The sequence below is a fragment of the Etheostoma cragini genome, chromosome 9 (assembly GCF_013103735.1).
Source record: "Etheostoma cragini isolate CJK2018 chromosome 9, CSU_Ecrag_1.0, whole genome shotgun sequence".
In the NCBI taxonomy this organism is placed as follows: domain Eukaryota; kingdom Metazoa; phylum Chordata; class Actinopteri; order Perciformes; family Percidae; genus Etheostoma; species Etheostoma cragini.
The window spans coordinates 14,377,545-14,494,083 of record NC_048415.1 but is presented as its reverse complement, the minus strand read 5'-3'; the positions used below and the strand labels follow the sequence as shown (position 1 = coordinate 14,494,083).

Here is a 116,539-nt window from a genome sequence, read left to right as displayed (position 1 = left end):
CGGGCAACAACACAGACTGATTTACATCTCTGAAACACAAGTGCTAAACTATCCCAAAAAGGCAGGAGCCGTAACATGTGTACAGTGGTGTGTAGATTACAGTTGGCCTACCAGATTTTAGTATGTCATACATTTGAGATGGTGTGAGTTAAAGTAATTATGGGAATTATTGGTAAATATCATATAATATATAAATATAATATATGTGTTTATATTTTACAGTTCCTTACATTTGTTGTCTATATCATTTTATAAGTTACTAGCTTCCACGGGTCTCCACAGAATAATAAAATATGCAAATTTATATGTGCATAAAATGACTAAATTTGAAGTGCTGTTTTACTGTAATAACAAAATATGTAAGGAAATTAAGTGTGTGTGTGTGTGTGTGTGTGTGTGTGTGTGTTTAAAAGATCTATTTTGTGTCAGGTAAAGTTTGTTCAGTTCCTTTCTTGGTGCTAATGAGTGTAGTATGATATAGGAACAGAAAGTGATATGCATGAAATGTAAATATCACTGGAAAGCCAACATCTTTCCATAAGAATAACTTTTTTCCTATTTTGGCCTTATCAATATGAGCTGACCAAGACAAAAACAACACATTTGCTGTAAAGCTCTAATTTGGATCCGTGTGTCTGTCTCACGCTCTCTTTCTGTGTGTCTGCAGGCATTACCACAGTATGGAGGCCTTTAGTAACTATGACTTGCTGGATGTCTTTACTGGACAGAAGGTCGCAGAGGGACACAAGGCTAGTTTCTGTCTGGAGGACACATCCTGTGACCCGGGTGTACGACGACGCTTCGCCTGCACTGCTCACACACAGGTTGGTCTTCCTGGTTCATGAGTGATCTCTCTCTCATGATTGATCTATCCACCCATCCATTGTTTACTCATTCATCAGTTGAATGTGATTAGATGATGATTTGTTATTGTAAGATGAACTCTATTCCTGAAGCCAAGAGTAATGCCAGTTTGGATTTTTCTCAGGGACTCGGCCCCGGTTGCTACGATACGTATCACGCCAACATCGACTGCCAGTGGATCGACATCACTGATGTACCGCCTGGAAACTACGTCCTCAAGGTGGGAGTATAGAACTGCTTTATAAAATAAGACAAGATACTTAATAATCTGATGAATTATTACTTTCATTGCAGCAAGTTTTTATATAACTGGAACCAAATATTACATAATTAAATTTTCGTTCTGCTGTTTCTCAGGTCACAGTGAACCCCTCGCAGATGGTTCAGGAGTCAGACTTTTCAAACAATGAGGTGCGCTGCGACATCAGGTACACAGGAAGCTACGTCCAGGCGAGAAACTGCAGGATTACTGTGTGAGTCAGAGTTATGTTCCCACTCCTCATATAGCTGACATCAGAAGTAAAAAAAAGAAGAGCTCATCACTGATTTCTGTTCTTGGTTCTACAGAAGCTGACCTGACCGAAGACAAACATTCTCCCACAGAAACCTATATTTAATGCATTCTTGTTGCTCTCACTGTGCAGCTGTTACTCTGTTGCGCTGCAGTTTAAATGTATTCTATTCTATTTGTATTTATGTCATGTGATCTATATATATAGCTACAACCAGACTTGCTAGATGGTAAATTATGATAGTTGTAATAACATACAGTACATTTATAAGAAATGCAAAGATCGTTCTGTCAGCTGTATGTGTGCTTAAAAACCTGAGGAAAAGCATATCAGCGTGATTCACATAGTTATTCTTAAACTATGGAAATTCATCCAGTCATACTGTATGACTGAATTTATTAACATTTTGTGTAGAGAAAAAAATTCTTTGTCTATTATTGAGCATGAATATGGATTGGAGTAAAAGATGGATAAGTGCTGTTAAAATATATATTATATATACAATACATACTACAATGCATACAGTATATACAAAAAACATGTATTCATTTGAACAGTATAGTGTGTATGATTTTGTGCAGTTTGAGTATACAACATACATACATATAATATATGTGTGAGTATATTATTACTCGCACACATGTATATTCTGTAATAATACTTCAGTGAAACGGTATTTGATGGTTTGAAAGATGTTCTAAATTTTTATTCTACTTTATAATAAAGTTTATCTGTTTTTTGTGTGGAAACAAAGGTATCATTGAAGACCGTTGCCTTACTTTAAAAGAAAAAAAATCGAAATTGTCTCTACTGATGGAACGATGTGAACAAATATTTAACAACATGAAGTCATTCCATTTACCATTCAACGTTTACAGCAGTTAACACAAGCTGAGTGTCATTAGAGGTAGGAGTGGTGCGTTTCTTAAATGCTTTTGGAATAACACACCTCAGAGAAATACCTAAAATAATTCCACTTAGCATGTCTACGTCTCTCAGAAATGGCAACGTAGCTTCCCACCATAAGCCTGTTGTTGTGTTTGTCATGGTGTGTTACAGCAGATGAGTGACTGAGAAAACATTTATTCACCTATTAGTAACTCCATGTGAGGTGTCTGGAAACGCTCTGTTTACACTTTGTCACCAGTTTTATTAGGGACACTGTCTGACTGTGACGTGGAAATGAATAAATACGCAAAGAAATTCCTTCATAGTCTGGTAATCTTAAATATAGACCATGCAGGTGAAACTCTCATTTGTTTTAGGGCCACAATTCTCCGACTACACTGCATGGTGGAAACATGACGACTGGAGTGATTTCTGCCTCAACTGAAACCTTTTTGTTTTCCTTGTAAAGTGGAAGATCGCAGCAACTTTTCTGCAAAGCCTTGATAGAAGAAGGAATCAGGATGTATATGAGATAAATATGCAGGCAGGTGGGAGCTGAGGTCATGGAGTGTATTTTCTCTACTGCTCTGCAGCATCTGTTACTGTACGAGAACCGTTCACTGACTCACTTACACAGTCAGTCTCATGGCAACATCAGGGCCACAGCAGGTCACCAACCTCTCTACTCCATCTCATGGTAATAGTCCAAGTGTGCTGCGGGTTTGAGGCTGTGTAAGTTAGTCTAAGTTTGCTGGGTTGATGATCTCCATCTGTTGTTTTTCACTTTGCAAGTTACGACGACACCAAGATAAACCAGAGGAAGGTTTTAAAGAATTCAAATGGGTTGTTCACGTTGCATTTACAGTCGTGTGGGATGTATTTAGATCCTAGAACTAAAGTACTAATACAACAATGTCAAAACCCTCCGTTAGAAGTAAAAGTCTAGCATTCACAATCTTACTTAAGAAAAAATTGTATTTCAAGTATAAAAGTACCTGTTCTGCAGAACTCCTGTGACTGATATATTATCATACGTAACATGATAAAAGTATTAATACTGTGTCAGAAGATTTAGTGGTTCAGTGCGGTGGTTCCCAACTACTGGTTTAATTCGGTATTTTGTCAGTTTATCATGTTTTATTGGTGAAATAATAATCAGACGATTACCTATATCTGTTGTTGTTGTTGTCGCTTGCTGTGAAATGTAGCAGAATAAAAAGTACAATATTTCCCTGTTTAATGTAGTTAAGTAGAAGCATAAAATGAGTGCTTCAAAATTGTACTTGGGTACATTACTTGAGAAAATGTACTTTGTGACTTTCTATTACTGTAACAATAAAGGTACAAGGATGCTAAAGGAGAAAGTATCAGACATGAGGAAAGTCTCTGTGTATGTAGCGCCGATATCCACATCACACTGGACATGAACCTATTTTTTAACCCCAGATTCCACTTATCCTCTCACCCAAACGTGGCCTCTCTATGGGGCTCACACCATCTTTGGTCAGAGAGCCGTCACTGTGACCCACTGATGCGTGGCTGAGCGGGACAGAGGGTCAGGGCAGCTCCAGGTGCTGTTTGCTCAGGGCAGTCCGACGTGCTAAGCCTGCAAGGCGTGCAGGATGGACAGAGATGCCGCTCGCTCTCTGCCTGCCCCCGCTGGAGATGGCGAGGAGGAGAGAAATTCCACAGGTCCGCAAACGGCCAGGAAAACCTGACCGCGACCTGCTGACATCAGCAGCACCACCACGGCTAAACCATTCTTATCACGGACTGAAGGTCTGTGAGGCTCTGCCCGGAGGCCGAGTGTGAGACTCGGTCAACAAGTGTCAGAGCCAATAGGCGAGACTGTTTGTTGCATGTACAGACACAACCTGTCAATACTGACGCCATCAACCTTTATGCCTCTGACTTTTCTTTTTTCTTTTGTTGCAGCTTGAAGTTAAACTTCCAAATCTCTGAGGTTCATTTTACAGCTGTACTTTTACACCAACTGAATACGTCTGAATGTCTTTTGAGTCATACATTTCTAAATCTTGTGACTGGAACTCCAAAGAAACGTTTGTAGGTTTTAACAAAGCTTGTTCACATAGTTCATAAGATAACAGAGTTCATCACACAGACCTGCTGAAGAGTCTGATCAACACCATGCAAGTCTTCATGTAAATCAACATCCTTCAGAATTAATTTAACAGGTTGAGACAATTATGACCTCACACATCAGCTCTGTGAGAAGACAAATCATAATACATAAACTACTTGTTAAAAGTTTGAAGTCACTCTTACAAATTTCCGTTCTACATTATGGACAGAATACCATCTGATCCTTAATGCAATATCTACAATGGCCATTATCAGCAACCATTCATCCAATGTTCCAAAGGCCCATTCTGTTTACTAATCTGATATCATTTTGTGACCCCAAACGTTTGACCTGTAGTGATTGATCATCCAATAATTTGATGTCACGGTATATTCCGATCTGCAACAGCTCTTTAAATTAACTCAGCTTTATACAGATGTACACATACACCTACATAACCACTGACATGGATGTTAAACGGACCCTACTGTGTGTGTAAAGTCTGCAGTTTGAGATTGAACTTGACCAACTCCATGCTAATGTTGTGTTTCTCTGTCTGGATATGTGGACTGTATATTTACCTTTGCAGAGAATTGTTTGATTATAGCAAAGAGTAGAAGCTGTTTTGTGTGAGCACAGTGAAAATGAATGAATATTTTGTCTGACATCCTGCAAAAAGGAGACAATGTTTACCTGGGCAGGACAAGGACTCCCTGAGTCTGACCGTTTCCACATCATTACAGGTTGAACAGCTCCCCCTGTTTGAAATAGAAGAATGTGTCTTATGACCCTTGTGATTTTCCTGGTGATTTTTTCTGGAGCTGCTGTGTAAATATATAAACACTCAACAGGCTGTCTCAGGGAAGGCATGCTGTTATTAATCGTGTTATTGTATTATTTTTTTTGGTCGGGGAAGTGGGACTGGGCACGGAGGCGGCCCGGATGCAAACAGGGGAGGACGAGGGGGGAGGTGGTGGAGGGGAGGGGAGGGGAGGGGAGAGTGAAGGTTATTCAGCCGAAACCCTAGTTATTTTTGGTCTGAAATTGCCTGTAAATGCTCGTATTGTTTTATGGGTTTTACACATAAGTGTCAGACAATGTTAAGGCGTCTCCTCTCGTACCAAAACATCTGTTCATCTTTCACAAAGAGGACCTTTTATGGCTCCAGAGACACATGAGACTGGTTTTGTCTCCTGTAACACTAAGTGTGGTTCTACTGTGAAAAACAGAGGAATGCAGAGAGAGAATAGAAGGCCTATTTGTTTTTGAGAGAATTCTGTAGACATTTTGTTTGAGGATGACAAACTTAAAACTTGACCATATTTTGACCAACGGTTAACAAAGTCATTATGCAGAAATGCATTGATCATTGGTGTGTATATCACTTAAATGTTGTGGCTGGGGCTAATTTGAATGACTACATATGGCCTACTGCTGGGTAACTTTCCCCTATTGCTGGTAAACCCAGGTTTATTAAACTTTTTAGTGGTTACTACTTATTTGTTCATGTTCTGTAAAAAACAATACTTAATCACATTTGTTTGTAATAATCATCTTAAGTAGGCTATAAAGTGCACATATCAAGCAGAGATAACTAGGACGTTTCTGTGTTGGAGGGGCGGGGTCATTTGAAGTGTTCTGCACAGAAATGGTACCGTTTGAGACGGGTAGGGCTGCAGCCTGGAGCTGTTATTTTTGACCCTCCGGTTTTACCGTTGGACACAACTCCGCATGAGACGGGACGGCATGAGACGGGACGGATGATATGGGACGCTCCAGGCTGCAGCCATATACTCTTGAACCGTTTCAATCCTAGTTAAAGCGTGTTTAATAATGTTCTGTTAGTGGGTTTGGTGTGCATCCATGTCACGTGGGTTTTAGTTTTTTAAGTTTAGTGTTCCTTTTTAATTTACATTTAGGGTTGCACCATAAGACCTGCGTGGGAACTGATATCTTTTGGGTAGCGTTGTTGGGAATTAAAACGTAGGCTACTTGTTGGAAAACATTTTAGAAATTATACGGTCTCCGCGATGTTATCCGTTCTGTTCAATCAGCCCTTTTATATGCATAACAGTGTTAATGAAACAATTCTGTTGTAAAGAAAGACATATAGCTATGCGTAGTGAATACGTTTCTGTAGTTTTGAAAATAGAGTGAAAATATTAACTTTTTTAACGTAATTCAATGCATGCATGCAGACAAGTTATAGTAGGCTAGCCTAACGACTGCTAAGGTGAACTTGATTTGTCTACTGCATCAATTTACCAGTCTGTGGTAATGCAACTTGACATATTTAGTTTCATATTTTGTAAAAACTCAAACGGTTGAGCCTCCACGCGGTTCCACGCAAATTTCTAGTAGTCAATTTATTCGGTATAACAGTGAAGGGATCGATAAAATGGCGTCTCATCATAATCTACAATAATACTTTTAAATTAATAAGCTTTTTATTATATTTTGTAGGCTATTGTTAAGGAGGAATTATTGATTGCGATGAGATAAGACGAGACGAGAAACAAAGGTGGCATGACTATGCATCACATTAAGATGGATGGAGTTGTTTGCAGTTGTCATGGAGATGGATCGGGCAACGTGAACTCACTGGACCTCGAGTCGGAATTGTCAAACTGCTGTTTTATGCTACTTTACGCTTACTGGGACATACATTACATGATGTCATATAAATACAAATGTCAATATTTAAATAATTGTTTCTACTTTGTTTGCAGTATAAAATAAATGTACCAATTTGCTCGAAAAAGGGCGACATCGCGTGGCCCTGAATGGTAGCGTTATACAATTAATTTCGCAGGCCTACTCGTATTAGTCAAAATCATCTCTAACATACAGAAACAAAGCATGGTATTATTACCATATCGAGATATTCGTCTGTTTTATGTTTTTTGTGTCTGCTTTTATGTTACATTATATATTTTTTCCTTGGTTAGGTATGTGACGACATTTACAGTCGACGGTTACTCGCGTGCCACTCACAGCGACCGACACACACCGCCACCGCTATCGCCACTGTCACACATCTAGCTATAAGGAGAAGAAGATGGCCACTCAAAATTACTTTTGTGCTGTTAATTCGGCGTTTCTGCTTTTATTCGTGTTTGTTGTCCCGGTTGATGCTTCTCCTGATCAGACGAAGACGGTGGAGTTTAACGTTAAACCGGGAGGAGTGGTTCACACTTTCACTGAGGCGATTGTGAGTGAAATTGTCTTTATTTTACACAATTAGCTAACGTTTTTAAACACCACCCGGACACAGAAGTACAGTATTGTATCTCTAAACGTGCAAGTTTGATTGTAGGTTCTATCTATTGTTATCTTGTTTGTAGTAGTGGACAGAATGATTACAGACTGAGACATACCACGGATTGTATTGTGTGTAAGGTGTGTTTCTTTCATTAGTTTCTTACAGTCAATGTATTTGGTATTTCTAATGACATATGTGACAACTGTAAAAACTACATTCCTCTGGTCAGCTGTAGTCGCAGCGTGATGACGAAACAGCCTGTGAGAGGCTGACACGTCGTTGCCACATTGCCACAATGGCTTCATTCATTGGTGGACATTTTCATGACTGTGAACTGTTTTTTTTGTATTTAGTTTGAAAGCAAAGTGTCAATTTTCTGTCTTTAAAGGCTGCTTTATACTTAGTTTTTTAAATAGTAAATTATTCGTTTTATGTATTAATAAATTGCTTTATCATTTGTCAAATAACAAATACCCATTACAATCATAGACCGCACAGTCTATGATTACGAAATAGCATTTGGCTGCAGACATTTTGACATGACCGCAGGAAAAAAACAGTTGGTACTAATAACATGGTGACTCTAGGTAGGGCTGGCAATATGGTTGAAACCATTATCATGTTTTCCCTGTGTGAGGATCTTTTCCAATATTGATAAATATCGACCATGTATTGATCAAAAATGTAAACTATGAAATCAACAATGACACACACATGTATGAAACTGATCAGCATTCTGATAATAACATATAAAATTAATTGATAGATAAAAAATGAAAATAATATATAATATATATAATAATAATATAACAAGACACTGATGTTACACTCTTATTTCAGAGGGAGTATGAATGCTCATTTACTTATGCTTCACAAGGGGGGACCAATGAGGTGAGTCTCTCTTTTTCTCAGTCTTCAGCATCGTATGATAGATTTTTAATTACAGCATGTTTTATGCATAAATATTCTTCTTTTTTGTCGAACAGCAATGGTTGATGAGTGTGGGTTTGAGTGACGACGACAGACTGTTTTCCTGCTCTGTGTGGAGGTGACGCGCACACACACACACACACACACACACACACACACACACACACACACACACAAAACCTGACCCCGATATTCAGTGTGTCTTCAGTGAAAATTTGTCCCCATGTGTCCGCTGAGTCACTCAAATGATTGTAGTTAATCGTGACCGCCCCAGTAGAAGAAAAAACAACAACAGAGTTTCTAACCTCATAGTTTTAATGTATTCATGTCCAGGACTGACTTAATAAGCAAATTATTGTATGCAAATGACTTAATGTTGGTAACAAACTTTTTCTTTTCATTCCTTCCAGACCCCAAGGGAAGTCTTACCTGTTTTTCACTCAATTCAAAGCTGAACTTAAGGGAACCAAAATTGAATATGCAAATGCATATGTAAGTATAAAAGAAGCACAAATTCCCTCAACTGTTGGATGCAAATGTTGCCTGTCCTGTTTACATGAATCTGGGCCCTTATCAGTCAGAAACGTCATGATAATTTGTTTTGTCATTGTCAGTTTGAGAAGAGGCCGTGTTGCTGTTTAGATCTTGTGTAGAAAACACACTAGATGAACATTTTTGCATAGCCTGCAAATAATAATGAATCCATCTATGCACCAGCAATATTTGTCAAGCTTATGGCTAGCATTAAGGCAGGGTTTTCCGTAATTGCAGTTTCGTTTTTATTTTTGCTTTTGTTTGACTGCAAAGCTGGTGACTATCAACACTTTGATCTTGTCTTCTGTAAAAAGGTCATCACACGTAATGACACAATTTTGTTTCCAGGATATTCATGCATATGTGAAATGCATGTAACATTTTAATAGAAACGGGGCTAGGAGAAGTATTTAATATAATGATTCATGACCCAGATTAGATGTCATCAAAATACTGTATGAATTATTTGTTTATAAAATGTCCATTAGTTTCCCAGAGCCCAAACAGGTGGTCTTAATATTTTTTGTTTTGTCTGACCAACGGTCTAAAACCCAACAATATTCAATTTATAATCATATGAAGCAGAGAAAAGCAGCAAATCCATTTAGCATCTTCTGTATCTTTTTTGCTCACCTGTTCTAGCTTTAAATTCAACCACAACTGTCAGTTTGAAAAGGCTACAACTGCTTTCTCTTTTAATACTTTGAACCAACTGATATGGACAAGTTTTCCCCCAAAATTATTTAAAATGAGGATTCCTCCGGACCTCCGTCAGATTAGGAGGTCCGGCCACGCAAGATTAAACGTCACCTAACATCATCTGAGAGCCGGAGCAGCGCAGAGTGTTCCTGGCTACACAGTCCTGAGTGGAATTGAATAAAATCAGCTGCCACTAGCACTTTGGATCTTTGCTTTACTGCACACCCCCTCTAACTAATAATTATGTATCCATGGAAACCCATCATGTGCCTCATGTTCCCGCATTTTTAAATCAGCTTTACTCTAATGGTGGTTAGAGCTGCATGCCACATCGTACCGACTTGGTAAAACAAGGTTGGCAGAGACAGGCAAAGTAACAGAAAAGCTTTATTTCTCCTGGAAGTCAAACCTGCCGTGTCTTTGCACGTAATGTTTCATGGAAGGTTAATGTCTCTGGACTCTTCCTGAGCTCAGTCACTTAGCGAAGGTCTGATGTGGTCGTCGCTGAAGTGAAACACACCTTGACACGCCTCCTTCCCCAAGCAAGGGCAGTCCTCCTGACACTCTGTCATTAGTTTGAGAACGTGTTTCCTCCTCCTTCTCTGGCTACGTGCCCTGCAAGCAGAAGACAAACACACAGAAACTAGCTTCACTAAATGATGTGACAAAAATAACCTCACATACACAAACAAACACACCTGCCACCCCCGCACAGCATCTCCTTGACCTTGTCGCCACATCGTCCTACTCTCCCGGCCCGTCTGTTGCAAAAAAAATGGTCTCCTGTGCAGCATTGCATCCTGTTTTTGTTTATTTTTTGTTTTTTCTCCTTCTCTTTTTTTCCTCCCTTTCCTCCTCCTCTTTATCACTGCTGTCTGTATTTGTCTCCAGTCTCAGACGGCGGTAGCAGGGCAGAGTGACGTGCCTTTGAAACCGGAGGAATTTACCGTAGGAGACTCAACAGGTGAGGAAATGATTGTATTTCCAAGTGTTCAATCAACTCCCTCTGCTTGTCACGTCAATCTCTCGCTCGCCCTCCTCCCATCCCCTCATCACGTTGCGAGTTCCCTGTTGATTTCCCTCTAAAGCATATGCTCCAGCTGTGAGTGGGTTGCCAATTGTCCCTGTAGCATTATTATTTGTTGTTATTTAGTTTTTGCACAAATCCCCACTGTGGCTCAAGTTCCGGACTGTGATTAGCAGGATTTGACAAGTCACACAGCAATTTTCTTTAACAGCAGATTAGACATGACAGTACAGAGGCTTATCGACTCAATTTCCTGCAACTATCACAGACTTTAGGATAATCCCATCTCTGTGAGACCTCTGGGAAACACTTCCAGTCATGATTTCGAGGGATAAACTTCTTAGTAATACACAGTAGGTAAAATGTTTTTTTTGATGCAAAATATGTCACATAAACTGTCTTTTAACTCACTCACAAGCTTATATGTTCACATTTAGCAGGTTGCAGATAAGGAGGCTGATGTTTAGTCACTAACAGAGCAGTTCTACACATGCCAACCTGCCCTGCTACACATAGGAAAGAAAAGTAGTTTAGACCCGCAGAGGCCTGTAGATGTTGACAGATGTTGTGCATTCAGGATTTACTCCAAGGTGGCAGCCATTCATTTGTATATGAATTAATACAGTTGGTTTTCTCTGCATCCCACACCTGTTTCTTTAGAGTCGACAATGAGCAATGGACCACCCCAGTTGTTCAAAGTACTCTGGAGAACAGCAGGAGGCATCAACACTAAGGGCTTTCTTATTCAGCAGAAAATATGCACTAGCGATCAAAACTATTACATTCGTTAGGTTTTATATGCCAAATATCAAACCACTAGCAGCACCTACGGTTCAAAGAACGCGATGAGGTAGCAGTTTTTCCACTCGTTGTTTTGTGGGTGGCACTAGTGTAAAAAATTGCAGCAGCTATTACTTTCCTTACCTGTAGATGGCACACATCTACAGATCTGATCTAATACTTGCCAACAGGCAGTGCACGTTGGACTAGACCTGCAGGTCTCAAACTACTGTCTCTGCCGTTAGATGATATTAGCTGGTTTCAGGTGCTTAGCATAAATTACGCTCTATGTCCTTGTTTCTGTTTTAATATTTTCTGTGACAGTAATTTGCTCTCCTCTCTGACCTCCAGTGACCCACAGAGACGGAAAGTTCAGCGCTCAACTCTCTAAACTGACTGCGATTGGACGGACACGACACGATGAGCTGTAATTTGTCAGAAGTCTGACTTGGTTTTGGTCACGTTTTGAGCCCTGAGTTGAGCTTCTGTGTTCCGCCCAGTAGTCAATGAAGGATGGATTTGTCGGTGAAACAACTTATAATTGAAGTGGGTAGATACTGATATAGCACTTTGAGTGTCAGTACACAAATAATCTGGTATGTTTTTGTGATGGATTTGAAAATGCTGTAAAAAAAAAAAAAAATACAAAAAAGCCATCAGTTCATATTCATCATTCATATTTTTTTGTACTACAGAATGTCCTAGTTAAAATTCTGCCATGTGATCGAGTGCTTCCATAGTTGTTTCTTAGTTTCTGAGGCTATAAGATTTACAGAGAGCAAATCTGTTCTGATCCACTGGGGACATTTGTTAATGTATAGAGGACTGGTGTCTGGGGGCTTGTAGAGTATAAATAACACATTTAGAGTAGGGAGGGATTTATCCATCTCATATAATCGTGAGAGGAGAGTGAATAATCTCCAATAGCGTCACGCACTCACATAAACAATAACATTTTCCTCAATCTGGTCTTGTGCTGAGCTGAGCTCCTCGCTCTCTGTCTGTTTATATTGATGCGTTCTTGATAACTGTTAACACACTTTTTATCCCCTAAATCATCAATCGGTACCACTTGTGATCATTTTTTGTTATGTTTGTGTGTGCTTTTTTGCCAGAAGGGATACCTGTAATAGAGCAGATAACAGCTTAATTACATCCAATTAAGAGAAAGATGTACAGAATACACTGAAGATCAGTTACTTTTTTGATAAATCCTAAACAGTGTCAATATGAATTAATTGTTGGGAAAATATGGTATAAGTGATTTCATTTGAAAGTACCTTAATCTTGATCATTTAAATAAGGCACCTGAAGCAAAAATACACAACTATTCACTTATTTGTCTTTTCTGATTTCATGATATTTCAGTGACTTCACAATTACACTGTGAGATGTACCCCCCAAAAATACACATTGAAGGCCTGCAGAAGCTGCCATCACATGTTCCTGGGCCTTTTTGTTTTTTTTTAACTGTCTGCTAGCATCTTTCAGTGGCACATGGATGGATCAGCGAGGGCATTGTGCAGGTTTTAGAAGTGCTCCCTTATGTAGCGAGTAGGATTGCCTTTATATTCCTCACAAGTGTCCACAAGATGAGTTCTGGGGATTGATTTCAGATTAGAGGATTGTGCTGATTTGATTCTGTGGTCGGATTACTCACTGAGATTCGTACCTTGTTTGGTCTGGGTTTGGCTCCTCTCATCTGTCTAGAGATGATCCTCTGGAGTTGAGGAAATGCTCAGCTGGGGACGTTAGTGTGTCCCTTTGTCACCGTCCTCCCTCTGGGGTCACAACAGGAAGTAACCACATCCAGATGCTGATCAAGAATAGAAAGATACACAAAAGATGTTACTTATTTTGTTATATTATGTTTTTTTTTGTCTACTTCTTGACTGTTCTGATTCGTGATGGATGTTTGAATAAAGACATGACATTGTTCTGGAGATAATTTAATGTTTTCCTCTTGTTACGTCAGTCATGATCTGATTGAACCTCCCACAGCCTCGTTAAAGGGTAAACATGAAAAGAGAGAAGAAATTTGAGTGCCAGCATAGAGGCATTAAATATTCTGAGCCCTGTCAGAGCCGGGCCACCATGAACATGGCGGAGAGCGATTTTATGCCCCCATCATCTCTGTCTAGAATAACAGTAATTTTAGTACCAGCACTAATGCTTTTCTAATTTAAAGCCAGTTTGTATGCTGCAGAAAACAGCCAGGTTTTCAGCATACAAATGAGACTTCATATCAAACTTTATATTGAAATAAGCATTAGGAAAAAATGCTCAATTAACATATATTGTCCTCGAATAAATGTTTCCATTAAATAAAGAGCTTTCATTGTTTCTTCTTAATTTCTATGGAGAACAGCTTTGCAGGGAGGATCTAGTAATTGCAGAGGCACATATGGGAATGTATAGGGCGTTGATCTTTGTGGGCTTATAGAGTCAGGAGGGATTTATTCATTTTATGTTAAGCTAAGAGAAAATCAGTCATCTTGATTGCAGTCAAATTGCCATTTAAATTCTGTGATGCAAAAATTACACATTTATTTTAAACCTGCAACATTTTCCAGTGCCTTAATGTAAAATCTGATCATGACTGTAATTATGGAACATATGAGAAAATCTAGTGTGTAGTAGCACGTTGATAGAGGTGTGCCAAGAAACTCCCACAGTCTCCTTTTTGCAATTAAACATCTTATAGCAAAGACGTGGCCATTTTCAGTTTTGTGGCCCCATGGATAAAGAATGTAACACTGTTCTCAAGGTGGTTGTTCCACTGAATAATAAATCTCTGTAGCACATTATCTTTTGTTTACTGCCAGTTCACTGTGTCTCTGATACTCAAAGCTGCCTCTATGCTCTCATCCAAACACTAAACACATATCACTACAGTTTACCCTCTGGTACCAGTAAACATGTTTACTTTCAAACCCCCTTCCTACACTACTACCATCAGGAAAATATATACATTTGATGCTGCCAAGAGCTAGCTTAGATTACGATGGCGTGCATTAAGAGAAATCAGAAACATTTCAGCCTCAAACACAAAGTGGCTCCAGGGATAAATCGATCCAACACTTTAATCCAGACTTGTATATTTCAACAACTATTCAATGGATTGCAGTCACATTTTATACAGACATCCATGGTCCCCAGAGGATGAATCCTTCTGACTTTGGTGCCCCACTGAATTTTTCTTTATAACCACCAGCAGACTATTCTGGTGCAATGGATGGACATAACTGGGATAAATCCTGACATGGTTTTGATTAGTTTAAGAAATACAAGCAAGCAAGAGTATTTTTTACTTATCCCAGAATTGATAGGCGGTGTTGCCAGAACATACTCCATCGGCAAAACAGTGCTGTGGAGATTGGTCTGGCAATGCGAGACTACCAGTCGACCGACCACATTTTATGTTCTCAACAACTAATGGATGGGATTGATGCTCGAATGGATGGTCTGAAGGGACAGGCAAAGGCATGACATGCCTCTGATCGGTTGATTGGTTGGTTTAGGCATAAGGAGTGATATCCGTTAAGGTTTTACCAGGGTAAGCCAATCAGAAGCAGGAGGGGGGCCCCCCGTCGTCTCCCTGGACCATCCATTTCAGCATTAACCATTGAAGAGATTGCCATACAATTTTGAATGTAAAATTCATGTTTCCCTCAGGATGAATTCTGACAACTGCAATGGTTTCCGAACTCTTTTGGCTTGTGAACCCTTTAAAATATTGCAATGTCTACTTGCAGCCCCTCATCATTATTTATCTCTCTACCAGTTGTGACCAGTTTAATTAAATGTTTTGTCTTGGCAATAGGGGAAAAGTCCTCAAAATAAACACATCTTTGTGTGTTATAAAAGTGTTTTCTTTGCTTTCCTTTTCTGTTCATCATCTCAGGACCCCTCAAAAGTATCCTGCATTCCTGGGGGTCCTTTTTTCTTTTATTATTGGGATCCCCATTAGCTCTAGCATAGGCCTTGGCTATTCTTCTGGGGTCCACACACATTTAGTCAAACACACTCATACACACTCAAATTGCACCTCAGTTTGGAGCCACTACTGTAGCGAAATAAGGTAAGAATGTTTGTCCAATACTTTGGATTCTGACCAAATGCCTGGAAAACTACTGACATTCTCATCAGCCTCAGCTGTACTTTTCAGCTGTTTGTTGCTAAATGAAGTTAATTTGTTAACTTAGGTCAGGGAGCAGGGCCTAAACCACACCTCTAATCACCAGACAAACCTACATATACCGTGCTGCTGAGTCAGGCTCGTGTCTCTGATTGCTTGACCCACCCTCCCTTTCCGTCTCCTTCAGCCATCTTCCCCCTCATCCCTTCCTGTTGCACATCTCTCTACTGTCTCTTCTAGGTACCGTCTGGGGGTCTGTAAACTATTCGGGCAAAAACTGCTTCTGAGACAGAACCCCCACTCTGAGTCTCCTCCATCCGGTCATCATACCGTGCATCCTCCCAGACCAGCCATCGGACGACATCTACATCAATTTATCTATCTGCACATTCATAATGTTCATTAAATCTTTAACTAACACATGGTTGAGGCATGGTCCGTGCTAGTGAATTAGCGATTGTTAGCATGCTGATACTCCATATGATAAAACACTGTAAACATCTGTAAACATACACACCTGCTTGAAATCAAGATGTTAACATTGTTGTTGTAAGCATGTTGACGCATGCAGACATTTAGCTCAAAGCACCTAAGTACATCCTCACACGGCTGCTTGCATAATTCAGACTCTTAATCTTGTTAAAGTAGCCGAAAAGTGAGGTGATATTCTATATTTTTCTTCATTTCAACAAAGTCTATGAAAAGATCAGAACCAACTATTCAGTAAGCCTACTAACTAACCTACCAAGTATTTTCTGTGTGTGTCTACTTGCAGCCCCTCATCATTATTTATATCTCTACCAGTTGTGACCAGTTTAATCAAATGATTTATCTTGGCAATAGGGGAAAAGTCCTTAAAGAAACACATCTTTGTGTGCCATAAATGTGTTTTCCTTTGCTGTTCATCATCTCAGGACCCCTCAAAAATATCCAGCATTCCTGGGGGTCCTTTTTGTCTTTTTTCATTGGGATCCCCATTAGCACTAGCATAGGCCTTGGCTATTTTTCCGGGGTCCACACACATACAGTCAAACACACTTTTACACACTCAAATTGGAACCACTACTGAAGCGAAATAAGATAAAAATGTTGGTAGGATTAGCTATATCATTAGCCTGACATAGCTAATTCCTATGTGCCACATACCTCAAAAACACATCAATTCTGCACATAATGTTCATTTATTAGCATGAATATGGCATTGTAGTTTATTTTGACTTACTCCGACACCGTCCTGCTGCTGTAGCCTAAATACTCCGGAGAGCTTTGGTTTTGGTCTTTTCATTTTATCTGTTGACATTAACAGAAAATAGGCTACAGAATAACTCCAGCTTTATTCTTTCCAAGAAAAGAGCTACAAGCAGGCATTGAAATAACATTTCAGAGAGGACAACATCAGATGACCTAAAGGATTAAGCCATCGATTTGTTGAGCTGCATTTATGTGATCAATCCAGCAGACATTCCATTGACTGTTTTTCTCTCTTTCTTCTCACACGTACCCGCCCCCTATTTCTCTTTTTTTGCATCTCCTGACATTAGAAGGGGAACAGATGGAGATTGTGGCCAGGTCAGGCAAGTCAGAGGCAGCAAAGAAGATGGGATTTTTTGTAACACCAGGGGCTCGGTGAAGGGTAAAACAAATGGCCAGATGCCCCCTGTCTCCCCTGATGCGCACCCAGGTGCTGGGCTGGTGACCCAGTCATCTTGGAGCTACTCTGCCTGTTCCCTTCTTATCTGGCCTTGCTAAGTTCCTCATATCACAAGACCTTTTCTGTCCCCAGATCTATCACAGATTACAGCCTGTTATCCCCAGTGTGTGCTTTTCACACCACTGAGCCAAAGTACCCTGAGCTGCACTGAGTTCTCGTTATACCATCACAACTCTTGACAGCAATTATCTAACCTAGACAATGCTGACACATGTGAGTTGATGCGTCTGGCTGCTTAGGTTGCCTTGCACTAAAGTAATCAGTTCTTACTTTGTCTTGTCATCTTGCAGTAATTATAATTTAGTTCATATTTCTATATAATTAGGCCTTCTCCTTTGCCCTTTAACTGTGCAATCTGTTGGAGTCTGAGAGCCATGGGCCAAACTGAGCATCTGCATAGAGGCTCTTGTTACCAGAGCAGTACCCCTGACAGATGTTATGGTGTCACATGTATGTTCAGTTTATATTCTCAAGAGATTGGTATAGAAGGAGAGATGGGAAAAGGACGTCTACAAAACCAAGCTGTTCTTCCTGACATACTCACCCCAAGTTTCGTTTGCATTCTGTCACCTTGGAAACTCGGCCTCAGCTCATCTTTACGTGCTTAAATCACTCTCCACTCTAGCGGCTGGTGCTGTGAATGTGGCTCTGTTCGATCAGCCTCCCCCTCCCGCTGCATTGTCTCACACAGTAGTTGAGAGAAGCCTTCTTTTCTCAGGGTATGGAGGAGCTTTGCGGGGTTCTTTCACCTTCTTTGTGTGTTCAGAGGGTCTGTGGTGGGGGTACGGAGGAGGCTTGCGACCCCTGCTGCCTTGTGCTGTTGGTGGTTTAGCTGTGGTTGCAGGGGCAGAGCACACCTGTGAAGGTCTGTGAACGGGTCCTGCTGAGGATGATTGCCTCTCTCTGTCATTGTTGGACACAGTTTGAGTTTCTGAGTTTGTGGGTGGGCAGCTTGCAGACAGAGGCTGGGTCAATGATGGAGAGAGCAAATAGGCAGATGGGGTGTCACTTTGTGGGGTCTGATGAGACCCAACCTTGTTCTCTATGATGACAGAAGGGCTAAGAGTGGGGGGTGGCTGAGGCCTGGCAGACAGAGAGGACACAGGGCTGACCCTGATGGAGGAGGAAGGAATAGGGGAATGAGGCCGAGAACCAGGGCTGTTGGGGTGATGGAGGTTTACTGTTAGAGGGGAGAGACCAGGAGTGGGAGGCCGAACAGGGAGGCTTCTTCGGGGAGACAAAGTAAGATCATGGGAGGTGAGGTTTTGTGGTGGATTGGATAAAGGGAGACTAGTGTTGTACTGGAACGGTCCACCTTGTCCATGAGAAGACAGCAGACTGCAGGTGAACCGAAGAGTTTGACTCCTCTCTGATGAAAACCCAGAGCTTACCGGGCACAGCAGCATATTTGGTGGAAAGTGACACTCGTGATGATCTCTCCTTAGGGTGCCAAATGAGTCTGTGGTTCCTGGCTGGTCTCCAGGGTCTGAGGGCCAGTGATGGGTGCTGCCTAATGTCACTTCACTGGAGCTGGAACCTGAACTGGAGCTGCTGTTGCTGGGAGGGTTGACGCTGTCACCTCTTTCATTCCCCTGCTGCTCCTCCATATTCAGATCAATGGACGAGGTTAGATGGTCAATCTGCTGCACCACCTTTGATGGATAAATACATGGTGATGAATACAAAGAATATAAGTTGTTTGGAAAAGGGCCACTTCACTGATATTAGACAAAGATTTTTACCTCATCATCTGATCCTTTGACCTTCAACTTGTGAAAACTGTTTTATAACATCTCCTGTGGGGACTTTTTTAGGGGAATGTCTGAGTTACAAACTGGAGGTGTGGAGTTTGAAAGAATGATGTGGATGTTTATCAGGTGTGGAAAGTCTAATGAAAAACAGCACTTTGGGAAATGTAGGATCAAGTATTTTTGGAGCTTGTCCCACACTAGGGACTAAAAGTCTGGCGATCTCAAATGTCCATTCTGGGTTCCACAACTTTATAAAAGTGCAATGGAAAAATCTCTGGACCACCAATTATGATAACCTTAAACGTATGATTATTTGCATTGTTGTTAAATCTGTTGCATTTTTATGCAATCAAGGGGACTTCTGCAAATTGCTTGTTTTGTCTGACCAAAACTGTAAAACCAAAAAATTTCAATTTACATTCATGTAAAATAGAAAAAATTTGGCAAACCCTCACAGTTGAGAAGCAAAGAATATTCGGCATTTTGCCTAAATAATGTTTTGATAACTTAAATGAGTTACTAATCACTTATGTACTTAGAGTATACAAGTATTTTGGGCCATTTTGAGCCTTTATTTGGACAGTAGTACAGAAGTGACAGGAAATAAAGAGGAAAGATCATGCCACAAAGACCCCCAGCCAGATTTGAATCAGGTTTTACAAGACCAGCAGCTTTTCCACCAGGACACTCCAACACTCCACCAAAGACTTTTTGTTCCAAATTGAGTCTTTTCTAATAAAAATATTGATGACATACAAAACCTTGGCACCATAGCCTCAATATAGTAATGGCAATATTAAAAGTTTGCGTGTTAATTGTTTCTGCTTTTGCATGTCAGCATCTGTAATTTGAAGTATTTCAGTCTCTGACAGAAGTGGACTCTCTGCAGGTGTATAGCTCTAATCTAAGTGTGTCACACAAGCCACAACATAATGCAAAATATGTTTACCTCAACCTAGAAATAGTGATATTACAGGAAATGTGTTAGCTAAATTTAGGTTGGTTTCCCGTCTGATTCTTGTGATAGTGAAAAGCACTCTATGCAATACATCATGGGCATGCAAGTCCAAATGCACATCATTATCTAAATGCATGCAGAGCATGTAGCACGTGTATGCACAACACACATAAATGCTTAACACAAAGACACATACAATGTACAATGATGAAGGCAGGAGAGATTGTAGAAAATTACACTGGGGAAAATGTTTGACCTATCTCTTCACCTGCTCTACGTTCACAGATAAATCCTCGGCCCCAGCTGGAACAGATGAATTATTGTTTTGTTCTCTGTGTTCAACAACATCCTTGTTGATGTCAAAAGATGACCTGGTTTGTCTTTTTTTCTTTTTTATGCTGCAGCTTTTTTGGGCGAGGCATTTCATATTTCTTTGAAGTACCACACGCACATGCACATCAAGTGACTCTGGGCAGGTGCTGCTTGTTAATGTCAGAAACCAGAGGAGATAAAAGAGCAGTGGACCCTGGTTTTCATCTGCTGTTCCCTGGAGTGTTTATTTAAAATTATGTTTTTTGACCCCTCAGGTCTTCACATGTAGTGCTGATGTGTAGTGCTGAGAGATTTACACACTTCACATGTAGTGCTGAGAGACAGTTGTTGTAGAGCTCAGTCATGTAAGTTTCGCACCTCTTTCAGTTTAACCCTACTTTTGTTCTGCTCATGGTTCTGAGTCATAGAGCGGTTTCTGATCCGTCAAAAAGTCTTAGCAGAAGACCATATTCATACGTGAGCTTGCTTTTGTGATGTTTTTCCTGAGACAGAAGTCTTAAGTGTTGCTTTAAAATGTGTATAGTCTCTGTTTAAATGCGTTTAAGTCTCAATCCAGTTCCTTTTTGTAACAGGGGGAATTGATTATTTATTTATGTTGCTTCTCATGCAACAGAATCATAAAACAGGGCTTTGAAATAAATATGCAACCAAAGTCTTCTCTGGTGCCTTATCGTCCTTTGATCTGTTGTCTCCGTTTTGAAAATTTGGAATTTTCTATCACAGTCTGCTTGCTTCCGACCCCCCTCCTTTTCCCCTCTTTTTTCTGTAGCCTACATGCTCTTTCATCTGTGTTATATTAATACTGTCACACTAAAACCTCACAGCCAGAATGATGAGGTTACTACCTCAGGTTTAGCCGCAACCCTGTGGATGCAGATCAAATGCCAAGAGGCGAGATTTACGTGTCACATTTACTGGATGAGGACTACGAGGCAGAGATACTCAGACATAAATGGATTATAAAATGTTATCCAGCTGTGCCTGGAACAGCATCTGTCCATGAGGATGGAGAGTGGAGGAAGTTGAGAGAGTATTTTGGAGGAGGACAGAAAGGGAGATGCAGAGAGAAAGGCGACTGCTTTCCCTAATGTCACATCTCAGCAACCTCTAAATGCATTATACAAATGGGCCATAACTATTGTCTCGTTCACCTCTATGATAATGTACGCGTGGTAATTAAGCACAGTGACAGAGGAGAGTTGCAGAAACAGTTTGCCGACTGTGGTGGATTCAACCAACCCTGCAGATGACTTTTTAATGCATGTAAATTCTGCTCAGGATGTGTAGTTGTAACCGGCATCGTTATCTGTTAGAGCCCTCCAGGTTTTAAAGCATGAGCAAGAATGTTTCCTCCAAGAGTATATACCTTGATTAATGTGAGAGACTACAGTTACTTTTCTGCTCCTATTCTCAACCCATTTGTTTTTCTACCATTTCGTATTTGTCCATAAAAGACGTGATTGGTGACAATAGTGAAATGTTACGCAGAATCAACAAGAATCCAACTCGTTACCTCTTTCATTTCCTGGTGAACGTCCCTCAGTGCTGTAAGAACATGCTCCAGGTTGTCCATCACCCGTTTAATCTGGTTTCGGACCACCTTCCTGCTGCAGCCTGATTCCTTCCTCTGTGGCTCCCCTTCATTGGTCGACCTGTATTGGATCCATGTCTGATTCTGGCCCAGGGCTGCAATACGCTCCAAGCTTGGTCTAGCTTTCCTGGTGTGTCGTAGTGTTGTGGTGCAGCCCAGGCCTCTCTGAGGAACCTCAGTGGAGAAGATGACTCCATTTAGGGGACCGTTGAAACCCTCAACAGGTGGTTCCCTCAGGTCTCTCTGGCTCTGGGAGTTCCTGCTCTGTTGTTTGTTGTAGCTGAAGCTGGTGGGGAAGCCATGCTGACTTTCTGTTAGTCCCTGAGTGTCAGAGCACACCCAGCTGGATGAATGGAGGTCTTTCTTGCGTTGGGTTGTACTGCTGGCATAGTCCCAAACCTTCCCCCTCCTGTCCTTAATGTCCACCACAACAGGCACCTCACAGTTTGGTTCCTCAATGAGCAGTCCAGAAACAGGAAGAGGAGGGTGTCTCACTAGTGGCCCATATTTCCTGACTGAGGTGCTGGTCCCCTCATTCTCCGACTGAAGGGTGCTCAGGTGGCTGCCGTGGTTCCTAACAAAGGTGTGGTTGTCCTGGGCAGAGGTGGAGCTGTTGCTCAGACCATGCGGCTTGTCCCCCGGACTGCTCTCCATGTTGGTTGGGGGATCCGGCTCTGGAGACTGGTTACACCTGGCAGGACTGCCAGGACTGTCCTCCCTCTGCTTTCCCAGACTCCCAGGCAGTATATGATGCCCACGCAGCACCACTGGCAGCATTCTCGCCATCCCTACGCCATTGCACTGAACCTCCCCTTTCTTTGCCCGGTTCCTTCCTTGGATGGAGAAGAACCCGATCCCTTTGGCTCTTTCCAGCGGCGTCAGGTTGTTGCGGGCCTCTGAGCTGGATTTGTATGGTCCATTGAGCCCCAGGTCACTGCTGTGGTGTGGTTTAAGACTATTGCGCAGCCATGGAATGAAGTGAGGGGCGTGGGGCTTGAAGCCTTTCTGCTCCACAGGCGCTGGAGTCCTGCTGTCAGAGAACATGGTGATGGATGATGTCCAGCAACCTCACAGAAGGAAGAAGAAGCAGAAGAGGAATAGGAGGACTCCTGAGACACAGAGCGCTTCCTCCTCTTTTTCCATGAATCCCCTCCTACCTTTTCCATTAACAGACTCAATCCGCTCTATCTTGAGTCTCTTGTCCCATTCCCTCTCTCTCTCCGACTCTGTCTCCAAAACTTTTATCAGCTTTTTTTCCTCCTCATCTCAGATCCCACCCACCCACTCCCGTTTCCCTGCTGAAGCCTGTTTCTGATTTTATTGCCCTGCCTTTTTTCTCTCTTCTTTTTCTCCCTCCGTTTCTGCTTCTCCTCCCACTATCCTCCCTTTTGAATTACCCTTGAGCCCCTCACCCCCTCATTGGGCCGGCCTTGGAGACGCCAAGGGCCTCTCTCTCTCTCTCTCTCTCTCCGTCTTCTCTCTCTGCCTGCCTGCGTCTCACTGGTTTAGTAGCAGTGGAGGCTTCCTGTCTCTACATCTCACTCTCTCTCCCCCTCCACACTGCGCTGGGCTGCCTCCTATCCTCGCTCTTTCTTCCTCCCACTCCCTCTCACTGTCTCACTGCTCTAACTCCCTTTCTCTATTTCCCTCTTCTCTCCCCATTTCTGTCTCTTTTCTCTGTATCTCTCTGCTCTCATCTGAGAACGCTGTGCGTCCTCTTTCTTTACAACTCTTTTTTTACCCTCTTTTCCTCCCCTTTCTGTCACATTCTCTCTCCCCCTCATCCCCACCTCCCATTTGCCAGGGAGAGCAGCTGAACTTCAATCAAGACGCCACTGTTATTAATCCTCTGTTAGCCAGTGTACACACACGTGATTCCCCTTGCCTCCATTCTCATCTGATTACTCCTTCCCCGGCTCAGCCCCTCACAATTAAATGCTGCTTAGGGGTTTTAAGGGAGTAGGGGAGGATGGCAGCAGGAAGGGATGGAAGAGGAATAGTAGGGGGGCACATAATTGCGACCCTCCTAGATCAGCACTAGTTTGACAGAAACTATAAGCTGCCCGGCTACAAACAACAGCTTGCCTGTGGCACAGCTCTCCCCAGATTATTGTAACTGTCAGCATGTGTCGAGTTACATCCAAGTTGTTTTCTTGTTTTATATTCTGCTGCATATCCAACTTCCATTTGTTCCAATTATGCAGAGACAGCTGCTATTTTCGGGATTCTCGTTCAAATTCCCATTCTTGGTTGTCTGGATCAGATTTCTTGTGTCTGACAAGCCCAAAGATGCCTCCTAGGTGTCTTTTCACTCAACTGCGCCTGCATGAATGGGTCCCTCCCTTTCTGGCAGCATCCAAAATAAAAAGACGGCAGCCCAGTCACACTAAAGCCCTGACAGTTTGCTGTCACTCAGCAGTGAGGCACTCAAAGCATCTGTCATTCTGTTAGTCAGCATAGCATCCATTCCTCTGGTAGCGCCCTCTTAAAATATGACTTCATTCACTGACATGCAGGTATGTGGGGAAAGTGAAAACAGACACAGACTTGGTGTAATCTGCAGGCTAAGAAGATCCCTGCCTACATGTCGACAGACTGCAGTCATCCCTTAATGACCACCAGTCTGGATTAAAAAACAACAAGTGAAACTAATAGAGCGGCTATTAATCCTTCTTTTTCCTCATGGCATGCTAATGCACACAAAGTCTATTTCCATGCTATGGTGGGGTTACATTTAAAGATTTAACTTTGAATGCATCTATATATATATATATATATGTGTGTGCATGTCAATGTTTTAAAGGTTTTACATTATAAGGATTTAAACTGTATTTCACTTTGAAATTGTGTTTGATTATTTGACACACACACACGCACACACACACCTACATAAAGGCTAAACACAAGGTTTATTTAGTTGTCTAAGGTTGATTCAGAGTTGGTGCAGACCTGATTGTTAAAGATGATGTAGGTCCCTGTCAATAAAAACCATCTCCAAATCTGGTATTTAAGTGTCACTTTGTAGGTTGAGAAAATCCTCCCATTTCTTAACTAAATATACCCATTGGACCCATTTAAATTCCCATTGGCCTAACTAAAAAGTGCATACACTGAGCTAAAAAAAAGAAGGTTGTTTCTCTTGGCTCACAAAAAGTTGACCTTTGGTTGGAGTTACATGGTTTTCAAAGAGGACAGTAAAAAAAAAAACTTGTTCATTTTGGCAAAGTATAACCATCCAATTAAATGGCAACTGTCCATATGTGATTGATTTAATTTGAAAACATATAACCCAACCTGAATGTGTGTGTGTGTGTGTGTGTGTGTGTGTGTGTGTGTGTGTTCAAGACCTTGAATTCATGCTTCTTAAAGGTTAACCTCCAATTAGCCACCCACGTTGTGTAGGCCCATAAATAACATGGCATAATATACACAATCATTGCTCATTTTAAAGTCAATGTGGAATAATAAGTAGTTGTCAGAGTTAGTCCATTTGCAGTCTGGCTGCACAGCCTCTCAAGTCCGGTTGCCTTTATATCATACCATCCATTATATTAATGTGCTGTATGTGATTGAAGGACAAAACTGGTCTACAGCAGGAGAAATTCTCCTTTTCAGTTCGGTGCAGTGTTTTTTTTTTTACATGTCCTCCTCTTCTGACTCTAACAGGAGGGCTTTTTGTCACTATAATGTAGTTTTCAATATTGCTGGAAAAGTTGGGAGTAGGGGGATGACAAACGGAGCATATGGCCCCACTTTGTAACCTTGTCTGCCGCCTCCTGTAGCGCTCCCTCACTTGTTTAGAGTCCTGTAACAGGCAGACTGCCCATTGAGAAGCAGCAGAGTGAGTTTGCTGGGACACTTCAGCATGTGTCTGCTGAACTTTACTGCCACTGCAGATACAGTTTCCTTGTTGAATTTCTTCAGGCAGAGACAGAGAGAGAGAGAGAAATAGCACATCACTGAACACCTTACATAACTGGGTGGAAAAGATAGATGTAAAAGTAATGCTTTGAAGGGCAAAGAACTGCCTGTCTGTCAAAGTGTCCTCTGCAAAATGGCTTTTAGTCACAGTGTGAATGTGTGTGGGCACTTGGGAACTTTCTATAGCCACCTGGACAGCACAAATGGAGACAATTATTTGTTCACGCCAATGTATTGGTCTCTGTATATGCACAAAGTGAAATGAGAGGTTTCCTGAGAACACAATGTTCTCTTTTTGTGGTAATAAATATGGAAGTGAGCAGATGCTGTCTTCCCTGAAGTGTCCAGTGTCACGCTGGTGATAATCCTCAGGGCTTCGGCGCTCTGTATGTGTTTGTGTGTGAGTTTGTGTGTGTGTGTGTGTGTTTGTGTGTGTACAGCAGTGTCGTTCCTGTCTTCTCATGTATATTTTTGTGGTTTGCTTTTGGATTCCCCTCCGCCGCGCTTTTCATCCTTAAACAACACGTCAGTCAGGTGCTCTCTGAGGAGTAGAGTGAGAGAGGAAGAGATAGAGACGTGGGGACACCAAGAAAGAGTGAAAGAGAGACAGAGAAAAGGGAAAGAAGACAGGGGGGAAAAGAGTTTTGAAAGACTTATAACTTCCAAGCTGACTGTCATAGCAATGCTTGCCAGAGGGGAGAGCACCTTTAAGCATACTGGATGAGTAACGATGTGAAGGGACTACAAAAGCAAAGTAATACATAATAAGCAGCGCTCGCTCTGCTCTGCACCTCTGCCAGTTACCAGTAACCTACATGAGATTGGTGTGGAGAGAAATTTTGGGAGTGCTTGAAAGGTCAGCAAAGACCTCATGTAAAAGGGACTCCTCCTTCAACACTCTGCACACACTGTAATAAGATTTAGAAAGCATGGATGTAACTGTTAGATCGGGACGTTGGGCTTGATGCATAGATTTCCATAGAAATGAGAAACAAAAACAGACAATGTGGGGACTAAATCCCAACGTGATAAAATGTTTTACATACCATAGGTAACCTCGGCCATGCTCACACAATAATTCACTTTGTAATATCTGCTTCAGGACATAAACCTACTTCTTGATTATGCAGCAGTATAAATCAACAAATGCATATTTCTTTGGTAGCTTTGTTTGAAAAATCCAATAAAGTGAAATAGCTGAATCATTTTCTCCTTTAGTGCCACTCATCTTTTGACTGCATTCCACTTATTAGGCCTGAAAGGCATTTTTGCTGGCAATAATGATAAAAGAAAATGGAGAAATATGACTGTGTGTGATGTTGTACGATCGCAGAGCATTGCCTGCTGTTTCAACACAATGCCCTGTTGTTTGTTTTGTAGCACCACCCAGAACTCAAACATTAGGGTGTTTGCGCCCGTATTGAAAGCCAGCCAGACTTTGCAGTGTTAATGCCAAAACCAACTGCCTGTATCCTTGCAGGGATGGACCATGGAAGTCTGGCTTGGTGTCCTTGTACGTGTGCACAGCTAAGCAAGAGAATCATTCCTTTATCATACTTGATCTAAAGTAAAGTATGACGCTACAATCAGTTCAGGTTAGAAGTGTGTAGCACATATCATAGCTGTAATGTGTGCTTGAACACAAGTGGAAAGAGTAGTGGGTCCTCTACACACTTCCTCTTTTCAGCTCTCTCCTTCTTAGGATTCAGGACAGCTCCTTTGTAGTCACTTCATTATGTAGAAATGATAATTATGCCCCAGTGGAGGCTAGCTTTACCAAAATGTATTAGCGCCCTCAGTCACATCCAGTGATAATCACATCGTGACTGTCATTTTCTAAATTTTAATTTACAGAAAGTGTTTGAGCAAGACACACGGACATTGGAATGGAAAAAATAAGCATCCTGAAATTCTCAACTTTTAACCCAAAAATACTTTTTAATTCTGCTTAAACCTCTTACACAACTACCCTAAAATAAAAGACTTGCAAAAATGAAACATTAAAGTTGAGGTCAGGATGTTTTTTTAGCTTTATTTGACATTGCAGCCAAATAAAAAAGATTTACACAGAGAGACAATAAGACGTGACTGTACTCACATCCCAGATTAGTCATAACATTACTCTCTGAACTCAAGGGTGCATTCACAAAAAAAATAATTATGCATGACCATTAGATGATAATTGGGCTAGCTAGTACTGCAGTAGCCTTTCAGGCTGTGCTGCAGGGAGGATCTGCAGACGTGCTACAGACCAAATTATCATTCCAAAGTCGGAAAAGTGGCAAAGTTAATGATGGATTAAACCTAAACCGGGGGAGTGGTACTCATGCAACACTTGAAATTAAACTGCAGCTGAGTGTTGATGTTTCCAAAAACAGAAGCAAGAAGTCTCTCCGTCTTACCAATATCCTGTTCTACCTTTGACCGTGGCGAGGGCCTGCAGGAAGTGGAAAGAAACGACCCAAAGTTCAATTGTTTGTCAGTCAAATGGGTTTATGTTTGCTTTCATGGCTTCCTAACAATGCCGGGAGCCGGAGGAAAGGGATTTGGCCGACTAAATCCAGGTCAGACATAGTCAGATTACCCTCTGATCTGGCCTGGAAAATTCCACAATCCGACATACTAATGGGAAGACACTCTATACTTGATTGAGGGGCAAAAAAAGACAAGAAATGTATTCTTTAAAAAAAGTAAATTGTATTATATTTGTTGCGTCTGAACACAATACAGGGACACAAAAATACTCATATGTACATGTACATGTGAAAATAAAAAATGATTCACAATTTATAATAGTAGAAATGCAACATGATAAATATGCTTAGTTGTGGGATTTAGTAAAATAAGTGGGGCTGTTGTGGAAACCAAGGGAGATTCAAACTAACCATTAGATGTGAATGGATTGGAAAAAGGAATCCAAAGAGAATTAAAGTAGACTGCTTTGGGGGGACTTGGGGAAAATGATTGATCCCAAAAAGTATGCAGTGAGAGTCAATTGGGTCTAACAAAAGAGAATATACCCAGGAAGTCATCTAGGAATTAAAAATGAAATAAAGAAAAAAGGGCCAAAACCACAACAGCCACCAGCTTTGTCTTCAATATCATCGTTACCAGAGTTATAATTATCAAGTGCACACTGTTATCTGAAACATCAGTCTTTGTTTCTTTGGCAAAGCTGCTGTGGATTAAGTTAAAGTTTCAGCAATCCTATCTGGAAAAGCACAGCGCTTATTACACGGCTCAATTTCCAATTCTCTCACAGGTACACACACAAACCCTCACACTCTCACACAGAATACAAAATGAGTCCGCAGCACAAAACAATCTCCCAGAAAGGCTCAGTGATACAAAAACACAAAAAGGAAAAACAGCTATTTGGTGAGGTTCGTAAGGGAGGTATAGTAGTAACTATTCATATTCTCCTTTATTAGGAAGAAACAACAACATCATCTTTCACTCCATTAAAAAAGGACTTGCATTGCGCAAACCGAGATGGTTATCCATCACATTACATGAGGCTGCTGTGTGGTGAAATGGAGTGGCTGCTCGACAGAGGCAGGCTCCGGGCCATTATGCCACCCCAGAGCATGGAACTGTAATTGCAGTGGGAGAGTACAATCAGGTACTGTGTTTGTCTCTGCTCTAATCTCTATACCCTGCCCTTTTATAGACACAGAGCTGCAGTTTTTCATCCAGCCTTTCATCCTACTGCTCATAGGGAATCTTTTTAGTTCAAATCATTCAGAATTTGAACCAGAGTTTTAGTGCTTTTTGGATAAACCTGAGGCAATACCGGTAAATCTGAAACACAAATGACCCTGGGCTCCAGCATCTATTATGACGAGCACAGGACTGTGATTGGCCTTTATTCCAGGGCAACCTCTGCGGCTGGTGCCACATTGTTCTACTACCCTGCTGTGATTAGGACATTTATAGACACAAACTTTGAAGTTTTCTGAGCAGATGAGCATTCAGCCTGCAACACATTTAACAAAACATAGCACAGCTAAATTCCTTCATGTTTGTGGTCCCCCCATGACCCAAATATGTCGTCTTTGTTATCGTGGCTATAAACTAGACTATAAAAAGCAAAAACTGGGTTTATAGGTGCCTTCTAAACAAAAGGCCCGGCCTCTCTACAAAGTGGAGTTCAGTGCATTATGGTGAAAGCTGTAAAATGCAGGCTAAGCAGGATTACTCAACTGCAGTCTTTCACATGGTTTCATTATTGCAGGGAAGTACAGTACAGCGCTTAATCGAGTGCAATACTACTTTTGGAAAAAACAAACAACCCCCCCCCCCCCCCAAAAAAAAAAATATCACTTCTTTATGTCTTTTGGTATTTCAAAAAGATGGAAATTCACTTTTTTTACCCACTCCTGGTGCCCCAAAAACCATTTTGGTCCCTTAAAAGCTCCTCACAGAGATATGACTGAAGGCATGTGCCCGATTCATGTCTTTTTGAAAGAGAGAGCATAAGGCCCTTGGAATGAAGACAACAATCTTTTTGTAAGGCACAGTTGTCAAAGCCCCTATCCATAAATATATACCGATAAGAGCATGAATTTTTAAATTCAATACAAAAATTAGTTTACTGTGAAATAACAAAAAGTCAGACTGGAGAAGAAACAGACTTTGGACTAACTAGCCATGATTCTTTTCGTGTTACAGTAATGGCTGAAAAGGCACACAAACACAAAGCAAAAAATTGAAAATATAAACATTCATGTCACCTTAAAAATAAATATTGCAAGATGGTACACGAGGGGTGACTAGAGGTAAAGGCGCCTGATGACGAGGCCAGCGGAGGTCAGAGGTTCCCTTCATCAAGCATCTTGTTGACCCCGTTACAGATCCTCTGCAGGTGGGCACGGTAAACCTCCGAGGGCCCGTAGAGACACGCCAGGAAGTCACAGTCGGCGAAGTGATTAAACACGTGGTTGACTCGTGAGTGGCTCTTGGCTGTCAGGTGGCGTTTGATGGCCTGGTGCAGCAGCTCACGGCAATCATTCAAAATAGAGCTCATGACGCGCCGGTCAAAGGTGAACTCAATCTGGTGGAAACTGACCGCCGTCATGGCCAGAGTGTGGACTTTCTTCCTGTGAGACAACAAGACAGGCTGTCAGTTTCTAATTTTGACTGGAGCAGCAGAAGGGAGTAAGAATAGAAACTGCTGTCTTATGATATTCTTTAGAAAAGTTTCAGTTATAGTGTTGTCCTTCGCAGTAAGGCATCTCCATGCTGACATAATCCACATTCTCCATACTGTGCACTTATGTCAGCTTCACATGCCTCCAAGCTGAGTTTTACTATTTTAGTGGAAAATATAAAGTGATGTAAAAGTTAATTTCCTTAATTTGCTTCCATCAGCACACAAAAAAGTACTTGAACTGCAGTTATCCAGCAGCTCTTAACCAGAACTCATGGTTGTTTCTCAAGGTTTGTCACAATGTAACAGTATGTAAATGTATGGCAGGATGTCACAAAAGCTCTTAATTCCAACATTTTTTGGAAATACCCTTATATTCTTTCTGTAATTCTGTAATATTCTTTTTGTTGGGCAAAATTTCCATTATAATCTTTCAACATATTGTAATTCAAGTAGACTTAAAGAGAACTAGACTTCACTATGCCTACTATTGGCTTTGTTTTAAATGCTTCAGAAAATCTGGATGTCACAGGAGACTTTAACCAATCACCGGTCATATGAGAGAGAGAGAGAGAGAGAGAGAGAGAGAGAGAGAGAGAGAGAGAGAGAGAGAGATCCTATTGGCTGTTCTGTGCATGTATTGCCTGTGCGTCAAAGAGGGGAGAGGGCGTGCTGCAGGAAAGGGCCTTACTCTACCTCACATTCTGCCGTTTTTCCGCATTCTATCTCGGAAAGAAAAAAAAGAGAACTGGCTTTTTTTTAAACTTTGAAATATTCCTTTAATGGCTCTTGCTGCCTACCTGAAGTTCTCCACCAGGATCAGCTCCTCATTGTTGAACTGATTGTTTCTGTAGAGCACTCCCAGCTTCACCACCATCTTGATCAAGTTCTTGATGATCTTCTGCGACTCTTTGCGGTTGCGGATGTACTCCTTGGTGACGCGGTAGAGCTCGTCCAACACTTCGCTGCTGGTGTCATCGATGAAGAGGTTGGCCATGCTCTTGGTGGCCATCTTGCTCATCAGCTTCTTCTGCGCCTGCAGGGCTAAGCTCTTGGTGCTGAAGGAGTCCATGGCCAAGTCTGGGTCAAGATGAAAAAAAAAAAAGATTTAGTTAAATGGCTATGCATGTAATGATTGGACATATTTCCTTTTCCCAATGATGAAAAACATGGTTGTTTCCTCTCTTTCTTTTTTGTACAGGAAATATGAAACTGTTGGCAGCCCAGACTCTCATCTCAAACGCAAGAAGGGCCAAACATAACAAGCAGACAGCCTGCAATGTGTGAGGTTATTGCTAATAACATCTACACTAACACTGTTTAAACTGCAGGGCCAAGAACAACTGCCTTTATCAGATAATGAGCCTCGGCAGCTGTCACCTTAGTCCCAGCAACCCTCTCTGGCTCGAAGCCTACAAGGTAGGTAGAGAAGAATGTGTCACTACGTGATCAAGAGTAAAGTCAGTCACAGCACGACCACGCAAAGCAGACAATGTAATCTGGACGTCGTATCTCCTGAATACATTCAGAGATCAAGATGTGTTCAAGTGCGTGTCTGAATGTGACACAGACAGCACCCACTTATTCACTGCACGTGTGCTTCCTTATTTATGTATGATGTTATGGGTGTGTTTGTGTTCTAAAGCAGAGTGCCTCAGTGAAATGCTGCCCCCATGATGGAGGCTCATGAATAGTGGAGGTCCCAAGGGCCGCCGGCTTTCACACTGCCATGTCTCCACTCAAATGAGGCAGGTCCACACAGCACGTCTGATAATTTCACCAGCCGTGTCTCAATGTGTTCTGCAGGTCACTACTTCAGGTTTGTACATAGGCTTTTTGAAGAATAAAATGAATCGATTTTCCTGTACACTCACTCTCTAACCTTCACAGATTTCAAAAGCAGCTTCAAGCAGCTGCCCTCCAATGCCAGAGCAGGTGGAATGAATGAGGATAAAGAGGGGGGAGTCTATTTTTGATAAGACATGGTCACCGTTTTCAAAAAATGTATTCATACATAATTATACATATAAAACAAGTTTTATTAAACAATTTCCTGGATTATGTTTAGCGATATTGAAATATGGCTGCAACTATTTATCATTAACCTTGATTATAAAATGTCAGAAAAAGCCTTTTTAAAATTTACCAGATCCCAAGGTGATGACTTGAAATTGCTTGCTATGTACAACAGTTTAAAACCCAAAGATAGTTATTGTATGATGAAACAATAGAAGAAAAAAAAAAAAATATCCCAACATTGCCCGTAGAATTTTATACATGTAAAACGTCAGAGTTTAGATGTAATTTCTTAGTTATTTATTAATATTAGTTAGTTATTTATATTATTAGTTATTTAAAATGATATTGTAAGGGCAGTGAACAGAGCATGCATGCGCACTCTATGGACAAAACACGTTTATATTCCTCATAGTAAACAAAGAATTGTTTTGGTGACCATCCCAAAACTTAAGTGCTGAATCAGCACCAGTATTACTTTTTTTAAACAATACCAACACCTATTGTGTTGCCTCTCAGGAATCAAGATACTATTCTTGCAAATAAGGAAAACATTTCTTCACCCCAGGGGAAAAAACAGTCAGATCTGATTTCCGTAATACATCTCCCTCTCATTGACAGGTTAAATGTAGGCTAATTGGCAACTGAAAATTATATTTAATGTCCTATTCACATCACAATAGGGGTTTATTCTCCTCCACATGCAAGTATCCCTAAAGCTTAACTGAACATCTGCATGATTGGCTAATTGCCTTTCCACGTGCATGAGAATAATAAAAATCCAAAGCAGGAGATTTTCTATCAGCGCAGCAGACAAAATGAACGGTGACACATCCCTGCTGGGTAACTTGTGATTTTTACTGTTGATACTAGAAGGCAGTGCGTCTGCTGCTACAGTGTGTGATTTTCATTCCCCTCTCTCTCTCTCTCTCTCTCTCTGTCTCTCGCTCTCTCTCTCTGCAATGCCTCTCTAAGAATATCAATAAGACTCCTTGGAGAGCTTCAGCAGGATGCTTCCCAGTCACTAGACACATGAAGAGAGGGAGAGCAAAGACAGAGGCACAGAGATGCAGGGGAGAAAGGGCGGTGGGGTGCTACATATCAATCCTGAACCACCGGGGAAAATGTAGGTGTTGACTGACAGGTCATTTATATATTGTCTCATGCTGACTCTAGTTTTACTCCCTCTCTCTGTGCAGGTGCTGGATGTTTAATCGGGCTCCTGGCTGTGCTGATCAAGAATCACTGGTAGATCCGCATCGACTGTATTCACTGCTAATGTAACTTGCAATGCTGCTCTTGTTACAGAAAATCCTGCTGTGATGCAATGTGTGCTAAATGGATAACAAGGAGACTGTTAAACTAATGATCAGACTAAAAAGGGGAAAACAAAGTTGAGAGCTTTATTTCTATGTCAGCAGCAATTGAAAACAATCCCTTAGTCCTGCTGTCAACCTTTATCAGAACAGTGCGTCACAAGAGGAGGACAGTCACTTATCGCAACGCTTATCGTCCCCCCCCCCCCCCGACTCATTTCCTAATTCTCCTTCTTCATGAACATGAAATCAAGGAGAGAGTTAACTTTTCCTGCTAAGGATGTCTCACCTTGGTCAGAAAGCACAGAGGAGACACTTTGTTTCTCATACTATGACTCTGGAGTCAGTACTTGCTCTGTAGCTAATCACCGTCACTTCTCCTTTCACCACACACACACACACACACACACACACACAAACACCCCCACACAAGTATAAAACCAACAACACTTACATAGGTTACAGCGAAAGCTCTGTGTGGAGCCTCTGCAGAAGCACAAAATGGCCTTTAAGTGTAAAAGCGTTCTGTTCCACGGTGTACAATAACAGTCCTCCCTACCAGCGAGGCACAATGATTGATGGGTAATCTTGCTCGTCAACTTCATGCAAACTGATGTACTGTTCACAGTTCCCCTTGAACTAAACATTTTTGCTCCCTACGGTTTGGAATCTCACTTAACATGGGTGAACACTCTGTGCAGTCCACTGCACAAGGAACTACTAGTCTGCATTTACCTGCCTCTCTTCCTCTCTGTGCCCTTAATGATGGACGTTTAATAATTTAGAAAAGTGCAACAGGATAATGGGCACAATAAGAAAGGCAACCTCTTTGTCAGATTGGAGGTCGATTTCACATTGCTCATTAAAGTCAACTCTTGTCGCAAACCGGAGCCAATCACAACTCTGTGTAGCCTGCCGACAAACACTCCTATCTCAAGGATGGAGGGAGATCCCTACTCTCCCCCTTCATTTCCCCAAAACATGAAAATGAAAGGCCTCATGAAAAAAGGTCCTCAGGGAAGAAGCGCTTGGAGTGATGAAAAGGTTTTTGATCAAGGAATCTTTTTTTTTTCTTGCGACTTTGCAGCATGAGAATGGTTACTGCCACATTTAAATGGATTGTGAAGTTCGGTGCCCAAGACAGCCTGGGCAACACTGACACGACGTCTCCATAGTATTTATAGAGGCAAACTTTAACGGATTTAAGGAGGAACCAGACATGACAGCAGCAAAAACTGCTGAGTGTTGTTGGAAAATACACAAGCCACAGCCATTGCTGAATACAGAAATCATGCAAACATATATCTGCACACATTACCTTGAGATCTGGTTTGAGCAGCTGAAAAGGCAATGAAAAACAAAAGACCCATTGCAGCCGCTAACAGCTCCTTAACATAATTACAGCAGTTAGACATGCTACAAAATCATCAACTAGCTCAGAACAAGCAAGCATACATTAACTCACTAACAAAGACAAGCAACAAAAAAGCTCAGCAAACATGACTCATGGAAATGAAACCAGACGCTACAACACAGTATTGGATGGATGTCTCCTAACAGTAAGGGAGTCTGGGTAATATACCCAGGGACGCTCACACCTTCCAGCAGGTGCAGATAGCCTTGTCAGCCCTGTTTGACAGCCTGACTGAGGGATCGAGGCAAAAAGAGATGACGAAAACATAACCCACCTGCCCTCTGTCTCTAGTCCTCAAGTCCTCAGGTGAAGCTGCATGTGACTTTAATTTGATTTACCTCCTTGAGTTTCAGGGCAGGTAAAGCTGATGTCTGCATTGGGAACACTTAAGTCAACAGCCTTTCTTCAGTCCTTTGGGGGAAGAGGAACAAGTGGGAGGAAAACTCCTATTGGCTGTTGTTTTCATTTAGTGTTTTAACAATGTGTCTACTACCGAGACCTTCGAGACGGATGCATTGAACAAGGGCTTTAAAGACTGACTGAAAGAACCCAAGAAGACAACTTCAAAATGCTCCCAAACCCAAAGATATTGAAATTATAATGATATAAAAACTATAAAACCGAAAATAGTGACTGTTGGACTGAACTAGCTGCAGTATTTGTCTGTGTTTCTCTGTTGACTCACTCACCAATAAATAAACCCCCCCCCAAAAAAAGAGAAATCTACAGGATACTACGAAAAGATTCCACACATGCTATTTGACATGAACATTTTGTTTTCTTCTGGTTGCTCAAATTTAGATTTAATTCAACATGATGTGAGCGTGGCATTGGTATTCCAAAAGGGGGCATTGAGAAGGATTTAGGATGCAACCTCGGCATCGACTGCACTCACTTGTCAGTCAAACCAAAGCTGAGGTGTGACAGGTAAGAAAGAGCCAGAAATCGGATACACCTGTGGTTCCCGCCCACTCTTAACGCATGTCATCAAGGCGCTTGAAGAAGAGGCCACAGCACCTAAAATACCACCACTGTTATACCGGCTGCCAATCTTGAAAGCTTGGTGGGTGCTGATAACAGCCAGCATAAAGAAAACCAACAGAGAATGCGTTTCACACTGCTTGGCCACCACAAGTTGCTAAAAAAAAAAAGAAGCTTTGGCAAAGACTGTAGAACTTTCCATGACACTGTCTAAAAGTGATTGGTTGATGGCAGCAGAAAATGTCACGACTTTCATATTCTTCAGGGATGAGTAGTCACATGGAGTGGGGCAATGTGACCCAGACAGAGACGACTCCATCAGCAGAGAAAATCTTCACTCCTATAAGAAGGAACCGATTACTCAGAACAGCACTGTACAGTGTTCTAGCGATTTACCACTCTCGAACTTTCTCAACAGACAAATCTCACCACAATCATGCACCATACAACACAAACAACCTTATAATATACCCTCGACATAATGCGTGATAACCTCCGATGTTTCACAGTAATCTCTCCCCCCCCCCCCTTTTTAGTCCTTTACATTTCCAAAAGCATAAATTGTCATGTGAAGGAGTCTGGTCAATGGTGTTTACCATTTGTCCTCCCTCTCCCTCTACTCCTCCCTAACTCCTCTGTCCTGTTTCCTGCTGCTGGTGTTTAATAAAATGCAAAGTACAAACAATGGAATATTTTAAATGCATTAAACTAGCAAAAACTAAACAAATTTACTATGAATAGTGCAAATCTTACCACAATCATGCGTCGCACGACACAAACAACCTTATAATATGCTCTCAGTGTAATGCATGTTTGTGATTACCTCTGACGTTTCACAGTTATCTTTTTTCTGCTGTGTACCGAACATATGTCAACATCCAGAAGCGTAATTTCATCAGAGCAACGGTCAAAAAAAAGATTTTCAGTTTACTATCACATATTACGAAAAGGTGAGCAGCAAAACCTTTCATTTGAGAAGCAGGAACTAAGAACTTTGCGGCATGTTTGATTAAAAAATGAGTTCAATGATTTATCGATTATTAAAACACGTAGTTTAATTATTTTCCTTTTTGAATAAAGCATAAATTCAGCTCTAATATAAACACTTTCTAATACATTTCAAGTACACACTCAATCAACACCTATCTGACACAGTGGCGGCTAATGATAAATGTCATAAAGGCAGTATTTATTGCAGGGCTGTAATAAACTGGATTGGATAATGTTGTACTGTGTACACACTCTGAACATTTGTATTTGCTTTGCTGCCTTTTGGTAGAACTCCCACAAGTAAAAGGTGAATTAAAAACCACATGTGAAGTCTAAGAATATATTATAACCTCTATTCCTATGCTAGTTTAAATAAAAGAGCCTCAGAACACTGCGCAAAAACAAAAACTGTGGACCCCTGAGAAAAAGTCGGAAAAAAGTTCCATTATAATGACCAAAGGCATTAAGGATGTCATTAAAACGTATTTTTAATCGGGAAATCTTGAACCAGAAAACTTCTTTCTCCGCAGATTTTCCCCAGCTGTATGATATAATCCGTCTCCACTTTGAGAAACAATAGACAATCTGGGCTGTTATATAAAGGCACATCCGTGCTTTGTGTTCGGACAGGACGAGTAACCACTCAAATGAGCTACTGGAACCACTCCACTGTTAGGGAATCAACAGCAGGAGCTCAAGACAAGTGAACGCTGCAGTTTCGTCTTTCATCGAGTTTTGTAGTGTTTGTCTCACTCTTCATTTGAGATGTTGCATAACAGAGGAGGTGCCGACTTTGCTGATGAGAGAGCCCGTGCTGCGTGTTAACAATTGTATATGGCAGGCGTGTGTGTCTGCGTAATGGTCTCTTTTGTACACATTTATCTGGTTCAGCAGCTCTGACACGAGAGCCATAATTACACCAAGTACATAGACATGCTTCAAGAGATACACAACCGATGCTAACACACTACATGCATGCTTTGGATGAAATAGATCTTTGTACGTGCTGTCACTTTCTCATCCTCCCACACAGTCATCGTCTGGGAAGATCTCCTGAGAAACGAGGCAATCACGGGCCTTTTGCTCAGACACTATGCCCCCCTACTCTTTTTTAACAGTTTTCTCAGATGTGCTAGAGCCCTCGAATAATTAATTATTAACACATCAGCATATAACGGATCGGGGTTTAATAATTCAGTCTGCCGATTTGGACTAAAATAGACCGGAGGCTAAGAGGAGACTGCGGTGCAACAGGTTGGTGCAGAGATGAGGGACAGGGATAAAGGGTGGAGTGCCAGCACATACAGTAAGGGACAGTGACTGTGAGCAGATAAAGTTAATTTAGCAACATCAGTCAGTGTTATGCATGTTTAATAAGGCTGGGAATACAGTAGCTGCCGCGCTGCCCGAGGGCCAACACAACACTCACTGACAACATTTGTTCAAGTGTTAAATTCAGAAGTGGGTAGTTACAACTGAGCTGATTTAGAATAACACATCTGTTAAAAAAAGACAGATTAATAATGAATAAAAATAAAAGCAGTGCACTATCGAAGGACTTCACTTTGAGTGCTATGTCCCAGTTTTAATTACATATTCTTTGCAATATAATTAGCATCTTAATGGTGCCACACATAATGCAAGACATGATCAAGGTGCTAACTGGTGCTTGAGCTTGGACTGATGTCTGGGCCTATGACATTTTAATTAAGGCTACCATAAGAGCGGGGCACATTATAAGTCATTTTCTTCACCACAAGCCTCAGGTGAGCGTAATTTGTTAACTCCACATGCAATGGAGTGTCAAAAAGTGCTTGACTGTAAGTACAGTAGGGATGGAGATCAGCGACAACAGAAGGGGACCAATATGAGAGGACATGAATAAGTCAAGTGGGATCGCAAATTATCCCAGCCTATAGGCAGATATAGCCATCCCTCACTCTCTCTATTCCAAACAATGCCATGATATCTGCAGGTCATGCGGCTCTGCTATCAGACAAGGCCACATACTCAGTGTTTCAGGTTTCCAGGGAAACTGGAGGCCACCTGCGTGCTTGGCTGAACTTTGCAGCGTAGTAAAAGCAGGTCAACACCTCTCTTGTCTTGTCAATGAGTTACCATGGATTCTCCTCAGCAGGAACAACAGTGTCGCTAGCATTACTGCTGCAATTTTAAGCTCTGCCTTTAAATAACACTGCAAGCGGGATGCCTGGCAACGTGACTGTATTGTCCTATTCTAAAAGGCACCCGGAGGAAAGGATCTGCACGGATACAGTTACACTAAAATATACATAGACATGGCTGACCAGCATTTGCTTAATCCTGCTATTCACTGGCAATTATTGTATATCATTGTAATTATTTCTTGTCTTTCAGAATCACATTGTGCTGAAACAATAATGCAGCTGTTGTGAAAGACAAAGCTATGATTAATGATTAAAAGCTAATACTCATTAAAACTAGTCATGGATGAAATCTAAATAAAAAAGGACTTTCAATTAACTTCTTTCATTTCATCTTCATTATATCTTCCAAAGCAAAGGACATCAATTTGAATATTTGAGGGCTGCAAATAACAATAGTTTTTACTGTCGAGCATCATTTTAAGTAACTGATTATTATTTCACACAACAAAATGTCAGAAAATAGTCAAAAGTGCTCATGATGATTCCCTAAGGCTTAAGCTGGTACCGTCGGATTGTTTGTTTTGTCTGACCAGCAGACCAAAATCCAAAGATAGTTAATTTACAATAAAGATATTGCTTCTGTTGAAGGGGTCGCATACCAAATAGGTTGGGAACTACTGTTTTAGCCCAAAAAATATCAGAGGATAGTGCAAATTATCAATGGACAATTATGTGATCATCTGAAGCCAAAACAAATGCAAAGTATGATGATATTAGAGAAAATCAGTAAATCCTTGCAACCAAGAAGCTGGAAAGAGGAATTTGGCTATGTGCTTGAGAATTGATTTAAACAATTAATCAATAATAAAAATAGTTGCTGATTAATTCACTGACACTATACTAATAGATGTATTGACTAATCATGAGAGTTCTATCTTATTTTGTTAGATATTCAAGTAAACTGATGGACAATTGTTGTCCACACCGCAGTTTAAAAGGAGACTAAGTGGGATTTAGAGCCTAATGTTCAAATCGGAATTACAACACAGCTATCAATGTGTGGAATATTGAGTTTAACACACGTACACACACACACAAATACATACATACTCACTCACACTCACATTTTCTGGCTGATATACTGTGAAATAAAGTCCTGCAGTTGTTCTGTTTTAATGATTTCAGCCCTGCCCCAGCTCAGTGGCTGTCAGCTATTGCTACCAACAACAAAGACACAAGGACGCCCCGGCAACTAAAACAGAGTAGGTCAAAAAACACCAAAATCATTTCACCACTGATACAGCTAATGCAAGGAGAGAGGCAACTCCAAGTCCTGATCCAAAGCCATAATTCATTTGACATGTCTGTTGAGGCTGTGCATGATAATGTGTGCTGCTACCTGCCAGAGCCCTGGCTGCACAGTGAAGCTATTCATCCACACCCTGAACCTTGTTCTGGAGCACAGAAATGTTTTACAAAACATCTGTGTATGCTAAACATATGTCGTCCCCTTGTACAATCTCAGTCTGGATATGCAGCGGATTACACTGAAAGTACAACAAAGGCTTATTAGGTGTTTAAACTAAGAGGGATTGAAGCATTTTCTTCATCTTTTTTCTTCTTCTTCCCCATTTACTCAATCTCTTGTAAGATGGTAAAGCATGTACCCTCACCATGAATGTTAAGTATAAGATAATTGTAAAATAGTTTCAATTGGCCAAGTTATATATTCTCTGTAGATTATAGTGCTCTACAGGTTGCATTATCTTTTTTCTACATGGACAATGTAGGCTATAAATATTATAAGTAAGGTATAAAAATTGGAATTTTAATTATATTGAAGCAAGATATCCAATTTTACAACCATTGGTTTCACATGACTCCAAATATGGTCATATACTGTGCAATGTTTTCACTAGGCTACTTCTGAATAAACAATACACAGGTTTAGTCATCTTTATCGTCATCCACATGGCCTAAAACTCCTTACTTCATGAGTGACACGTACAGTTCCTCAATTTGTCTTCAAATAATGTCAATAATACGAACTCAGATTGTCAATTATCAAATGCTCTATTTGAATCACGTCCTGATATGAAAGACCGTTACTTCCGCTAACTTCGTAGCAGAAAATTCAGTCTGGCAAAGAAAGACAAGTGAGCTGGCAAACTAAATGAGTTTCATTAAGTTCATTAGTCCGTTGACCGTGAAAAAGCTGATCGAAGCTGACAACACTAAACAATTCAGTAGCTACAATAAAACTGGGTGTAACTTCCAACAGGCCTCTGATAACAGATGCACGTTAATGTTTGTTAATGAGATGTGCCATCAAAAAACTGCTCGACCGTTTGAACGAAACCAGTTCCAGTGACATGGCTTTACCTTTCTCTCGCCTCAGAGGGACACAGGAGTGGTCAGCCAACGAGATGACAAGTTAATCTTAACTAAATATCTCAAGTCTTCATCCTGGCGGCGCAGGGAAAAGTCCATTCACAGCATGTTTGCTTTGGTCGCTGTTTGGGAGATAAAGAAGCACGTCCTCCCCTCGCAGCTCCTTCTTGTTCTGTACGTTTGTAACCGTGTGTCAGACACTGATGTGTAAATAATTGAAAGAGTGTTTTCTTCGCTCGGCTGCTGTGAGATCGGTTACGGGAGTTAGTTGTAACCCGAGTCCTCCTCCTACTCGTAAAAAAAAAGTTTCAAACTTGAGGGGGATTTGGAAATGGCTAGATTGATGTTGGCTCGGGCCAATGAAGGAGCAACGAGAGGAGTGGACCAACCCAATAAGGCCGAAAGAAAGACTCATAACACAAGAAACAGCCAGAACACCCCTGCCCCCATTACGGCTTCCAGTAATTATCCTTGTCCAGTCCCCCCAATCCCAAGGCTGAAAAGTTCTCAGAGGAAATGGTGTTAAGGGAACAATGAGCAGGAACTCTGGGTAACAGCTTTTCTGTCATGGACCAAAATGATATACTGGCTTGTTATACACATTCACGAAATAAACTGTTTCAACTACATCACAATTTTCTTACAAAGTTGTACATTTCATAGTTTCATAACGTTTAATTAGTAATGAAAACATACGCGAGCGCGCGCAAACACACACACGCACACACACACACGCACACACACACACACACACACACACACACACACACACACACACACACACACACACACAGATCTTTTGTGTCAGCGGATGTTTTTAGGATAGGAAGTGTGTAATCTGTGTAATGACGAAACAGGAATTCCCGAGGTCAAAATAGCATTCTTGCATTGTTATTCTAATACTGAGGTTCTATTAGTCTAATTATTACTGCAAGTTTTGTGCCTACATTGCCAGAAGCCGCAGGTCATACCTTAGTGTTATTAAAGCACGTATTATTTATACTACCCTATAAACTAAGCCTATCAATATTTATGTCTTGTACTCTAAGTGTTGTATTGCTGCAAATCTCAGTCATTATAATATATGACATCTGCAGTGGTGAAATTAATCTGGCGCGACCTCTAGTGGTACAATGGGATTAGTGGGGAAAACCATAGGGAAAGACTCATGGGTAGGAGAGGTGAAATCAGCCTGGCTGCCTTTACAAAAACATGTAAAAAAAATAATACAGATTTATAGTTACATACATAAATAAGCTCTATTCCACAATGATACTTTGTCTTTTAAAATGTCAATTTATTGGGTGGTAGTGTAATGTTAAGAGCTGCAACAAACAATTCTTTTCATTATCGATTACGTGAAGAAGATTAATTATGTGTCAATTGACTAACTGATTTTTTGACTAATTTATTTGACTCTAATTTGTCTGTAAATGAGATAGACAGTACCTCATGCCTTTTATACTGAATAGCTGCCTACTCTTTGGGCATCACAGTTGGGTGAGATTACTGTCATTGTATTTTTTTATCTAACCGCTATCCAACTATTCCAGTTCAACATTAACCATCGTTTTAAGTAGTCTAGCAAGGGCCTAATTGAATTGCTGTACATTTATAAATGTAATTTTTTTTAATGGATACACAATTGTGTAATTGTACCTACTTAAAGATATTGTCCTTTTTTTAGGGCTAAACAATATCAATTTACCCCAATATGATTTCTAACTACATGTCTATACCAGTCACATGTGCTTTTGTTGTTGAACTCAACTTACCACAATCCTCAGTACAAAGCAGGAAGGTGACGTATTTTTGCGACGTGTCAGGACGTTCTGCAATCAAAGATGGCGGCGCAACAGGGTGATGTTGATGAACTCTTCGATGTAAAAAATGCCTATTATATTGGTAGTTATCAACAGTGTATTAACGAGGCTCAGAAGGTGAAGGTAAGTATCTAACCTGGCATCAGTTGAAAGTTTTAAAATAAACCGTTCGGTCACGGTTTACTACTCTGCCTAACTGCAGTCAATGGCGTTTTCGAGCATCAGGGCTCAAGTTAGCGAATGTTTCTCTCTAAAACAGTCTTTTCTTTAAAGCCATCAGCACCGGAGAAGGAGACTGAAAGGGACATGTTTTTGTACAGAGCATACATTGCCCAGGTAAACCGTGTTTTTTAACTGCCATTTTCTCAAGCAGAAATGTTATGTAGTTATCACACTGAGTTCAGTTTCTTGTCATTAGCGGTTAGCTGCTTTATATTCGGTCGCTATCACTGTTATTTGGCAGATTAAAACCCTGCTCACCCACAACTGTTGGGCTTTGTCTTATTGCAGAGAAAGTATGCTGTGGTCCTGGATGACATCAAGGGCAACTCTCCACCGGAGCTTCAGGCTGTCAAGATGTTGGCTGAGTATCTGTCCAGTGATAGCAAAAGGTAAGAGCTTGCATTTGACTTTCAGGTCGTCATGGAAGGAGCATGGCTGTGTAGACAGTTACTCAATACATTTATTAACATCTGAACACTTTTAACTGAAGAAGCTTTCAATCAGACTAAGCACCAAGTATTACAGGCAGATAATGCAGTCACGCTTCAGAAACTGTGTCTTCGTAACAGAGACTTTACCACTTCATTTATTATATACAAATTATACACATACAAAAAATAAATACAGTATGTTATCTTTTTTTAAGTAAACAGCATGTATTAGTGCCTCAACTCTGACAGATCTACTGACATTTTTTTAAACAGTTATCTAACATCTGTGTATTACTGACAGCAATCTACTACAGCAGATGGTCCATGTTCCCTCAACAGAAATAAAGAATATACTTAAGTATCCAAAACATATTCAATAAATCACCCAGCCTCAATCTTTAAAAGTTTAAATGAAATTCTGTGTTAGGATTACTAAACAACACCTTTTACCTTAATGTCTGATTTGTGATTCAAGGATTCTTTTGAAGTTCTCATAGTCTAAACACTTTCCCCATTGCTGTTTTTCTCTCTCACAGGGATGCTATTGTTGCTGATCTAGACCAGAAGATGGCGAAGAGCGTGGACGCTTCCAACACCACCTTCCTCCTCATGGCTGCCTCCATCTACTACCATGAGATGAACACTGATGCCGCTCTCAGGACTCTGCACCAAGGAGAAAGCCTCGAGTGGTAAGAAGGGATCAGGGTTTTACTTTTTCAAAGTCTCTGAAAGATTTTGTTCACGTTACCATCTATTTTCTAGTAAATACTTTTTATCTGCAGAGAAAATAAAATCTATTACGTTCCACACAGTACATACATTGCAGCTAAAATAAAGACAATGGAATTAGTTTCACCCTTGCTTTGAGCTGTCATCAGCTACCCAGCTAAAGTGAACAGTATCAGAATTACTAAAATTATCAACTACCACTGAATCGTCATCTCAACTTAATAGACCCGTTTTATAATAATATATTAATCAACATTACACCCTTTAGCTTTAATGTTAATTCATCAAAAATAACTTTGGTTGAATAGAGGCTCATGATGCAAAAGGTTAATCGTGAAGTCATGTCAAATCATTTATGCATGTTTATTGAGAAACAATGTATGGATTTTTCTCAAAAAGGTAACTGGCTTCTTGACTCACTGTGCAATTAGATTTACCCAAATAATAAAAAGGCAGATATATTGGCATGTGTGTTAGAGAAAGAGATTAACAGACTTTGCATTCTGAAGTCATTGTAGATAGATAGATAGCCTTTATTATTAGACTCACGGTCCACAAAAACAACAACAACAACAACAAAATATACAGATGGGGAGGCCTGTAGCTTGCTCTGTTAGTGCGCTCGCCCCATGTTGGCTCAGTCCTGCAGTGACCCGGGTTGAATCCTGCCTGTGGCCCTTTGCTGCGTGTCATACCCCATCTATCTCCCCATTTCACAACTGTCTCTCTATCTAATAAAAAAGAAAAGGAAAAAAAAAGATGTAGATACACAAGACAGACACCAATCTAACAAGACAGCTATACCAATAATCCAATCTATTTTGTTTATGTGTAGTATCTTTTTTATTTTATTTTTTTTATTTTTATTTTCCCTAATGTCTGTATTACATTTGTACACTGTATTTATCAATGTGTTGTAAAGAGTTTTATCTGTTTTACTACTTTTTTTATTTGTATTGTTGACTGTAATTTTCTTATTGTTGTTGTTTTTTAGGGAGGCAATTTTAAGATCTGTCCAGGGACAACGGATGAAAAATAGCCTCTTGGCTAATTCTGGTGCATTTACAGCAATGTTGATTAATGTACACTGTCCCTGTCAAATAAATTACTAAAATTAAATTCAAAATAAGGGTGACTGGTATTGCAAAGCACTGAACCTCAGGCCAGATGGGAAATACTTTAAAGTCTGCTAACATCTGCTTTACAATACTCTCTGGTCGGTCACTGGGTTTATAATGTTGCTTTCATGACTAAACTGACCTGAAAATGTGTTTGTTATTCAGTATGGCCATGACCATTCAGGTGTTGCTGAGTCTGGATCGTGTTGACCTGGCAAGGTATGGCAAAACATACAAACAAAGGATGATTTGCATTGATTTGTGAGGTTAGATTCATTTTAATTTCTCATGGAAAACATCCAGAAGCTTTTTTGAATTTTTTTTAGTTATGTAGTCTGGACTTACTAAATAATAACTAAAAGACTGCATACATAAAAGTATATAGTGTCTCTTTGAAACGGGACTGTATTCCTCTAATACCTATGACGTGATATTCTTCTCATTGACAGGAAAGAGCTGAAGAAGATGCAAGAGCAGGATGAGGATGCTACTCTAACCCAGCTGGCCACCGCCTGGGTTAATATTGCTGTGGTGAGGAGACATCCAGTTACATTTGTTAGACATCACCAAGATACACATATTCCATTTACAAATAAATAAAGGAAGTGAACTCCTAATCATCACATTATCAGGATCCGAATGGTATTGTGATTGACTGACGCTTGTATGTATATATGTAGTATTTCTTGGCGCAGTATCAAGCTAATCTCTCCAGGTCTAACAAGGACTATGTTCCAATTAATTTGCACATTTGAGTTCTTCCAACTTATTCAGGAGCAGTGAGCACCCTTGACACCATTAAAAAAAACAAAACCATAAAGCATCAGGCGTTGTTCACTTATTATTGACTTTTCAGCATTGTCATTGCTGGACACTCACATTTCTTCTTCCCTACATTTGATTGCATTCTGCTCACTGTTCCAGGGTGGAGAGAAGTTGCAGGATGCTTACTACATTTTCCAGGAGATGTCGGACAAGTACTCCTCCACACTGCTGCTCCTCAACGGGCAGGCGGCCTGTTACATGGCTCAGAACAAGTGGGAGGAGGCTGAGGGAGTGCTACAGGAGGCACTGGACAAGGTTAGATTACAAGAGTTTGGGTTTTAGTTTTTATCCTTCTTGTTCTATCTCTTCATCCCACATTTTCTGGCATACTAAACACACTTTGGTGTACTTACATGCACAATTAATTCAGCTGAAGCTTTTGATAGTTTGTTTCTGAGGATCGTATTAAATTGATATCCTTCATAAGTGGATCCCTAATAAATGCCTGCTTACACAGGTGAGCTGTGCTGGAGGTGTAATATGCAAACCCATTACAAGATGCATTCAAAATTATTTAAGAGTAAGCTAAGATTAAAATATAACTTTCACCACTAAAAATAATAAAAAATAAAACTGGCAAATAATGATATTCAAAATGTGATTTATAGGCTCACAATAGCATAGCAGTTTTTAACTAAGTAATGAGGCTATCTATTCTAATAGACTTAAGCTCTAATATCACAAGTCTCAGAAATAACCCTAATGGTTTTTTTTAGATGCTTCTCACCACAATTTAAACATTTGAATGTAAATGTAAATTTTGTATCTCGCTTTTCCAGTCTAAACAACTACTCAAAGCGCTTTTACATAGTACAGGAACCAATCACACACATTCACACACTGTGGACGAGGCTGACATACAAGGTGCCACCTGCTCATCAGATAACCACTCACACACATTTACACACCGATGTAACAACTCGGGGTTCAGTGTCTGGCCGCTCTGCCACTGAGCCCCTGGTTAACTGTTCACATTGTAACAGCAGAGGGCAACACACACTCTTTTCTAGTCTACAGTTATTGTAACAAAATATTCACTTTGCGGTAGTTTTGTTTTTAAAGTTTGTACATTTTAATTTTTTTAACCACATGAATATTAAATAGACGATGCTTTATCTCACATTTTACAAATATTGCAACTTAGTGTCCAAATGGATGTCAGGTTTGTTTTAAAGTTGAACTAGCTCAGTTATGTCGACTGTTAAAACCAGACCTCAGTCAGACTCTAGTGTGAATGAAGTCTTTCACAAATGACCAGCTTTTCTGAGCTTCTATTTTCACTTTTTTTCATTTATTTTTTTATTGGTTAACGTATTACAAAGTGATGGTTATTCAGTGATGTTTTTCTTTTTTAAATTAAACATGCAGAACATACACAATAGTGTTGTGGGACTTTACGGCAATGTCAATGCACACATTCGGCCTAGCAAGTGGAATAAATAAAAATGAAAAGATAAACAGAATGTATATTGTTTCACACAGACGTATTTGTAGAAATGTGATCATTTGGAGCATAATTCAATTCATGGTAGATGTAAACATTGGACTGAAATACTTCACAGTAACCTGCGCAGCCTTGAAACTCGCTGAACAGGCTCTGTCTTGACTCGATGTTTTTGTTTTCATTGTTGTCCTGTATTTTTTTTGTTAGGAATGAGTCTCACTTTCTATCCATCTATGTCTTTCTCTCTTCCCCCTTTTAGGACAGCAGTCACCCTGAGACGTTGATCAACCTCATAGTGCTAACTCAGCACTTGGGCAAAGCTCCCGAGGTGAGACTTTGGACCCAATGTCATTAACCAGGGCAACTCTTCCACAGATTGCCGTTTAGCAGTTTCCTTCAGACAAACTTCATCTTCAGTCAAAGAGGACTTTGTCCAATAACGCTCTACGCTAAGAGTGCAAAAATGCTCTCCTCAGCAATTCTGTGTGTTTGCTTTGATTGAAGCTGACAAAAGCATTCAACCAAGCAATTTCTTGATTGTGTTTGTCCACTATCATGAAAAGTGTCATCTAAGCATTTCCAGTGGTTTAGTGCTGGAACTCAGAGTTCATAAGATAAATACTCAATTATCTATCTCAATGTTAGACTTGACAGCAATGTGGTAGAATGCTGTGCATTGACTTCAAGCCATCATTAAAAGGTGTCCAACAATGATAACCACAAATTAGCACATTTCACTCAAGGTTAACTGGAATCATGTAGACAGTGCTCCTAATCCTCAGGTGTGGTAGTAGAGAGTTAGTGTTTTTAGGCTATGCAGTTTCCTGACTAATGTTAAATGTTCACACATTGTTAGTTGTCTTGACCAATCTCTCTTCCGTTTTAAAGTCCCTCAAAAACATTGTTATTCTTTTTTTTTTTTTAACATTCTAACGTTTGCAACATCTGTTTATGTCTGCCCTCAGGTAACCAATCGGTACCTCTCTCAGCTGAAAGATGCGCACAGAGCCCACCCATTTCTCAAAGACTACTTAGCCAAGGTAACTTGATTGTGTCTATATTTGTTTATTCTGAGGGATCTGATCTTTGGCCAGGGCTATTTAGTTTCACAAGTTCCACTCAGTTGTTGACAAGCCTACATAACCTTTACTCTGTTATTATTGATTTACCTGGCTTGGTTGTTTTAAATGTTGGCCAGCAGGTGTCCTTGGAGCAAAGTCAATGTGTGCTTTAAACTTAATCTTTAGCCTTTGTCACACAGTGTGTTTTACTTTCACAGGAGTGCAGTACATAAACATACTTTACTGAATTTTTCCATTACTAAAACAAACAAACCAAGCGATGCACAGCTGGCCAGATGTTTTTTCCTGGTGTTTAACTGTTTTCTCTGTTCTTTGTTTCCCTGCAGGAGAATGAGTTTGACAGACTAGTGATGCAGTATGCTCCCATCGCCACTGCATAAGACATCTGCTTTTACTGAGACACCTCAGCAATAGACTATAGTATAACACCATGAAGTTAGCAAGTCTAAACTGCATTGGTTTTGATATTTCTACTTGTCAATGTCACAAAATGTCACTTTTGGTGTAATATTTAAATCTGACCAGATGTCATCATTTCCCCTGGGTGTAGATGAAACATGTCCATTCTTTTTAATTTGACTTTCTCTTGTGAAAATCATCATCACATCTGTTGTAGTCATTCCTTTAAAATTAAAATACATGGTTAAAACTGTGTTGTTTTTGAAGTGTGGTTTTGTGTGTGCATGCAAACACCATAAAATTAAGCCAATTCAAGTCAAGTGTTTTTATTGGTGATTTCTTACACATTTTGTGTGATGTAATTGTGCTGCATATAGTCTTGTATGATGCATCTGTCTGTACTGTCTCTTTAAGTCATCCTTTTTAATCCTAAAAAGGGTTCAAAACGAAGATAGCGGTCACTAATTACGTCACGCCCCTCTGTTTTTTCTTCTTCATTTTGCATACACGTACGCTTTACTCTTCAATTTACCAGTTGAAACCCATTGAAAGCGAAGCGCGGCTTGTCAAAACGCAGCCACGGCCACGTTGACCAGGCCAGAGCGGCAGCGCAGGAAGAGGAGGAGAAGAAGAAGCGAGGGCAGCCTCTTCATAGGATACTATTCTTATCTATCTTTTTACCCCCTTCGGTGGACTTGGCTCTGCCTGCCGGTGAGGAAAATCTGCTGTTCACACTCATGAAGCGGTACAGAGACGTTAAAGATACAGAAAGCGAATAACGGAAAGGTTAGACGCTACAGTGTAGCGGCGCAATAGTCGCATGTGCTGGCTGGGCTCGGCGCTGGAAAGACCAAGTCGGATTGCAAGCTGAAATCCTTCATGTGTGAGAAATCCTTCACGTTTTAAGGCAATTTATTCAAGTAGCTAGATTAGCTTGGAAACTGCCGCCAATGCTGGTCCATTTGCTATTGTGTGCGTTTGATATAACTTAGCTAGGCGGGCAACCAGGACGCGCTGATGAGCCTGTGTGCGTAGCGGAATGATGATCAAAATAAACCTCTACCAGACAAGCGCTAATGGCTCACGTTAACTGTCAAAACCTTTTTTGATATTTGACTATCAAATTCAGCATCATAGCCGGTGTTTCTGGTCAGAACAGATAGGCCCCGCTATCATTTATAAAACTGTCCTGGTCGCCCATGTCTTAAATTGGAAAACAAAGAATTAAGCTACTGAAGAGGGTAAGCTGGTTAGATAAGCTTGTTTTAGCGTTTTTAGTTGAGCTAGCAAGCTGGTTCACGGATTAGACACCCAGTCTGGACAGTATTGGTCCCTGCATTTCCTCTACCCTTCTTTGGAGTAGGCTACCCTTCTTTTTTGTTCTTCCTGCGTCGCACCACAATGAGCGGTCATACCGGGGACGCCGGTCCCGTGGAAGTGGAGCCCATGCCGGGATACTTGGACCTCATCACCAAGGCCTCCACCGTAATGCTGGGAGCATGGAGAGACTGTAGTCCTTGCGGGTTGGAGCTCTCTAAACAGACTCTCCTGGATAATGCAAATATTACCTTGACCGAGATCACCCTATTCTTCTTTTGCGCCTTTTTGTGGACGCAGATCAGGCGGGGACTGACAGAAAGTCTGTTTCAGGTGGGTCACACACTATCACAACTCATTCTGATCAACCCCAACTCCCCAAGGTTAATTTACTCACACCCTTAATGAATTGGTTTAGCTCTTTTAGGTAGAAATTAGAGCAGAAGTGTGGCCTCGTGTCTTCCATCTCTCAGGCGTTGTGACTGACATGCTCTGGGCAGACTGAACGTGAGGCAGCAGTGGAGAGTGAGTATAGGCTGTAACACATGTTAACAAATTAGATCCAGTTGTAGGCATGAGATAAAGAAGTTAAGAATATAATAACCTAAAAGCAAGATGTGGTTTTTTGCTAATCCAGTAGGCCTACCTAACCGTTCAAGTGTCTTCACATTGATAAAAGAATCATATTTAAATTAAACTGCCATCACTCATTGTCGTGCTCATCGATACATCCACCCTGTTGGTGCTGCCAGGGAGAGGCCCTTCTTGACAGATATCCAGGATGTGGCTCGTTATTGTGCTGTGCTTGTGAGTGGGGGTGGAGAGTCTGCACGTAGTAGATGCTACGACGATGATGCTAATACAGCAGTATACTTTAGCTCAGGGCCCCATGTGTGAAGCCAGATGTGACCTGAGAATGCTGTGTGTGTGTGTGTGTGTGTGTGTGTGTGTGTGTGTGTGTGTGTGTGTGTGTGTGTGTGTGTGTGTGTGTGTGTGTGTGTTTTAAGGGTGGTCTGTGAAGGATGGGTGAGATTTTTACTTTATGTTGGAGGCATGAAGAATCGGTCAGTGATACCTTGGTTATTTAGTGCATGTGTAACACCACCTTTGCAGAGCTTACATTAGAGATGAAGAGGACGGGTTCAGTGTAAGGTCAGTCGTGCTGAGCTAATGCAATACGAATATTGCTGTTATGCATCACAAAAGCTGGGGTGGGTTGTCAGATGCGTACAACTACATTATCTGAGGTTGTATGTGAGCTCAACTAATTGCACTGATTTGAACTATACAGAATGTTTTCTTACTTGTTTAGTTGAACGTTAAGTAAACACAGTTATTACCTTGTCAGTATGCTTGAATTGTGGTTTTTAAGTTCACAACAGCAGCTATGGGATCCAATGTCTGCAACAACAAGCAGAACAGATGACAGCACAGACAATCCTGAGCACACAGACTTAATTAGTTTCAGAGCTCATGCAACCTTATAGACATTTACACATCAGTGGACCAAGCTTTGTGTAATCTGATGTGAGGAGTCCATGGTGGTTCTTCTGGCATACTATAAAAACACTTTTTGGACCTCAAATAATGTTGTGCTAAAGAAATGACATAGGCACCAATATCAGGGTGTTTCCTAGCTCAGAATGAGCCTTTGGGGGGTGGACTACGCTAAGCAGTAAGCATGATCGGTCTGCGTAGTAAAGGCAATGAGTCTGTGTTACCTTAGTTACCTTGCTGTTGAATTTCAGAACACATCTGCCACAAGAGCACATAGATGAAAATAATTAGTTTCCTGTTTTGTTACTTACAGTGCTCACAGTCATGGTTGACACACTAACAAGATCCACTTACTCTCTGAGTTTTTCACTGTAAGGAGAGGAAGCAATTGTGAAAAACAGCAGAATGAAACTTAATTTTGTGTGCTCAGGTCAGTGCACTCAGTCAGGACAGTAGTCACATCTTGTTACAATGTGTAACCCATAAACGTATGAGACTCATGTCTTCTGGTGGAACCCTCTCATTGAGAATGAGTTATTTAATCTTCTGCATTTAGAAGATTTATTTTCCCAGCTGATCATTTCAATTAAGGATTCAGTGTCCTCAAGCACACTACTAGACATAAGACTGTGGATGGACGCTTGCTTTTATGGTGGCTAACTTGGTGAACACAGCTGTTCAAAAGCTGGGAAATAAGGTCCAAAATGCACATGTTGAGGTCGGATGGATTAATTTCTGTACTGAGTCTTTTGGGGAGTGTGTTGGGAAAGGGGGTGGCCGCTGTGCACTGAACTGTTTGCTTTAGTAAGTGGTTTCCATCATGTTTCACTTTTGGTTTGATGCTTGAGTGTATGAGCTTGAGCGCCACCTTTTCAGGTTACATTAAGAACAACTTGTTGATTGACCACTTGAGCTCTACTGTTACATAACAATAATCTGCATAATCTACTGACTCACCCGCAACTGACACTGGCATTTTAAATTGTGATGATATAAGTTAGGTGTTGAAAAGCTTTCCATTCAATTGAGGAAAACGGATGGTGAAATGCTTCACTCTGCCTATATGACCTGACTTGTAAAGAAAATGTACTTTGTTGTCTTCTAAATTGCATGTGACATGTCGTGTGAAAGTAGCTGTACTCCTTCCTCTTTTTTTTTTCAGCTTCACTCTGCAGACATTTGCCGTGTAAAGGTTTATGTCTCTGTTTGCTTGCATGATTCAAATAGGTGTTTGTATGGGGATCTATGAGTTGCGCATTGCATTCATATGCTTGTGTGTTTGTGTTTAAAGGAGAAATCCGGCCAAAACGGCAGTTGTCGGGGAGTGTTTTAGAGAGCCTTTGTGCCTCTTAACAGACACAAAATGCAATTAAAAACTGCAAGCAGCGTTGGACGGGCCCTCGCGCTTGTTTGCATGTCGCGGTTACTGGTGGACGCTCCTCCTTGCGACCATGCACTTGCGCTCTGACACTGCAAATCATCACCAAAGTAAAGGGAACTCTCTGCTGAGTTCAATGATATATCACACAAGACTCTACGTAATACAATTCATTATCTGGGAAATGTGGCATGATTAAAGCATGTGGGGCGGGCCAAACCATGATCAATGAAAAAGGAAGTCTTTGCTGAGTTCAATGATACCTCAGTCAAGACTCTACTTTAAATGGGTCACCAGTTATGAAAGGGGGCGTGGCTTAAGCATAGGAAGCAGTTCAATCAATGTCGGTAGCTTGCTCGGTGATAGCGTTAGAGAAGGCTAGCTGTAGTCTCGCGCTGAAGTCCCCTGGGTATTCAGTTGAAGCAGGAAAAGGTAAACAGCTCCCATCTGCACACTACTGTTTTTTCAGGGGGTGTAAACTTCAAGATGTGACATGACCTGTCCTCTGGAGGACATAGCCAGACCACCGGGGGCTCAGTTGATTGTTGTCGGCATGATTATCACAGAAGCTTGGCTGAATTCCGGGTGGCAGCTAGGAGCTAGCAGCTATCAGGGCAAGCTAGCTACCGGCAGGATCAAGACATGGTAGGGGAATTTAAACAATGTCTGAGTTGAAAACGCATCTCGTTGTCATGTAAGGTCTGTGTTTCACAGACATTTAAGTTGCATTTTGTGTCTATTAAGAGGGTCATAGTCTTTCTACAACAGGATCCGACAACTGCCGTTTTAGCTCGGTGGAAGCTCGTATAGACGGAGCTGCAGCAACTCAAGTTTTCCAGCACCGATTTGGGTCTTTTTCTTTTTCAATTGACAGTACCCACATATTTATTGCGTTCAAGATTAACGTAAAAATTGGCCGGAATTCTCCTTTAAGTGTCTGGGTGAGGTTTTAGATATGTTTGTGTGTGCATTTGAGCATGCACGTGCAACTTCCTGCAATATTAATGCATAGTGGAGAAAGTGGTGAGAAAATAGTGAAGAGAAGAGAAATCGGAAAAAGAGAGCAAACTTAGACATCAGTGCCTCTGAGCCATTGTTTTGTCATATACAATGACATGTCATGTCAAATGTCGCATATTTTATGATCTCTGTGAGATGAACAGTCGTATGCTAAAAAATCATCCACCCTCCAACAACTTTAATTAAATAATTTCTCTGATTTAGAGACCTGCATGGACATTTCACTGTCCCTCTAACAGTCCTTGTATGCAACATTACATTCGAAATGATTTTATTGTAGTGCTGTATACATGTAAGGCAGACAATCGTCAAGCTCTCCTAACTGCAGCAGTTTATGACCACTCTCATAAATGCCTTCCATGGCCACACACACACACACACACACACACACACACACACACACACACACACACACACACACACACACACACACACACACACACACACACACACACTTTGAAGCAGTCACTCAAAGAGGAGAGCAGCAGTATGCTTGCCAGCTCTAGTCTTGTTGCAGAGCTCATCTCCCTGCGTAGAGCCAAGTAGCATGCTGTTGTTTTAAATGTGAAAGCAGACTGAGGTTTGACATGGTCCCCCAACTACAAATCTTGATCACCTTCCACTGAGCCCCTGCTCAATGTTCTGCATAAGAGCCGCACAGAGAAACCTGATACTGAATTTGTAGTAAAGGGGAAGTGCTTTCCATTCAGCGAAAAGTGCCCACTCAGGAGAAACTTGCTCGCTTGACACTGATTGCAAGCAATTTTTGGGAAGTTTTGTTATTAGTTACATCCTTCTCTTCTTTCCCTTCAGCTATCTGATTTATCACCACATTGGATTTAAGTGAGCAGCACTTTCGCCAACACTTGACACATGATCTATTGCTCTGTGTGCTTCAGTGTTTCATACATCATAAATACAGAAAGCACTTATGGCTTCACAAAACTGTCGGACCCTTTGTTTCCCCACACAGTTTTTGCTTCAATAAATCACAATTTGTCACTGTGATAGCTGTGTTATATACGTCTAATTATCCATCATGTTTGTGCGTATTTTTGATTATGCCAAATTTTAGTGCTACAGTTTGTTACAAACTTTGTATGTCTGCAAAAAGTTAAATGTCTGATGGCTTTGTGCACTTGTAGGGTTGGCCTCCTGCACGATTGTTCCAACCTGTAATGGACTCAGCATCAAGCTGTCCGTGTTCATATTTCCTACGTATTTAGTGTCTTGCTAGTCAAGTTTAGTAGCAGGTTTCCACATCACTGCCTTTTTGAACCTTTAGTTCACTTTTATACAACTCCTTTTTGCCAGCCATTTGCATTATCAGCAAATATTATTTTATAAGGGAGATAGATTTGAATTATGTATCGACAATTTTAAAGTCCGCTAAATTGACTCTTAAGATTTGCTCTTAAGCTTACTGCTAATAAACACTAACTCCAGGCACATGTAGACTCTCACGCTGGTTAGTTGATTAAATGATTAGTTAATCAAAAGAAAAACTAAAAAAATGCAACTTAAAACATTCTTTGGTTTGAGTTAAAGTGTGTTGAGTGTTCTGCTTTTCTCTTGATTTACATAATTGTAAACTGAATATCTTTAGATTTTGGACTGTTGGTTGAACATGAAAAGACGTCACATTAGGCTCTGTGAAGTAGCAACGGGGAACTTTTCTCTTTTTTTCTTGTCGTTTCAATCAATAAATCCAAATAAAAACAAGCGTTTGTTGCCTTCCTACTCTACTTATGTTCTCCATCAGGTGAACAAAAGAGAGTGCAGCCTTCAGGTGTTTTTCTTCATATTTGATGTATTATATATTTAATTCAGTATTTTGTAGAAGACTCTTTCATACACCATTATTCAGTACAATCAGATGTATTAATGATAAAACTGGCGGTAGAAACATTGGGATGGCCTGTATACTCTTTAACATGGGGAATGAAAGCTAAAGCAGCCCTATGTATCACCAGGTACAAAGCAGGATCATAACTCAGCTCTGTTTGCTGACCGTGACAGTCTGGACTCTCCTCTGGTCAACTGGAATGTGCTGCGAGGCCTTGGCCAGAGCTGTTGTGGGTCAGCCTTTCAACCGGATTTTTTTCCCCTCATCGCTTTCTGTCTCCCTTATTTCCCTCCCGATAGACACAGTGGACGGGCTACGGCCGGGTAATTAGACAAGAACACACTGTAAACTTCACACTTAGCAGCTGTCTGTCATGCAAGGCAACTGCAGTGGATGGAGGAAATGTTGTGGTAATCTTCATGCACTCTTAGGCCGTGTGTGTGTGTGTGTGTCCAGAGGGTGTTTATCATTATTTGTGTGCTTCTCTTTACTTTAGTTCATGGGTAGGATCTTAGAAGCATTCTTCTCAATCCCAGTCTCTCTCTCCCTCTGTTTGTGGACGAACTGGTACATCTGCATGGACTCATAATCAGAAAGGGTGCCCTTTCCTACACTAAATGTAGTGTCTTAAATGTTTTTTTCTCTGTATCTTTCTTTCATCTCCTGGAGACATTATATTTTGGATAAGAATGACATGTATCTTCCAGTGGAGGTCACATGTCTAAACTAAACTCTGGAACATTGTGTTTGTATGCTGATGTTTTGTAGGATTTAAAGGTCTTTGAAAGTGAAGTGAAATTGAATTATGTAGATTCAGGGCTTTAAGTATTACATCGTCGTACTGTATTTTACACTTTGACACTGATTTGGGAATAAAAGCATGTTTTACTGAGGTTTTAAGTAGGTTAAAGGTTTAGAGGTTTATTTACAAGGCATCCTAAAGAGAAAACAATAACTGTTATATTAATTACTTTTGGAGTTTCAAAGTAAATGAAAGCTAAAATAGATACAGAATTGTCATTGCTTGATTTACTGCATAGGTCTATAGTGCCACTGTGTAACCATAACGCCCAATAATGTAGGTCTGCCTTACTCCTTGCTGTAGTCCATACCTGAACCACCAACCTAACCTTAATTCAGACATCCCATCATCATTTAACTTCATTAGATTAGTGTACCGGAGCTATAATCATCAGTCTTAAATGAGCTTCTCTAACTTCTAGAAGTTTCTGGAGACACAGACACACACACACACACACACACACACACACGTGATAACAGGGATCTCTCAGTAAAATACCCTATTGGATCTTAATTGACAGTTTGATTTGTAATTCAGTCACCATTTCTGATTAATTTTAACTTTCTTGTGGAACTGTTGATTGATACTTTCAGTTGTAAATTTATTGTCAACATAACAATTTTTTTTTACACTCCTCATAACAGTGGAGTCTGCATATATCTTTTTTATGTGTATTGTTTTTTAATGAATGTAATGGACCTTACAAGCAGGTTTTGAGACTCTACTAGGCAGCTTCGTATTTATTATTTAGCTCCATATGGTGTCAAGCAAGATGTGTCTTTGTGGTTACATCACAAAAATATGTAACTTTGTTACGACAAGGTTAAATAACAACAACAAGATAAGTCATTAAATTGATTTTCCCGTCTCTTACAGTTAACATTGCTGTCTGTCTATGAATGTGTGAGTGCATGTGTGTGTTTTTAGATAGCGGCTGTGTGTGGATGATTATGGTGAGCTCATGAACCACACAAGTTCTGTCTGTGTTGCCAATTTCAAGGCTAGTGCATTATAAATGACAGCCATATGTCTTCTAGTTGTCAGTCTGGACAGGGAGCAGCTTGAGTGAATATCTTAACACTTCTCTGAGACTGCACCTTTTATGTTGGGGTGTTTCCAAGACTCTCCTTCTGGTTCAATGTGAATGAGGTGTATGAAATCGGCCGAGTTAGCTTTTCTTGAAGTGTGCTCTCCTGCTCTCTGTTCGGTAGCTTTAGCCTTTCTGATCATTGCTGTGCTGAGAACTAAGTAGGGAGTTAATGCCTCCACTGGGATTCACTAATGGGCTAGACCTCCTAACAGGTGCACCGGCTCTCATGCATACACAAATTGTGAAATATATATGTTGGTAAATCATACGCATGCTCACAGACAAGAGGTTTCAGACCCAGACTTTATTTGAATACATCTCTTGTATTTACACAGCAGGAACTGAAACCACTGCATGTTTAATTCTGACTAAAAATAGGTTGTTGATGGTTCCATTGCTGTGAGTGTCTGATAAAGTTGTGTTAAGTCTGTATAATAGTTGCCATGCCACCACCTTACAACTGATTCAAAGATTTAACTGCAGTGTTTCACAGTATTATTGAATATGTTTTGCGATTTAGTTCAAGTAATTAAATTTGTGTAGGGACAATAAGACCTGAAAACATCTTGAACTTGTTGAATGTTGGCTAGGTTTTTACACCAGCCAGTCAAGTCAGCTGGGGGCCTGACAATTTGCTTAATCTGTGATGGTCAGAAGGTGTGTCTTTTACATGTCACTACAGTCATAAATTGTGGTTATTTACCTAGTTGTCCAGTCACGAACACGTGTGCAAATGAGTTTGCTTTCCAGCAACGTTGCCTGGTCTAATTATGTACTTTTAATCAAATTAGGTTGAAATGTTCAACAAGCCTCTTGGTTCAACATCAATTTTCCAGCAGTGACCATACGCAATTGTAAGATGTCCTGGTGGGCCAGATATTTAAACAACATCCATGTGGAAAGTCATATTCTATTTGTTTTAAATTAGTCTGCTTGCCTCGTCATCCAGATGTTTTTAATGAATGAATAACATCTCATAGCCGGTTTCTTTTAGTTTAAATGGCAGGTCCATATCAAGGATATGATTGGGCTCTTTCTCCATATTAAAATGTCTTTCTGTCCTTGCAAACCCCAACATCTGTTGCCTTCAAGTGTCTGTTAAAAAAACATTTGTGCAAAAATAATTGGTATCAAAAGGGAGTAAATGTAGTCGGAATATTCTCAAAGTTTAACCCAAATGGAAGAACAAAAGAAGTTTGTGGCTTTTCACTTAAAATCTTCCATGTGTAGAAAGAAACAATGACAATTTTTCATTAACCATCTGTTAGCTCTATCTGATCTGAGAAATGCAGTGTAGATCGTTTTTGTTTTGTCTGTGTGTGTGTGTGTGTGTTCCTTCTCAGTGGGGTTAGATTAATGGGTTTTCTCTACTAAGTCACTCACATTCCTCTGATTGAATGTCTTTCATCTGTAGTCCATTTCCTTTTTATTGAGTTTGACTCATCTCATTCATCAGAAGGCAGGATATGGATGAAAAGAGGTCACGACTGAAAACGCTGCCATTACCCAACATTAGTGGGGTAATGGCGGAGGGAGGAGAGAGAGACTTGGAATGGAAAGCCAGTACCCATTTTTTCACTGTGATTGTCAGGCTATTAAAATCAATCTACAGTTGAATTTGAATTAATCTGGCACCACTTGTTGGTAAATTAGTAATACATATTGTAGCAAGGAATGGTCAGAAGAAGCAGCCACAGTAAACATGCAGGCAACATGTGCTTATTACATGTTGCTCTATGCTTGAGGCTATGATTGTGTTTAACTAGTGTAATGTGTTAAACTGAGAAGTGCCTGCGCTGTTGGCTAACTTTGTGTTCTCCGTAGTGTTGGGGTAGCGACAGCAACACTTGCAGTACATGGAGTTGTTTCCTTACAGTACCTCAACCAGCTGAATTCTCGCAGCCTGTCTTCCCAAAAATGATGGGTTCGGACCTTTTTTTCGCCACACAAACCTCTGACTGAATCATGATCCAACTGTGATACTGTAGACTCTGGTCCTAGCACACTAGCCGCCGCACCAGCCGCATAGTTTGCTTGCTCATTGTTCAGACGCACGTAGCAGGTTGTGATATCTGTCTCCTTCCCACAGACGTTTACGCACGTTCGATTATCTCTAGGACCCTTCCCATCCACACATTAGCCCCTTACAGTGACCATTCCCTATTCTTCTTACACTCATTGGCCTGCCACAGATTCCGGAGTCATTGACATGCCCCTTCCACATTTAACTTGTAAAATTAAAAAAAACAGGGGGATTGGATTCAGTTGCACACATTTTCACATTTTGGTCACAGTCTGGAACCACAGTCTGGTCATTTAGTCTAAAACTCTGGCCGTCCATTGGATTAGCTTTTGAATATCCCATTAGACCCCAGTCTAGAAATAGATGTAAAGAGAACAGGGGGAATCCGTGACAGAATTGGGTTTAAAAGGGCCACTGAGACTGACAAAGTAACGTCAGAACAACAAGAGAGATCGAAAGACTGAAAAAGGGTGACTGAGAGCGAGAGGGCCTTATTGAACAGATCCACACGAGCCAAAATCCTGACTCACTGGCCCAGTTTTTGTTCTTACGCGACAGGCCATTGGAGTGCATTCACCCTCTCTCCTCTCTCATCACTTGCTTCAAGGAAGGGCAGAGAGGGCGTTTTAGAGAGGAGGGTGGAAGGGAGGGCAATGGGGTGCAGCTGCAGAGAAACGGGGGAAAGGAAGGATGCAGAAAGGACTCAAGTGGATGAGCGATTAGGCCACACCGTAGGGCTTTGCCAACATCCCTGCACAGTTGCTAAGGGAACCACTTATTTCTCGTCAAGTCTATGTGATACCATCTCCTTTTCTTTTCTCCTTTCTTCTGTTTCCTTTCCTAGTTATTTTTTAAAGGTGCTTCTCCTTAGCAGGGGGTAGCTGAAAGCAAAATAAAATCCAGTGGTGCCGTGAGCCAGAGAACAAGTTCAGTCGGCGGGGTGCACAACGACTGTTGAATGGTTGCAGGTCCCAATTGAGTAATTCAAGGCCCTGTCATTTATCCAACAGAGGACGAGTGGATTATCTCAGTGTCCTTGACCCACTAAATCCCCACTTCGTATGCTGGCATAGAGAACTAAAGGGTAGATAGATAGAGTGGGTGGATAGGACCCAGTGTGATGGTGGGCCGGCTGGGACAGAAAGACAATAATGCAGCCATTGGCTGTTATGTAATCTGCATTTCAAACAAAGATGTCCCTGCTGTGTAGTTTAGGTCGCTTAAAGGCCGGGACCAGAGAGACCACTTCTGTCCAAAATTAGCCAGGAAGTAAAAACATCACATTTCCCTAACAAATACCAGTAACTGAACCTTAAAGACAAATCTACTATCAGCTGGTGCCATTTCATGCCACTGCAAATAGGAAATTTTGTACAAATTAAGGGTTGGGGTTTACTTACTTTTATAACAGGTGTTGCAAGTAGTTTAAACTTTGAAACTGGATGTAATCAGGAATGTGTTGCTCTATAATCATGCTGGGTGATAAACCAGACAGAGCACTGCATTAAAAAATGCATGGAGCTGCTTTGGGGAAGTGCTTGCTACAGGTACAGATTGGAAGAGGAAATGTGATCCAGGGAGTCCAGTTTGAGTATCAGATCCATGAGTTTGAAAGCTTATCAGACACCAAAAGAGTGGTTTATGTTACTGTGTGGAAGGATCTGGCAACTTTGCAAAGTTATTGTGACACAGGCATTATTATATTGTCATATAAAGTTATATAAGTGTTATGTAAGTGGGACCAAGTGTGCGCACATCTCAGGTGCACACAAAAAAAAAACACTTTGATTGTAAAATGTGGCTGACACCCTTTCCAAAGAAAACTGTCACTACTTGCTGCATGGTTTTAGTTGCAGTGTGATGGCCGTTTTACAGTCGACGCATCCAAGCGTGCGTGCACCAGTATGACGTCAAAATGACAGATCTTGCTGGCGCTCCAAGATTTTCAGTCCCACTCTATTTTTTTCAGCGGAAAGAGGAAGCCTCAACAAGCTCGAGGATGCCAGGTCTCTCAGAGTGACTGCAAGTCTCTCTTGTAAACTTACTGGGTTAAGATGAGTTGTTTTATGGCGAATGAAAGGCTTTATCCGACGAATCAAATCAAACCACTGACGTCAGTGCTACTGCCAGTTCTGTCGTTGTTTACCTTTTTCTTCTTCTCCCAGTCCATAGAAATAGCAGAGTCGGTCGCCTGCAACTAGTGTTGCCACCACCACATGCCAGTATGAACAGTTTTGGCGCTCTCATGACGTCACATTTGCGCACGCCAGCTCGGGCAACTGTAAAATGTTCTTAAATGTAGCCACAAACAATGACACAGATTAAAGGGCATGAAAAGTAGACCAGAAACTGCAAATGGGACAGAGTGAAACCATGTGTATAAGCATATAAGGGTAAACGGAACAGATGTATATATGGAGAAGTCAGAGCAGCAGTGAGACGGCAGTAATAGTGACTAACATGTAAGGTATGAGCTGCAGAGGCATAGCTGTTGTATGCAGGAATCTGTATCAGCCACAAGTGTGCTACAGACTGCGTGAGTGTGCATAAGATTATGTTTTTGTGTATCGGAGGGGGTGATGTGTTGGAAGACTGGGGGGGTATGCTGTGTGTTGACAGCTGGCTTCTATAAATAAATGTTGCAGGCGGGTGGGGGGGGTGACGGGTTGAAGAGAATGAAAGAAGAGCGTGAAATAAAAGGGGAAGGAGGGGAGGAGACAGCGGATGGGAGGGCTGATAGAGAGGGACTGATACAGATGTACTGAGAAACTTAGAAGAATGTGGTGAGTGTCCTGAGCTCCGGTCACACACTCTACATACCTGTCACAACCAATCAGCCGCCCCTGGTGGGATCATGTGCCCCCTGCCTCTGCCTATCATCTTCTTCATTTGATACGAATTGAGAACCACACAGTCGGTTGCCGTTAGAACTTATCTCAGCATCGGTGTTGCCCTGTCAGCTTCCTTCCCTTGTCTGGTTGTGACTCTTGCGTGTGACACAGGGACTCAGACACATAAGAATGAAGGCAAATAGAAAGGGAAAAGAATGAAGAGAAAGGAGTAAGATGATAAACAAGAGATAAACGACTCTACAGGCGTTGTGTTTGTGTCGAGCAGACAGGCAAAGTATCAGACATATACAGTTCTGAATCCTTGTGAATGGGACTTTCTGAGAACGACTCCCTCCATTAATATGTAATGTAGTGGGTTATTGAGCCCTGTCGTATCATATCCTGTAGACTAGCTGCTTGGTAACAACTGACTGAGATGTACTGTATCACTGACACAGGCCACTTTCACTTTTCTGCCTCCTGTTACACCATTTCATTGCCTTCCAAAGTGGTGTGTTTGTGTGTGTATGTGTGTGTGTGTGTGTTTGTGAGGCGGTGGGTTTGGTTTCCTGTCTCGGCACACTGAACACCTGCCTGGCGAACTGATGGACCTGTCTTGACGTATTTTAGCTGACGTTCTGCGCGTCTTTGTTCCTCTGTGATTATGAGTCAGAGTTTCTACTGTAACAATAGAGATAGAGGCTGGAGGGAGAGAGAGACAAGGCGAGGAAAAAGGTGGAAGTGAGGAGGCAGCAACATTAGGGAGAGGACAGAGGGAGGAAGCCTTCTCTCTCCCACTTCCACTATTTCTGCCCACACAGCAAACTATAGGCCGACATGTGAAAGACATGTTTCTGTGGGCAGACAGTCACATGGTTGTATGTATGTATGTCTGCATGTATGTATGTATGTATGAACTGTTGCTTACTGTTGAAGGTTGTGTGTGTGTGTGTGTGTGTGTGTCAGAAAGACAGCATATGTCATTTGAGTTATATGCATATGTAACAGTCTCTGCCTAAAAGCGACTCTGCCTAATCTGGCATCTAAAGAAACATCCGGACACTGTCAGTAGTGCTGGCAACAGGCCAATAGTCATCTTCCATCTTATAAATGTCATCTTACCCTATCGATTTCTCAGTGTAAACCACTAAACTAGTGGATGTTGACTTGAGTTAATATTTCCAGCAAAAATCCATTGGTTTGAACTTTGTGCACAATAACTCGGTATTTCACGTGATGCCTGTGTGGTAGTTCAACTGTGTACACTACCAACATAATGTCTTCATTCTAGCTGCCTTTTAGGCTAATTTGTTTTCTGCACCCAGAGTTTATTAGTTCAGAAAAATGATCCTAAGGTTGTTGCAGTCCCTCTACAAACAGCTGTGCGCCAACCGGCCAAAAATATTTAATTTATCAGCCTTTACATCATGGAACGACATACATAGTTCTTTGCAAAAAAAACAAACAGGGACAAATGATTTCAGCTCAAAAGCTACACTAGTGCATTAAAAGACATTAAAGAACACATGGTGAATTCCTTGCTTCAGAATTAGGAGCCATTGTATTGAATTTCACAATTCTGTAAAAGAACACCATCTAAATTAATCAGTTGGGTCTAAAGGACCTCCCAGCAGCTCACCCAGCCGCGTGCTTTAAGAAGCAGCATTTTAATGAATTCTGTGTGTGACTTCCTCACACCTCCTCTCCTCGTTCTGACTGTGGTTCTTCTCTCTGCTCTGTCCCCGCAGCCTCTAGCACAGTGGTGCAGGCTGCTGCCCAAAGATGCTGCCAAGATGCCAGAGAGCGCGTGGAAGCTGGTCTTCTACACAATGTCCTGGTCATACAGCACCTACCTGCTCTTCTTCACCTCCTACTCCTTTTTCCATGACCCGCCCTCTGTCTTCTACAGTAAGATAGTGTGAACACATAACGTCATGTAGAGGTCATTTATTTAGCAGTTTGTGTTCTAGTCCTCTTAGCGATCTGCTAATTGAATGACTCTGCTCCTGATCCCGTTAAAAGAAAAGAGCCTTTAATGGTTTAAATAATTTGTCAGTATTCAATATGTTGAATTCAAATTAGATTACTGAATTCTCTGAAGTTTTGAAGCCAGTGCATACTAGATCAAAATTGGCCACGGAAAAAACATGGTTAATAGTGACTGTAATTGAGCCATTTTCTCATTAGAATTTGCTTTGGGTAAAAGTGTCAGCTAAATTACATGAAGTGTTATTTTCCTACCTAACCTCTCAAGGAGCTGAAATCTTTTTATTCTAATAAAACAGCAAGCAGCACATCCTAATTCTATAGAGACTCTGTGGGTGTTAAATGTCACATTGAATATTCAAATAGAAAGGTATTTATAGCAGTGCATAGTAGATAGAAAAGAAAACAGGAACCTGCTGCAAACCAGTTTCAGAGTCAGCCCGGTTAACATTGTAATGTAATGTTACTTTTTAACTTTCTTGTATAATAAATAAAAATTAATGAATTTATTCTGATCCTTGAATTGAATCACGTTTTCTGTGTTATTTATTAAAAACAAAAAATCCAAACTTCTTTTTATAGTAATCAAAAGGACAGAAATTATAAACCAACAAACCTAAATCAATGTTTCATGATAGAATACATTAAGTTTTGCCCCTACACTTATCTTCATTATAGCACCAAATGCATGACTATCACTACTTATGTAGGATAGACGTGTAAGGGGGATTCCACTTAAAGTCCAGCAATGTCTCTTATAGTCTCTCTACCACATCCATCAGACATGGAAGTGTCGGGGCTTCAATCAAACGCCATCACTCTGAGTGGAGCTGCATCACTAATCACTAATAGCTGCCAGTCTACAGAAGCAGTGTACCACAATGTGACTGCTCAGTTTGGGGGGGGGGAGGGGGAGGGCAATGGCAAAAGAGAGACAGAGATAGAGAGAGAGCGAGAGCCCAAAACAGAAGAATTTATTTGCAGAATTAGGAGAAATCGCAGACACAGTGGCAGACGAGAGGAGGGGTCTGTATTCTGATGAGAAATGGGGAAAAAAGCCTCGGTCTCAAAGGAAAATATAAAAGTCTCCAGTTCCCATGCCTCGCCTTGGCAGCTCTGTTGTGATCCATCTAGCAGCCTCCTCCTCAATGTTTAATGACGGAAGGTCCAATCAATAGGCATTAAACACGGCCCAAACATAACCCCATCCCTCCAGAGACATACCTTACTCAAACATCGGAGGAGAACATTTCCGTTACTTTAGAAACTTTACTTTAATTCCCCCGAGGTTAAACCTGATCCCCCCAGCCTCCTCCCTATCTGGTATCCTTCCCAGAAGTCACTGCATATAACTCAGGATCTGGACATATTAGGAATACAAATGGGTATACAGTCTATGTGTGTATAGAACAATCATCCTGCTGTGTCTACAACATATCTGTCATCTACAGAAGATGAATCTTTTATTACTTTTCTGTGGGTTAATTCATCATTAAAACACAGAATAACTTTATAATTTAATAGGCAGTGTTTGAGTTTTGTGAGACAATGAGTCTTGTTGTCTACACAACAAGACCTCCCCCACGTTTGTTTGCAGTAGTGGGTCTGGAGTAAAAACTTCTGTTGGCTTTCAACTGTGATAGTTGTGATACAGTCACTACCTTCTGTTTTACTGTGTGAGCAAAAATTCTGAGACACTCAACAAGAAAACAGATCAAAAGAAGAAAGATGCAATTACAATACATATGAGAAAGCTCAGAGTGCACCCCTTTCTGCCAAAGCTGCATAACGCTCTACATGAATGTTAATACAAAATGTTTCATTTCTAATCTGCATCTGAATTAAGTTGGTTTTAAAGTAAAAGCTAACATCCTTACTGTGCTCTGTGTGTCTCAGCCTGTGACCTTTCCTCACTTTTCCTCCAGACTGGAAGAGTGGTATGTCAGTGCCTACCGACATCGCCATAGCCTACCTGATCCAGGGCAGCTTCTACGGCCACTCCATCTATGCTACGGTCTACATGGACGTGTGGAGGAAGGACTCAGCTGTCATGGTGGTGCACCACATCATCACCCTGGCACTCATTAGTTTTTCCTACGCCTTTAGGTACCTTTTGTTAAGCCTAAAAAGAGCTATGATTGACCCTTTTAGTTTTTTTATGAGCATAAAGTGTCCTACGTCATTCAGTTTATGTTATATTACCACATCATCGGCATAGATGCAATCATACAATATATGTGGTGAATTATACTTTGGTCATTGTTGTCCATTAATATGTGTTCAGCTCTCAAATGGCAGGTAAAATAGATCAAAAATAAATTGACTTGGTTGGTTAATTGTAAATGTTTCTGGTTGGACCACCCAAACATTTGCATTGGCAGATGCCTGCTTGTAATTGACTTGTATTAGAAATAAGCCGAACTATATACACATACTGTACCGTGTGTTCCCTGGCCCTCAGATACCACAACGTAGGGATTCTGGTGTTGTTCCTCCACGACATCAATGACATTCAGCTGGAGTTCACCAAGCTCAACATCTACCTGAAGTCCAGAGGAGAAGGCTATCACCTGCTCAACGACGTGCTATCCAACATGGGCTCAGTCAGCTTCAGCATCACCTGGTGAGGTTTAACACACACACAAACACACGCGCGCTCACACTTGATCTGCCGATGAGTAGACATTCATTTCTATTGTGTTCTCTCAGGTTCTGGTTCCGTCTCTACTGGTTCCCTCTCAAAGTGCTATATGCCACATGTGTGTCCAGTCTCCAGTCGGTCCCCAACATCCCTTTCTACTTCTTCTTCAACACTCTTCTCCTGGCACTGCTGCTCATGAACATCTACTGGTTCTTGGTGAGGAGGACACACAGGTTTCTTAATTCAGACCCATACAGCATTAATGGTCAATGTTTGTTTTGTCTTAAACTGCCACAGTGATGACACAATCTAACCGCTGTTGTGTATCCCGTTTCTCCCCTGTTCTGTATGTAGTTCATTGTTGTTTTCGTAGTGAAGGTGCTAAAAGTGAAGGAGGTGAACGACGTCAGGGAGTACGAGGACGAGGAAGGCGACAACAAGGCAGCTGGCCTGCTCAGGGAACCTCAGGCGGAAAACCACGGTGGTGATGATGCTGGACATCACAACTCCGGCCAGGGGTGAGTTAACACCAACAGGCTGCGTGTCATTTGAGACCCCAGCGCAGGGTGGAATAATACCACCAGCCAACTGATGGCAGGTTTTCACTGTAAATGTTGAGTTTAAACCAAACCAGCAGTAGCTACAACGTGCTTTTTGAAGAATGTCCACATCAAGTCACTAGTTGTAAGACAGGTCATTATGGAGATATGAACTACAGTAAGCAGTAGGGTTGTTGCAGTTTGACAGCAGTGTAGGTGGTTCTAACCATGGTTTCTGCAGGGACTTAAAAAGTTACAAATTTCAAAATAAAAAATCGCTAAAGTATTGTGTTCTAGGTCTTAAATCATTTTAAACAGGTCTTTATTTCCCTACGTCCATGTAACGCCTCTAGTACTTATTGAAATGTCTTTTCTTTAGTCCGTGGTGTTGTAGTTCTTTCTTTTGATACTCCAGATATAATTCGATGTATATGTACAGATTATTATTAATCCTTCGCTTTTATTCAATTTAAATTAGATTGTTTACTTTGCTAGTACTTTTGTGACTCTGCATTTCGTTGTACTTTGACGATAGCTCTTAAATTTGCATACATAAAGGTCTTAAAAAGTCCTAAATTTGACTTTTTGAAACTTGCAGAAACCCTGTCTAATGCCAGTGGCTGACCTAATGCCACAAGAAAGACAACTTTACTGAAATAAATAAAATAAATATTCTTGAATACAGTTCAAATTTTATGTTATATGCACTAATAGTCAGGTGTATTGTAATATTCGTAATAAACAAAAGAGATTACAGCCATGCTAGTGGCTCTGTGAGACTATACACAGGCACAGCGGTGCTTTGAGCTAAATGCTAACGCCAGCTTGCTAACATGCGCACAATGACAATGCTAACATGCCGATGTTTAGCAGGAATAACATTTACCTTGTTCACCATCTTAGTTTAGTGTTTTAGCATGCCAACATTTGCTTATTAGCATGGACTGAACTAAACACAGCTGAGATTAATGGAAATAAATATTAACTGCTAGTGTGGCTGGTATAAAAGTTGTCTAACAATATAATTCATGCTGTGTAGGCTCTAAAAAATAATAAACACGGACCTCACACCAATTTACTTACAAAGAGAGGATGGTTTCTACATGATATCACGACATGACAGTCTTGTTTCTGTTGTCAACCATATTCTGTGTTATATAAAAGCTATGATTCTACATAAAAAAGCAGCTTTGATTGGGAATTATGGCATTCATTTAGGAGTTGGCTGTCAATGCCACTACCATGAGTTTGATGCCACTTTATAATTCCACCTGTATTACCACTGCTTACAGACCATACATTTATGTTGTAAAATGGTACACACATAGCACTTTTTAAAGTCAGTTGGGGCAGTTTTGTGGACAAACAAGTCTTTGTCCTTTTATACCCATCTTAGCAGTTATTGTAATAGTTACTATGCCTCTATAAAAGGTTTAAGTAGATTGTCTAGAATGATAGGGGATTTTTTAATGAGATTTACACATAGTTTAATGTATGTGTAAGTTAATAGGGGTCTCTTCTAATGTAAAAAAAGGACTCCGCACTTTGCAATATTGAGCTTAAAACAAGAAAATGCTAACTTGACTAAAAACAAATTGTGTGCCTTTTTATCTGAACTTATGGATTCATGTCTTTATCTAAGGAGTTGTCTAAGGAGTACCTGCTGCTGATTATCATGGGAGCCTTTGACCAGTGAAACTCTGAAGACTGAAACTGCCGACATTTCAATCACTTTTTTATTAGCATGGAATACTCACAGGAAAAAAATGACACCGTCTCTGAACTGTTATTTTGTGGTACAATCCGATCACTGTACAACCAAAACGATCTGATAACTCAAGCAGACACTTGCTCCTGAAGTTCAGGTGTAGATGCAAAGAGAGCAGGTCTCCCACTGAGCTTGTGTAACTAGCGGCCCTCACAGGTAGATAGGATCAAAGAGCCTGGGACCATATGGAGATGTGATTATGTGGCACTCCTTATCTGCCTGGCCTTGACCCCTGCTTATATCCTCTCTGGCTGCTAATGCCTCACATCTGCTGATCACCTCTTCTGACAAGCTTATTCTCTCCTTCCCTATCCTGTCCTTAGCTCTCATTACACTGACTCTCTCTCTGTTGTCTCTCTGTTGTAGAAAGCACGTGCAGAATGGGGTCAACAAAAAGAAGCATCTATAACGGGCTATCCGTCGCCACCACCTGGCCCTAGGCTACAACTACAAGCATAACAAGATGCCATCCTTGGACGGCTCACACTCAAAAAACATGGCTGGAGGGAAGAGGGTTACAAAAGAAAAAGGGAAACAAAATAGCAAGTTTTTACCTCTTTTTTTAAATTTATTTTACAACATTTCCTTTCATCGCTGTCATTTTGTTTTGTTTTTATTAGAGCACTGTGATGTCGTGTCAGGTGACTTTTGGTCTTATTGTTGTTAACTTTACATCTGATAGATTCAGTAGAAAGAAATAAAACTGTTTGAGTTAGAGTTAGGCTGTGATTCTTACGTACAGTCAGACAGGGTGTCATAATCCTCACCGTCACCCTGAACAGCGCCACAGCGCCCAGATTGCAGTCTGTAGACATTTAGACCAACAGTAACCATTAGCAACCTGGTAGACAAGCAGCCAATTCTAATAGGGTTGAGCTGTGTTAGCGCTGTCAGTGAAATAATGAATTAATTTCCTCCTTTAACCTCCGACCAACTTCTCTGACGTCAGACATGAAGAGAAAACGCCCCCAAAAAAATCAAATGGGAAACATTGCGTTGTTCTCAGTATCATTTTTCATGGCTGCAGTAACGCAAGAGAGCCGTTCTACCACATGTATTGATTTTCATATCACTGGACAAGTCAGTGGTGGCAACCACACAGCTTCTGGCATGCATTAGTTTGAATTGAAAAGTCACACTGGGGTGTGCGTGTGTGTGTGTGTGTGTGTGTGTGTGTGTGTGTGCGTGTGTGTGTGCGTGCGTGTGTCAGACATTCCAGGATGGATTTTAAACTCAAAATCCTTCACAATATTTCGCCTCTCAGTTTGATTTCTTTTCACATTTTATCTCTTGCACTGATGATCAACAGACATTGGACACATTTAATTGTATGGAAAAAGCTTCTTTTTTTGTAGTTTTGCAGAGCATCTGTTGCTGCACTGACATGAAGGCATTCAAGCTGGTTGCTGGTTTAATGACAGCAAATAGCTAGAATTGATTGAGCGGGTTTCAGTATCATCCTCATCATTTAATTTGTTTAAACAATATGTTTGACTAACATTTAGAACCAGTTTTGTGGGTGGTGATGGCGGCTATCGGGTTCACAGAAAAATGTTAACAATATCCAAGAACTTGTGTAATGATAAAGATCAGTGTGATTAAAATAAAAAATAAAAAAACATTACGTATGCACACATTATGGTATTCAGGAATGCATGACATTGAATGATTTCGGAAATACGCTATGAAATTGTCCTACAGACAATGAAGAACACATCCTATGGCTACGTAATCCTAATGTCTCTATTAATGTCTAAAATAACCATCCTAAAAGTGATCATTCTTTGAAGCAGCAGTGACTACTGAACATGCATAACGTTGGCTGACAAAACAGAGACATTTATTTCAGACGCACATTAAGTGGCAAAATTAAAGTCTATTATGTCCCAGAAATCCCACATATGGAGAGAGTTTTGATATCACCTGTAATTCAAACTCATTAAACTACAGTGGAAAGGTTTCCATGGATCCCACTGGTTTACTGTTAGTGGAAACAGCTGCTGCACCTGTAGTAAATAAGGTATATGTCTATTCTTCCTACCTTCTCGATCAAATTCAAGCTCTTGTTTTGATGAACAGCGTGCTTGTGCTGCTGGAGCAGGCCGCAGATGCCGTTCTGTTTTAGTTTATCTGTTTGTCTTCCACAATCCCCACATAAGCACATGTGGGGGGGGGAGTTCAAACTACTTTTTATTTAATATTAAACTATCACTATTATTGCTGTAGTTAAGGTTATCATTGTTGAATTGTTTTTGAATTGCTGCTGCTTTTTGGCTTCCTCTGAGAGCACTGTTGGAATCCCAGTTTAGTCGTCTTCTTCTGCTGCGTACGAGTCTGTGATCGTCTGCTTAGATCGGATATATTTTCTGGGAGAGTTGTTTTGTTCATCTACATTACAAACATCTGGATTAATATCAGATCTATTCCTTTTAATCTAATTGCTGGCTCACACATTTTACTGTATTCTGATCATTATACATCTGTGCTGTAAAAGTAACAGTTTGTCAAACATTTTGCTGTGTAATATATCAGACATCCTGTAGCATGGTGTTCTGGCAGGAAGTGACCTCTGCCGTCTTGACTATTCAACTGTGAGTTTGCTGATATTTGTGTGATGGTGAGAGATGTGAAGTTTGCAATAAACCCCAAAAAACCTGTAACCTGGATTAGGAGTGACTCATCATCAAGTCTGGTATGGTACAGTGTGCGAAAAGGTGCACCTTCAATCTCTCTCCCAACTGTGTCGTGCTACAAACAGTCCTATGATGTGAGACTGAGTAACTGCTACTAGGGGTGGGCGATATGAATGTGAAATGCATCATCAGACAATATTAATTTGATGTACTGTTTACACCGTGGCATCAATGTTTAATCAATGAGCTGTTTTATGGAAATATTGGATTTGATCATTTTGCATCTAAAGTACTTTGTCTTTTCAGGAATTTACATTGATGGATTACCAAAAAAACAGCTGCAGCAACTACCAGGTGTACAGTAGATCATTTTAGTATTTTTTCTGAAACTTTATTAAATCATCATGTATGTAAGTATGATATGAAAGAAATTGTATCCATGTCATCCACCCCTCACTATTACCCAGATGTGAGGAAATCTGAAATTGAAGGGAGAAAAAAACATTTTGAAATTGTTGTTATTTTTCTTCCTGTATTGATGTGGCTTATTTTTATTTAAACGTCCAAAATGTTGGAAACATGTCGCATTTGAAGCTCAGTTCAGTCAGACAACGTTTTTGTACAGACGAAATGCGAGTTGTCTGCCTGAACTGCTGCTCAAAGGCTTCTCCTTCATTATAACACAAAGTATCTTCCTGAGTGCTTTGACTGTGCCAAAATGTCCACCCAAATTATAAGGCAAGTGTTTGTGGGTGCTGGTGACGAGCGAAGAGGAGAGCTAGTCTGCGACAGGCAGAAGAAGCCCTGCAGGTATTTCTTATAAATTGCACTGTAATTTAATATTTGTTTGTTAGTAGATCAGAATTAGAAAAGGGAAGGGGGATTTTTTACTTTACTTTCTTGCAAGAATCAGTAACCAAAACTCATATTTTAAAATTGATTTTAACTTTCCATTTTCTGGACGATTGTTGCGCTGTAATTGATACAAATTCACCCTTTTTTCTTAAATCTGACCACTTGATGAAGACATACTTGCCCTTTTGTAATACTATTTTAATACCATTCAGCCAATGTTTTTGTTTGATTTTTTTTCCCATAAAATAAAACGTGTCAGTAAACAAGAGACTTTCTCCTTGGGATTTATTTTTTATTTATTTTAATCAGACCTGATATCATTTTCTTTGCAAAGATCAAGTGTTGTGGATGAGGTTCAGACCAGAGAAGAGTTCCGTTCAGTGCACAAATGAAAACCAACTGCTTTAATAAATTAAAAAGTAATATGTACCATACAGTATTTCTTTCATAGTGGTAAATATAAAAAAAAGGAAAATCCTGACATTGTTACCATGACGACATGTGGGGGTCACAGGTCATGCAGAAAAACATGGGAAATACAAAATGGTAAATAAACACCGTTCACCCACAACAAGGCAAGACCAGGGCAGAGAGAGGGTCAAGGAGACACTGCAGTATTAGTTTGAAACAAACCAATATCTCATGAAATCTATCTAAGTGTGTTTAAGATATTTGTCCCCATATAATCCAACACCCTTTGCGTTATTGCCTATTTTAAGACATCCAGTGTCCAAGCACTGCAGTGCTGGCTTGACCAAAATCTTAACAGCTTTAAAAATGTCTGACTAAGTCAAATCGCATTGCTGCAGTCCACACGTTTTCTGATAAAAGCAGTAAACGGCGAGTTTTTATCTTGTCATGATGCATTGACTCATACGCTTAACACACGTGCTCTGATTAGACAAACGTGTTCGTTGGACGAGGCCTTTCTTTATCATGGGTCTGAAAATAAGTTAACATCACCAGCATGACTTTTTTTTATATATTAAAAAAGAAGATTTGAGCAGTGAAAATAAGACATCAAGTCACACAGCAACAAACCTCGACTACAGGAAAAAAGTTACACAAAAAGTAAGAAAGACAATTTTAAGGTGGAATCTGCTTTAAATTTCCGTAATCTAGATTCAACAGGGAGAAGGGGCGATATTAAACCATACAATTATTATTTGGCAAAGTTTTTTTTTCTTTTTCTAACAGGTAATCAAATGTTAAATAAATTCACTACTGAGGCAATGGAATCATGATAATCTAAACACTACTTCACATTTCATTTAGGCAACTCGTCTTATCAGTGAACAATATTTATGGAGTCATTTTCACTGCCCATTTAAAAGGATAAATTCAGATTTTCTTTTTATGTCTGTCTCAACAAAATACTCACGTGCCCATGTATGACACTAATTGAAAGAAAAAAGAAAATCTATTACTAAATGTTTTGATGATTGCTTCATCCTTTAAGCCATCAAAACACAAATAACCAATCATGTTTTATATGTTTTGTTGCAATTTTTATATTGTTGTAAATTTTATGGAAATTAAATTTGATGTAATCATCTGGGACTCTGACAACCTGCAATGCTGACATTTTATATTCTAAGCGATCGATCACTCAAAGTGACTAAATGTCTTTATGGAAATGTGAGTACTGTATTTAAGCCGATTGGAAAATGTGAACCTGTCCTTTAGATACCAGGTTGGGTGAACACATCTCTCGACAAAAGAAATTCTGGGCTAAACTGTGAGTGGTCAGTTTCTCCCTGTAGCTGCCTGAGACTTCACATGGCGTCGATTTGGCACAACGATCACTTGTACGGTATACCGAGAGGAGGAATGAGGAGTGGTCGCTAGAACAGAAACATCAGAAATCACTTAATCTTATCTAGATCTCAGCAGTGTGGACGGATGCTAAAATATGTCCGACGCGAGGGATTCTTTTTAAATGATCGACAAGACATCTGTGTTCATGAAGACAGGGAGATTGAAAAATGATTCCTGATTATTCTGGTCTGTGAGACCAAATGGATTAAGTTGGCAGCAGGACAGGATCTGACATCGTAGTTTGTGGTATCAGGGTGGAGTAAATGAAAGGAAGAGATTCTGCTGGTTTGAAACCATCATAAGGACAGAAGCTTGGCCCAGCTTCCGTGTTCTTACTGATTAAAGTGTCTTGATTTGAGGAAAAGGGTGGGGTCGTAAAAAGAAATACAGCGTTGTGCACCTTAATGGATCTTTGCCTTGGGTTGGGTGATTCTACGGACAACACTGTACAGGATTCCGAAGTTCTGTAAGGAACACAAGAAAAAGAGTCAATTTCATGTATCCAGACAAGACCCACCAAAAATCTGCACACTCACAAGCCTTTTTCGCTGCATCAGCGATTGATTTTCAAACTCGTCGCTGAGGCCCTAATTAACAATCATCGTGGGGACAAAAACAAAATCTAACAAAAACCCTTATAAACGTCCCTTACAATAAATAATGCCTGAAAGTGCCTCAGAACACATTAATGTCACCTAATTTAAGTTTCCTTCACTGCATTTTGTGGTTTATTTAATACATTTCCTTTTGTCATTTAAGATCCATAATGATAATTGTATTACAGCGCTCTAAAGAAGGCAATTCATATCCCTGTTTATTTAACAATGCGCTTCTCCCGCCTTTCACATGTTGAGTGAGTTAAAGAAATGTTACTATACCTAGTAACACTACCGTCGTGCCTTTTCTGTAAAAGAATTAAAGTGCAATGCCTGATTTTTTTGTCAACTTAGGAGCGGCGGTAACATGTTCACATAACAAACGATCCCGTTATAAGTTATCATGGCAAACTTGTTAGCAAACGTTTGCTTGTTTACATATTCAACAGTTACGGAGAAACTTCATGATTATCGTGAGTTGTGGTTCTGGCTGCCTGTGAGACCAATATTTACATTAGGTCTGTTTTGATCTCCACCAACTCCTGAAGGAAATTTCCAACTCTTTGGCTGGGAAATGCTCCACTATGTTCTGTTAACTGTGTCTGTCTGCTGTTTGGTGCTAAGCAGGAAGCGGAGAGGGGTTTTATGTTGTTATGTATACAGATGCCTGCTGTGGAAGAAAGCAATGTTATGAGAGCAGAGAGATTGAATTTACAGACCAGACAGTTACACAGACATTAAACTGAAACTATTCAGCTGATATTTGTCTGTAGGTTCATTGCAAGGAATTGTTTCTGCTGTAAAACAGCAAGCTTTAAACATCTAAAACCGACAACACATTTATGTAGTGCATGTCTGAAGGAAGCCACAGACTACTGCATGAACACAGTGACCTACCTGAATAGCAAGATACATCATCCCTAAGTAGGCAGCAATGCAGACTGCCAGCAGCAAGTCAAAAATAGCAGGCTTCACTCTGAGAGGTAGAGAGTGAGTGAGATACAGAGAGATAATTGAAAGAGAAACAGTCAAAAATCATCCTTAACATAATGGGATGGCTGTTTTAATGTTTGCATTTGGTCCATACTGGTAAAAGATAAAAGGCTCAAATACAGTTAACTGAGGACTAATCGAAAGCAGACAATAGCCTCATGACTTTACAGACAGCTGTGAGCTTTTACAAAGCTACAGTAAATCAGCATGAAGTACACTAATGCATCTCAGAAGGGGAGCTCATTACAGCGTACCTGTAAGCATTCATAGTCTGTTTCAGCTGGTCGTAGAATACAAACTCTGGATCCCTGAGGACAAGCAGAGTTCAAAGCTGTCACTTTGACATCATGACAAAACATGAATGTACAATACACATGATATCTATCTGCTGTTTATGGAAATATACAGAAAGTACTTATCGCCGTTGGAAATTTTGAGACGACCAATTTTGGGCATCGAAGCCTCCTTCCTTTTCTTTACCTTTTGTCAGCTTTGACGTAGTGTCTCTTGACATCCTTGAGGTAGTGTCCGAGGTGATACTCCAGAGTGGACACCACGCTGCTGTCTTTGTCCACCAGCTGAGCGGCTCTGGGCTGCGCTGTGAGCCAGTCCACCACTGCTGATAGCTGCTCGTCCTGCACCTGCTGACGCGACAAGAAAAAGACTGCATTACACAGGTGTCCAGTTGGAGTTGCACACAAAATAACCACCAGAGTCTGTGGAGTAATGTAAAAGTTTTGCTTTTCAGATTTAACAAAAAAAAAAAAAAGGTACTAATAGCAATTTCACAAAAAAGTGTCAACACAAATTCTGTCCTGATTAAAACAGTAGAAAATAAGGGACACTTGTTGCTGCTCGCATTTCTTTTAGAGATGTGCTACCACCGAGCCCTCACAGTTTAGTGACTCACCATCTGTTCAGTGAAGATCTGCAGGTCTCCAGGAGCCCCCTGTCCAACACAGTACCCAAACAACAAAAATGTCACATCGCAGGCAGAAAGCAGACGCAGTATAAAACAATTTCCTCCATCTGTGTGTTTACCTTTTCAGTGAGGTTGTATATGACCCTTGCCAGTGCCTCTGCTACCAGCTTGGTGTTCCTGCTGAGTTTCTTTACATCGACGTGAGGCCTGTAAAACAGGAACATAAGTTTGCAGACAGTTAGAAAACGCCCAAGACGTCAGGAGAGAAACCAGAAACCTTCTGCAGCAAGGGAGAGAGGAGAGACCATTACAGACCGTCCATTTTCACAGTTTGGCTGGGATATAGAACGTTTAACAAAAGAAGACGGAACAAATATGAAATCAACAGTGAGGTTAAGCGGGAAACTGTAACAGAAACAATAAATGGTTTACTAACAAACAGAGAGAAGGGGAAATGGATGGCTACAGGAGCGGGATAAGACAAAGGAATGAAAGGTGGAAATGAGGACAAAAGGTGTTTCTGCCACTCTCAGACAGCATCAAATTCTTAAACCCCACACACTCACTCCACATGTGCATAAATACAGTCGTGAATGATGTAAAATTGGCAGTGGTCGTGCCCTCACAACACTCTTTTCATGGAAGTTGTATAAAGGGACTTGATAGCAGAGGTGCAAAGGAATGGGTCTAGAACAACACCTATGACACGAATAAAAATGACTGGCAGCTAGAATGGGATCTCTTTTCTCTCGATGATTCAGAGACTTGCAGTAATGAACCCACCCAGCAGGGGGCTCTCCCGCTCCATGGCGAGAGGAGGGGGACACTGACCGCACGTCCATGATGCTGGAGCGTTGAGCCAGGCGGTGGGAGGGCAGATGGGACAACGTGAAGGCCGGCAGCCGGCGGATCCCGAAGCGCTCGTGCTCCCAGGCCAGCATGTCGTCCGCCAGGTTGATTTTCTTATGGACCATAGAGAACTTGACTTCTGGGAACTGACTCTCAGCCACCTGAGAGGAAATGAGATATATAATTGTACATTTTAGCCTATAATCTATGTGCTGTGGGTTTAGAAAAGTAGAGCAAAACTGAATAAAACTGCTGAATGAAAATACTAGAAGTAGGCTCCAGGCCATAGGTAAAGCAGATTTATGTTTTTTACTTTTAATCAAACAACAATTACACCTCTGTACACATCAGTTGTATTCTTTAACAATAGATTTAGGGTGAAGCAGGTCATGTGCTCTGGTTCAACACATAAAAATGATCAATCAAGAAAGAAGTAGAACTGGTGTTGTGTTACAGAAATATCTAGTGTTAAAGGGGGGTAGTGGCGAGTTTGCACGGCCATTTGCATTTCTATATAGGTCAAGAGATTATTTATACAGACCTATATATTTGCTTCTAAATAAAAGTCAATTTTAACCATTTAATCATTTAAGTGACTCAATGATCAGACTGAGGTGTATCGAGCACTGAGGTTCTTACCATCTCCAGCTCTTTAAGTAGAGAATACTGAGGAGTTCCCTCTTTAGGAGGTTTGGACACATGAAGGTGCAAAGAGTCTCCGTTCCCCAGAGTGTCTAGACACAACACAAAGGCTACGTTGTCCTGCAGCAAACTGGAGTCTACGGAGAAAGGGAGGAAAAGGTATGGACAAAAAGGAGAAGTGAATAATCACATATTAAAATATTTAAAGACGGAGGGTATAAAAAAGGGGGGGGGGGGGGGACCTGCCATGTTCACAGCGGTGCAACAAATATTGTATGTAGAGAGAAAACAAGGACTGGTTCTAACCAACTATAATAGCCTGTTGGGATTTTGTTGTGATCTGCTTCAACAAGAAGCATCAAAATGTAACCGTTTGGTTACTTTATAGTGGTGAATTTTCTCAACCATATGAAATTCCAGTTACAGATGTCGTGCATCTTAATGTATCTATTTATCAGACTGGTTTGGGAATGAATTGTCCTTGAATTGTACTGCATTTTGCATTTAAAAGTAATTAAATTCAAAGAAATGTCTTTATTCAGATTTTGAGTGTTGTTTAAAAATTTAAATCACACTCCCAGAATTGTATATCTAACCAAATCCAGCTGCAGGAATACATACTCCTTTCTGTGAGCAGTAATGCATGAACTCAACAGTACCTGTATGGTCCAGATTGTCCTCCAGCCAACGTTTGGTGCCCTGGTAGTTGAACTTCCCCCCACCAGACACAAAGAACAGCAGGTTGTACCTGAACAAATTTCACAAAAATCACAAAATTAATCAAATCTACGATGACAATCTCCTGGCGGGGAACCTGATGGTGGTGGATATGTGATGATACGATGTATAGACATAGAGAGACTAGAGATAACATTAGGGATTATAATATGAGTCTGTTGTAAATAAATCACAAGGCATACCTTAAAATGACAGACATATCAAGGGAGTGGTGCTGACTTTAACTTACACAGATGACTTAGTCTTCAACAGAACATTTTACAGTAAAGTCCATTCCTCCTTTACTTAACACTCTCTGGAAGAAGTGGATCCTTCCTCTCAGCTATTGTTAAGTACATTTAGACACAAAAATGAGCCTATAGCATATTATTGACCGCTTTAACTGTTTAACACACTACAATGTGGTTCTTATTGCCAGCAGAGTGCACAGATAATGTTCAATATAGTTCTCAAAAAGCATTTTGAGCAAGACACTAACCATAACAAATGGGATAGACAAAGACTTTGTCGTATGTTCAGATGAACCACTGACGTCAGCCATCAATACTACTTCTTATTTTTACACATTTCATCATATATGCAATGTAGAAACTGAGTGTGCAGCATAGAACATCATGGAGGTGTCTGTTTTGATATGAACGAGTAAAATAAACATAATTTGTGCTTTTTATGCAGCTAAAAATCTATATATACTGCTATTTGAAAGTCACGAGACACGAGAAATTATCTATCAACAATTTAAATGTGAGTGCTGTCATCTTTACTCACCCAGCGTGTGTCCTCTTATAGGTGTAAAGTTTCGAGAAGAGACGAGCCAGCTCCAGTAACATGGACACCCCACTGCCGTTTGAGTCTGCTCCGTACGAAAGCCACTGGACAACAACGCGCACGCACTGGTCAGATTACTTTCCTGGCATGCATTCTTTTTACTGACAGTTGTGGTGGATTACAGTATTATTTCCTGAACTACTAATGTATCCAAGTATTTAAAAAAAACACTGTGTCTGACTAATCAACTTGGAGACTAAATGTAACCAAATTCTGCAGATTTCTTCAGCTGCTAAATTCCATGTAAGTTTTTGAAAAAGTCAAGGCTTATATGTTGGAGAAAAGAAGCAGTGAACATACTGGAGCAACACCAAAGGAGTCGTAGTGAGCCACCACAACAATAGTGGGCAGGTCCTCTCCTCCAACTCCAGCCAGACGACCCTGGTGATAAAAACAGATGAGTGATATAAAACGGAAGCAGAAACAGATTATCTAAAGTGCCTAATGTTTAAAGTTTATGGACCAGAGATGCACAGAGGTAAGCTTGTTAGTGAGCCCAACGTGTACGACTGTATATCACTGACACGGACACAGAGAAGTGATTTTAGTATTGTATCGCAATCATTTTCAAATAAATTCAAAAACACAAAGTCCAAGTTAGGAAGAAGTTCCTTCCAAGATTCATCTCAAGTCCATCCTACCACACGCTATGGAAGGGAGGGGTTGGTTCCACTATAATCCATAATTTATGGCTCAAAGAGTGAGATTTCCAGGTAACAGGGTAACACAAAACCTGACCGCTGACTGCAGAAAAGGTAAAACACAAGAATATATTGCTGCTCTGTTCAACACCGTTCAAAGAGGAAGTGACCTCTCCTTACCGATATATTTTTTATTGTGGGAGCAAACCGGGATTGACTAAATTGTTTGTTTTTTTAACCTGGGCTGCAAAAGCATGAGATTCAGCTGACCCGATGGCACCGTGCGTATTAAATGGTCAGGCTGGTAGTGTGCCAGTGCAGAGTTGCAGTGGGTTCAACCTTGTGTCCACAGACCTCAGTCTCCGAATCCCCTGCAAGTTGACTAACACTAAGCTCAGCTGTTTGATTCAAAACTATCTTCAAAGCCATCCAAATTCCTTCATGAACTCTTGTAAAAAGAAGACAGAAATACTGTAGCAACCGATTATTGTAAAGAGAAGAATGGTCACATGCTCTCGCATTGACCATGAATAATCTTTTCCTTGTTAAGGGTGATTGAGGTACAGTTGTCTTCAGATTAAATCTCTCACCTCTAGACTGGTGATGGCCCAGTCACTGATAGCTTTGCTCTGAGCTCCACTGGTGACCATCTGGAAGCCGTTGGCTGTGGCCGTATGCAGCAGCACTGCAGAAGTCAACAGAAAACATCAAATTAAAACTGATCAACTTGCATAGTGCCCATCCTACATTACCATTTCCCAGATCTGTAAAAGATAGGATGACTTTTTTTTATTTATCATAAATGTACCTAAGATGCTGTGTATAATGCGGACAGGTAGACAATTTGATTCCAGCAGCAGGTCAAGTCTAAAAGTCTACCTTCGGCTGCTGATAAGGAGCCCTGTGAGGAGGAGGAGGTCAAGGTTTGGGTGTAGATGGACAGCAGCTCATCATCCTCCATGGCAAAATAGACGGGGACAATGGTCTCAGTGGCCAACATCTCTGGTTCCAGCTCCATGAACTGCTACACAGGATAAACAGCATGTTTAACAAGCAAAGACACCTAGCTCTGTTTGTTAGCATGACATGCTGATGGATTAAAACTAAAACAGGAAATCTGATTAATTACGTAAACCCTGCACGTTCAGTATTGCTAACATTTTGAGAGGAATGTAAGTAACGGGGGAGAGCTACAGCAGAAAACAGGAAAGAAAATGCATTTAAGTGAACTTTTAGTTTCTACAATAATTCACCAAAAACTAATTTTTTTTTATACACAGTACAAATCCAGAGTTTTGTGACAGTCCTCCATACCAGGGGTTCCCAAAACTTTAAGCCCACGACCCCCAAAGTAACGGTGCAAGTGACTTGCAACCCCCCCACTATAAACAAATATAAACATTGCGCGCAACCGCGCACGCACTATGGGCGTGAAAATCAAAAGAGCTGTTCCCTTTTTATTTATTTGCTTGGTTTTATTTTAAACATAACCACTAGTTTTATCTTGAGTTAAAATCATGGCTAACATATGCTATTTCTAATCGTTTTTAAATTTTTGTTTTATTTCTGGAAATCAACTTGCGACCCCCCCCCTCTGGCTCGCTACCCCCCTGTGGGTCCCGACCCCCACTTTGGGAATCACTGCTCCATATAACCCTTTTTTTTTTTTTTTTTTTTTTTTTGAAAGGTTGAGGGGAAAAAATAGTAATAGGCAGACAGTAAATCAATTATGCATTGAGACACTGCTTGCCTATTCATTCTTTCCACTGATAGATATACTTGAGCAAGACACTTACCCCAAACAAATACAATCCAAAACAAATAAGCTTACAGTTGACTATGTGAATAGTAAGCAGAATATAATAAATAAATACAGGATGCTACTTGTGACTTGTTACTATAAATAAAGACTGAACAAAAATGTGTATAACTTTAATGTTTCTTCTTCTTGAGCTGTATTTCTGCAACACCACCCTGTAAACTTGTTTTAGCCACTAACATGGGTCACTGATGCATTATTATGGAATCCCACCTAACTTCTAGGCAAGTCCCCGCCCTACGAAGCAGGCGGATTGTTTGCGGTTAGGCACTGATCTCGAGTCGTCAGGATAGCCGATTGGTCAGGGGATAGCACCTGAACAAATCAGGTTAAGTTACCTAGCATAAGCATGGACGCCTGTAGCATTTGAATGCTATTGAAGGGCGTGTTTTGCCCAGAAGTTGCGTGGGTTCCATAACAACGCGTCACTGATAGCCCTCAGTACCAATGCCATCACTTTATCTTATTCAGAGGTTTCTTTTGGATTTACTTGAACACACAATCAAAGTGGAAACAGTTGAGGTTGAAGGGGGAGAAATGGGATATAGCCCAAGACTTTGTTTTGTGGCATTAAAGTGTGTTTTTACCTGTACTATGTCCTGGGGCATAGCAGACATGTTCTTGGGCAGGATGATGACCACAGCACCTGCCGACTGGCGTAAGGCTTTCTGGTACTCTTCATAGGAGAAGTCTGCCAGCCGCATGATAACACAGCGACGACTTAGTACCTCTGCTTCCACAGTACGAGCCTCCGTATTCAAGATGGCATTCCTGGTACCTGAAGGTAGATGACACACTGATCATAAATTATGATTCAATAACTCCTGTCTTCATGTCAACAGGAAAGTCAAGAATGACTTATGCTGCTATTATAGCACCAGAGACTAGGTTGAATTAAATGGCACTGTATTGACAAACTGATGCTGAGGCTCAAACAGAGTTAATCACACTCTACTCGAGACAGACATAACAGAAGGGCTGAGTTTGGTTGATCTCTTTGTTAAATCTGGTAGCTTTCGTTAATCTTCATCTAAAGACTTAACACAGAAATAGCCATTACGATTAATCGAACTTTTAAAAATGCAAGCTGTTGTAACGTTATCCCTATTGGAATTTCTTTCCCTTGTTTCACTTTGTGGATTGTTATTATTTTGAGATACGAAGTCATTATTTTGAGTTAACGTTACTAAGACATTTAGAGAACGTTTCTCAATATTTTGCGAAACTAAGTCATTTTTTGAGACACTAAGTCATTATTTTAAGGAAGTTTCACATTATGATGACTTACAGGAGCTTTTTCCCCCATCACATTGGCGGAAATGTGCTTTCATAAAATATGATTCTGATTTGATTCTAGGAAAAAACGCTATCGTTAGCATGGTATTTACGTTACGGACTAGCAAAGCTAAGCTACATTAGCAGCTAGCTATAGCTATTGAATGTCATGGATGTAACGTTAACGTATAGATTTTTAAGGTCGCTTAACGTTAACTGGAGGCGTCAACAAGGTTACCTTTAGTTAGCTAGTTGTTGGAGACTGGTCTAGTTGCTGGTCAAGGTAACGTAGTATTTACACGTATTACACTGTGATAAAACAGACAGCTGACTTACCGTAAGGCTGTCCCTGCAGGTCGTACTGCTGCATGCGGTACACCGTGAACTCATGTGCCGCCTCGGCCGGTAGCGGTGACACCAGGATCAACACCGCGGGGATAAAAACAATGAAGGTAAGGGGAAACGAAGATTTAAACATGTTGTCGAACACTTCACTAGCCTCCTCAAACATTGTGGCGATTGTTTAGAGCCCACAGCTAGGGATAAAATAATATGTTCAGCTGTCACCGCTCTCAGCAACTGACAATTGGGGACTCAGTTTAGCTAGCTGGTCAGCTAACAACCGCAACCGGAGCAACTGACAGATAATTCTCATCAGGCAAATAGCTGCAGGATCAGCTACTCTACACTGGGACCAGAAAAAAATGCAACAGTAGTGCCAGTTTTTGAAAATGGAGCAATAAAGTGTTATCTATGTTGAAAAGTACATGTTTTTGTGGAATTTTCATCTAATAATTAAATGTTTCAAACTGAGTTCAATAAGCGGTCCTTCAGGGATCTTATGGGGCAACTATAATAAAAGGGCCCTGCATGTTTAATGACCAATGACACTAGATGGCACTGTACACCAAGGACATAATAATTATGTCTATGCTGTACAGGCCCTGTAATCCTATATGTAATCATATTGCTATACATATACCAGTATATAGTATTCACTGATATTTACTATTTAATATAGGACCTTAGTTAAAAGTTTTAGCTGATTTTATCATTTTAATTTTGATCATGTGAATCTAATTTCATCAGAGGTGCATCCATCAAATAAGTCCTGTATTGTTTCACACAACAATAAAGCACTTTTCTAAGCAAAGACATGTCCGTAACCAGGATATTAGAAGTATATTATGCAATGTTTTTGTTATCTTATTAAACATATGTAAATGGAATTTTTAACCAATGCTTTTCATCTGCACCAAAGAAAAGTGTTCTGCTGTCCAGTTCTCTTTCTTGCTGAGGTTATCAACCAAAGGACCTTACATTGAACTCCACAGGCCTATAGCTTTAGATTTAAATTGATCATTACACCTGATTTCCATCCAGTTACACATAGTAACAGTTTCTTTGGCCACTCATGTTCTACCCAGAGGACATGGACATGACCCTACGGCTCCCAATGGTACTTACAGGTACAGCAGGTAATATCAGTAAGTCCAAGACATTCGCCTGTCTGTTGTTTTTTTAACTGGATTTGATAGTATAGTCTGTTGACCTAAGCTTTGATTTTGTGATGGTGTGAAAGACACAAATTCATTCTTTTAGTTACTACTTTTTATTGCCACTGTACAAAAAACATTTATTTAAAACAAGAGAAAAAACACTTTGTACCAGATTGTACTTTAGACTCTTTTCTATCTCTGTGTCTGCATTATTTTTTTCTGCTATATGTCTTGACATGTGTCAAGGATGTTTTTAAAAAGAAAAATATATTTAAATATTGATGTACTATATACAACCCCCTTTCTTTCGCCTCTGTAATAATGCAATATTTTTGATGACTCATCTTGCACTTGGCACATAGATAAACGCATCCATTCAAATTAATTCATTTCACTGTGACTTTAAGGGAAACGTAACAGGGTTATAAAAAGAAACTGAAAATTTGGCCTGGTCATGGGACTCAAGTTTTTTATCATATAAAAACAGTAATAAAACTTAAAGTCCAGTTAGGAGGAGCTGAAAATCCTATTCTCTCTTCTCCCTGTCTCTCCCTCCTGAGGCTGCTCTGCTAAGTGGCAGATTAATGCTGATATGATGTCCTGCCATCCCACTTAATGGACCTTGGCGTCATTATTTCCTCTTGTATGAGTAATAAATGCCCAAGCTGGTGAGAGAGGGCAAGCAGCAAACAAAGCACAAAACCAATTTGGCATGGACGTTGAAATTCATTGTAATGATTTCACATTATTGAGAAATTATCATTTGGAGATCCGCTCACATGACCCACCATCTGGCCGAAGAAAAACATACTGCTCAACATAAAGATAACAGTAAGAACAATTGTTTCAAGAAAGAAATAACGTTCTTGTGTGGATGGTGGTGTGAGTCACATGAATTTATGTCCTCAAATTTCATAACATCAGGATCATCCAACATAGCGGCTCAGCAAAAATGCATGAGGTCACATTTTTCACTTGATGCCGCTCCATTATTTTTCCCAAACATGACTGTGTGCACACAACAGTGAAGACTCAAGGGCGCGCACAAACACACACACACACACACACACACACACACACACACACACAATGCATGAGCTGTTCAGTGTCCTCATTTCTTTCCAGTGCTCCTGGGAATGTCCTGAATCAGACCAGCCTTTGGTCCCAACCCCCGGCCACAGAAAAACACTTTCTCTGTGCGACCACACAAAAGGTGCAGTCAGTGTGTGTGTGGGTAAGTACCGTGGATTAACGAGAGATTAGCTACCTAGCAGTAAGTACAACATTTCTGTGTAGCATGCCTATGTAAGTAGCCCCCCCTCAGTTTTTTACCCCTTCCCATTCTCAGAGGATACTGTCGTTCTCTCACCACACTGGAAGGTTGCAGACAGTGGCCACACTGAAGTGTTCAAACCACTCAACAACAAAGTCAGAATCACAGAATGCCAAAGATATGTAAGAGGGAGTGATTTCTAGCATGAAGTTTCCTCATAGACACCACTATTAGTACACAGTGTTGGTCTTTCTAAAACCAAGACCTATAAAGCAGGTCTTCTGAGTCAGCCCCTCCCTAAAACATAACACACTATAATCCCCTTGTCAATAAGCAGAAGGTTTAAAAAACAACAAGGTCCTCCTTGATGGAAAGATCTGTGAATGAGGGAGGCCTCAATGACATGAAGAGTGGTCAGAGGACACACTATCTGAATATTCCTGAAGTATAACTTCAAACTACGTCAACCTTTTTGAGTAAGTTAGTTATATGTACACTAAAATTGGATCCTGGCCCCATTACATAGAGTGCATTGCTATTTCAAGAGAAAATCCGGTAATGCTGTTCTCCCGACCCGCCCAAAATATCAGTGAGAAATCTATATGACACTGGGCCTGGTACACCACGTCCCCGAATGATAAGGTTATGTTACGTTCACCCCCAAGTCACTGCAACCCAAAAACAAAGCAATAAAAGCAGAAAAGGGTGTATACTCACTGCCTTTATAATCTCTACAATCTCTTCAGTTTCTTTAGGGTGTTAACAACTTTGACAAAAATATCCTGATTGATTGATTGAAACAAAGCCCTGGTTGATTATTAATGAGCAGAATTAGGGTCAGTGGTGAGAAAAGTAATTAGATCCTTTATTTACATACATATATATATATATATATATATATATATATATATATATATATATATGTATATAAAGTCTTAATCCGTAAAGTGACTAGTAACATCAACTGCCAAATATAACGAAGTGCATAATACAGTATTTCTTTTTTAAAATAAAAAGTAACATAAAATGGAAATGCTCAAGTAAAGTACAAACACATGAAAATTGAACTTGAGAACAGTGTTCGAGTAAATGTACCTATCATATTGACCGGCTGGGTGAATATGATGATTACTATTGGACACCTGGTCAATGCAGGAAAACCGAACATAAACTACTAATTAATAAATAACAAACTATTAATTTAATAAAAGCAAAATGCAAGATACAAAAATGTGAATTTGTAAGTTCTTAAATTACACTGAAACTGTAATATTCAGTGTGTGGGTTTGAGCTGTGGTCGTTTTCAACTCTCAACATGACCTGGTAATAATGGATCTGAGTTGAAGGCTGCCTCTCAACACAATATATGATCACCCTTTTCTGTTCCTCTCCTGCTGGTTCACAGCTGATTTGTGGCCATAGGCCTTGTGGAGGCAATATTGCCCTGGCTTCTTTACGTACCAGGGAATTGATTTACCAATCGTTTTCATTAAGGCCAGTGGACATAAGACAAAGAAAAAGGGAGATCATAGTGTATGACAGCTGAGTTGCAGCCACTGAGACCACGAGCCTATTTGGTTGCGCAGGGCAACAGTCAGATAATGGATGACGAGGCCTCTTGGAGCCAGCCGTTCCATTAGGTTTTGTTAATGCGGTCAGAGGAGGTTGGCATGGCTCATCCGCCTTCGCATCCACTTTAAGAGATGCTCACTCACACTGGCGAGTGGATTCAACCCATCTCTCTCTCTCTGTTTTGCTCTCTCCATTGTCTTACTGTTGACTTCCTTTTGTGTCTTATAATATATCCTTGTGTTTGGTACTTTCTTTCTTTTTCTCTTTCTCCCACTCATTCTGTCTTTACTCCTCTTCTCCATGACTCTTGGGAGGGTTTGAGTGGATCCATTCTGTGTTGCTGCCTTAGATTAGCTGGTGGTTTTCTGACAGGATCATCATAGTCCTTGCACAAGAGTAAAAGGGTACATACTGTATTGTCTCTGAATTACTGCACCTTGGGATTTGCGGGGAATTCACACATTTGCAATACAAGATTTATGGAAGCTTATTTTTGAATCTGTGTGCTTCTCTAATGCTGTAAAAACATTCACTGCAGCATGTGTGGCAAATTGGGAACTCTAGGCTTGTGAAAGAGGAACATGTGTGACCCCACAGTGTGAACTGTACATAGTGGCCGGAACACAGAGAAAATCATGAATGAAGGCTTGTGTGTGTGTGTGTGTGTGTGTGTGTGTGTGTGTGTGTGTGTGTGTGTGTGTGTGTGTGTGTGTGTGTGTGTGTGTGTGTGTGTGTGTGTGTGTGTGTGTGTGTGTGTGTGTGTGTGTGTGTGTGTATGTGTGTGTGTGATTGTGAATTACTTCCTAGATAATGCTGGGAATGTAAGCAGTATGATGGTAGAGGATCTTGTCCAATGCATTGTCTCTTCCTGTCTTTCTGTACAGCTGGATTACCAACCTTGCAAAGTGGTTGCCCCCATAGAGACTTAGTACCAGATTCACTGCATGTCAATTGGTCTTTGGTAGTTTGATTAAATGCCATTTTTTTGTTGCACCACTAAAGTACAACATGTAGGGAAGAAGATCCTGCAATATTAGCTGAATTACATGTTTTGTGGTGGGGACCTGGGTCGAAATGTAGTTTTTAGAGCTTTATTATTTCAATTTATATTGTCTTCCTATCTATCTATGATAGTCAAGTTTAACAATCTTTACAGTCACATTTAGCCAAGCAAATGTTATCATGCAAGGTTTTCTGGGTGAATAAACAAAGGCGGACGGTGCATGTTTATGATGCAAGTTTTCTGCGCTGTGTTTACCTCTTTACATTGGTCACAATTTATTCTAAAAGTTTCCTCCAACAGTGATGTGTACACTTTGTGTCACCACTGCCTCGGACCTGCCCCTCATTGTTCTTTCACTGCCTCACGTCGTTGCATCCCCACCAAGCGACCCTGATTTCGCCCAGACCGAGTAGGCCTTGCGTTCCTCGGATGTACCTCCCTGTCATGTTTTCATCCGACAGGCTGGTGCATCACAATGGATGCTTGTGCCCGACGAGCTCTTTCTGACCTTGTCTCTCACCCAGCCCCCCCCCCCCCCCATGCACACACACCAGCTGAGCGGGAGGCTGTCTCTTTGCCAGCCTAATAAATACAAAAACAAATTGCAGCAGGTTAGAAGTATGCAGCGTGGGCCAGAGCTGTTAATGTAATGAACTTGGCTTCATGGAAATACGAGGCAATTTAACTCCCACGGTGCCTCCCTCTGGCCCAGACAGACAGACTGAAGGGGAGGTGTTAGAGACCCTGGAGTGGGAGAGTGAAACAGAGAGAGCAGGGAGCTAAATGAGAGAGAGGGAGAGAGAAATGGGGGGTTGACAGAGAGAATGGAGCCATTTAGCTGGACCACAGGAGTAGGAAGTGTGCTGACTGTGATTGAGCTTAAACACCAATCAGCCATGAGGCCGCCTCGTTCCGGAGGTCACCTCAAGCCTACGGGAGCATTGTCCGACCATCGCTCACTCTCCTGCTGTTTGTTTAAGTTGTTTTGATTGGCCTGATTGCTGACTGATTGCCAGCCAGGTTGAAGTTGTTCAGGTGGCGAGAGTGTAACAGGAATCAAGGCGAGTGTTCCGTGTGTTCACGTATTTGAATCTTAATGTCTAATTACACATTAGTATAACAGTAGGCTGTTGCTTGATGTCACGTCTTCTTTCTTCTGTTGAAAGAAGCTGGTTTATAGAAGTTTACAAAAAAGTAAATAACCCTTATCTATCATTACCTTCTGCATTTACAGTTTGAACATATAATAAGGTTAAAAGGAGGTGGGGGCAAAAAAGCTTGTAGCATTTTACAGTTGAAACTATTACAAATTGAACAGTTCTGTTACCACTGGAAGAATTTGTTTGACATTTTTGAAAAGACACTCATTTGCTGTCTTGCTTCTTATTGATCAATGTTGGAGCCAAAGCTTAGCATAAAGATTGGAAACGGGGAAACAGCTAGCCTGGTTCTGTCCAAAGGTGACAAAATCTGGCTGAGAGACATATAGCAAAACTCCAGGAAGTCTCTGCGCAAGACCAAGAAATAGTCTGACACACAAAAACCACACGTTTATCCTGTCTATATACAGACTAATGATTGTAATCTAACTTTCATCTTTCTACAAAAATGAGTATTGACTTGACTAATAAAAACATTATGAAACTTAGAAATAGTCACACACTTACATTTTGGTACAGATTAAACAGATGAGATGCAACATGCTAAATTTGTATTTTTTATTTATGGATTATTATTGGAAAGAGCCAGGTCAGCTGTTTTACCTGTTTCCAGTCTTTGTGATAAGCTAAGCTAACTAGTTCCTAGCTCCAGCTTTATATTAATCGATACCAGCAAAAATGCAAATGTCAAACTATTATAGCTGGTTTTTGACTAACAGTGAGCACAACCAGAGGAAAGGAAGACTCTTCACTTCCACGGGCCTCGGATCTACCCAGCAGAACTCAAATTGAGAGCCGGAATCAAACATGAGTTGCTGATCTGCTTCAATCAGAGAGGCCTGATCCCCGGGCTTTTGCCACATCTGGTTTGTAATTGGCCGTGCTGCTGTAAGGATAATGCAGAGGGTTAAACAGACTGTGGAGGCTTTCTCCTATCCAGTCTGCTGGTGGAGGTTTACAAGGAAAGTCCAATATTTGCCAGCAACCCGTCACACCATGGTTATTACAGCATGGTATCTGCCTCCGGTGCCACACTGCCTGAGTTGTTCTATATTGTTCTCTCTTGTAGATTCATTGTTTGTTAGGCATATCAACATCGACTGGTGTTTGCCAGATGCACAAAAGTGAAGGAGGAAGGAATAGGTAGGGGGCATGATTCTAGTAAACCTGCAGGAAGTAATCTGGACAGGAGCTTGCAGGCGAGAGGGAATGGTTTCCGTCTGCTTCTAGTTTGGCTCGCACTGAGATTTGTGTGAAATGAGAATTTCTCGCCCCACGGCTGACTCTGTTTCTCTCTCTCTCTGGACATCTTAGTACTGACCCACAGCTTATTGATCTTGCTGCTCATACAATATCAGCGTGGGGCGTTAACCTGATCTCTCCTCACAAACACAAAACATCTGTGCTGCTGACTCTCATAAAGCCAACTGACCACCTCAGTGAGAAACTGTATTCACGATAGCAGAGAGGCTCTTTTGGTTTGAATGAGCTCAAAATCTGCTGGCTTTGAAGCTACCGGGAAGCTCATCTCTAACTCAGCACAGATAACACTCAGGTCTTAACCACAAACTCAGAGTACTCTGCTTGCTGCACACAGGAAATGAAGAAAATGTGATGAAATTAGTAAGGAAAGCAAAGAGTGTGAAGTTCAAACAGTGAAACCAGAGCTGATCTGGTATGTGAATGAAGTTCTTGCCAGTTGTATGATGACCCATTTTATATGTAAAGTGTTAACACTACCTTGTCATAACTAAAATTGTTTTTATTCAGGAACACTGTAACATGAACTGATTTGTTTTATTCAAAACCACCCTGTCTCTTTTTTCTTATACTTTTTAAAACATCACCAGAATCACAACTGAAAGACAAGAAGAATAAGACATTAAGAAAAGATCGCTCTGTACACAGATTTAATGATAAGGAAAAAGCTGCCCGTCACTCGACATTCATTGAGGCAAATGTTTCTCAATATTTCTATCTTAAAATGTAATGACTTAAAAAAGAGCGTACATATTGGAAATGCCATACACAGTTGTAATGTCCAAGGTCCAAATACATAGGAAATTCCACAAATACAAAAACAAAAGAAATATAAAAACTAATGATGAATCGATACAGAAAGCAGTTGGAAAATCAAAATATAATACTTAGTATCGGAATTATTAAAAAGGGCAGGAAATAATGCACAAATTAACAGCTTTAACCCTCAAACACATCAGTATACTCCATCTTTTGTGAAGCTTATTACAAAATCCACATTTAAACTCATGTATTCTCACAATGACATTAAAAATACAATATTACTACACAATGTGATAGGAGCTCCTATGTAATAAAATCCCACTGTGCGAATAATCATCTTGAATCAGGAAATAGGAGCTATGTACTTTAAACCAATGCAGGGCGATGGTGATGCTTCTTTCTCCTTATGGCTGAATCCCAGATGAGGAAGTTTTGAGGACGTGACAGGAGCCAATTCATCATCCCTCACAGGTCATCCATCACCAACGGCAACACTGAGCAGGACAGCCCAGGAGCGTTTGGGGAGCACTCTGCTCTGAGCGCCCAACTGGGTGCTCAGTTCAGCATGTGCTTCAGAGAGCTTCCTGTATAAGAGCAGTAATTAGTTCAGCCTGTGCGATGTCCATGTGTTGAGGTGATAGATCGGTATTACAGGATATCTATTAATGCCATCACACCTGCAGAAAGACCCACTGCAGTATGAACTCAGGGTGTAAGAACTGAATTGTAGAGTTATAGGACTGAGATTAATGGAATAGTGATTCCGTTTCACTGATATCTAACTTTTGATCTAATGAGATGAAAAGTGAAAGATGTTGGAGGAGGCATCTGGTGAGAAGCAAGAGTAATGCTTTATGTTTTTCTTTTTTTTTTTAATCATTGGACAGTATAGCAGCCGAGCAATGGAATTATTTAGTATTGCTTGGTCATAATATTTGTACTTTGATACTACTTGTTAAATTAAATAATATTAAATAAACCAATGGATTGAACAAATGATGATGCTGGATGAAACATTAAGGGATCCCAAAAGTTACAATTCATCCTCAGGAAGACTTTGAATCTTTACCAAATTTAATTTCAAAGCAAACCGTCCAACAGCCGCTTCCCTCAAATACACAAACATCAACCTCTTTGGTAGCACTTTTAGGACAGTTGTTGCTGGGCTTCATCCTCTAGAGAACATCAATGGCAATACATCAAATAGTTGTTATTTCAGATTGGACCAAAGTGACTGACAGACCATCATTGCCATCCCTGGAGCCATGTCACTAGCAAGGCTAAAATATCAGGTGTGTAAATATATATTTATGTGTAATATACATATGTGCATGTGTTTTGCATCTTTATTGTCTTTATGCATCTTTATTGTGTAGATGTGTTTATTGTATACATATGTGCCCAGTCGTACTGCCTTGCCACCTGTCTGGCCGTGCGCCGCGTCCCTTCCTTTGATGCAGGGCGGTGGTGTGTCATCCAGATGTGGCTGCAGAGGTTTGAAGAGTTCAGTTAGTCCCTGGGGATTTTCCCCCTGAGCCCCACGCACAGGCAGGGCCGCTGGGAAGAGTCATTACAGCTGACACGTGTGTGTCTTTTCTTGCCTTCCTCTACCTATCCTACCCTTCATTCTTGTACGACTCTCTCTTCTGAGGCTCTACTTCTCACTTCCAATTTCTGCTACTCCTTCACCTCACCTGCTGCGGCCTTCGTCCTTCTTCATCTCCCTTTTGACCTTTTGAATTCAAAACTGAAGCTGATTTTTAACATGCTCAGTTGGATATAGTTACACCTGTGCCTCTCCTATTATAACAAATCAAAATGTATGTGTTGGGAAAAAGAAGATTAAATGAATCAGAATATACGTTTTATAAACTATGATTAAGGTGTGTGTAATCTGATATTAGACAGAGTAAAAAAACATATTAAAAATGACACATGTAGCTGTACAGTTTGTTTTAAGCCAAGCTACATATTGCCTTGATGCCTTGATGCTTCAGAAGTATGGGAAATAATAGAGTGAGAACTCCAACAGAGAGAGACCTCCAGGCAGCATTTAACACACACAATCCCTCTCTTTAACAGCTTACAGCAAAAGTCACTGAGCTTTAGGGAACATATGTGTCTATTTTCATTCCAAAACGTATAATAAATAATGTAGTGTGGGTGTGTGTGTGTGGCTGTGTGTGTGTGTGTGAGTGTGTGTGTGTGTGTGTGTGTGTGTGTGTGTGTGTGTGTGTGTGTGTGTGTGTGTGTGTGTGTGTGTGTGTGTGTGTGTGTGTGTGTGTGTGTGTGTGTGTGTGTGTGTGTGTGTGTGTGTGCTTTAAGTTACTTCCTCTCACTATGTTTGGCAATGTAGCAAGAGAGGTTTTTTGATTGCTCACACAAGTTACGGATGCTACAAAAAGGTGCAGTACTGTAAAACCTACTGTACAATACAGGAGGAGAGACTGCCTTCAGCTATATGATTTGAGTTTAAGTTCCATCTCATCAAGCTAATGCTGTGCTTTAAGTGCCCTTGAGTAACAAACTAAAGCAAGTACTCTCACCTCTGCTGGATAGCTAAAGAAAAAGAAAAGTATCTTTAAGGCCTGTACAACTACATTTACAAGGAGGCTGACACGCACACGTGGAGACCCATGAATTACAAATAGCTGGGAGTGATCAACAATTTGCAATGAGAAAGAGATAAAACATTCAAAAAACTATCCTTCAACAGTGTCATTTTTCATCTGCGGTCATGTTGCTGCCCTGAGTGAAAAGGCGAGCTCTGGTTTTGTCTGGAAACAGGATGTGGGCAGGAGAACTGGGCATCTGCCACATGCCATGGAGCCTGTTTGTGTTTGTACAAGTGTTTGGTTTGTAGTTGGGTGTCCAATGAAATGCTTGTGTGCGTGTGTTTCTGCGTGCGAAGTACTGTGTGTGTACACGCACAAACGTTGGGTTCATGCGTGCATGCGTGCGTGCGTGCGTGTTCCCTCCCCCATGTCCTGCGTAGGCTTCTTTTCCCGGCAAAGCACCATGCATGGCATCCCCGCTGGCACTGTCTTCAGCCCACCCTGGAAAAGTCAAAGACAGGCAGCCAGGCTGTTTCTCCCAGTTTGTCATCAGCCTCACCTCCCGATCTTTCCGCTCTGACAGTGTGCGGTTGAATATCAAAACACAAAGACTGTCAGGATAGGAGCAACACGCTCCAAAAACATTTAACCCTAACAAGTAAATAAACTTGTATTGACTCTCAGAAGCCTCATATAGTACAAAACAAAAACACCTTTAACAGCAACAACTGGTAGAAAAATATTACGTTACTACAGAACTGCAGACTGGGACTTGAGTCAGCCTTAAAAAGACAGTTCACCCCAAAATCAAAAATACACTTTTTTTCCCCCTAACCTGTAGTGCTATTTATCAGTCTATATTGTTTAGGTGTGAGTTGCCCAGTGTGGAGATATCGGCAGTAGAGATGTTTGCCTTCACTCCAATATAATGGAACCAGATGGGATTCAGCTTGTGTTGCTCAAAGTGCAAAAACAATAAAACAATTTGAAAGCTAAACAGCAATGTCTCTTTCCAGAAATCACGACCCAGGTACTAAACGATAATCCACATTTTAAGTGTAGGAACTATTTTCTTTCTACTGAACTACACTCACCAACCATATCACTGCGCAGAAAGAAGCGCATTCATGGAAGAGAGGCTCATCCTTCTCGGCTGTATCAGTTAGTTACAGTTACAGCTCAGCCGAGGAGGACACCATTAATATTTACATCTTCCTTAACATCCCTTCATCTCCTGTTATCTCTTTACTGTCAAAGCTCTACCAAAACCATAAAATGCCCACAAAAAATTGAAAACTGCCCAATGTCGCCAGCGTCCTGATATACAGTAACATTGAATTATGGTGTAAAAAAGAAATGTAATGCTTTTTTTCTCTCTGCAAACAAGCCCCCATCATACAAACAATGTGTGACACTGTTTATGTACTGTGACATAGTAACGTCTGACAAAATAGAATTCCTTGCGTGCAGTGAAACCACTCTGCCCGGTGTTTCTGTAAATGTTTGGTTCCAGTCACTGAAAATGAGGGAATGATTCCAGTCGATCCGCCTGCCTCTCTGCTTTATCCTGGCTCTGTCTGCTGAAAAGTCTGAATGCTTCAGACTAGTGTACACAAACAAATAAGCCCAGAGGGAAAATATGAGAAACACAGGCAAACCCCAGCACCTTGGCTCAGCAATGAGCACCCATCGCTGCTTTGAAAGAGGGCTTGTTTTGTGCTGAGACGGCATCAGCTACATGATCTATGATTAATGTTGCCATGTCTGTTTTCATTCTCTGAAGCTTTTCTCTCATAAGTGCGGATTCATTTTTAGTATTTTTTAGGGTGGGCCGTTTTTCTTTTACAGTCGGGCTCTGTTTGCTTGAAGTTTCTGCATTGACAATGAATCAATGAAGGTGAATGGAATTTTATATGTGGTGCTCAAAGCATTGAAAATGGTATTTACAGTATGTCTCTTTTGAGAAATAGTTTTGCTTTTACTCTGGAACAGTTTCACAGTAAACATTCCTTGTAGTATTCCTCCGGATCTCTGAAACTCCATTAAGCACATGGAAGGCTGTTGCTGTGGATGGAAAAACCACTGAGTCATCAAGAGATGTGTGGGATGAAAGTGTGGACGTCATCTTCCGTCATAATGACGATAGACAAATGCCCACAAGAACAGCACATTGTTGTATGTTCACTTACATTAAAATGTTAGCTAGCTGCTATTAGCAACCACCACTGAAGCATCTACTTCTATTCAGCAATGATGATTCAGTCATTTAATTGGTAAGGGATAACAAAATGAAATGGCTAACATTAACATCTTGTCAGACAAACTAGCAAACTCAGTCTGAAATTTGATCATTCTCTATGAGTCATTTCATCTATTGTTACTTTATAACATAAACGTCTTAATTTCTCACTCTTTATCAACAATTCCAAAGTGCCCTCTTCCACTCACGTTAAGAGCCTTGGTGTCATCCTCTAAAGCACACTTTCTTTTGAAAAACACATCAATAATCTCAACTGGTCTGCTTACTTTCATTTATGCACCATACACTTACACCCAATTATACTGCAACTCTCATCCCCGCCCTTATCACTTCCCGTATTGATTATTGCAACTCCCTCCTCTCTGTTTTACACTACAAGTCCGTCCATGAACTCCTTTTGGTCCAAAAATCTGTTGCCCGTGTTATCACCAGAATCCCCACAACTGAACATGTTACTCCACTACTTAATCAATTGCATTGGTCAATACAGGTATTGAGTTTAAGATTCATCTTCTCACCTTCAAAGCCCTCCATAATCTCCTTCAGCCCTACACTCCATCCCGAACACTCAGATCCACCTCTTCCTCACTGCTTTCCACTCCTTCTGCCCCCTGTCCAAAAGAGCCTTCAGAGGTTTAGAGCCTTCAGACAGTCTGCTCCTCGCCTATGGAACTCCCTCCCGCTATCCATCCGTACCATCAAGTCAATCCCCACCTTCAAAACCTCCCTCAAAACTAACCTTTTCTGAAGGTCTACCCCACATGACTTCCCTCTCTATCTATGTATTATTATTATTAATATAACAATATTAATTCCGCTTTAAGTACCAAAAACCTAATTCAAACTCACCTCCATTGCATTAAAGTGGAGGAAGACATCTTGAAACCTGTGCAAATTAAACCTACTCTATCCAAATGGCTAGTTACCATTAGAGGTAAGTGATATGCCTTCTTGTAATTTGGGCTATCTGTTCAGGAGAGACTCAATACATTGGTAGCCACACTTTGCTGTTAGTTCAGAGACTTTGAAAAGCCAGCCTGGAAAAAGACACTGAAGTCTATTTTGTGCAGTGGAAATGATAGATCGCACTGATAAAGTAACTGTGAGTTATGAGACGGACAGACGGCTCCATGAACATTGCAGGGGCTGCAGTTCTTATCCCCAAAACTGCGTTAGTAAGATATTATCTAACTTCAAAGAGAACACAAGATTTTTATTAATGAATATTATGTCTGGACATGTTACAGTCTAATCTTAGCTGCTGCCTACTAACCATTTCGATTTACAGCAGGGAGTTGCTGGACCCACCTACGGCCATGACTCTACCTCAGAGAGACAGCATTAGGATGTCCCTGCTGAGATATTCTGCTGTGTTTTAAGGACATTAAATTCAACGTTTTAACAAAGTGGGGTTCTTTCTGACTTTTTGTACAGCATGTTCAAGGATTTTAGCATAGTTATTAAATACACCTCAGCAGGACAGCTGTGAGGATAAAATGTGTGACTTACTCAAGTCTCTTTTTGCTGGGCCTCCTGTCCAGGTGATGAAACACTGTTATCCCGCTACTGGCTTTGTTGACAGAGTTATTTTAGGGTTGAACATATTGATGCCTGGGCTTCATAGACTTGAGTGGAGTGACTTTATTGCCACCTCATTTACGTTTTCATACATGATTTTACTGTAATCTCTTTGCAAGCTAAATTATGTGGATAATTACTTTTACTTTCATAAAATGGAAACGGATTTGGGATCACAATTGACCATTTGCTGAACACCCAAACACAGATTGTCCAATCTCAAGTTTAGCAATTCCCGGCTTGGCCTGGATTTCTCTGCACATTGACGCATTGTGCATCGTGCTGTAGTAAGACTCTTTATTTAAAAGATTTGGAGGATGGACTGGTTTTAGGCTTCTAAAACAAAACACATGAGCAAAGGGGTAAAGAATTGATTAAACTGTGTGTTAATTGTCTATAACGTAAGCTGCAAAACGTTAGCATGTCCGCTAACCGCAGAAGTAATCGGATGCCATGGCCAATAAAGGAGCATATCATTGACTAACTTCATAAATATATGGGGCTGAAGGTTATGTTTAAAAAGCCCTGTTCACAACAAACTGTGCCGTCCATACCCACTGTGTGGAAGCTAAGCCGGGATGCTACTGTATCAGATGGCTAACGGTAGCAGCTCTGTTCTGCTCTTCATTTGATTTAAAAGATTAAACTTTAGCAACCCCAGTCAACGTCATTTTTGCTAAACACACAAGGTCTTAGTCAATAAGCCTTTCTATGGTTTCTTTCTTAATGTTAAAGATTAATTTAAATTTCCGGCATGATATATTGTGATAATGTCCTTCTTACAATGTTATTATGGTCAAAAACCAAATGGTTAAAATGTTTTCTGCCCATTGTTGTCTTATTGATTCTACATAGGCTACATATCTCCTGCAGTGGCACAGTAGACCATTAGTTCTGTAATAGCGGGTAAACATTGGAGACAATCATAAGGCAAACAGAAAAACACAATCAATGCCTCTCAACCTCCAGAAATATGATCCTGCACCTGGACTCCTTCAAAGTACCTCCATGAAAGAGCAAAAAGAGAGACATTGTCTCTTTAAGGGATAACTCACAGAGGAAGAAGAAAAGCTGCAAAGAAGGAAGGAAAGGAGGTGTGTATGTGTACGTCTACATGTCCAACTGATAGACACTTGGGAGAGAGAAAGAGAGATAAGGAGAAAGAGAGACAAAGACAAAGAGACACAACATTGCATTAGGCACTTAGAGCCATTCCTCGCTCGCTAAAGGCTAATGCAATTGCCACAATAAGAATGTCTCAGCGGAGGCTGTAAAAAAACTAGAGAGGGGAATGAAAGAGGAGAGGCAGGGAGGGAGGGAATAATGGAGGGAGGGATAGAGAGGAGGGAGGGAAGAAGGAGAACTGGCAGCTCTGCCTCCAGACTCTCATATGGACAGTGGATCTCTTGGGACAACTGGTTAAAAGTCTCTCTCTGTCTCTACTGTTACTCGTGGCTGAGTGGGTCGGTGCTCTGCTGTGTCTCCAGAGTGATTTGTCAGGTTTGCAACGAGGAAAGACAGTGGGAAAAAGGGAGAGAGGGGGGAGACAACTTCGGTAGCAGGCAGGCAGTAGTTACCAGCCTGCTGCCGGCTGGGTGTGTTAACTCCACATCTGACCTCCATGGGAACAGAGCAGCCTCCACTCCAACCCCCCCCCCCCCGCCCCTCGCCTTCTGGCAGGCTGTGGGAACAAGGGGGACAGATCTTCATTTTACCCCTCTCTCTCTGCTTCTCGCCGGGCTGCCGAGCTCTGGGAAGCGGCCCTGGACAGAGCAGGTCACGGCATTGACAGACTCTGAGGATTGCACCACCGACTGATTCTTGGATCTGAAATGGTACAGTTGGCAGTCAGGCAGTCATGCGTTGACTCGTCAGTCATTAGCCAGTCAGATGGTTAGTTAGTCAGCCAGTAAATCGGTCATTGGGGTCCTCCCCATTGGGTCAACTCTTCTACTTTGTGTATATCCTCATCTGAACTCTTGAGGTGACTCAGACTTGCCGAATATCAAAAGCCGACCTGTGGACATGGTGAGTAGCAAACATCTCTCTCTGTCTCTCACATCTTTTCACACTCAATTTCTCCTTTGAGTTTTTTTCTTTATGTGGGTGTCATGTTTAATTTAAAATTGTAGTAGTTTAGCTCTCTTATGTTCCTTTCTGTATTTCTTTTTCATGCTTTGGCAGCCGACACAACCTTTGATGGTGACCTTTGGTACTTGGGAAGACAGTCAATCTGTTTGTATGACAAACAAATAGCTGGTTTTACAGCAATCATTGGCTTACCAAAGATATTTCACACATTGGTTTAATCTTGTTGTTTAAGAGGGTCGGACAAAAAATAAAAAACCTTTATTTTCTCAAGGCTAATTTAGTGGGTTCTGTAATGCCAAATCATTACAAAAAAACCTTATAAAAGTTGAATAAACCTGTATTTGATTTTGGAAAACAGATGGAGTAGTGTATACACACACACACACACACACACACCCACCTGCATGACTTCTGGCTGCTGTACCAGCACTTTCAGCAGAAACTCTGTTGACTGTGTTTTGTTTTTTTTTGTAGAATTCCATATCACCACTGTTTGAAAAAGGAGTTTGATTTGAGAAACTCACCCTAAAATCAAGTGCACAGAACATTTTTTAACAAATACTTCAAATATTTGAGCATGCTCCAAGGCTTTATCCGGGTCTGCTAAATCAGTGAGCTGTTCCCACGTGTAAGAGACATGTTACACAAGGGCAAGGCCAATGCTTTTAGATGAGCTTTAAACTTGTGGATTTAAAGTGTCTGTATTAAATGCAGCTAAGTTAGACAACTTGACTGTAATATTGGAATATCAATGATTCTTTATGCCTATTGAGTGTAACACAAATAGTTATAAATAATTGTTTAATGCACTCATAGTGCTACTATTAAAACACCAAACCCTTCAACTGTAAGCATCTTTTAACTTTTTTTGTTGCCTTTTTGCAATTTGTTTAGTTTTTTGTTCCTTATGTGTTCCCACATAAGGATTCTCTATGCTTGAGTCTCACAATCCACGGCTGGATTCTCGCAATATCACAAGAAAATCTATCTAGTCAGACTTCAAGTAATGCGTATGTGTCCGAACTACCAGCTACCAATCAGCGCCCGGTGAGGATTTACTTGCAGCTACAGGCGTGGTTTGAGTGTGTGTTCCAATGTCGGCTTCTCAGATGGTTCTGTGTTATCAAACCATCTGGCGTGTCAGGTGACTCATTCACCCCGATAAAAAAACGTAAGCAGCCATTTACAGCAAGCAAGCTACAACGCACCAAACAAAATAGCAAAGAGCTAAAGAACAAAGAGCTAACCAAAAAGTGCTAAACATTTATCAACTTAACCCAGATAATTCTTCCTCTTCCAACCCAAAGGTAACATGCACACAATGCATATTGCGAATGAATAATGCACTTACATTTATCAGGTGCCCAAATACAACAATGGGATGCCAATGTAGCTGCTGTAGCTGCCATAAGTTTAAAAAAAAAAGGTTATTGATGCAAGTTACAAAAATAATCTTTAAAAAAAGAAAAATAATACTCCCCTCGACTATAAATGTTTTAAAGCAAAGACTGTTTGCCTTCGTAAACTGACCTGTTTCTGTTTTGGGGTCTAATATCAGTTAATTCAGCTTCAAATCTAAACTCTGATGATGTGCCTTACATTGCATACCCACCATCTGTGGCTGGTGTTGACATGGGTGTGGTCTCTGTAGGACAATGAACAGATCTTTGTTATTTGGGTTTGGCTTTTAGTGTAATAAATCAAGTTAATACTAGTGTGAGCACATCACTGTGTGTGGTGTGTGTTCTCCTGCAAGAGGTGCACCTGTATGACTCTACAGTAGTTTTGTGTGTGTGTGTGTGAGTGTGTGAGTGTGTGTGTGTGTTTGTCTCAGTGTCCTGCCTGCAGCTACTCTGTCTTGTCCTCTCTCTTATGGTTTCCCTGCACTTTGTGTGTTTGCTTGCTCCCCCCAGATCAACTGCAAAGTGTTTAAGTGTACAGGACGGCATGGTTTCCCTCTGCTCTTTTAGCCCGGCCATGCGTCTACCACAGAGAATTTCTGTCTGAGCCGAGGCAATTACAGCACACATCCAAAGCCATCTTAGCCAGGAACCAAATGAACGAACCTTTGAAAGGCCCCTACTGACGCATATTTACTTTTTACGACCAACCAAGTTGTAAACAGCTTTGACTTGTTAGCGCTAGAGCAAGACTTTAAATCCAGGCCTGTTCACGCACAAACATACATATACAGTAAACACACACATCATGCCTGCCAAAAAATAGAAAAAGATTTTTCAAGAAATCAAAACTAGAGAAAACTATACAGCCATCTCTGCTGCCAATTCAGCAAAACCACAGAATTATCCATCACTAAGTGAAGCTAAGCTAAGTTTCCATCCACTTGTCAACGAATTATCTGAGTGTGTTTCTATCCAATGGCTTTAAAGCAACAAAAAACCTGTGTGTAATGACGTCACATGACGTTTTGCAATCACATTGCTATATGGAATTGATTCGAGACATTTTAAGGTGTTTCCATTCATTTTTGCACTGAATCACACAACATTCAAGCAAGCATTTGCGAACAAAGTTTTTCTAGACAAAATGGATCGCACCGTCTATCAACACATGATCAATATTGCACAAGTGGTAATAGTGCGTATGTGCCAGCTGATAACAACAAATAGAGCTATAACAAGACAACAACGACGCGATCAACACATTGCTATGATGATGCAGATGTAATTTGCCTTTTATTTTCCCTCTGGCAACTCTTTTTTGAGACATGTCTTGCTGTTTAAGTGCCTTCCGTTTACTCCAGAGGACGTCCCACGGCTTGTCCCAACCTTTGTTGGCCATTTCCTTTGCAAGTTCTTAATAAATAAAATGCAAAAAGTCTCTTTTGTCCACTTACATCTGTCTTTGTTCACACCCGTGTATTTCCAGTATTTCCGCTCAAAAATACTGCTCGGAAATACTGGGCGGAAATTAACAAAAAACGTCTTCTTCTTTGTTTTGTGGTGGGTTGCAACCATAAAATGACCTAAAACTTAATCGCAATTCATCATTAATTCGGCAAATAACGTTTCCATCAGTGTTTATCGCATAAGCCATATTTCGATCAAGATAAAATCCGATGAGACCAAACATATTTCCTTTTAATCGATATTCATGAAATTCCATGAAAGTTTCCATTTTGCATTTCACATTCAATATCACTTAATTCGGATAAAAAAGTGTGGATGGAAACATAGCTACTGCCAGTGCGATGTGTTTGCCAATCACTGATTTCATAATCAGGTTCAGACATAATCAGACACAGCAGCAGCAGCAGCAGTAGCCGCCAATTGAAGCCATGTGTGGTGGAAAAACAGGCCTCAGTTTGTGGAGAGGTTGCATGCTTGGAGTGGGAGAGAACTTGCCGGTCATGGAGGTCACGATCCTAACACATCAACTCCTCTCGGCCTTCCCACACTCCATGCTGACGGATGCATCTTATAGTCAGCCAGGAATCCTTCCAAAACCTCCTCCCCTCTGTCTTTACCTAAAAATGTATTACTAGATTTTGCAGCTTTTACTTTACATTTGTAGTAAAACTTTTGGAATACTGCCGATAAAATAGAGGCAAGAAGGAAAGAATTCCTTGTGAGCTTTTTGTTCTTATACTGTCGGTGCAAGAACACTGCGTTCAGAGTGTGCTACAAATAAAAAAGGGGTTGGTTTAGTTGAGACTGGTATGAAACTTTATCAGAGTTAGCTCTACTAATAGCACTGAAACACACCCCAGTGTCCTCAGATAAACCCTACAGTCCAATGTTGTGTCTGAGTTTATTTCCTCCTCCGCTACGTCATTCACACACTCTCTCACACAAATACTGTATGCATCTCTTTTATCTTTCTTAATTTCCATATCTTTTGTGCGTTACTTCTACACCACTTCCCTGTATTAGCAGGTTCTTTCTGAGAGTCTTTACCTTCTAGTCATAATGTTATCAGCGTAGCCACGGCTATTAGCTAATAGCTGAGATAGCCATTACTATCAGATTCGGAGAAAGCCTATGCCAGACTTTAATGCAGCTGTGCCATTTCCTCTCATGCCTTATAATGGATCATGTTCCTGTCGGTGCAGAGGGCCAGATCATTTTTTTCATATCTCCATTGTTCCTATAAGAGGTGAGTCATTGAGACGTTTATTTATTATTTGATCAAGTACTATTGGACATTAAATTCCTAAATCTGTTTAGTCTCATATGTCTAATTTATGTTTCATTTCTAAGAAAAGGTTGGAAATGATTGATTTTGCATGAAATTACAGCCCAGCCAAAATTACATTAACGCTATGCAAAGTGAATTATTGTTAATGGGACATGACAAAAAAGCTCCTGCTCATGGCAGGGCCAGTTTATCGGGACTGAGTGATATGATGAGCTTAATAATGAAGCCTGGACCCAACAAGCTCTGGTAATGACTTTTTAATGCCCATGGGGTCTTGGTTACCTACATAGGTGTGATTGGTTGAGCTAGGGGCCCGATGTTTCATCTCTCTGATCAATTCTAACGTGTGTCTGTCCGATGTGACAACTTAGTGTCTGACTGAACTCAGAAACTGCAGTTCTTTGTTATGATTCTGATCTCTCACTTTTCCCTCAGCAGATTCATTAAGCCCCTGGATAAGTGCAAATATTTTGCTCAAGTTGAAACATTTTCAACACCACCTCTAAAATAAATTTTGTGTTCAGTCTAAACACACGGTTACAAACAAGTTAAAATTCTCCTTGCTTTTTCAACTCTGCACCTATACAATTAGCTTACTGCACGAAATGGTAGTGTTTGTTGGATTATCAGTTTCAGAAAGTTATCTAGGGAAAATAAAACGGAAATTAGTTATTTAACAATAACACACCTGTGTGAATGTTAGATTGCCCGTTTTGAAAAGTTACAGAAATGTACTTTAATTTCACGCGCCGGTCGATGATGCTACAAGCACTCTGTACGAGGCATACTGACCACTTTATGGTCAGCTTTGAAGGGTTCAATGTATAAACCCATCTCCCTCTGTCTCTCCTAGGCCTACAGCTTTACATTTCAAAAGAGCTTTGCACACTTTACGGACAAAAACAGCCTGACAGAATGGCATCCATAAACCAAGGCTTTTCTAATGCAATCCGACACTTGTTGCGCACATTCTTACATACTTATATTTCTCTCCGTCTTTTGTTTCTCCTTCTCTCTCTCTCAACACTTTGCCTGTTGTTTTGTGCAAGCATGGCAACAAAACACAGTGCCACCGACGTGCGAGATGCAGGGTGACGTCAGCACTGGACGGCCGGGTTCAGGTGTGAATCTCACACCTGAAGTCAACAGCACATGCATCACAACATCTCCTGTGTAAACACTGCCAACTGCCAAGTGTAGAATACATGAGAAACCAGCAAACCCTTTTTAGCAAATGGTGTGGCTTTGTCACCTTTGAAAGGAAATAGAGAGGCAACTTAAAAGAAATTTGACATTTGTGGATACTTATGTGTACATACATTTTGCAGTCCATGTTTTTAGGTTGCGAATAACACTTGAGCTCAGCATCGTTTTCTCTCTACTTCCGTCCTTAGCCCAACGAACAGCTCCTCCGGGCTGCGTGAATGAGGTCATTTTGTTCGACTGAGAGTGCAAACATTGCACTTTCTAAATGTGGTGACTTGTTCACACTTTCAGCCTTGTGTAAAATAATAACTTCCATCAGGCTGTAAATTATGTTCATTTGGACTGCCAGAAACTGGAGACGTGACATAATATTTTCACAAACTACAGACAAATGGCAACAACAGTCAAGCTTAGTTGCTATGGACATATGGCAATCATGTAAAACTGAAAACTTAAAGAGAAAATTGTCTAGTCTTGATAGAATTGTTTTTTGCAATATTCTTCATTCTGCAGTGGCCTATTTATCTACAGTGGAGCTCAGTCAATTAGTCAATTGACAAATTATAGCTATTTGCTTGATCATTTCAGTAATTTTTCTTTGTTGGTTCCAGATTCTCACATGCGAGGATTTGCTGCTTTTCTTTGTCACATTTGAGAATTAAATGAAAAATGTTATTATATTTCTGTCGGTAAAAGTTACCTGATGATTAAAATCATTATTAGTTGCAGTTGATAATATAATAATTACTACATTCAACCTCTGTATGCCCCCCAGCTGTCCAAAAATATGTTACATCATCACACCATTCATTTAAACCTGACAAAGATGTCACCGATCAATCATCCTCTCCCAACCAAAAGCTGACATGTTGGAGGGCATGACCCCCCCATGCATGCAAATAACCAACACATACACCAACGCACGGGCACGCACGCACGCACACGCACATGCACACGCACGCGCACGCACACACACACAGGCAATCCCTCATTCCACTTTCACACGGCTGTTCAGTGAAGCACAATTTAGACAACCTAGACAAATATAATTATTCATGATTCCTGTGCAGGGAGGAGTGCACTGTTAACGCTTGTTGACAGGGCAGACATGGCAGTCTGGAAGGGTTTTGCGTGCCTTTGTTAGGTTGTAAAACATGTACTCTGGCTCTGCACAATAACACCAGAGCTGTGGAGGACAGCCAGTTCCTTTATAAAATGATGTACACGTGAGATCCTGACAGTAAACATTGTAATGTGTATTGTGTACCTGCAAGTGCAGAACTTTGACTTCTAAAGAAGTCTCGTGGAATTTCTTCATAATTATAATCATTTCAAATGCACTGATGACAGTGCTTTCAAGTGTGATGTGTTCTACTGAAGAGTAGAAGTCTACAATGGACACAGAATAAAACAATTAAAGCACATAATTAACATAACTAAAGGAATGATTCAAAGTTTCAGGAAATACACTTATTCGTTTTGTGACAGAGAGAGGAGACGATCAATATCACTCTCATGTTTGCTTGTTAACTATACAGTAAGGCTGCATTCAGCAGCTGGTTAGCTTACATGGGGGAAAAGGTAGCCTGGCTGTGCAAAGGAAATACTAGCTATTTCTCTTTTTTACTATGTAAGCAAAACCTTAAGCATAAAAATATACCACTTTAGGAAGTGTTACGTGCCAGACTACTTATTGGCTCTGAGCAGCTCCTAAGGAACCAACGGAGGCTCCTGTTAAGTCCAAATATGAAAGAAAACAGTTACAGTACAAGTAGCAACTGATTGTAGTGTTTTAAATATCTTCAAATGGAGTGACAGATTTTTATATTTCCAGAGTTTAAAAAAAAACAACTTGATCTGAAATCCCTCCAGATGTGGTTCTCCAAATGTTTTCACTCTGACATCAAATGTGAGGAGATGCGGATGGTGTATGAAAAGCAATGAAGGAAAGACTGTAGAGACTCAGCCCCTAACCTCCTCCTCCTCCTCACTGCTCAACAATCCTGTCATTATTCCTTCCCAAGTAGGGTGGGCCTGGAATTTTTCCTGCAAAAACAACAACAAAAGATAATAATACACAGTGACGTTCCAGTTTTTAAAGAAGAAAGTAAATCATTTTCTCCAAGTTCCCCCTTCTGGACCCACCTAGCAACGTCAATCTACAAAACAGTAGAAGTGACGCACAAAACAAATCAACCAACCCCTCTGACCTGAAACCCCCTCGTTTAATAGTAAACAGAGATTAAACAGAACCATGTATATTTGTCATAGTTTGCTTATTATTTGCAAAAACATGATACAGATCTCCTTGTGGTGTACGTTGTGCTTGGCTGGCATTTTATAGTGAGAGCATTGACATCCAGGAACCTTACCAGACAGTTTGCAGTGCCCTCACCATCTTAAACAAGCAATGTCATAATTTTGCCCCTGAGTTGCTTTAAACAAACTGACCAGGTAGCTGGCTTTGCATTTTCCAACCAGCCACAACATCTGCTGCATTCTGCTGATCTGTGCAGCAGAGAAATCTGCAGAGTCATTCCTCACCCTCCATCCCACAAATTTAATATTTTCTAGACTGGTTGTATACTATTTCATCCCAGGGTTGCACAAGTGGTTTTAAGTGCATCAGAGAATATTTTAGGATAAGTGATATCTGTGAATCATGAACGGAAATGATAGCTTCATTCAATTATTGAACAAGGAAGATAACGTGTGTACATGAGTGTGTACCCAAAGTGTCTCTCCGAACATCAGAATAACTCCTCTTTTATACTTTTTTTCTTGTCCTCACACATTTCAGTTTATCTATTACTGTGATGCAATGTTACCTTCAAACCTTTTTTGTAAGAGCCTTGTAATAGATGGACACATTCCGATCTATTCTCAACTGTGGGATCGGGTTACCTCAAACTAAGCCTTCTGTGGAAGATCCTTAGAATAGATGAAATACAGTTGAAAACCTTCATGCTTGAATATTCCACCTATCAGTTAGTTTAAGTTAAATTGAAAAGGTTTTGTTCAGACGAGTAATGTTTCCTACATCTCTCTTTTCCTCTTTCTTTCTGGTCACAGGTACTCCACAGCTGCTGTGGAAGAAGGCATCTGGAGCCCAGGTGGAGGGTAGAGAAGAGACAGAGGACGGAGAGGTTCAGGGTGGATCCATTCCAGCCTCTGCCACGGCTGTGGTGGGGAGGGTTCCTGGCACCGTGATTTGATGCACAAAGAGAAACAAAAATCACATTGCCAGGGATTTCCACTCCTTCACAGTACAGCAGGTGACCCGCCCATGTTGAATTTCCACAGTGGGATATGTGTGACCTTTTGTAGTTATCTGCTCTGGATGTTGCTATAGAGTCAAAGGAATAAATACAGGAGCGGGTAAGACAGATATTGTGATCAACTCTCACAGTGAACCTCAAGAGGTTTGCTTGTGAAATCAGTTTCTAAAAAAAAGAATCTCTGAAATGCATTTAAATGACTGCAGTTAAATGTGCAACTGTCTGAAATTGAAAAAAAATAAAAATACAATTCTCTCCTTTCAAATCCGCCAGCAAGTCGATGTAAATGCATATGAGAGCCATACAGATTTCCACGACTGAACACATTTTTGAAGGAAGATCACGTTCCGGCTCTTGTAACTTAAGATTTATAAACAAGGAGACGATTTTGGATGTTTCAAATAAGGGACAGGCTCCTTCGTTGGCAGTGCACTCTGAAACACAATATGAACGAGCCCGGTCGAAGGCGAAGCAAACCTCAACATCTTGAACATTGCAGGCTTTGAAACCCGCCAAACTTTACCACTGAGCAGTCACGTAAAGGTCTGTGTGAGTCTCTGTTCCCTCAAAGGCCAGCCACCCACTTGCTAAAGGCACAGAGCTTAGCTAATTGGTGAGCATTGATCCCTGCTATGTGTTGTTCACAGTGGCTAAGTTCAGTGCCTGAGGTGAAATAGTTGATTCGATGGAGGGGATTTGTTCCGCTGAATGGAAAGAACTTGATGATCTCGGATATGAAGAAAGACGGAGGGAGGAGGAGAGGAGTGATGAGGAATAGGTGGAAAGGGAGGGAGGACGGGAGGGAGCGAGGGAGGAAGGGAAGCAAGAAGACAGAAAGCTTAAAGATTGCAACTCCATGCAGGAGTTACGTAGGGTTAAGTATGTTGCTCTGGTCCAAATGCAGATCTAGATTGTGCAGAATGTGCGACAAGCTGTACAGTTTTTTTCATTGTGTTTGCCTGAAGCAACAAATGTCTTATCTTACCTTGTGCATTTTGCAAGAATCATCATGCATACCAAATATAGACAGTTTGACCTGGGTTTAATGTGTACTTAATGCCACAGGTTGTATTGTGATTTTAGGAATTTAGAGCTAAATGTCAGACCGGTCGGGGCAGGCCCAGTTCATGTACAACTGAATTTGCTCAGGAATGGTATTTTGGTGCCACACTGCAGCCTGGATGTTTGCGTTGGAGAAGAAATCTGCATGCACCTGGTTTGCCGGTTGATAACCCCCTCCCCAAGCAGCGATTGTCTAAGCTAAGCAACTGTACCTAGGCAAGGCAAGCTGTGTGTGGTGTGGTGTGCATGGCACTGTAATAATACATTTAATAAGTTATTTGATATAGCACCTTTTACAGACAAAGTCACAAAGTGCTTCACATGATAAACATGCGTAAAAACAACAACAAAAAATAATTGAAAGCCTAATAAAAATAATTGAAAGCCTAATAAAAATCATTTAAAAGATTAAAACCTAAGACCCAAAGTTACAAATACGATCAAAAAGGGAATTTGAATAAGTGCGTCATCAGCTGATTTTTAAAAGCATCAACAAAGACTGCAGAACACAGGTTTGAAACAGCCCTTCAAAGGAACAGTCACCTTTAGTTTTCAAGCACGTGCGTGGGACCGCCAGTGATCCCTGGTTAGAAGACCTGAGGGACCTGTTAGTAGTGTACGGATGGAGCAGGTCCAGTAAGAGAGATACTCGTAGTTTGAAGCAAATGTGGTTTGAGTCTTTTTATAGCTTCTTCAAAGCCAAAAACAAAGGCACAGAAGGGCACAGAATAGATTTAACAGTGTGTTGGTCTGATCTAACCCACGCTACAGTTGTTGACTGGCTAAGAATTATGGTATTACTTCCAAGACCAAGGATTACACCATAAACTAACATCATAAATCTGTGGAGTTTCGCGTTATGTATACAAAAAAAGTCCTGTTCACAACTAGCTGTGTTCTATTTCTCCATTGTGTGGAGGCTATCAGAGTGTAGGCTAATGCTGGCAGCTCTCCTGCGACCCCAGTCAACTTCACTCAAAATAGCAAGAACACATTCATTGCCCTTTCTCTTGTGAAGAACGGTGTTAAAAGTTAAAGATATGGTGCGTATTTTCTGTCACCCCCATGAAGAATTCTAACCGTGAAGATCCACCCGACCGTGCAACAGTTCTGTCGCGCGGCGCTCCACTTTATTCTTATGGGATACGTCAAGCAACTTCATAGTACATCATTATTTTTGTACAATTCTTTTTGGCCATTTTCGGCCTTTATTTTCAAACCCCGGCCCGCTGCGTCAAGGAGTAAACCTCTATATATGGGCGCCCGCTCCACCAAATAAACCGTCCTGATCACCGATGCAAAGCATCCTGGGAAGGCGGAGCAGCATCTGAAAAAATGGTGCGTGTCAAAAAGCTGACCTTTGTCAATCTGAAATGAAAGAGAGAATGAAGAGATTCAGGAACCGCACGGCCAATTTCTGAAATTTCTGAAATGTTTTTAGAAACACGTTTTGGTAAACTATTTTCGTAAAATACTAGATTGCAATCCGAACAAGCCACTTCTGAATATAACCATACTGAAAAATACAATGAGAGTCGTGTGGAGCTTTGCAGCAAGTCCTTTGGCAATGGCTTGAATGTAACAGACGTTTATTAATATAAAAAAGTTACGCACTAAAGCTTTAAAAGTGTTAACATTCTGGTTGTAAGAAAAAGTATGTGAGCTACACACATTTAACTTCTTCTTTTTTTTAAACGCCTTGCAGGCAAACCGCACACAGCATTTTCAAATGGAGCGATGTTTGGGCTGTGCCCTCCCGTGCCTACTGAACTGGTATCAGTGTTTACCTAAAAACTGGCTCAGTTCAGCAGGAACAGGAGTGAAGTCCACCATCAGCGGGATCTCTGTCCTGTATTACCTCACCATCTTCCTCTGAACATGTAGCACACCGGCCCAACCCAGATTCAACACTTCTTTTGCCATGCTCTTATGTTAAGTTGACTACACCCAGCACAGAGCGGTGTGGGGGGATAGGCCTCGAGTCATTGGCCCTGAAAATCAAACCTGAGTCCTCCAACCTGTCAGACGATGGCACTGAACCACTGAACCAGAATGTTTGATGAGCAGATTTATCATTTATGCTTGATAGGTAGGCCCTGGCGTCCAGAGCTGTTGTGTTAATGCTGTTACATATTGATGCCGTTGATCTTGTTGTTTTGTTCAGCCTTCATGTTTATTTCCGCATTCTTCCCTTGAAAAAGCTGCAAACACGTCTCACTCTTTGCCAATGCCTCTCTCTTTGCCCATGTCTCTCTCTCTTTTCTGTCTCTCTGTGCTCGCAAAGGCCACACCGACACTGGAATTCATTGTCAGGTAATCCCAGTGAAATGTCTGCTATGTCTGTCTAATTGATGTCAACCAGCTATCCCTATTATTAGTGACTGGGAATGTGTGCAATGCTGCTTTCTCCCCACGCTCCAGATAACACACAGCCACCAAAGGAAACGTTCATCTTGAAGATTTCATATCAAATAAATGTTCATTAGCAAGCTTGATGAATCTACTCTTATCTGCAACTCCAATGATCATGGTTTTGGCACCATAAACTTACATTTCTGTCAGTTTTTAATGTTTCTTTGAAACCTTTAGGTGATTACCCAAAGAAATGTTAGCAAGTTGTATTTTCATTGTGTCAGCGGTGTGATATTGACTTCAGGGCATTGTTCCAGCCAAGTTGTACCACTGACAAGTTTGCTATGATTAGTGTTTAATCATTTAATCTACCTAAATGTGGACGACAACGGTGCATGAAGTGCATTATTCTAAATGTCAGTAATGTAACATTGCATTATTGCAATGTTACATGTGCAACCAATGTTTCTATTCATTACTATTTCAGCCACGATTTAATTTAATAAAGTTCAAATAAACTGAAAAGGATTCTAGCATTTTCATTTTTTCAAAATCAAAAGATGTCATTTATTCCCGGGAACAGAACATGTTGCAGCAGTATACAACACAAGTTGAAAACAACGAATAAAAAGGTCATCAAAAGGTATGGTGGAGATTATCTCTGTTATGAAAAAATGGGTTTAATTGCAGATTATTGCAAAATTGTTGAGTTGGTAACCATGTTTTTATCAGTCAGGTTTGAACCTACCACTTACTGTAGGTCAGGAGGTCAATTTGAAGGTTTTTAGAAACCTGTTAGTTTTGGGGGGATATTTTACAGGTACCTCTTTTTTATTCCACACATTCTTCTTCAATGCAACTTGACCAATGATAGTTCAGTCAGAGATCGGGTGTGTTGTGCTAGTAGCGGCTAATGTAGTTTCAAGTCGCTAGCCTCAATGAGGTAAGCTCTCTTCTTTCTAACTTTACACCTTTATACTTGTTTTCTTACATATGTAGAAGTACTCACCCAGACATGACAGACTTCGATGTGTACAATTGATGCAGTTCCGATTGAATGATGTTTATGGGGTGAAGAAATTAGTCCACTTCTTAGGCTAAGTAAACCATTGAAAATTGGATTGTCTGAAAAATGCATCTTCATAAAAGCTGAAGACAAGACAAGACACAAAAGTTGTCAGACCCGGTGGCAAGTGTCTTTTTTGGATGAGAGCCCAGCCGGGGCCGGTCAAAAAAACTGATGGCAGCATTAGGGGCTGTGGCTCAGTGGTAGAGCGGTTGCCTGCCAATCGGAAGCTTGGTGGTCCAATCCCTGGCCCTGCAGTCCCATGTCAAAGTGTCCTTGGGCAAGACACTGAACCCTGAGTTGTCCCCGATGCTGAGCATCAAAGTGTGAATGTGTGTGAGTGTGTATCGGATGAGCAGGTGGTACCTTGTACGGCAGCCTAGGCCACAGTGTATGAATGTGTGTGAAGGGTGAATGTTTCCTGTATGATGTAAAAGCGCTTTGAGTAATCATTACGACTAGAAAAGCGCTATATAAATACAGCACATTTACATTAATATTGAGTCAAGTTTCTGTGAGAATGGAATGGCAAAATGTAAATTTAAATTAAAGCTGCAAGCAGCGATGGAGGGCCCTCGCTAACATGCGCGAGTCGGGGATACTGGCGGACGCCTCTCCT

General features: G+C 40.8%; 7 protein-coding genes and 1 long non-coding RNA gene across 14 annotated transcripts in view; 5 read left to right on the top strand and 3 right to left on the bottom strand.

Moving 5' to 3' along the window:
- Nucleotides 1–3,296, top strand: part of loxl5a (lysyl oxidase-like 5a) — a 6,051-nt gene extending 2,755 nt beyond the window's left edge. Inside the window, exons 4-7 of the mRNA XM_034881327.1 lie at nt 668–824; nt 989–1,084; nt 1,222–1,337; nt 1,432–3,296. Of these exons, the coding sequence (XP_034737218.1) occupies nt 668–824; nt 989–1,084; nt 1,222–1,337; nt 1,432–1,438 (376 nt within the window). The 3' untranslated portion in view covers nt 1,439–3,296. The remainder of the gene's footprint in view (nt 1–667; nt 825–988; nt 1,085–1,221; nt 1,338–1,431) is intronic.
- Nucleotides 3,297–7,296: 4,000 nt separating this feature from the next.
- On the top strand, nt 7,297–13,527 carry mydgf (myeloid-derived growth factor). Its single transcript, XM_034881618.1, has 6 exons — nt 7,297–7,558; nt 8,450–8,500; nt 8,596–8,657; nt 8,950–9,031; nt 10,664–10,736; nt 11,931–13,527. The coding sequence occupies exons 1-6, from the start codon at nt 7,406–7,408 to the stop codon at nt 12,008–12,010; spliced, it is 501 nt and encodes a 166-aa protein (XP_034737509.1). The 5' UTR covers nt 7,297–7,405; the 3' UTR covers nt 12,011–13,527.
- LOC117950510 (arginine-glutamic acid dipeptide repeats protein) lies at nt 10,143–24,303 on the bottom strand. Of its 2 annotated transcripts, XM_034881617.1 has the most exons (4): nt 21,984–24,303; nt 17,973–19,080; nt 13,240–13,395; nt 10,143–10,387 (listed from the first exon to the last, which is right to left on the bottom strand). In XM_034881617.1, exons 1-2 carry the CDS (start codon nt 23,103–23,105, stop codon nt 18,112–18,114), a joined length of 2,091 nt encoding a protein of 696 aa, XP_034737508.1. In that variant the 5' UTR covers nt 23,106–24,303; the 3' UTR covers nt 10,143–10,387; nt 13,240–13,395; nt 17,973–18,111. The 2 variants fall into 2 exon arrangements, with proteins under 2 accessions (XP_034737508.1, XP_034737507.1); XM_034881616.1 differs by lacking the exon at nt 10,143–10,387 and having other exon boundaries at nt 12,848–13,395.
- A 6,052-nt stretch (nt 24,304–30,355) lies between these two features.
- Nucleotides 30,356–42,829, bottom strand: tnfaip8l1 (tumor necrosis factor, alpha-induced protein 8-like 1). 2 transcript variants are annotated; one of them, XM_034882639.1, is made up of 3 exons: nt 42,357–42,659; nt 31,932–32,211; nt 30,356–31,081 (listed from the first exon to the last, which is right to left on the bottom strand). In XM_034882639.1, the coding sequence occupies exons 2-3, from the start codon at nt 32,201–32,203 to the stop codon at nt 30,793–30,795; spliced, it is 561 nt and encodes a 186-aa protein (XP_034738530.1). In that variant the 5' UTR covers nt 32,204–32,211; nt 42,357–42,659; the 3' UTR covers nt 30,356–30,792. The 2 variants fall into 2 exon arrangements, with proteins under 2 accessions (XP_034738530.1, XP_034738531.1); XM_034882640.1 differs by having other exon boundaries at nt 30,793–31,081; nt 42,368–42,829.
- Nucleotides 42,830–44,152: 1,323 nt separating this feature from the next.
- Nucleotides 44,153–50,519, top strand: cope (COPI coat complex subunit epsilon). The gene is made up of 10 exons (XM_034882638.1): nt 44,153–44,311; nt 44,462–44,524; nt 44,699–44,799; nt 45,378–45,530; nt 46,854–46,907; nt 47,138–47,219; nt 47,613–47,768; nt 49,217–49,285; nt 49,923–49,997; nt 50,366–50,519. The coding sequence occupies exons 1-10, from the start codon at nt 44,210–44,212 to the stop codon at nt 50,417–50,419; spliced, it is 909 nt and encodes a 302-aa protein (XP_034738529.1). The 5' UTR covers nt 44,153–44,209; the 3' UTR covers nt 50,420–50,519.
- A 391-nt stretch (nt 50,520–50,910) lies between these two features.
- On the top strand, nt 50,911–75,119 carry cers1 (ceramide synthase 1). The gene is made up of 7 exons (XM_034882637.1): nt 50,911–52,088; nt 65,991–66,150; nt 68,154–68,334; nt 68,690–68,851; nt 68,938–69,085; nt 69,224–69,387; nt 71,543–75,119. Exons 1-7 carry the CDS (start codon nt 51,840–51,842, stop codon nt 71,583–71,585), a joined length of 1,107 nt encoding a protein of 368 aa, XP_034738528.1. The 5' UTR covers nt 50,911–51,839; the 3' UTR covers nt 71,586–75,119.
- Nucleotides 75,120–75,635: 516 nt separating this feature from the next.
- Nucleotides 75,636–86,424, bottom strand: ncln (nicalin). 5 transcript variants are annotated; one of them, XM_034882631.1, is made up of 15 exons: nt 86,122–86,424; nt 85,098–85,288; nt 83,571–83,715; nt 83,282–83,376; nt 82,351–82,431; nt 81,991–82,094; nt 81,144–81,232; nt 80,482–80,621; nt 79,777–80,003; nt 79,113–79,200; nt 78,982–79,020; nt 78,552–78,715; nt 78,326–78,379; nt 77,976–78,054; nt 75,636–76,946 (listed from the first exon to the last, which is right to left on the bottom strand). In XM_034882631.1, exons 1-15 carry the CDS (start codon nt 86,294–86,296, stop codon nt 76,884–76,886), a joined length of 1,734 nt encoding a protein of 577 aa, XP_034738522.1. In that variant the 5' UTR covers nt 86,297–86,424; the 3' UTR covers nt 75,636–76,883. The 5 variants fall into 5 exon arrangements, with proteins under 5 accessions (XP_034738522.1, XP_034738524.1, XP_034738526.1 ...); XM_034882633.1 differs by having other exon boundaries at nt 78,552–78,712; XM_034882635.1 differs by having other exon boundaries at nt 79,825–80,003.
- A 15,600-nt stretch (nt 86,425–102,024) lies between these two features.
- On the top strand, nt 102,025–111,712 carry LOC117950902. The gene is made up of 2 exons (XR_004657998.1): nt 102,025–102,735; nt 111,235–111,712. It is a non-coding gene; the product is annotated as an uncharacterized LOC117950902 (long non-coding RNA).
- Nucleotides 111,713–116,539: the final 4,827 nt, after the last annotated feature.

Bases quoted from the DNA above. Each gene is read 5' to 3' on its own strand.
- mydgf (XM_034881618.1), top strand. From the start codon at position 7,406: ATGGCCACTCAAAATTACTTTTGTGCTGTTAATTCGGCGTTTCTGCTT. The intron at 7,559-8,449 runs GTGAGTGAAATT...CTCTTATTTCAG, and splicing joins ACACTTTCACTGAGGCGATT to AGGGAGTATGAATGCTCATT. The intron at 8,658-8,949 runs GTGACGCGCACA...CATTCCTTCCAG, and splicing joins TTTTCCTGCTCTGTGTGGAG to ACCCCAAGGGAAGTCTTACC.
- LOC117950510 (XM_034881617.1), bottom strand. From the start codon at position 23,105: ATGTTCTCTGACAGCAGGACTCCAGCGCCTGTGGAGCAGAAAGGCTTC. The intron at 19,081-21,983 runs GTAACGAGTTGG...TATCCATCAAAG, and splicing joins TTCACCAGGAAATGAAAGAG to GTGGTGCAGCAGATTGACCA.
- tnfaip8l1 (XM_034882640.1), bottom strand. From the start codon at position 32,203: ATGGACTCCTTCAGCACCAAGAGCTTAGCCCTGCAGGCGCAGAAGAAG. The intron at 31,082-31,931 runs GTAGGCAGCAAG...GTTGTCTCACAG, and splicing joins ATCCTGGTGGAGAACTTCAG to GAAGAAAGTCCACACTCTGG.
- cope (XM_034882638.1), top strand. From the start codon at position 44,210: ATGGCGGCGCAACAGGGTGATGTTGATGAACTCTTCGATGTAAAAAAT. The intron at 45,531-46,853 runs GTAAGAAGGGAT...TTTGTTATTCAG, and splicing joins CAAGGAGAAAGCCTCGAGTG to TATGGCCATGACCATTCAGG. The intron at 47,220-47,612 runs GTGAGGAGACAT...TCACTGTTCCAG, and splicing joins CCTGGGTTAATATTGCTGTG to GGTGGAGAGAAGTTGCAGGA.
- cers1 (XM_034882637.1), top strand. From the start codon at position 51,840: ATGAGCGGTCATACCGGGGACGCCGGTCCCGTGGAAGTGGAGCCCATG. The intron at 52,089-65,990 runs GTGGGTCACACA...CTGTCCCCGCAG, and splicing joins TGACAGAAAGTCTGTTTCAG to CCTCTAGCACAGTGGTGCAG. The intron at 66,151-68,153 runs GTAAGATAGTGT...CTTTTCCTCCAG, and splicing joins CCCGCCCTCTGTCTTCTACA to ACTGGAAGAGTGGTATGTCA.
- ncln (XM_034882631.1), bottom strand. From the start codon at position 86,296: ATGTTTGAGGAGGCTAGTGAAGTGTTCGACAACATGTTTAAATCTTCG. The intron at 83,716-85,097 runs GTAAAAACACAC...TATCCTGTGTAG, and splicing joins TGCCCCAGGACATAGTACAG to CAGTTCATGGAGCTGGAACC. The intron at 80,004-80,481 runs GTAAGAACCTCA...ATTTCCTCTCAG, and splicing joins TACTTAAAGAGCTGGAGATG to GTGGCTGAGAGTCAGTTCCC.